The sequence below is a fragment of the Homarus americanus genome, unplaced genomic scaffold, assembly GCF_018991925.1.
Source record: "Homarus americanus isolate GMGI-L3 unplaced genomic scaffold, GMGI_Hamer_2.0 scaffold31037, whole genome shotgun sequence".
Taxonomy (NCBI): Eukaryota; Metazoa; Arthropoda; class Malacostraca; order Decapoda; family Nephropidae; genus Homarus; species Homarus americanus.
The window spans coordinates 1,827,965-1,971,853 of NW_024722227.1; the positions used below are offsets into that span (position 1 = coordinate 1,827,965).

General features: G+C 42.3%; 7 protein-coding genes across 15 annotated transcripts in view; 6 read left to right on the forward strand and 1 right to left on the reverse strand.

The window, feature by feature from the left end:
• The first annotated feature begins 13,108 nt into the window (after positions 1–13,108).
• LOC121862487 lies at positions 13,109–22,127 on the forward strand. The gene is made up of 4 exons (XM_042360791.1): positions 13,109–13,197; positions 17,424–17,594; positions 21,071–21,270; positions 21,729–22,127. Exons 1-4 carry the CDS (start codon positions 13,109–13,111, stop codon positions 21,866–21,868), a joined length of 600 nt encoding a protein of 199 aa, XP_042216725.1. The 3' UTR covers positions 21,869–22,127.
• A 4,623-nt stretch (positions 22,128–26,750) lies between these two features.
• On the reverse strand, positions 26,751–45,755 carry LOC121862488 (glucose dehydrogenase [FAD, quinone]-like). Its single transcript, XM_042360793.1, has 8 exons — positions 45,517–45,755; positions 44,710–44,894; positions 42,662–43,134; positions 39,795–40,193; positions 32,517–32,600; positions 30,585–30,682; positions 28,383–28,559; positions 26,751–27,120 (listed from the first exon to the last, which is right to left on the reverse strand). Exons 1-8 carry the CDS (start codon positions 45,753–45,755, stop codon positions 26,934–26,936), a joined length of 1,842 nt encoding a protein of 613 aa, XP_042216727.1. The 3' UTR covers positions 26,751–26,933.
• Positions 45,756–54,416: 8,661 nt separating this feature from the next.
• Positions 54,417–72,122, forward strand: LOC121862270. 2 transcript variants are annotated; one of them, XM_042360385.1, is made up of 6 exons: positions 54,417–54,556; positions 59,802–60,098; positions 63,633–63,823; positions 67,202–67,348; positions 69,314–69,439; positions 71,276–72,122. In XM_042360385.1, the coding sequence occupies exons 2-6, from the start codon at positions 59,825–59,827 to the stop codon at positions 71,309–71,311; spliced, it is 774 nt and encodes a 257-aa protein (XP_042216319.1). In that variant the 5' UTR covers positions 54,417–54,556; positions 59,802–59,824; the 3' UTR covers positions 71,312–72,122. The 2 variants fall into 2 exon arrangements, with proteins under 2 accessions (XP_042216319.1, XP_042216318.1); XM_042360384.1 differs by having other exon boundaries at positions 54,418–54,556; positions 59,823–60,098.
• Positions 60,982–62,833, forward strand: LOC121862269. Its single transcript, XM_042360383.1, has 2 exons — positions 60,982–61,838; positions 62,298–62,833. The coding sequence occupies exons 1-2, from the start codon at positions 60,986–60,988 to the stop codon at positions 62,618–62,620; spliced, it is 1,176 nt and encodes a 391-aa protein (XP_042216317.1). The 5' UTR covers positions 60,982–60,985; the 3' UTR covers positions 62,621–62,833.
• A 5,246-nt stretch (positions 72,123–77,368) lies between the features above and the next one.
• LOC121862271 (transketolase-like protein 2) lies at positions 77,369–119,068 on the forward strand. Of its 2 annotated transcripts, none has more exons than XM_042360387.1 (10): positions 77,369–77,560; positions 106,412–106,557; positions 106,983–107,172; positions 110,184–110,418; positions 111,158–111,428; positions 111,722–111,860; positions 114,720–114,867; positions 115,070–115,312; positions 116,323–116,554; positions 118,301–119,068. In XM_042360387.1, the coding sequence occupies exons 1-10, from the start codon at positions 77,454–77,456 to the stop codon at positions 118,471–118,473; spliced, it is 1,884 nt and encodes a 627-aa protein (XP_042216321.1). In that variant the 5' UTR covers positions 77,369–77,453; the 3' UTR covers positions 118,474–119,068. The 2 variants fall into 2 exon arrangements, with proteins under 2 accessions (XP_042216321.1, XP_042216320.1); XM_042360386.1 differs by lacking the exon at positions 77,369–77,560 and adding an exon at positions 100,084–100,423.
• A 17,781-nt stretch (positions 119,069–136,849) lies between these two features.
• Positions 136,850–137,434, forward strand: LOC121862489 (transcription elongation factor SPT6 homolog). The gene has a single exon (XM_042360794.1). It carries the CDS (start codon positions 136,850–136,852, stop codon positions 137,432–137,434), a length of 585 nt encoding a protein of 194 aa, XP_042216728.1.
• A 3,268-nt stretch (positions 137,435–140,702) lies between these two features.
• The window catches only part of LOC121862272 (diacylglycerol kinase theta-like), a 121,560-nt gene continuing 118,373 nt past the window's right edge, over positions 140,703–143,889 (forward strand). For all 7 annotated transcript variants that reach the window (XR_006088209.1, XM_042360388.1, XM_042360391.1 and 4 more), the window contains exon 1: positions 140,703–141,264. Coding sequence is in view for 6 of the 7 variants with exons in the window: in XM_042360388.1 (XP_042216322.1) it covers positions 141,132–141,264 (133 nt within the window). In the remaining variant the exon portion in view is untranslated. The remainder of the gene's footprint in view (positions 141,265–143,889) is intronic.

Sequence of the window (143,889 nt, forward strand, 5' to 3'; positions counted from 1 at the left end):
CAATAGTTGCTGCAACATGTCATTTTGGCAGTGCTGCCGATCTGTTGTAATGGACCTACGGATCTTATTAACTTCGCTGGTGTCCACTTCCCCTGTTGCATTCTGGGCTATTATGTGGTCAGTGAGGGCTGCCGTGAGCTTAAGTGAATTTTGATGTTCAGAGTCAGCAATCTCCTCTGGATTAGTTAGTCCCATCCCTCCCAGTCTTGGTGGAAGTGCAAGAAGTGTTCTTTCTACTGGGGTTAAGTCGTGGTGTTTCACTAGTTTGGGAATGAACTTGACACTGATTGCTTCTTCCAAAGGGTGGAGGAGGGGTCGGATCTCAGGGATGGTACGCATCAGGTAGTTCCAACGATGCTTGACTCCATGTGTGAATGCTGCAAAGGCCGCATGTGGCTCTGTGTTAGCAATCTCCGATAGAGCATGGATTTCGCTAACCCACTCATTCACCTTTCCCCCTACGTACTGGGTCTTGAAGTCCGTAGTGCCAATTACTGCGCCTAGATGTCTTTGGCCGTCCTTAGTTATTTTGACCTCACTTTCGCCGAAAACCTCCACAGCCCGATCATAATGATCTGGCTTCACGATGAGGAAGGATTTGCTGGCGTTTGGGTGGTACCCTATTTGTGGACCTCGCGATGTTACCAGGTCCCACCACTTTTTGATGTCCTCCACTTTTCCTGCTCCTGTGAGGTCATCAGCATATGCCACTTGTTTGACCCCAGTTGTTTCATACTTTATTTCTTGTTGGAGCACTGATAGGCCTATTGCATACATTGCCATTGCAACGGGGTCTCCCTGTGTTGTTCCCTCGGTCGACTGTAGGATGGTATCACCTCGTAGAGCCTTGTTGTTTACTACGTAGAGGTCTGAAGGATTCCTATACGAATTTTCAACATACATCGCAAAGCTAGGACACTTGATCTTGATGTTGTGCAGTGCCGCCTTGCGGTTAAGTATGTTGAATGCGTTTGAAGCATCCACCAGGAGAACGGCCTCACAATCACGCTGCTCAAATATCAATCTCATGGCGTGAATGGCCGCCTCCCCACCAGCCTGGTGGCCAGCACACACTTGTAGGTTCCCTGCTGCTGCCCTGACATCATCCTTTACCACCTCCATTATACACTTTCCGATGATCCGCCTCAGCACTTCCCCCACCCCTATAGGTCTACATCCTGGTTTCTTTTCCAGAGGGATAAGGCGGCAGGCCGTCAGAGCCTGGAGGTGATGGCAGCAAGAGGATGCAAGCTTTCTTGCAAGGGTGGCAATGGCAGTGCAGAGATCGCTTGCTACAGGGCCAAACTTGTTTGTGCTGAGGATGACTCTCCAACCGTTTGCATCCAGACCTGAAGGGCCGGCTCCTCCTCGGGTCTTCAGTGCCTTTTTCCACACCATCTCTCCTGTTATTTTCTCGAACAGGACAGCATTTGGTGGGATATAGGCACCCTGGAGCCTGATGCCTTCATCTTCGCTTGCAGGGGGATGTTTCTCTTTCAATAATTTTAATGTCGCTCTGTTTATTGGCATCACTCCACCGGAGGATTCATGTGTGAGAGATCTTACTGCGAGAGACACTTTTCCCACACGCATTTTGTTTCCAAATTTTCTTGCCACGTCATCGGTGTTTTGCTTTCCGTCACCCGTAAATTTTAGTCTCTCCTGCAGTGTTCTTGCTTCACATAGGAGATCATCTAGGGCCCCAGTCTGCCACATTGTCAACCTTCTCTTCATTGCTGCCACATTTTCTTTGTGCTTAGCCTTTGTGTGTGTCCTCTGACACTACTACTACTACTACTACTACTACTACTTTGCTGTCACTCGGAATCGACTATGACGATCATCCAGCTATGATGCAATGATAAGAGTTATTAAGGATGTCACCTTCGTTGGTGAGCTCTGGAGTGACTAGAGAAGCCGATACGGGACCGGCAGAATCATCCACAGATGTTGCACGTGTGGAGGGCTACATCTAGTGCAGGTTGGGCAGCGGCAGCATCTTTTCGGCGTTGGCGCTTGTCTGCCTTGGTATGCAGTCGGGCTCACTCGAAAGTATTGACACCTTCTTGTGTGGTGCTCCTCCAAGCATTACTGTGTGGAGTAATCATCTCCCAGGTGACGGGGCCGATTTGGCACTTTTTCAGGTGTGTCTTAGGACTACCCGTATACCTTTTTAGTTGCCCGCCCGCGTTACGTTTACTATTCGTTAGGTGACTGTAGAGTACTGTATCTGCTTTGGCAGTCTACTGTCGTCCATGTGGGTAACATGGCCAGTCCAACGTGGTTGCTCGTGGATAATGGTAGCCTCGATGCTTTTACAGCTGGTGTCAGCAAGGACACTGGCATTTGTTGTCTTGTGTTCCCAGCGAACTTGGAGGGGGTGGTGGTTTTTGGTGTCAGTGAAGGGGTGGTGGTTAATGGTGTCAGTGAGGAGGTGGGGGTGAATGGTGTCAGTGAGGGGGTGGTGGTTAATAGTGTCGGTGAGGAGTTGAGGGTGAATGGTGTCAGTGAGGGGGTGGTGGTTAATGATGTCAGTGAGGGGGTGGTGGTTAATGGTGTCAGTGACAGGGGTGGTGGTTAATGGTGTCAGTGAGGAGGTGGGGGTGAATGCTGTCAGTGAGGAGGTGTGGGCTAATGGTGTCGGTGAGGAGTTGAGGGTGAATGGTGTCAGTGAGGGGGTGATGGTTAATGATGTCAGTGAGGGGTGGTGGTTAATGGTGTCAGTGAGGGTGGTGGTTAGTGAGGTCTCAGTGAGGGGTGGTTAATGGTGTCAGTGAGGGTGGTGGTTAATGGTGTCAGTGAGGGGTGGTGATTAATGGTGTCAGTGAGGGGTGGTGGTTAATGGTCTCAGTGAGGGGGTGGTGGTTAATGGTGTCAGTGAGGGGGTGGTGGTGTGAGGGGGTGGTGGTTAATGGTGTCAGTGAGGGGGTGGTGGTTAATGGTGTCAGTGAGGGGGTGGGATGGTAAGAAACACAAACACAGAGTGTTGCCTCAGAATCAAGAATGGATTAGCAAGGTCACAGTGATGAGAGTCAGGTGAGGTACACATGAGGAGCATCAACAGACTACACAAGTTGTAACCAAATATGTGTATGTCAGGAGAGTTGAAACTAACGAATAACACACAAAGGCTGAGGAAAAAAAACGGTTATTTACGCAAACTTGTTATGTGTTACGAAGTAAGATTACACGTTACACAAGCGAGCGTGAGAAGTGCGCAGCTTGATGATGACTTGCACGTTTACCGACCACCTGTATGTCACACCCTCGGCACTATAAACTTCTCTGTCATATTTGCTGGGGTTTTAAACTCTGCTAAATGTGACTCGCAGTGATATGATCTTCCCGATCGTCGTGTTTGTGAAAATATTTGATAAACTGGTGTGTTGATGGACTAGTGTGGACGGTATGCATTAGGCGCATTTTTTTTTTTTTTTTTTTTACAAATTGGTGAGTCACCACAACCGCAGGCACGTACGTCTTTTCTCAATGTTTTCTTGTTATTATTCATGGGAGATTCACCTTGCGTTGTGTGCCTAATCAACTTACTTGCTGAGGCACACTAACAACATATCCGCATACGTGTACAATGGGATAGTGTGGACATGCAGGTGCACGGAAATACCCACAGTTAATCTCTGGTTACCTTGCAGAGCCTCAAGGCAAGATTATCATACCAGTAGGAAAAGTTATACACAACACCACCTCCCACTTGAAACACACTTTACAGTACATAGCAGCATGGCCGGTACTGCACTCGACCGCCTTCACTTCCCCACTGTTTACAGCTAGGTGAACTGGGGTCGCCCGGGAATCGAACTACCGACCCCCGGAACAGGAGGCAAGCGCTGTATCCACGCAACAGGTGCGATCCTGACGTAAAATTGTAAGTACAGGTACCTATAAAATTTAGGTGCATAACCAGATTTTTAGAAAGAGGAAGAGGCAAACAGGGGTGTACTGTATACCAGGACTATAAGAGGGGCGGAACGGCTACTATTATCACTGTGAATCACATGACTCCATGACGCGGTGACTCCTCCAAGGCCAAAAGAACACAACCCCCTGAGTCACAAGGGGTTAAGAAGATGGTCCTCTGAACAATTTCTAAAGTATGTGAACAAAATGTTTAATCCTGATGACATTTTAGTTTCAGCTATGGTGTGTGACGCAATGGTGACTTTTAATCAGTATTTACCCTTGATGATGTCTGACATGGTATTCCCTGGCAAACTTTTCCTTTTATACACTTCTAGGAAGATTTTTCCCAAGATTTTATTTACCACAAAAAATACTGTTTACTCATCCAGCATTCAGCCAAGATAACTGATAGTAAATACATGCCATTGTTACACTGAAGAATCTCATTTCAGAAGCAGCTATGAAGTCACGCGGCTGGTCATGTACTGTACAGTACAGTACAGTAGAAGAGCACAAGATATTATTATAAATATAAGATGAAGGCGAATGTCTTTATTTGTTGACCATAGCGGTAGTACTTCTTGTGTAAATTGTCAATGTGTGTGACATTTGGGATGGTTGACCCAAATATACAGGTACAGGAATGGTCAGGCAAGGTGTTTGATATAGTGGATCATGCTATACTATGTGGGAAAGTGTAGACTATTGTCAAAAGATTTCTTGACTGATTTAAGTCGTATTAAAAAAAAAAAGTCTTTTTGTGACAAATTATACAAAGTTTGCACCATTGTTGAAAGCGGTTGGAGTCCAACAAGGAAATACTCTTGGACCCTTGCTTAACCTTTGCTGTGTAAATGACATTCCCATTAGTGTTTAGTGTAAATTTTCATTGTATGATGATGACAGCGTCTTATTAATGTCAGGTAAAGATCAAAGAATATAGCACACTCGTTACATCGTCTTGTAAACAAAGGCCGAAACACTAACAATTATCCCTACGTCTTGGGAAGACTGGAGTAATACTATTAGGATAAAAAAGAAAACTCAGCCGTAACCACAATGAAATATCTTGGGCGAGCTCTTGACTCTTGCACCCAACAATTAATCTAGCTGTATTGTGTCTTCTTATAATTAACTGTTGTTATCATAACTGACTCTGACTTCTTTTTCTATTTCACTCCAGTCATGATCTGGATAACCCCCCTCTCTCTCTCTCTCTCTCTCTCTCTCTCTCTCTCTCTCTCTGTGTAATCACCTTAGTGAACCACCTACTGTATGTAGTGACAGCCAAAGGCGTCCACATTATTTTTTCGGTCATGACCTCAACTTAGGTTGATACATTACCTGTTTTACTTACAGTTTTGTAACATGTTTCAAGTAAAAGACAAACTGGCCCCTAATCTGTATGGGTTCATGCCCGGGAGCAGCACACAGACATGCTTTGCAGAATATCTTGTTCACTCAAAAGATAAGACACAAACAGCCTTCATAGACCTTAAATCAGCCTTTGATGTAGCTAATAAACATTATACTTGAGCAACAAGCTAATTTTGGCATCCATGGTAACCTCCTGACATGGATAAAGGGATATCTGTCCAACAGGTATGCCAGTGTTCTGTTTAGGGGATTCAAAAATACCAGAATGAGAGCATTTGAGCTGGGCACGCCTCAGGGAGGAGTGTCAAGTCCTATTCTCTTTAATATACTGATGCACAAGCTTATTGGTGACATCACCTATAATAATAAATATTATTATTATTATCATCATTACAACAATTAATAAAATTAATAACAAAATAATAATAATAATAATAATAATAATAATAATAATAATAACAATAATAATAATAATAATAATAATAATAATAATAATAATAATAATAATAATAATAATAATAATAAACAAATACAAAGACGAAAAAATAAATCAAGCGAGAGAAACGATATAATTATGTATGTTGTGTTGTCAAAGTAAGAGAAACAATTGAGACCCAGCAATTGTGTGTAAATGAGGCAGAAAGTCAGATCAGCAACCTGGGACTTGGTCACAATTTTTGTGATGCCATATGGCAGCAGGGTCTACCATTAGCAACACATTATGGTTTCAATATCTTCCCTGAAGGAATTTATTATAATTGGAAGTAACTGTAATTAATAAAAAACTGAATTTCCATTTTTGTTGCTAAGTTCGTGAACGGCACTCCCTTTCAAATTGCTTTCCTTTATCACATTTTTCATCATTTGTCCTTTTCTTTTCCGCAGACTGCTCAGAAGCGTCATATTTTCAGCGTGCAAACTCACGTGAAGTTGTCAAATCCTCCAGTTTCCGTCTCCACCTCCTCCGCCGACTCAAGTCCCTCAGAGTTCCTGCGCCCGAGCTCCTCAGTGTTAACTCAACATTCATACTTCCCAAGCTCACTTATGACTCCCCTACCTGGTCTTCCTCCCTAAATGCCACACAAAGCAAACACCTATAAAAAGTGCAAAAGAGGGCATGCAAGATTGTTCTCTCCCGTTCCTACTCCACATATCAAGAAGAGCTCAACACACTGACCCTCTCGGCTCTCTCTGACCATCACCACGACCTCATCTGCAAATTTGGTGAGAAGCTTCTGCACCATCCTCGACACCGGCTCCTACTACCACCCGAGATCCCTTGTCCGAAAATTGCTGTTCGACACTACAACGGCATCCAGCCCATACGAGCACGAACTGATCGCTAAAAGAACAGCCCAGTCCCAACCATTGTAAAAATTATCAATTACTTGTTATCAACCAGTGTATTCACCTCCAGTCAATCTTACTTTTTGCACTGTCACTATGTTGAAATGCCCTGTAGTATGACCTTCTCCCCACCTAGTTATTATATATCATATTTGTTTCACTTATGTTACTTGTATATTATTTGTCAATCAAGAGACCCATTCCCCAATTATGTAACTGTATATTTTCAGCCTTCCGGCTGCCATGCTCTTTCAATAAACCGTTAATTATTACTATTATTATTATTATTATTATTATTATTATTATTATTATTATTATTATTATAAGATTAGAACTCAGATGCTGCACGCTAAATATTTTTTTTTCTGTTTACTTTGGAACAAATGTTGTTACACAAAATGGATACAAGTAGCTGCGATGAACGTACAGGCTCATAAGTATTATAAATACATTTGCTTACGAGATAATATTTTTCTATTATTTTAATTGAAAAATATATATTTCTTCTTTGCATTAGTTTTTTATGGCTAAACAATGTTACTCTCTTTCACTTTCACATCCGTCAGAATTACCACGCGCCAGGCGAGCAGGTAAATCTAAAATTTAACTTGCCTAAGGATTTTTCGCTCGCCACGGGCAAGTGGGCGAGTGAGTTTCCGAGGCCCAGTTGACATGAATGTCTTGACTATCCAGCAGGTCCCTCAGTGCCTGGGGCTGGCCCACCTCAACGGCATTCCATCCCGTGACAAGGTAGCTACTGCCTACAACCAGATGAAAAATAACAAAGCCACAAGACCAGATGGAATCCCAGCTGAGGTATTTAAGGCAGGAGGACCCCTGTTGACCAGCTATACTCTCTCCTGGAGAATATAGGAGAACAGGAGGAAATCCCCAAGATCATCAGGTCAGACTATGACAATTACTGTGGGACCTCACTGCTGCCCAAAGCTGGCAAAGGTTCTCGTTTAAGTCCTCCATAATCCTTTCGGTGCATAATTTGGTTTTAACAAAATATGTGTAAAAACCAGCCCCCCCCCCCACTCACCGAAAAATTTTTAAATTCCTTAATTACCGTAAAATTTCTAGCAAAGAATTAATACGTAAAAAACAGAAACCAGTAAAATTTTAAGGAGACCGAAAATAGTAATGCAAATTCATCATATTAGTTGTTTAGATCACACAAGAATATAACATGTACATTATCTGGTACTGAATGGTCAGCAATGCTAAAAAGATGCATGCAATAAAAAAATTTATATATATATATATATATATATATATATATATATATATATATATATATATATATATATATATATATATATATATATATATATATTCTATATATATATATATATATATATATATATATATATATATATATATATATATATATATATATATATATATATATATATATATATATAAATATATATATATATATATACTCTATATATATGGTCCCGGATAAAGCAAGTCTCGTTATTTTAAGTCCATCCTCACTTTATGAAATTCTGAATGATACTGCTACGTTTACTCATTTCATTTATTTTATGTTTTATTTCAAAGGAAACTCAAATATTGCATTATTATATTTTCAATCCCTGGAACTATTTATGACTTTGAATGGGTATATTTTAAAACTGCACTTTATTATAATACGACCTCACATCTCTGAAACTAACAGTGATTACTTACCTTGTACTGTTGTCTCATCCTGTAAAGAACAAACCAGTGTTAGATACAAGCATTTGTTGAACCCATTATATAAACACTATATTTTTTGAGGCAGTTATCATGATAAAAAGAACTCACTAGACTCTAAAGTCAATAATTTCCTCGAGAATATTTCAGCTAGTAATGACTTTTATTCCTGAAAATTTCTGAAAAAATTTATACTGGTATATGATTTTTCTAGTACATAAATCGCCAAGAAATTTAGAACAATTTCCAAAATCCATTAATGAGGTACCACAAGCCTTCATTCCTGAAACAAATAATTGACATGTGGTTGAGATTCTTCACGAGCTACTTAGTACAGGAAAACTGTCTCCAGAACTAAACAGTTAAATGTTTCAATTAAATGGAATGGCGTGGTTGAAAGGATATCATGTCCAAAAAAAATTATGTCAACAGATTAACTTTCGGAAGGTTAGGTTAGGTTCACAACTTAAATAAAGGGACATCAGATAGACCAAGGACCTCAGACATTAATTCTTGTGAACGCCTTCGATTCTCTTTTCGTGGAGAGCATTAATGTTGCCCTGTGTCCTTGCTGTCACATTTCACTTATCCTCAGTCAGTGAGTGCACGAGAGAGCCCTCGACAGTGAGAGATCAAGGGCTGAGTACTTGCCAGAACACGCCCTAGCCCCCATTAGTCCCTGTTCACCAATCAGTAAAGTAGGTGGTACCTGTTGTAAATCGAAAGTTGCGAATTCGTATTAAGGAAGTTGATGGAGCTTCCAATAACTTAATGACATAAACCATTGACTCTTCAGGCTTCTTCGCCCTTGACTCATCAGGCTGCTACGCCCTTAACTCATGAGACATAAAGGCAAGCATGAACTTAGCATGCTTCCCTGTTGGCCGCTGTAAACGCGTCTGCGCTTCACCTTACACAAGGATGTAGGGGGGTGCCCAAATAATAATAATAATAATAATAATAATAATAATAATAATAATAATAATAATAATAATAATAATAATAATAATAATAATAATAATAATAATAATAATAATAATAATAATAATAATAATAATAATAATAATAATAATAATAATAATAATAATAATGATAATAATAATAATAATAAAACGTCCACTATCAGAAAAGTCTCGAATGTGAAGCAACAACATTAACAGGAGTAGAACACACCTGTACGCTGGAAGGGAGGTGGTGTGTGTATGTTGAACGCCTTTCTACTATTATACTATATTTACCAACGTTACCTGGCCTCGCTCATGACAGTGTTAGGTTGGTGAGTAAACATTCGTGAGTCAGTGTTATCTGACCACCAGAGTGCTCTCACGGCCACCTGACACACCACCACGCCCTACAACCTCTAACAGTGTCAACGTTATGCTTCTCAGGTTGTTTTCATAGTTAGAACATTTAAATTAATCTGTTAAAAATAATTTTAGACACGTAAGTTGTGTGAGAAAAATGTTGTAGGAGGCAACTCAGAATGAAAGTGGGAAGCCTCAATCCTCCAGCGGTGGAGAGATGACTCAGCTGTTTTAACACCTTCACACACACGCTTATAACCAACACACCGGTGTCTACGATTATCTCGGAGGAAGATAATATGAAGGCATGGTGTAGCCAGACAGCAAAAATATTGGTTTAAACATGTAGTAATTGAATTTTTTAAAGTATCGTAGTGTTCCCTCAAAGAAATCCTTCCTTGAACACTTTGTACAGTAAGTGTGGCCATACTAAGAGAGCAGTTAAATTAGTATAAAGAAACAGGAACAAGAACACTGAAGGTACACAGGCGGGAATCTCAACACTGCCCTATGAAAAGGACCCGCTAAAGACGCCCCTCTACAACACGATGTATCAGACAAATACAACAACACTCTACCTGACGTTCAACTATCACGTCACTGATAAAAGTTAGTGAAAGGTATAGCTCACCTTGTATCTCACAATCGGAACAAGATTTCGGCAAAATTGACAGGTGGGTGTGAGTACGGAGGTTGATATGTAAACAATATGACCACAAGCAGAAAACTAACTGGATACGTCTGTACAAAGGTGACCGTACACTACCTTGCCCAGTAAAGATACGTGGAGGAAAAAACAGAAAAGTTGATATAAATCCACACATAATAGTACTATACATAACAGGTCTGTACATTAAGTCTTTGTGCAATTGTAGTGAAACGCCACACATTCACCACTCAACCACCACCTCAGGTGATGTTAGGACCCGCATGGACGACAGTAGATTGCCAAAGCAACTACTTTACAGTCACCTAACGAATAGTAAACGTAACGCTGGCGGACAACGGAAAAGGTATAAGGATAGTCTTTAGACAAACCTGATAAAGAGCCAAATCGGGTCTATCACTCCACACCGTAACGCTTGGAGCAGCACCACACGAGAAGGCGTCAATACTTTCGAGTTAGCCCGAATGCATACCGAGGCAGACAAGCGCCAACGCCGTAAAGACGTTGCCACCGCCCCTCCCGTACTAGAGGCAGCCCTCCACATGTACAACATCTGTGAACAACTCTGCCGGTCCCGTATCGGCCTCTTTAGTCACCTTAAAACTCACCAATGAAGGTGACATCCCTAATAACTCATATCATCGTATCATAGCTGGGTGATCGTCATACTCGATTCCAAGTAGTAGTAGTAGCATTAGGCTGGCTATTCTTAAAGTGAAAGAGTTGGCTTAGGTTAGGTTAGGTTAGGTTAGGTTAGCGTTTGTGTGGTTAATCTTGAGGATAAATAAGGTTTGGTGTCTAATCTTCAGGTAATCTCTTACTCACAACACTCAGGTTAGGTTAGGTTAGGTTAGGTTAGGTTAGGCCAGGTTAGGTTAGGCTAGTGTCACGGAGAGTTAAAGATCAGTGTGTTTACTAAGTAAGAAGTACCCGTACAATGTTGAGTCTAAAACGTCTCAAGTGTGTCATCAAATTACTCAGTTAATAACAGCAACGTCCATAATATGACCGACTTACCCTCAGACATGACCCTGAAAATAGAAAGCATGTGAGATAAATCCTATTCTAATTTACTGGTTTACATACAAGGAATATACCGGTGGGGAGTACCTGTGACTGCCGGGAGGAGGGGGGGAGGCACTCAACGAAATCATGCAAAGCAAATCCCGGTATCCAAATAAGCCCCATAAACAGGTTCACATTGTCTGTCTCAGCTTCGTGTAACATTAATAATTGTCATAGTTTTTTTATCTCTCTTAAGCCATTCTTGTGTGTTTAATATTTTTCGAACCACAAGAGTTGCGCATCATTACGGTAGGTGGAGAGAGAGAGAGTTGGTGTAAAGTTTGAGTGATACAGTGAGCTCCACCCGAGAACTTGACCAACGACAGACAGACGGACAAGCACCTCTTTCTGTATCATCCTCTGGGTCGATGGACCTTGGTTCGTTCCTTTGAATCCCTATACCATGTTAAACAGGATTAGTGTAGGGTATCATACTACAACCGATAATACTAGGAGCATAATACCTCCCGCAGCCTCAAAACTTATGGGTTTTCCCGGGAAGGAGTGTGTTGCCGGGCGAGCTGCCAACAAACAACCTCACCCTCATTAATATTACGTCATTTATTCGCCATCCACAATGGCAGGCAATACCAAGACCAGCTCCTCGTCTACCCTCTTTATCACTTCACTTGTTTGTTCAGAGCATCGTGCCTAGTGTTCTTCACGATAGAAATGCCCACCATGGTAGGTGGTTACTGCTGGAACAGTTGAACACCCCTCTGTCTAAAAGTTAAGAAAATGAGAGAGTTTGGAACTCTTGGAATAATCTGTCTTTGTTGTGACTTTGCGCAGGTTCAGGTAACCATTGGTGCTTTTTTTTTTTGCACAAATTATACGTACGAAATGATTATTACAAAAGCGACGATGGTGGTGAAGGTAGCAGTTGTGCACTACTTTTCAATAAGAATAGCAGTAGCACCACTACACTGTGGACCAAATAGTGGGGGTGCCTCTATTCCAGGAGTTGGTGCACACAGCACTGTTAACATGCAGCGGAGCCGATGACACACTGTGTGACAGATGGTGAAGATTGTGGTACATTCCTTGGAAAAGATGGTTGTAGAAGTGACACACAGCGTGGGAGAGACAGTTACATAAGAACATAAGAATGGAGGAAACTGCAGCGGGCCTATTGGCCCATACTGGGCAGTCCCATTTACACCCAACCCCTATTGCTCATATATCCATCCAACCTATGTTTGCAGCTATCCAGCGTATTCGAGTTAATGATGATAATTGGTAACTTGTTCCAGTCGTCCACTACTCTATTTCCAAACCACTGTTTACCTATTTCGTGCCTAAATCTAAATTTGTCTAATTTAAAACCATTCTTACGAGTTCGCTCCTGGTTGGATAGTTTGAGTACCTTTGTAATGTCCCCTTTGTTAAGCCCTGACTTCCATTTATACACCTCGATCATGTCGCCCCTCACTCTACGTCTCTGGAGGGAGTGCAAATTAAGATGCTTTAACCTGTCTCTGTACTCAAGGTTCCTAATGCCCGGGGTTAGTCTTGTCATTCTCCTCTGAATTCTTTCCAAGGATTCTATATCCATTCTGTAATACGGTTACCAGAATTGAACTGCGTAATCCAAGTGTGTGGGGACAGACCTCTGGGTATAATCATCATACTTGTGTGTCAGAATATACATGATCAGGGCACTTGTGAGTGGTGGGTTAGTGGGTGGTGGGTAGACAGCAGGACACCCTCTGTAATAGTAATTATGCACACTCAGCATCATCATGTCGCTCACGAAAATTCCACTGGCACACGAACCTACTCGCGGAAAGCCGACAACCTGGCCCATACGAGGTTTTATAAGCCCATGCATGGCGGAGGAGCACATTCACTCTCCCACCTTTCTGGCTTACGATAAAAAATACCTTTGTCGAGGGTTCATCTCTCCGGTGCTATGGTCCCCGCTGGCCTAAGTAATAATAATCAAAGGTTTATTGAAAGAACATGGCAGCCAAAGGGAAAAAAAAAAGTTACATAATTGGAAAATGGATCACTTGATTGATAATATACACGTAACATAAGTGAAATAAATATGATATATAATAACAAGGTGGGGAGAAGGTTATACTACAGGGCATTTCAACATAGTAACAGTGCAAAGGTAAGATTGGCTGGGAGTAAACATACTTGCCCAGACAACACAATTAATCGGCTCATCTAACACCTTAGGTCTATCTCTCAAACTTTGTCTTAGAGGTCTTGTCCAGCCTTAGTTATATCAGTGTACTGAGAAACGCCGATCAACCAGTGACGAAACAAAACGTGCCTCACATAATGTCATTTACTTTTATACCTAATGTATATGATACTGTCGTCAAATAAGTGGGAATATCATTAGAATTGAAGTGAATCATTATCTGGGTGCTAATATGCAGGTACTACCTCAGTCAGTCTTATGTGGTCTTACTTATGTTAACCCTACCTGATCATGTGTGATTATCCGGTAAAGATCCTTATGTTAAGTTATGACTGCGTCTAGGTCTTGTATAAATAATCATTTTAAGTATAATAAGAAAACTATCAGTGTTAGTTTTACCTACCTTCCACCATAATTAATTGTTATCTGTCTACTTAACTCTCGTTAACTTTATTCCACTATAACTTGTCTACGGGTTTGAAACTTCTAGTTGACGTCTTACCTAACTTATCAAGTGACCATAATCAACCGTAATAACACGCTGAAGGACCACGAATACTATGCTTCAGTGAAGGTCAGCGAGCCACTCAGCGCCCTGCCCCTAGGTGCTGTTCATAGTCTCACACACACACACACGAGAGAACAAAGGGGGGGGTCCATCATATGAGTCGTGTCACCACCAGACGTTGTGGGTCAGGTGAGGTTTATAAAGTTTTCGGGATTAATCTTCTAAAGAATAACTATCTATATAACTTTTGAGGTTTATTGAACAGAAGATACGTATAAGGAAGTAAACAGCCAGGAGGTACGACAGGAGAGGAAATGGTGGAGGGAGAGAAGGGGGAAGGGAAGGAGAGAGAGCCTTACCTTCACCTGTAACTTAGTGAGGAAGAAGGAACTACCGCGACTTCATGAACTTCCTCTTATATTCTAGTTCCCGTACACATCCACCTCAGTGTATGACTCCTGGTAAGACAGGCCCGATTTGGGTTTATGGATATATGATCATTTACTTATACAAGCTGTAGGTAGTGTAGTGTACCTAACGTTTATCTGGGTGTGGGATACATGGTATAAATGTCTTTGACTTTCTCTTCAGGATATACACATTAATATCATTTAAGCAATGGGCAATGATTCATCCCTGGTATTCTTTTAATATAAACTGTTGTTCGATACGTCCGTACAAAAGGAACCCTCCATAAGCCGGTAACTCTTATCCGTTTGCAGTTGTGTATTGAAGAGCTCTGGGATGATGAAACTGGCGTCCACCACTGTAATTTTGGAACTGATTCACACTCACAACACTGTCCAGATGGTACACACACAAAAAATCAGTTGTTACAAATACAAAAGGATAGGGGTAATCTCTAGTCAGAATTCTTCCTGTTATTAGACCATCCAATAATAAAATGTTATCATTACTATTGCTTTGTTAAGATGATCACTTCCTTGGTGAGAGAGGGAGTCAACCAGGCAAACAGGAGAGGGGCGGCTGCGGGTGCGCCTTTCTTCCCTCAACCAACACTTGTTGGCCTTGAAATGAGTCAAATAAGTCTCCCACGAGTTTTTGTAGAGGGACGGTTTCAAGATACCTACAGGAAATTTAGTTGACGTCGAGGCTGGTGACTGTTCTTACCTTTACTAGCAAGGGTATATAAGCTATTTTTCATAATATGGGTAAAAATTACATTATCAATAAAAACAGAAATACTATTATTTATATCAGTATATACTAGTGACATTATTATATTGAATGATCTAAAATGTAGAAGACATTGACTGTCGTCTTCACTTAATATTTACTCACGTATCAAAGCTGACCCACTGAATTTAGGGAAACTCACTCTCTCTCTCTCGCTCTCTCTCTCTCTCTCTCTCTCTCTCTCTCTCTCTCAAAATAAATAAATAAAAATAAAAAATCGGGAAGACGCAGTGTTACTTTTAGGAAGCACAGGACAAACACGGCCTACTTTCATAAAACGGTCAAGGGATTCACCTTTTTTAACCCTCCCACAGTTTACCCTCAGGATCGTGTCTGTTACCAAGTCCAACCCAGACATGATCGTATTTATTAGTAAAAATAAATAAAATATTTAAATAAATATATATTTGGCATGGAAGAATTAGGTTCAAGAGTCAAGTGACTAGGGTTTCTAATTAGGTTTCAGAGGCAACATATCAATGACATGGTTTTTAAGTCAAAATTTTCATAAACAGGACAGAAAGGTAAAATAGAAGACAAACAGATTTACAGGCAGATACAAACAGAGAGGGGTACTAACATATAGACATTGAAATACAGCAAGAGATATACACACACACACACAGTGTTTACACAACATTCATACTACCCAAGCTCACCTATGCCTCCCCCACCTGGTCTTCCTCCCTAAATGCCACACAACGTAAACACCTAGAAAAAGTGCAAAAGAGGGCATGCAAGATTATTCTCTCCCCTTCCTACTCCACATATCAAGAAGCGCTCAACACACTGACCCTTTCGACTCTCACTGACCATCACCACGACCTCATCTGCAAATTTGGTAAGAAGCTTTACACCATCCTCGACACCGGCTCCTACTACCACCTGTGATCCCTAGCCCGAGAATTGCTGTTCGACACCACAACCGCATCCAGCCCATACATGAACGAACTGATAGCTATAAGAACAGCCCAGTCCCAACCATTGTAAAAATTATCAATAACTTGTAATAAACCAGTGTATTCACTCCCAGTAAATACTACTTCTTGCACTGTCACTATGTTGAAATGCACTGTAGTTTGAGCTTTTCCCCATCTAGTTATTATATATCTTATTTGTATCACTTATGTTACTTGTATATTATTTATAATTCGAAACCCATTCCCCAAATATGTAACTGTATATTTTCAGCCTTCTGGCTGCCAAGCTCTTTCAATAAACCGTTAATTATTATTATTATTATTATTATTATTATTATTATTATTATTATTATTATTATTATTATTATTACACACACACACAAGCAGGTACACAGACACAAGCAGACTGATACACACAGACAGACATGCAGGCAGGCAACACCCTGACCCTCTGAGCTCTCTTTGATGATCGTCAGGACCTCATCTATAAGTTTGGTGAGAAGCTTCTGCACCATCCTCGACACCAGCTCCTGCTCCCACCCGAGAGCCCTTGTCCAAGAATAGCTATTCGACACAACCGCATCCAGTCGATACGAGCACATACCGATTGCTATAAAAACAGTCCAGTCCCAACCACTTTTGTTACTATGCTAAATTCCACGTTAAATCCCCCGCCCCCTTGTTAATATATCATATTTTTACTCATGTTATTTTTATATTATTTGGCAATTAAGTGATCCATTCCCAAATTTTCATCATCACTATTAACTGTATATTTTCAGCCCTCTAGCTGCCATGTTTTTTTTTTCTTCTCAATAAACCATTAATATTTATTATTATTCTTACATGATTATTACATATACACACGACAGGTAGGGGCATAGACACAAACTGGTAGATAACGACACAGACAGACGGACAAACAGACAAAAAGGTAAATATATACACAGACAGACAGATAGATATACGGACAGACAGGTAGCTACACAGAAAAAGACACGTAGTGACAGACAAAGCCAGCAGAGGTAAGTCAAGTAGTGTAGGGGTCAACACAGATAGACCTGTGTGGATGTTGCAACATAATCCAGCAGTTGCCATCGTCTGAATTACGTGACAGTAGTGTTCGTTCATTCTACTCATTATTAGGGTGTCCAGCAAAGTCTCACCGGAAACTTACTATATACTGTACATTCCTATTAATAAGATACTTCTTAAATTTGTGGTAAAATAAGACATTAATCCCTATTTTGGAATGTAGTTGTACGGTCCTTGAAGATGTATATCCGCGTGGGCTGGCAACTGAAAGATCGCGCTGTCTCGGGTATATAAGAGCGTCGCGACACCTCGAACCGAGCCAGCAATCCCCAATACCAGTCCAGTCCTCGAACCGTACACACTTTACTGAAGTCTACACAATCATCGCAAAAATGTGAGTACAATACTAGAGTATAATTGGCCTTCAGGCTCAGATGGATCTATTGTATATACATTTATTTCAACTGGACTGCCTCGTGGGACGCGTACTATCGAAATCAACAAAGGTGGCACGCTGAAAATTTTTATTTGTTACGTGAATTGTGTTTAATTAAGACAAGGGCGTGTGTCCAAATGTTCAACCTCTTATGGGTAGATAATGATTGTTTAGGGGGGTGCCCGAGACGCTACTTACAGGTTGTTTAGAAACATCTCAAGATCCATGTTCAATAATGTCGACAGAGATCACACACACACACCACCTCTCTGACTCTTGGTTGAGGTGTGACGTGTTAGCGTGGAAGTCGAGTGATAGGTTGTGCTTGCCCTTACCTAAACAGTAAATGTTACACCGGGAGTTGACCAACGCCCTCACACACCGTCACTTATTGTTATTTCAGTGGTTAGGATATTGTGGCTTTCAATGTTAGAAAATTTGCAGTACATTGTTTGTATAGTTCAGTGTGTGGCGATATGTCTGGCCGCACACTTTACATTTAGTTTTGACCACATCTTCTTAAACTTTACTTTTATCCTCTTCACCACTGATCGGCTCGTTAGCCGTTTGGGCGGTCGGTCACGTCTCTGTTACGCACTGTTGGCAAGTATTGAACATGTAATGGTTCTTGGATGTATCTAAACCTGCTCTAGTGTTGGTCAAGTCTGGTCTTGAAAGAGCTCACACTCGATGTCACAACACACTCTAGCAGGTTGTTCCAGAGAACACAATTCCCAATCCGAAAAAGTTTGCCCTCACAGTTTTCTGGACCTGTGACTTCTTCAACCTTGAGCTATGACTCCTTGTGGGGCGAGCGTCAGCCAGCTCCAGGTATGGACACTCGACTGAGAAGTGCCCTTCGAGATGTTTATACGCCTCAATTAGGTCACCCTTTGCCCGTGTGTAGTATAAGCTAGGCAGTTGCAGGCGCTTTAATCTTTCTAGATAACGGAGGTGCCGGAGTACAAGCACCCGTTTGGTGACCCTCCTTTGGACATGTTCAATCAACTGACAATCCCTAGCATATCTCGGGGGCAGTACTTCTATCCTGACCTTAGTCTAACGGTTACATCATCTTGTAATCTAGTGATCTTGTGACATATTTTACTTGAAGCATATCATCATAATAGACAATGGATTGACTGGTGCCTGTTTGCACTTGTCTCCTTGCTTCAAATTCATCAAGTTCGTTCGACCTTGATTACAGTGTTACGGTTATGTTTAACAGACCCAGAGTGTATTCAACAGTGTCTGTGTTGGACGCGAGTTTAGCTAAGGCATTAACTCGTTATCATATTCACCGAAGCCTATATGAGAGGGGATCCACAGCGGCTTGATGCTGCTACCCCGTCAACAAGACTAGTTATGTTTTTGTCTGGCTTCAGAGACAATAGTGACAATACGAGTTCAGGGTATCAAGAGAAAGGATAAGGAGTCTGATGATGAGACTGGCAGTGTCTTCAACAAGTTTCAGGGCTGTGAGTATGGCCAATGATTCAATTGTTGATTCTAACTCCTCTATTGTGTTACCGTTAGGCGGAGTAAATGACAGCACTCCCACGGTGTTTAAAATGCCACCAGTGTAGATGGTCTGTGTGATGTTATGTTCAGTCTGGAGAGAGGGAGAGACGCTAAAGGGTAGAGATATATTGCTGTACAGTTTGTGGACTGGGTAGATCAGATGTGACAGTCAAAGGTCAGGGAGATTTATCTGGGTTAAACTTTAATAGTAATCTCCCAACCTTCACCTACTGGGCGTCCCTGGTGACTTTGCTGGAGTTTATAATTATTAAGATGCGCATTTATTTCAAAAGACTGATTCTGACGTTGTATCGACAAGTTATTGGATCACCTGTAGATTAGCCCCAGCTTATTTCATCTTACCTAACCCACAGTTAACGTTTGGTTATTTAATCATCTTGTAAAATAATCGGGGTTAATTTTTGTGTGATCCAGGTTATTTTGTGTTTTGACAGCAGTGGTCAAGTAGTGTGTGATCTTACATCTACACATTCATCTCAGACTTTTGTGCCACCACCACCACCTTAGTCACCACCACATCAATTTGGTCACAACCACCACCAATTTAGTCACCATCACCTTAGTCAACACCACCACCTGAGTCACCACAGTCACCACCACTACCACAGTCACCACCACCACCACCACAGTTAACACCACCACCAGTCACCACTACCACAGTCACCACCACTACCACGGTCAACACCACCACCACCACAGACACCACCAGTCACCACCACCACCTTAGTCAACATCACCACCTTAGTCAACACCACCACCACAGTCACCACCACCACCACAGTCAACACCACCTTAGTCACCACCACTACCACAGTCAACACCACCACCACCTTAGTCAACATCACCACCTTAGTCAACACACCACCACAGACACCACCACCACCAGTCACCACCACCACCTTAGTCAACATCACCACCTTAGTCAACACCACCACCTTAGTCAACACCACCACCAGTCACCACCACCACCACAGTCAACACCACCTTAGTCAACACCCCGTGTGTCTCGGAACTGGGGGAAGGTAGAGCCTCCAGAATATGGATCCCGAAAGGAGTACACAGTGGGTGTTCAGATTGTTTGTTTGTGTTTTCTTTCCTGCTTGTTTGTTTGCTTACTTGTTTGGATAATATCTGAGGCACTCTGGCCTTCATAACCACCATCTTCCTCCACCCTGGCCATCACAACCACCATCTTCCTCCACCCTGGCCATCACAACCACCATCTTCCTCCACCCTGGCCATCACAACCACCATCTTCCTCCACCCTGGCCATCACAACCACCATCTTCCTCCACCTGGCCATCACAACCACCATCTTCCTCCACCCTGGCCATCACAACCACCATCTTCCTCCACCCTGGCCTTCATCACCATCTTCCTCCACCCCCATCACAACCACCATCTTCCTCCACCCTGGCCATCACAACCACCATCTTCCTCCACCCTGGCCATCACAACCACCATCTTCCTCCACCCTGGCCATCACAACCACCATCTTCCTCCACTCTGGCCATCACAACCACCATCTTCCTCCACCCTGGCCATCATCTTCCTCCACCCTGGCCATCACACCCACCATCTTCCTCCACCCTGGCCATCACACCCACCATCTTCCTCCACCCTGGCCATCACACCCACCATCTTCCTCCACCCTGGCCATCACACCCACCATCTTCCTCCACTCTGGCCATCACAACCACCATCTTCCTCCACCCTGGCCATCACAACCACCATCTTCCTCCACTCTGGCCATCACAACCACCATCTTCCTCCACCCTGACCATCACAACCACCATCTTCCTCCACTATGGCTGGAAGACAATTTATTACCCACTGTTTATAACTCCCCCTAATCACACACGCAAAGATAACCGGTGTTCTTGTTTTTTCAGGAAGACCAGTGTGTGTGTGCTGCTGGCGATGGTGGTCGTCGTGACTGCTCAAATAAATTATGACATCCTAAGAAATCTCAGCCAGAATGAGATCCAGCAGCTGACCAGCCCAGCAGGCCTCGATGCTCTAATTTTCTGTACGAAAAATAAAATCTTTTCGCCAACGAAAGACTGTTCTGCAAAGATGATTGGACTCCTACGTAAGTAATCAACCTCCGCCACCTTAGGTTACCTGCAGATATTTGAAATAAAAGATTCAATTACCGGTATATGTTTCCTCAATGGAGGAAACTAATACACTTCCTGTTACCTCCATAAATGGTATAGTCTTAAGGAAACACAAGCTACAGTAGGTGATGGTAGTGGTATGGTTCACAGTAACCCACACTACTACTAAACGCTTTAGCTATATAATAAGAAGTTCACAGCCTTATGTACTGCATACCTTTCATTTAGGTTGTACAATTCATGCGATTATCAGACATTATAATTCTTGTTTCCAAACTTCAATTTGATTGGTAACTAATACCAACTTATCAAACAGTTCCGTCCTGGGTCAGGATTGGTGTGTACTATAAACGATACTCTTATTTACTGCTGTGTTTGTGACCAGCTATTCAAGGTTAAAACTACAATAACGCACACTGTCGCCCTCTAGGTGTACTGCCGGAACTCGTCGCCAATGGATGTAACGGTTGCACCACTGAGGAGAAGAGTAAATTCCAACAGATCGTCCAAGAAACCTTCACTACACACAATCAAAAGGCAACCGTCCTCCGTGAACTTTGGAGTGTGTAGGTTTGAGTTTGGTGTGTACGATGTGGTGTCGAGCGGCAGAGTACCGTGCCCCACACACTCATTCTATGACGATGAACACTACGGAGTAATGGCACTCACCAATCACCCCTCTTACTCCTGCCTACAAGATTCGTCATGTTTTTAATAGTGTTATATTTACACCTGTGATTTGCTTTCACTTTGTTTTGATATCAATAAGAAAAATCCTTGCCTGCAGCTTATGCATAAAAAAAATACTGAAAATAAAATCATCTCTATACTGGAACTTTTATTCTCCCTTTAAAAATAATAGAACAATCTGCATGTATTGTCTTGTAAGAACACATGTTAAGGCCCGTCCACACGATCGAGCAGCGCCCGGCGGGCACGTGCTAAATGCCCGTTATCGGGCAAATTTGGCGGGCGAACCAGCGGAGTGCCCGTCGTTGAGCGAAATCATGGTCCGCCTGCCTGGTGGTTTGCTGCCGGATATGGAGCGACGACTCTGCCAGACAAACGAAGTTGACCCTGGTTGTCAGTTTCTCAGTCTCGCCATAATTCTAACATTATTCAATAAATTTTTATGTACTACAAATCTCACCTGCAAGTAATCTTCCTTGAGTACTTCATACATGGCTTGACAAGTTGCAGGTATTATGCGAGACAAACTTTGTTTTGATATCCTCGTTCTATACTGTAGTGACGTGTAGGTGCACCCAGTTGAAAGATATACGAGCGTTGCCTCTAGACGAGCCTCTGCAGATATACTCTCCCTCATATTGGTATCCTGTTTTTTTTATATATGGTTCCACTTTCGCTAGAAGTTTGTGAAAGGTGTTGGGGTCCATTCTCATGTAATTGGTGAAGTCTTGCTCATGTCCATCTTGCAGTTCGCGTAAAATCGTGGCATGACTTCCCAATACTTTTCTTTGACCTAACCACTCTTTGCACCATTCCCTTTTCTGCATTTGGTTCTTCTTTTTGCACATAGCAGCAATTATTATAGTACACAACGCTATGCTCTTTGCGTTGCGATTATTCCTGCGACACACCATGGTGATCGTACCGCACCCGCCACTGCCGACCACCTACTAGCTACCGGCGCCCGACTAGGAGTGCCGCTGTCATGGGTTGCGTTGGGCCTCCCGTATAACTCATCCCAAAAGTTTGTTTAGGTAGAGATAAGGTACCCGGCCAGCCGATAAGGGGAGGCCAGTGAGACAGTGTTGAACTGATCATCATTTCACGCCTCAAAAACCACATTTTAGTCAGTGGGCTTTAGACCTCGGGTGTGAGTAGACCTCCTGCTCCACGGACTTAGAACAGGGACCATACAGTCCTACCAGTGTTACGAGTCTGTGCGTGCAAATCCCCGAGATCGTTGTCAAGTCCAGCGAAAGTTAATGCATCCTGTGAAGGAAGTGATCAATGGTGAGGGTTTGTTTGCTACAAGAGCACTCCAGGCCGGCCTAATAGATCTAAACGATTAATTCCCCAGGTTGACAAACTCTCCCTTATAACTTACGGTACTGTGGCGCGAATGTGAGTGACTGACCTATCCATGCAAATTATATGTCCAGTGTATGGAATTGTGCCAAATAAACCTAAGTGCAATTATCTGCCCGTATCTGTGATCCCTTCCTTATTATTATTATTATTATTATTATTATTATTACCAAAGGTAATAACTGACTGGTTATGACAAAGTATAATAAAAAACTTAGATGGATGTTGGAAATTAATGGAATTCATTAAATCATCATTTATCAAGTACACAACGCATTGAATGCCGGAAGCAGAGTGAAATTCTAAGGAGTGATACACCATAATCTCCTGGGTGAGTAATCAGTGTGAAGGTATCCGAGTTCTACGGTAAGAAAACCACTTTCTTGCATTTAAAACGTAACAGCCGCCAACCACCCCCGTGTGTACAACAACACACTGGCTTTTCCAAACTGTGGAATGCTCTGCCTTCTTCTGTGTTTCCATGCTCTTACAATCTGTCTCACTTTAAAAAGCTGGTTTTCCGGCATCTTCGTGGTGTAGATTAATACAGCGTAACCTTTTTTTTCTTCTATATTTACAATTTCTTTCCGTTCCCCCCCCCCATCACTATAAGTAAAGCGACTTATGCGTCACTCTATACTTTCATCCATTTTCAACACGCTCATATTTTTACTTTAAGCCCTCTAGCGACACCAAAGTGTGACGTTAATATAGTAAACATAGGCACAATAACCTTCCAGCACACGCACTGTTATTGTCAGAAAACGCCATACATCAACACCGAGTTACATTACTTCTTAAAAATAGATTAAATGGGTAGATATTTATGTGATGAAACACACGTGTTTTAAGTGGTTGAGCAGAACTGTTTTAGCCCTTCACTACAAGGACGCCATTTTTAATATTCTATTTGGCTAACGAGAGACTTTATTCAGCTAAGAGGGGACCCCGTACACAATGGGTTTGTTTAGTGATGGAGCAGAAAGATATGTTGAATACAGTACATGTCGCCTTGCCTCTCCCTGCACCCCCTGATAAACTGTGTCCAGTAGAATAGTGGGTGAAGAAAGTACTCGGTGAAAAGGGTGAATTTGAGTAGAGTATTATGGTCTGAAGCTACTAAAAGGCAAGAATCTGGTGACTGTTATATCTGCATACGCCCAACAAGTTGAGTTAAGTGAGGAAGAGAAGGACAATTTCTGGGATAAATATGTGTCCGTAATGTCGGAAATTGTACTTCTGGGCGATACCAATACCATCATGATGGTTTACACACCGAGTTATGAAGGTGTGCATGGTGGAAAAGGCTATAACACAAGCAATATGGAAGGGGAAATAGTACAGGAGTTTGGGGGACACTGTTCGGATACACTGATTATGGTTTAAGAAGATGGCGAGTAGACAGGGGCCACAAACACCCAAATTGACAACATACTTGTCAAGAAATCAGACAAACTTGTTATGGATGTAAAAGTGATAGCAGGGGAAGAATGTGTCTTGCAGCACAGATTACTTGTGTTGCTTTAAAGGTGCAGGCAAAGGAAGGTACATGTTTCGAGAAGCATAGTATGGAAATTGAAGGAACAGAATGTAAGCGAAGCATCTTAGGCTGAACTGGGAAAAGTGTCATCAGCCAGCGACAGCGCAAGGGGTAGTGTAGCGAGATGCTGGACAAAATTTAAGGATGTGTGGCTGGACAAAGGGCCCAGCTAGGTATGCAGCAACATAGTGGTGGAATGATAAACTGGACAATGCTAAAGGATAAATAAAAATTTATAAGGCCTGGAAGATGGGTGATGACGAGGAAGAGTACCTGGAGGTCAAGCGTAGGAGGATCAGAATCGATGTTTACAAGGCTTAGAAATGTGAACAGGATGCATAGGACTGATATACTTAATGCAGTATTGTGGACGCAAGAAGCGAGGTAGTCGGATTAGCAAGACAAGCAGTGGGTAGAAACAAAGTTGTTGTTGGTGTTGAGCAGTGATTGGGAAACGACCATGGTAATGTGGTTGTTCATAATGAGGGAATCAAGGATGCTTGGAGCAAATATTATAATCAATTGCTAAGTGAGATGTACAAATTGGACAGGGCCAGGCAAAGGGTAATAGAGCCAAGGCTTAGAAGTGAATAGGTGAAGCGATTAACTAAATGAAGAATGGGAAGACATCTAGAAGCTCTGAAATAGTTGCATTAATACTGAAAGCATCAGACGATGTCGACGTACTGAAAGCATCAGACGATGTCGACGGTGAGATCTTGGTGAAAAAGTAAGGAATATGAGGTGAAAGTAGAGGTGTATCAAAGGTCTGTGTTGAGCCCTCTTCTATTCATCATGGAGGAGACGCTATCACGGGGTTTTAGGATTGGACTGCCCTTGGAGTTGTTGTATGCTGATGACTTGGTGTTATCATCATATTATTGAAGAGACAGTGGGGAAATAAAAGAAATGAAAGGATGGAATACATTTAAAGGGAATGAGGGTGAGTGTGGCGCATACAGAAGCATTGATAAGTGGTGTGGGCGAGTGACCCGGGTGGAAAGTGGGAAAACGGCAGTTGATGCCTTAAGAAAGGTGTTGGAAGCAACTCAATAATGTGCAGTGAGTGAGGAAGTTGGGTACACAAGAGGCACAAAATGGAGTAAATGGCAATTTTCAGAATGTTTGTAGTCTGCTACCTGGGTGATATGATTAGTGCACGAGTTCAGAAATGGCTGGAGGAAGTTTAGGGTGTTGCTGCCTTTATTGACAAGAGGACCTTTCTCCGCGTGAAAGGAAAGATGTATGCAACTGATGGGAGAAGTGTGTTGTTGTAAGAGTGAAACATAAAAGGTTAAAATGGATAACATACGCAAGCTTGTGAAAGGTGAAATAAGAATGGGGAGGTGGATATGCAATGTGACACTGAAAAAAGGGAGGACCCGTTCAGAGGTAAGAGGGAGGCTGGGTATTGAGAATACCGACAAAGTTTTGCTTAGAGGTAGGCTGAAATGGTTTGAGCATGTGGAGAGAATGGAGGAGGCCAATGGGTCAAGAGATGTATAGGAGACTAAATATGGAGGGGAGGATAACTAGGGGCTAGGCTAAAAATTACACGAGAAGTTATAAGAAATTACCTCAGAGATAATAACTTGATGAAAGAGGCTGCACGAGACCATACAGCATGGAGAGTAGCCATTAGATAATAATCGCACCCAACCCACACAAGCGTGAAAAATGCCCGTAAAAAGTTGATTATAATGAGAACTTATCCTCCGCAGGATCTCAGAGGAAGGAGAGATTAATAAAACCAGATAAGTCAACAACAACTGTATGATGCTGGTAAAATAACTGCAACCTCCTTATTCTTTATATTTTTGAAAAAAAAAACAAATATGAAGATTTTTAACATGGCTAACAGACAGGTAAGGGAGTTGGTTAGCGTTTGGGTATCGAGGTCATGTAGTCAGTCCAAATAGACGAGCACTTTGTAGCGAAGGCTGCTGTCATCCAAGGAACGAGTGACAATTACAGGAGCTTCGATGGAAGATCGTACCCACAACAGCAGGAAGTCCTTTCACTCGGTCACTACCATCAACTTCACAATTCGTCGTTGTTGTTGTTGGCGTTGGTGGTGGGTGGGGTCATGGATGCCTCTGCCCAGTAGCTCCTGATCATGTGGGCACCCTTCTCGGCCACCATAGTGACTGGGGCGTTGGTGTTGCCTGTCGGGATTCTTGGGAAAATGGAAGCATCCACCACACGCAGGCCAGACACACCGTACACCCTGCAAATCACACCATGGTCGTGAGGGAAACCCGCCGGCCTGTGTGCGAGTTGACAGTGGTGGTGGTGTTGTTAGTGATGACAGTGCTGGTGTTAGTGCTGGTGGTGGTGTTAGTGCTGGTGGTGGTGTTAGTGATGGTGGTGGTGTTAGTGCTGGTGGTGGTGTTAGTGCTGGTGGTGGTGTTAGTGATGGTGGTGGTGTTAGTGATGGTGGTGGTGTTAGTGATGACAGTGCTGGCGGTGGTGTTAGTGATGACAGTGCTGGCGGTGGTTAGTGATGACAGTGCTGGTGGTGGTGTAGTGATGACAGTGCTGGTGTTAGTGATGACAGTGCTGGTGGTGGTGTTAGTGATGACAGTGCTGGTGGTGGTAGTGATGACAGTGCTGGTGGTGGTGTTAGTGATGACAGTGATGGTGGTGGTGTTAGTGATGACAGTGATGGTGGTGGTGTTAGTGATGACAGTGATGGTGGTGGTGTTAGTGATGACAGTGCTGGTGGTGGTGTTAGTGATGGTGGTGGTGTGATGACAGTGCTGGTGGTGGTGGTGGTGATGATGCTGGTGGTGGTGTTAGTGATGTGCTGGTGGTGGTGTGTGCTGGTGGTGGTGTTAGTGATGACAGTGCTGGTGGTGGTTTAGTGATGACAGTGCTGGTGGTGGTGTTAGTGATGACAGTGCTGGTGGTGGTGTTAGTGATGACAGTGACAATGATGGTGGTGGTGTTAGTGATGACAATGTGGTGGTGGTGTTAGTGATGACAGTGCTGGTGGTGGTGTTATGACAGTGCTGGTGGTGGTGTTAGTGATGACAGTGCTGGTGGTGGTGTTAGTGATGACAGTGCTGGTGTTGTTAGTGATGACAGTGCTGGTGGTGGTGTTGTTAGTGATGACAGTGCTGGTGGTGGTGTTAGTGATGACAGTGCTGGTGGTGGTGTTATTAGTGATGACAGTGCTGGTGGTGGTGTTATTAGTGATGACAGTGGTGGTGGTGTTAGTGATGGTATGGTTAGTGATAAGTGGTAATAATGGGTGATGGTGTGGTTGTGTTGTTGATGGTGTTATTTATAGTGTCGGGTATGGTATTGATGGTGATGGTCTCTTGTTGATAGGATATTTTTTTACATATATTTTTATTATTTTTGTTAATTATGAACTCATTTGATTTGAAGTGATTTAAGATATTTGAGTGACCTGAAATAGAGGCTGACCCCAAGAGACTAAACGACCTAGGTTAAGGATTAAGGTGAGTAAGGCGAGGTGCAAACCTGAGCTGAGGGTCTACGACTGCTGCGGGATCGGTGGAAGGCCCCATCTTGGCGGTGCCGCAGTAGTGGAAGAGGGTGAAGGTGAGGAAGCGGATGGTGCACTCCCAGTACTCCTCGGTCTCCATGTCCAAGTGTGTACACCCAGGAAGGTGGCGCTTAAACAGTCGAGATCCAAACCTGTTGCCACACACAATCACTAAGTTGACTACTGTACTAGTCAAACACGGTGTGGAAGGGAGGGAGAAGTACAGTATTTGTAAAGACTGACCGCCTATCACTGTTTGACGAGAGAAGACCCAAGTGGGTATACAATACTGGGAGTATACCAGGACCCACTGTGGGGGTACAGTACGTCACCCAAGATGGTTAAGTGATAGGTTATAAATTAGTAAAAATAAATCATCTTTAACATTAAAGAACATTTAAGAATATTATATAAAAGCGAATTAATTTAGTGGAAGTATCTTCGACAAACCAGCCGGCAATTGCCTTCGTCATGTTTCATCGATTGACTTTTGTAGCCGTAGAGGTAGAAGGCAGCTACCAAACAGGGAGGTACTACCGCCTGGGAAGATATTGGAAGCATAATGTGTTGTCTAATGGTAGACCCTGCTGCTATATGGCATCACAAAAATTGTGACCAAGTCCCAGGTTGCTCATCTGACTTTCTGCCTCATTTACACACAATTGTTTCTTACTTTGACAACACAACATACATACAGCGTTTCTCACTATTTTTTTTATAATTTTTGTCTTTATTATTATTATTATTATTATTAGTGTTAGTATTATTGTTAATATTATTTTACTTATTATAAATTTTATTTACTATGAATTATTATTGCATTTTCGCCCCCCAGGTCCCAATGTGGGTCAGTGGCCTGTGCCCGGGTGGGCTAATGTCCGTAAAAAAAAGTTAACCTTGTGTAATACAACATTTGTATAACCCGCATACTCCCTCACCTGCCTGGCATGAAACCCCAGAACACGATGGAAACTATCCAAAATACTCATTATAGTTTATACACATGTGCTAATACTGTACACAGAGATTTAAAACAATTACTCTTGTAGAAATAGTAATGGCAGTAGAGTATGAATAAGTACACAACGTAACAGAACTAAAGATTGATATTCACCTCCCAGTTTGTAAATGAACCTGGATATAACAATCCTCAACAGGAACACCTTTGTCTTGAGGGTAAGTAAACCCTGACCCACAAGATGAAGACTACCCTTTCTCCCTGCAACAACCCTGACCCTTACACAACGGGCAAGGAAGATACTAAGTCAGACGTCATCATTCAGTTTTCATCCACCAGGAGATCTTTTGGGTTTGGTACGAAAATGATCCTACACCCGGGTGAGTCATGAACAGTAGCGTAGCGAGAGATCTTAGATTACAGGGGCACATTTTTCTGCCAGATGGGCTCGACATATACTATTTACCAATTATCGAGGTCATCAAGCATAATAATTCACAGGCAATACAAAGGCTCTATTAAGTGCGAGCAACACACATAATACACCTGTATCAATAGTGTTATAGTAAATACAAATATACTACCATTAAATAAAATAAACCGATTCATCAGGGAAAACATCGACCCTTCCCTCGACATGGCTACGGGGGGAGGGGGAGTTGCCATTAGGTAAATAAGGTAAATATATTGACTAAATCAACCATGTTGTTTAGTTTAAAAAATTAATTAAGTTAACCTACCTTAACACATTAGATCTGGGGAAGAATATTAGATAAGTGAAGGGCCCGGTGTTGTGTGTGCTGGACTTGTGGCCAGCGTTCACCGTATCAACAGATGCATAAACCGAGTAACGAAGGTGTTTTCGTGTGGCAAAGTTTCAAGCACAAACACACACACAGTTACTGTAACACTAAAACCCTTCCCTCTAACGAAGGCTGTACAAAGTTTTAGGTGTAGCCACTTAGTACGTCTTGAAGAACTAATAGTTACACAATACAGTACTATGGGGAGAAGCAGAGCGCCACGTGATACATACAACATAATAGCAACAAGTCTCAGTCAGACAGAATGTACAGTACAACACACAGACAACATATTATTCTCAATTTTACTGAATCATTAATGGAATTCGGTTGGTCGTAGACAATCAACTTGGGGTAGAGTCCAACCAGCACACTGGAGGCAACACAGGTAGTAAAGGTGAGCTAAGCAGATTTACCTGGTGAAGGCCGGAGCGATTCCCAATCGGCGGACGAACTTGAGCCCCTCAAGCAGCACCTGCATGTCCTCCTCCTCCTCCAGGTAGTTGGTCACGATCTGCCAACACCATACCCACTTGATGCTTCCATATTTAGAATATTTTGATAATACAGTATTATTGATCTTCTACTGATCCATACACCCCCATCACTTCACATAAGTTATACTACAGGAAGTACTAAGAATATTCAATTTAGATTAAAACTCCGGTCACCGTGATACTGTCGATGTGACGAACCGCTCAAGTGCTGTCCTACCCGAGACACTACTTAGAATAACATTCCCGTTAAGTTTCAGAATTCAGTTTAAAACGAAGGAGTTACTGTACTTTCAAAACTCACTGACAGACTTATAAACGAGGTCAATTATACAGCCTCGTCAGAGAAGTTAACCTTGGATAACCTAACATACTGGACTGACATCTTGGGTCCTCACGGTTACATTCAGTGTTGTTGGGTATCCAAGGCAAAAGGTGAACGGGAAGAGTTTTACAGTACGGTAGTTCGGTAGTTCATCAAGACCATCGACATGGTCACCAAAATCAAGATGTCAAAACTGCAATATCGAGTTAGGCCGATTAGTACTTCACGTCCATATTTCCGGTACTATGGCCTTCATCTTCTAAATTCCCAGGGAAATCAGGTGAACAGTTTTTAAGTTATAGCCCTTCACGCCTCCTCTCCCTACTACAACTACTAAAACTATTACTACAATAATACAGGTGAAGAGTTCTCTTTAGACCCCATCTCAGAACTTAAAGCAGGATAAACCAGGAAAACATGTTTGCTAATGCAAGGGTCATGCCTGCATATCTTCCCTTCTTTTTATCATTTTAGCGGATTTTTTTTATTATTATATTCCATGAGACGAGGATCTATGACTTGAGATTACATGGTATGAGGTGTGAAGCAGATAGGTGCGAATTGTGTTTCTACACAAATAAAAGAATGTAAAAAACTATTTGGTGTACAAAATAAAAGACTCGAGTATTTGCAAGTTATATAGTTTGTGGACAAAAACTTCTTGTCGATTGATCGACTTATATACAGTAAAGCCGGCGGTGTAACAGACCGTCTTATGACGCCGTATTCACGTAAAATTAGGTTTTATTTCAAGATAATGTAACAAAACTAATAAAATTTATAAAGTTGTAACTATACTTAAAAGATTACAGAAATAACTTATATATTCCGGAAGAGGCCAGCCTCCTCCAGGCAGTAGCTGGAATCTTTATGTAACACAACAAGTCTGCACTTACTTTCTCCTTGTAATCGCTCTGAAAGTTTTTAGCAGTTCCTTGTCAAGTACAGTCGCGAACAAAAGACTTGCCGCCTCTTTTGCTGTTTAACGAGCCCCAAGATTCAGAGTCGTGAACCCGAAGCATTTATGGAGAGAATAATTCAACAGTATCTACTGCTTCGGGTTCACGAGGTTCATGGAGTCGCAAAAGAGGAGACAGGACTTTTTGTTTGTAACTGTACACATGGCTAAGTAAACGATTAGCTACGTCATTTTGCATACCATTTCTGTCAATCATGATTCTGGTCACACAGGATTAGGAAGAATTTAAATCCCACACATTGGTAGATTTTTGTACTGTCGCCTTTTACTGTGTAGCTTATATGGTCACTACCCATGCACAAACTTCATATATAATTCTCTGGCCGAGTGCAAAAAGGGCTAATATAAAAAAAAATGCCAATTTAGACTTTGGCCCATGAAACTTGGGTTACTTGGACAAAAGTTTAAATTGGCATTTTTTGACACCGGCTCTTTTTGCACTCGGCCAGAGAATTCCTTCCTGATGTGTGCAGCTTTCGAATCTATCAAAAACTCCTCCAAATGTGCACCATGTCAGCATTTGTCGTCTAGTTTTACACATTCAGCTCACTTGTGACATCTGATATTTAAAGTCAGGCCAAACATACAAGTAATGGCGTCCAGTTTCATCTAAGGAGTTATCGTCAGAAGACCGCTGTCAAGCCATAACGAAACTTTATTAATGCATATGGTCAATATAAACACAGCAACTGTTAAACTTAAGAATAAACTCATCTTCAGATCATTGACTGTTGAACTAATTTATTGATTTATTCATTCTAAGGCAAAAACTTATTCAATACGACCGCGTGTTTATCTGCAGTCTGTTCCGTTACCCATTGACGTTGGTCCGGGAATAACCACAAACATTAATCGAGAGAGATAATAGTTTCTGATGCTGCTGTTTTAACATCTCTTAACAGAATTAATAAAAATGAACATGGGGAACTGATCTTCAGATTACTTTTCATAATCAAACCGACTCCAAATATATACAGTAAGCTCTCGCGCTCTGGTAGCTTGGGGAGAACCGTAACTGAGTCAGCTGGGGAGGAGGCTTGTTCCCCCCTGATCCTCAGAAGCCAAAGTTGTTGTTGAGTGAAGGTCAGCAAAAGATGTGAGGTTGCACAGGACACACACATTGTACTTCATTCGTCAACCTTAAGTATTGTGCGGGAGACAATTCGTGGCAGGTGCACACAACACTCGTGGCAGGTGCACTATAATACATGACAATAATATATTCACTAGTATACTACGTAAAGCACAGGAACAAAATATACCATACAGAAAAATTTGGTCAAATAAGAATGAACCAAGGTGGATGACCTAAAACCTTAAACATGACATAAGAATAAAAAAGGAATTTATAAGAAATTAAAGGGAGGGGAGGAGCAGCTCAGAAATAGGTATAATGAACTACCTAGGAATGTTAAGAAAATTGTAAGGAAGGCAAAGAGGGACTACGAAATCACGATAAGAGAATCCAAGACGAATCCCAAGGGATTTTTCCAGGTATATAAGACAAAGGTCAAGGACAAAGTGGGGCCTTTAAAGTCAGAGAGAGGAGAAGTGATCGATGATAGTGAGAAAATAAGCAAAGCATTAAACAGCTACTTCTTATCAGTTTTCACAGAAGAAATTCATGAGGAAATGCCAGAGATGGAACTGATATTTAGGGGAAATGAAGAAGAGAAATTAAAGAATATCACTATCAGAAAAGAGGATGGTCTTAAAAGGATAAATAAATTAAAGACAAAATCCCCAGGGCCGGATGAATTTTTCCTTCGAGTTTTGAAAGAGTAGCGGACCCCTCGTAAATTTATTTACAAAATCATTAGACACAGGAGTTGTGCCAGACTTTTGGAAACAGGCAAATGTAGTACCCATATTCAAAAAGGGAGACAGAGCATCAGCGTCAAATTACCAGCCGATTAGTTTGACATCAGTAGAGGGGAAATTTCTTGAATCAATTATAGCAAATAACATCCGATTGCATTTAGAGAAAAAACAATCTACGACTCTCAACATGGATTTACAAAGGGAAAATCTTGTCTAACAAATCTGCTGACGTTTTTTAGGAAACTCTTCGAGGTAGTAGATAATGACGAAAATTACGGTCATTTACTTAGAATTTAGCAAAGCGTTTAACAGAGTACCGCATCAGAGGCTTCTGAGAAAAGATAAGGCTCATGGTATTGAGTGGAAAGTTTTAAATTGGATAAAATCATGGCTCACCAATAGAACACAGAGGGTCAGCGTAGATGGTGTTAAATCTGAGTGGGGCTGTGTAACCAGTGGGGTTCCCCAGGGGTCAGTACTGGACCCACTTTTGTTCAAAATCTACATAAACGATCTAGATACTGGGATCAGCAGTGACATAAGCAAGTTCGCGGATTACACCAAAATACGGCGGCAGATTAATTCAGGGCAGGATGCAAATGCACTACAGGAGGATTTAAATAAACTGCAGGGGTGGTCAGAAAAATGGCAAATGATATTCAACACCAGCAAGTGCAGCGTACTTAATATTACAAGAACAAATACTGTCAATGTATACAGCCTTAACAACATCAACCTAGAGAAGTCAACTTGTGAAAGAGACTTAGGGGTACTTGTAAGCCCGGACCTACGGCCTAAAAAACAGTGCGTTAATGTTCGAAATAAGGCAAACAGAGTATTAGGTTTTATATCTAGAAGTGTAAGTAATAAGAGTGCAGAGGTCTTATTGCAACTATATCTTGCGCAAGTTAGGTCGCACCTCGATTATGCGGTTCAATTCTGGTGCCCTTATTATAGAATGGATAATCAATTCACTGGAGTCGGTGCAGGGAAGAATGACAAAATGATTCCGGGACTTAGAAACCTTCCATATCAAGATAGGTTAAAGAAACTAAATTTGCATTCCCTACAAAGACGAAGAGTGCGAGGAGATATGATAGAAGTATTTAAGTGGGTGAAAGGAATCAATAAATGAGATATAGATAGTTTTTTTTTTAAATATCAGGGCAGGATAGGACTCGTAGCAACGGATTTAAGTTGGGTAAGTTTAGGTTTTGGAGGGAGATAGAAAGAAACTTGTTCACAAATAGGGTGGTAGACGAGAAGAACAAGCTTAGCAACTTTGTAGTTAGTGCTGGAACGCTGGAAAGGAGGCTAGATAGATTCATGGATGATAGAGAGTGGTAGTAACTTGCGACAGGAGCTGCCATGCACAGGCCAACCGGCCTATTGCAGACTCCTTATTTTCTTACGTTCTTGTGACAACACTCATGGCGGGTGTACACAACACTCGTGGCGGGTGTACACAACACCCGTGGCGGGTGTACACAACACCCGTGGCGGGTGTACACAACATCCGTGGCGGATGTACACAGAGCCAAGAATACACGAGAGAGGAGAGTACTAGCCTAGTGTAACGACCCTAAGCCGTCATAATTGCAAATAAATTGCCTAGATTACGAACCACCATTTAAATAGTTAATCATCTGTAGTAATTAATTTATCACTTATTTGATAAAAGTTCCACAAAAAGGAAGAGTTGGCATCATTAGGTAGGATGACTCATGAAGGCGGGAAACGGCACTTTCAGCCTCACCTGTGTGTGTGTGTGTGTGTGGAATTGTGAACACACTAAAACTAAAACATTCCTTACGTTACGTATCAATTTGGTATTGCATACAGTTTAATTCGTAAATATTATAAAGTCACAAAGTTTCTGTAGAGATAATTTGACCCATGGACATATTGATGTAACCTGACCCAGTTCGCTGTTCACTGAGGAGCCAGATGTTCTTGCTGACTCACCTTCATGTTACACCTCAGCCAGTGATGAAACAGTCTTAAGGAGATTATTCGAAATAACTTTTATGGAAAAAATAAACTCGCTCAAGTAATTTAATCTCCTACATATGAACTATTGATGCCAACAGATATAAAAACATGGACTCGGTCAGGTGACATTCAGCGGTGTGTTGAATCATTCATGCCACGTGTTACTGGTACCCTGCTGCCTGTGTCACCATACCACGTGTTACTGGTACCCTGTCACCATACCCCGTGTTACTGGTACCCTGCTGCCTGTGTCACCATACCCCGTGTTACTGGTACCCTGCTGTCTGTATCACCATACCCCGTGTTACTGGTACCCTGCTGTCTGTATCACCATACCCCGTGTTACTGGTACCCTGCTGTCTATCACCATACCCCGTGTTACTGGTACCCTGCTGCCTGTGTCACCATACCCCGTGTTACTGGTACCCTGCTGCCTGTATCACCATACCCCGTGTTACTGGTACCCTGCTGCCTGTATCACCATACCCGTGTTACTGGTACCCTGCTGTCTGTATCACCATACCCCGTGTTACTGGTACCCTGCTGTCTGTATCACCATACCCCTGTACCCTGCACACATACCCCGTGTTACTGGTACCCTGCTGTCTGTATCACCATACCCCGTGTTACTTGGTACCCTGCTGTCTGTATCACCCATACCCCGTGTTGCTGGTACCCTGCTGCCTGTATCACCATACCCCGTGTTACTGGTACCCTGCTGTCTGTATCACCATACCCCCGTGTTACTGGTGTACCCTGTGTTACTGCCTGCTGTCTGTATCACCATACCCCGTGTTACTGGTACCCTGCTGTGTATCACCATACCCCGTGTTACTGGTACCCTGCTGTCTGTATCACCATACCCCGTGTTACTGGTACCCTGCTGTCTGTATCACCATACCCCGTGTTACTGGTACCCTGCTGTCTGTATCACCATGCCCCGTGTTACTGGTACCCTGCTGCCTGTGTCACCATACAAGTCTATCACAGGTGGATGATCGTTAAACACACACACTCTAGGCTAGAAACAAAAGCACTATTAACAGACTTCCATACTCCTGTACCACTGAACTCCGAAAACATTATAATCTCTTGACTATACTGAATTACGTTTTCCATACTAACAAGGTATTTTAAAGGTAACGACGTACTGTGTAGTTTGTCCCAGTACAGATACTTAAACAAGCCCATAATACTACTGATGTCAACGGCCAGTTAACCGAGTGAACTTCAAATATGACTTTCTCACTATTACTGTAACACTCACGGATTATGTACACTAGCCCCCTTATGTCACCTAAGATCAACCCCATTTTATTTCACCTTAAGATTAGCCCCCTTGTTTATGTCGCCTGATTAGCCCCCTTGTTTATGTCGCCTGATTAGCCACCTTATTTATGTCGCCAAAGATTAGCCCTTGTTTTTGTCGCCTGAGATTAGCCCTTTGTTTATGTCGCCTAAGATTAGCCCCCTTGTTTATGTCGCCTAAGATTAGCCCCTTGTTTATGTCGCCTAAGATTAGCCCCTTGTTTATGTCGCCTAAGATTAGCCCTTTGTTTATGTCGCCTAAGATTAGCCCCTTGTTTATGCCGCCTAAGATTAGCCCTTGTTTATGTCACAAAGATTAGCCACCCTGTTTATGTCGCCTAAAGATTAGCCCCCTTGTTTATGTCGCCTAAGATTAGCCCCTTGTTTATGTCGCCTAAGATTAGCCCTTTGTTTATGTCGCCTAAGATTAGCCCCTTGTTTATGCCGCCTAAGATTAGCCCTTGTTTATGTCACAAAGATTAGCCACCCTGTTTATGTCGCCTAAGATTAACCCCCGTTTATTTCACCTTAAGATTAGCTAACATAACATAACAGCATAACATAGCATAGCATAACATAACATAACCCCCCCCCCCCAAATGGCGTTCGGGTGTTTAGCCTAGTCATGGAGTGATAAATTATCTCAACAAGAACATGAACACTGAAGTAGGTAGGCTGTATGTTATCCACAAATCTACAAATAATTACAATGTAAAATAAATAGAAATGATCAAAACACTTAAATTTCGACTCCATCAAACATGGCGTGTCATAACAACTTGAGGCCAGCCGTAACCTACAGAAAGTGGTTGGGTATCACACTGCATCACATAGCCCACGAAAAACTCTTAAACCACGAGAGAAAAGATCAACAACACCTTGTCTTAATTATCCAGGCCCCTGGGGTAAGGCGGAGGGTGAGGGTGAACGAATATGAAGGGAACCTCTTAGTTTCTTTCATTGTCCTTTGTGTTGTAATTATAAAACTTGGTGAACATAAAGCAAGTCTCCCGGTAATACCAACAGTACGTAGTAACACGTTCACTGGCTGCACTCGTAATAAGTACATGGGTCGCTTTTATTTGGGTTCACCAGCTGCATGTGGCCAAATATTTAGACAGGTACCTTCTGCCCTGCTTAATATAGATCCCCAGCCAACCCTAGAGAAGGTCACCATCACATATGCCAACAACTTACTTTCACCGGAACTGTGACCGAGAGATGCACTAAAGGGAAAGGCACTTGAAGAACGAGTTTCATAACGTTTTACCAACACAATCACTGCACCATCATGTATAAACCCTAACATTTTTCCAAGTTCTTTTTAAATAAAGTTTTGTCTAAATTCTAACAAGTGAAAATTATTTTTTTAATTTATGAATACAAAAACTTTTCACCAAACAGGTATTTCAATAAACTACTTAATTAATGTTCTACACTAAGGAATTACGCATTGCATCACCAGAGAACAATAACGGTGTGAACTGACAAAAAAAATAGTTATACAATATAAACGGGACTAACAAAACTGTCGACTTGTCCTTCACAAGCTGCCTCCGGTCTGAGTGAGAGCGTCACTACATGACAACAGAAAGTTAAGTTGTGCCCTCACATTCACCATGACAAAGAGATGGATCTGCATCTTGGTGTAAACACTTGTTCAAAGTAATACCAAGAAGCTTGGCTCTGCAGACATTCCTAATCCACCCAGTTGTAAATAGGTACCTAACTTTATAAATGGCGAAGTGAAGACGGTCGAGTGCAGTACTGACACATCTATAACGCTTACTGTACTTGTTTTTCAGTGTGCTGGAACCACAGTCCCAAACTGGCCGTCAGGTCTATGAAACTCGCTTTCCTATTATATTCACCAATTACAATCTACCCTGTATGTACAATTTGTGGAATAAATTCGCTAGTAAAAATATAATTATTTCCATCACATTGCAGTATTATGATTACGTGGTGGATATTTTGCCGTGACCGACTAAGTTCCTTCTAACGCTATTTTACCGCGAGTGGTTCAGACTGGCCAAGTACTATACTTTCTGTTTATGAGGATGGGAGGGTCAGCCCCCATCGGCTAGGAAGTCAGGTAAAGTTAGTTAGGTAGGTTTCTTTAAGTGGTTAGGTCAGATTCTATTAGGCTCTAGTAAATTTCGCCTATCTTAGAATAAGTTTCCATACATAACAGAAATATGGTTAGGTATATTTATAGCTACACAACGATCGACTTACGGTGAAATAAATGCCAAATGCCGCCAGTCACGGTCAAATATATAGTTCTCGTGCTGTTCGCCGGTAATGGACGATTAGCCAATCAGAGCGCACTCGAGGTAAAATCGCGTTAGTGGGAGCTTAGCCGGTCGCAGCAAAATATCCAGTCATTATGAAAACAATACTCACATCCCTGCTCACAGTACTACTCACTACTGTACTGACCTACTGCAACTTAAACATTACTGTGATAATAAAGTTAATCATTGCACACAGTAAAGAAAATAGAAAAAAAAAGAACATAGCTGGTGTATGAACATTGAACAATATGACAAGGACGATGGACATTGCGAGACCAACGTGGGGGTCACTACCAACGGGCATATCTCAATAGCCACCGTCCTTGGTGTTCTATTGTTTCACACATACCGTATGGCTAGATACTTTCTTTTACCGTGTGTACAATATGTGTAATAAATTAAGTCCTTACCTTGGGGTGATCATAGGGGTTTATGGTGTGGAGCTGGATGTAGCCGCGACTCTTGGGTCTGGCAAGCTTAGCCAGAATGGAGAAGTGGTCGGTGTCACCCAAAAAGGCGTAGTAGTGAGACCAGTAGACGGACTGCAGGCCCAATGCCACGAGCAGGTGAGAGCCCCTGTCAGACCCGTGAGACCCCGCTACGAATTGCAGCTGCACGTCAGGCCAGTCAGCGGACATGTTGGCGAACTTGGTGTTGATGAAGGCGATGCCCTCCACGCCCCCCAGGGTGGTGAGTGGGCCACTACCACTAAATAAGTACTTGAAGATTGCCGGCAAGTTCTGCAGGCGGCCAGTAAGCAGAGACACGGGCTTCTTGATAATAAATATCACCCCCGCGGCCACATGGTCCTATAAACACATACACAGAGCACGTCAAGTGGGGTTTTTCATTTGGTTTATATAAAAACATAAAGTTCTTCATTTCCTCGAGAAAACCATAACTTTTTGTAGGAGCTGTAGTTTTCGTATTTTTAATAAGCGGCCTTCTTACGCCCTGCTGAACACCAGGTCCACCACAACTTCCCGTCAACGCGGCACGCCATTACGATTGTTTACATAAACGTTTCGAGCGATCATTAATTTTCATGCACACGAACGTTACCAGCGATTGCTACATTATATGAATTATACAATTTAAGATGAACCAACCTAACTTACTTAACAGTGAAGTAATATCTTAGGTTAGATTAGTTATGTTAGTTCATTTGTCCAGGAATTTGATTATGTTGTACAGTCACGGTCAAAAGTCATGTCGCCTCGTGCTGCTCCACGAACCCCGAAATGAACAGTAGATAATGATGCATTATTCTGTCCATAAAAGCTTCGGATTCATGAGTATGAATCTCGGGGAACGTGGAGCAGCAGAAGAGGCGACAGGACTTTTTACAGTCACTGTACATAGAATATTATGAATGGTCGCTGGAGGCGTTCTTGTATATGAAACGTTCTCTGGATAAATTCGTATCTAACAGTTCATGCGAAAAATGGCGTCGGCGGTATGTCGTGGGTGGACGTATTATACAATAGTGTTCGAGACAAAACGACAGCAAAATAAAAGTACGAAAACTACAGTTCCTGCAAGTAAGTTGCGGTTGGGGTAAATATTCCGTTGTGACCAATCACGGAAATTAATTTAAAAAATAAATTATATTGATTTTCACGGTTTCATATGAATAGAGCCTTTATTTCCAGCGGAAAGGAGAACTTCTGGAGATGTGACACCCCCCCCCCCCTAATTACCAAGTAAAAACACGCAATAACGGCTGTCAAATATCGGTATACATGCCTAATTTAAGCTAACCAGAAAAAAAACAGGACCTAACCTGACCTTGGGACATGTATACCGTGCAAAAGAAGTAATCTCCTTTCCTCGGGAGTGTCTTGTATTTTACTGCAATACCAGGCTTGATGATCTTGACGATAAACAGTCTGAATTACACCTTGGACACATTACTGAACCATGGAGAACACCACTAGACCTAAAGATGTCAAAAGTTGTGCTTTCTTTCTCAAATACTCGTTGAATTACACGCCAGTCTTCCAAAGAACAACCTTCACAGGCAGAAGCCAACTTGACCTTGTCACCAATTCAAATTCACGTGACATCGACCCTTGCGCTAATTAGCCGATTAAGAATTAGGAGCATGTGCAAGAGTATCACGTGCCCGAACATGTACTCTGTCAGTGAAAATAAAGCGAAAACTAAATATACAGGGTATATCACATGAATGGGGTCACTAAGGAATATTAACCGCGGTTTTCTCGAAGCAATGAAATGTCCTACAATATGTTATGCCGAGATATAATTTGGATTTTAATGTTAGTAAACTAGGTGTTTTGATTATTTTCTGTCCCAAGCAGCAGTTATTTTGGCATGTTTAGGGAGATTTTCTTATATATATATATATCGATGCATTACTTATGTAATAATATCCTAGAAAGTATTGCATCATTTTTCTTATTCTTATGATTTACTTATATATATATATATATATATATATATATATATATATATATATATATATATATATATATATATATATATATATATATATATATGCAAGTAATTCGCTGTAGGTGCGCGTGATCCAGGTATATGCTGCTGATAACCACAAGGAAAGAAGAAAACACGAAGTTCCCAAGCGCTTTCGTGTAATTCACATCTTCAGGGGTGAGTACAGACTAGGGAGAAGTACATAACAAGGTACTGTATATATATACAGAGGAGGGTCATTACCTAATACCTGACCATTGTGGACTTGATCTCGCCCTCTGTATATATATACCTTGTTATGTACTTCTCCCTGTACATATGAGTTTTTTTTTTTCTTGGACGTAGATCCAAAGTTTTGGTGCCCTCAGCTATATTTACAATCATAAATGTGGCTTAGATCCTACAAAAGGTTGGGGACCACTGCTCTAAGGTGTCGTGGTACCCGTGAGGGGCAGCACTGTATAGGTGTAATCGTTTGTCTTCTCAGTCACTACCTTACAGTGCACAAGGCCTCCCTGCTGAAAGTAATGTTTGTCCACCAGAATTTCAATGTTGAATAGCGTACGTTAGTACACATATGTGGAATCTTCTGATATGGAATATGATCAAATTATTCATTATATGAAGCTACATAACGATTTTATTTTTATCCAAGAAAACTTCATCGGTTATTTTATTGAAAACGGCAATTTGTTCAAATGAACAAAGAGATAGCATAGATTGCCCTCACTTTTCGCGGTAAGACATTAAAATATGGACAGCAGTGAATACTCTGCGAAAATGAAGTTTTTAACAAGGAGAGACGTAGGTAGACATTTCTTACCTGAAGGTTGTATCCCACAGACAGGTTTGCTATGACGGGGATGCGATGGTGCTCCAGGTGGTGGGCGGGACCAATACCTGACAGCATCAGCAACTGCGGGGTGTTGATGGCGCCAGCTGACACCAGCACTTCTCGCCTCACCTTCACCACCTGTCCCTTTTGGTCGGCACGGTCGTACGTTACGCCATGAGCGCGTTTAGTAAGGGGGTCGATGAGGATTTGGGTGACGAAGGCCTCGAGTGCTACATGGAGGTTGTTGCGGAGGCTGGCGGGCCGCAGGAAAGCCTTGGCATTAGAGCATCGTGAGCCGCGTCTGAGGAAGCCGTGTGGCACCATAAAGCCCGATTGGCGGGCAGTGTTGACATCTCGCGATTCGTAGCCCAGCTGCTGCCCCGCCTCCACGAAGGCCGCGGCAAGTGGGGTGTTCCAGGGAGTATGACCCACCGTCAGGAAACCTCCACTCCCGTGGTACTCTGCCTCAAGTACATGTTAAACTTAATATCATATTCCTCGTAATATATATATATATATATATATATATATATATATATATATATATATATATATATATATATATATATATATATATATATATATATATATATATATATATTTCATCAGCCCAATAAAGCACGCGGACTTCTACATATAATCACCAACCTCATCCCGTGCTTTATTGGGCTTATGAAATATATATGGAACCTCGTGTTTCGAAGCCGGATTTGGTAAAACGCTACTCTCTGATCACTTAAGTGGCACGGGCAATTCCCTTAGAGGTTCACGGCGCCATAAGCTCGATGAACAGGCCTTGTTTGAAATCTAACAAAGTTTAGGATTACTTTTAGTGTCCTATTGGTGTAAGAGGTAACGTTCCCCAGTCACACACAAAAGATCGTGGGTTCGAGTCCTGGTGGGGTGATCTAGGTATATGCTGATAACCACAAGGAAAGAAGAAAACACGAAGTTCCCAAGCGCTTTCGTGTAATTCACATCTTCAGGGGTGAGTACAGACTGTACTCACCCCTGAAGATGTGAATTACACGAAAGCGCTTGGGAACTTCGTATTTTCTTCTTTCCTTGTGGTTATCAGCACATATATATATATATATATATATATATATATATATATATATATATATATATATATTCAAATAAATCACTGGGTGCGCATGATCCATGTATATGCACATAGGAAACATGAAGTTCCCAAATATTTTGACTACCTTATCGCAATGAATTTGTCCCGTAGCTCAATCCCTTAAATTACTAAACAATAATGTTTTTAAGTATGACTTAACTATTGCTAATATATTAATTAAGAACAGCCCAACCTTGAATGCAAATGGAAGTGTTTACTGTATTTCATGTAGCAATTGTAATGGAAATTATGTAGGTCAGACTGGGAAAGCATTGCAACAAAATAAAACAGCACAAGTGTAATATTAGAACAGCATCTGAAATCAGTGCACTGTTCGTTCATATAAGGAACAATAATCATCCCATGGATCGGGAAAACAGTATAGAAGCGTTTAAATCAACATGTGTCACAGAAAGACTTCTGGTTGAAGCAAGTCTGATTAGGGAAATGAATTCTATAAACCTTAGTGATGGTCATTACAAAACTGATGTTGCATAAATTTATTTCTCAGTGGCCCAATTAGAGCTGGAAAAATTAATGTTTTTTTTTTATTGGGCACCCCCCTACATCCTGTGCAAGGTGAAGCGCAGAAGCGCTTACAGCGCCCATCTGGGAAGCATGCTAAGTTCATGCTTGCCTTTATGTCTCGTGAGTTAAGGGCGTAGAAGCCTAAGGGTCATAGGTTTTTTTTTGTCAAGGGCGTAGAAGCTGAAGAGTCATAGGTTTTTGTCAGTAAGTTATTGGAAGCTCCAACAACTTTCCCTGAATACGAATTCGCAACTTTTCGATTTACAACAGGTACCTACTTTACTGCTAGGTGAACAGGGACCAAGGGAAACTAGGAAGTGTGTCCAAACAACTTTCCACCGGCATTAATGCTAGTACAAAACAAAGAGAGAGGGAGACTCACCAGGGTCAGCCGCTGGGTCAGTGTTGTCCTCAGAGAGCTTGAAGAAGGGCAAGAGATGATGGTAAGCCCAGCCAGGGTTACCAAGAGCCTCCCACTGGTCGTAGTCGTGCTTGTTGCCCCTCGCGTACAACATGTAGTTGATAGCGCTGCTCCCACCCAACACACGCCCCCGAGGCAGGTTACATCTACAATAATCAATCAATCGTGCAATCGAAGCTCAGATACCTAGCTTAGAATATCCTAACTTTCTCTTAACCTAACCTTTTCATTTTAGGTATTATCATCGTTTTGGTCATCCAGCGAATTTGGGGATTTTAAGTTTTGGAATCGGTAGTTTAGACAATTCTAAGATACCTTTCTTCGACAGCCAGTCAGAATTGGGACTTACGAGTGCTGATTGATGCACGAATATATTATGTCACCGGCACTCACGCTAATTGGCGAGCATGACTATATCACATCAACGCGCTGATTGGCTGAATATTATAAAAGTTAAAATAACTAACCATAAATTTCCGACGGAAGAGTTTTAGATTCTTTTTCTTTCTATTTCTCCCTATATATTGTTGGTAATTTTATTTATTAAAGTACTCGATTTAATTCCCTGCGGAAATGCTATAAAAGAAGCGTCTTAGAATTGTCTAAACTACGGATTCCCAAACTAAACATCTTAAAATTCGCTGGATGACCGAAACGATAATTTTACCCCATTGTAATCCAACCTAACCTTCTTAACCTAACCTTCTTAACCTATCCTCCTCTATATTAACCTAACCTATCCTGCTCTATATTAACCAGGGTACTGACCTAGTGTCATACATCCCCTGGCAGGTAGTGGTGGAGCGCTCAGCCTTGTACTGCCAGTCCATGGGAGAGAGCTGAAGGTTGGCCGCCAGTCCCGGTACCTCCGACATAGGCGTCTCCTGGCCGCCAGCCTCCAATAGCAGCACCATTACCTCTGAGTCTTCACTGAGTCGAGCTGCCAAAACGCTGCCTGCCGAGCCTCCGCCTACCACCACATAGTCGTACTCCTGTAATACCCACATAACCACACTGCAATCCCATACTACCACCACATAGTCCTGTTGTACTGCGCACATCATTGTCATTCCTAAAAACCCCATTTAATTCATATTACGCTATATAACATTCAAATGCACCGCGCTTGTAGAACCTCAGAAAACGGGAAACATTGATAAAGGATAACTCACCTACTCAATGTTACCAGACCATGTGTTGTATTGTACCCAGGTACAGTTATATCATATTAATTGTATGTATTCATAGCATTAAGGAGAACTCAGGGTATCCATAAGATGAATGTTAAAGTCTAGTTGAGCTGGACTAGTGTACTGTAGGACTAAGTGTGAATCAGGGTTTGAAGGTCATACTATTTACGTCTGTGAGCGTGTAGCGAACATAACTTCCACAGATATCATATGATAATACATGAGAACAATGATCTGGAGAAAGGATAAATGTATCAGAACTATGTGAGGTGTTGACAGTGATCCAGAAACTATACTTGAAAGGAAATATCTTTTATGCGTTGGTATGGACTTAATACACCTCGTATCCTCACGTGACATATGCCCACGACAGGTACAGTGATCAGAGAACCTTATGTCTGTGTTCAAATAGTGCAATGTGTGAGAGGAGGATCCCTCATTACAGTTTTAAGTGAAGTTGATACATCCCCGCCATGAACATTCAGCCTTTGTTTCAAGGCGCGTCATGTACCCGCCTTGGGTGCCACGTTGGTATTATAACCCCATGAATTTATCCACGAACTAGCAAACCAAGACCTTACCTTAGTGTGTAATTTAGGATTAAAATATGTGTTTATAAGGCATGAGTGACAATATACCGAAAAGTGTTCAGGTGAGAACCATAAGCAACAAAAGTGAAAATTAAAGATTGGAAACTGTAGGCCTACGTGATGAGGAGCGGCGGGGCAATGCCCTTAGTATTCCCCGTTCTACCGTCACCTCAGGTCAGTGTCCTAGCGGGCTATATCCCGCCCTATAATTAAGGTTTATATATAGAAGTTATTACAGTTTAAAGCTTTGCGGGATATATAAGTGTAATAGGAATGTGTTAGGGGATGGGATAACCGCCCGTTAGGCATTATTTCTCAGTATTCCCCGTTCTACCGTCACCTCAGGTTCCATGCGGTCGGAGTGCCTTGCCGCCCGGCCGCCATTATCCCTTTGAGCGTCACAACAGGTGGTGACTACTCCCCGCTATGCCAATCCACTGTGAACCTGTGGATTTCCAGCACACCACTCCAAATGAATAGTCACAAATAAGGAGACCGTGAGAAACTCTGCGGTCGTCACTTGGAGCGACCTATAATACCAGGCGTAGAAATAGTGCTGGTATGTCTCTAGGTGAAGCCCTCGTCTTTACCCACCGAGGGCGGTGTGCGAACGAGGTGCCTGTTGTGTATACCTAAAAGTCACAAGGAGTCCCATACTTGCAGGTATGGAGTGTAACATGTGTGTTGAGATGGTGCTACTATGTATGATAACCGACGGTGCTATATTCCATACAGGTGGAGCAGTCTGATGTGTTAAGGGATAGTGTAAGAAGGAATGACCGAGGTAAGGTGGTCACAGATTGTTATGCAATAAGTAGGTGGATGACACGCCATCAATGTAAGAGTCTGGGGCCCATCTGGGTAACCACATTTTCGTTGTTCTTCTGAGGAAGGCCAATTCATGTATATGTTTTTTACCAGTATGTTTTATAAGGAATATATCAATTAAGACATGTTATGGTTTCACCCTTCTTTACCCTTATCGATCTGGTCAATGGAAAACCTAACCCAATGCCTAGTCCACTCTGCACGCTACCTAACGAGCTACATGCTGTCCAGAGGGGGTCTGGTGGCAGCGACCCTTAGAAATTAAGATTAGAGTTAAGTTATCCCCTTAGACTTAGTGACCCCAGAATCTGGCAGTATACTGTAACATCCACTCTTAACACCACAGTCCTGTAACAGTGACACATTACAGTCGTACTGCTGCAACACCCACACACTATGGTATCAAGGCTTAATACTGCTTCCTCCTCTTGGTTATCAATCAGTGAGTAGTCCATTCCTCAACCACCCGTGTATATACTACTAATTTCAAGAAGTTAACCCTTTCTTACCGAGAGAAAACTTATAATTATGCTTTATGAAATTTTAGGACAAACTTAAGTAAAATATCAACCGTGTCCCACTGAAATAGATTAACTCACATCACAGACCATCAACGACGGTTTTACAATGTGCACCAATTACGACCCCCCCTACCCGAGTTGGTGGACCAGCTAGGTTCACCTACACGTGATGGTGGACCAACTAGGTTCACCGACACGTGATGGTGGACCAACTAGGCTCACCGACACGTGATGGTGGACCAACTAGGTTCACCTACACGTGATGGTGGACCAACTAGGTTCACCTACACGTGATGGTGGACCAACTAGGCTCACCGACACGTGATGGTGGACCAACTAGGTTCACCTACACGTGATGGTGGACCAACTAGGCTCACCGACACGTGATGGTGAACTAACTAGGTTCACCTACACGTGATGGTGGACCAACTAGGCTTACCGACACGTGATGGTGAACTAACTAGGTTCACCTACACGTGATGGTGGACCAACTAGGCTCACCGACACGTGATGGTGGACTAACTAGGTTCACCTACACGTGATGATGGACCAACTAGGCTCACCGACACGTGATGGTGGACTAACTAGGTTCACCTACACGTGATGGTGGACCAACTAGGCTCACCGACACGTGATGGTGAACTAACTAGGTTCACCTACACGTGATGGTGGACCAACTAGGCTCACCGACGCGTGATGGTGGACCAACTAGGTTCACCGACACGTGATGGTGAACCAACTAGGCTCACCGACACGTGATGATGGACCATCTAGGCTCACCTACACGTGATGGTGGACCAACTAGGTTCACCTACACGTGATGGTGGACCAACTAGGTTCACCTACACGTGATGATGGACCATCTAGGCTCACCGACACGTGATGATGGACCATCTAGGCCACCACACGATGGTAGACCAATTCAGGCCTACCGACACGTAATGGTGGACCAACTAGGCTCGCCAACACGTGATGATGGACCATCTAGGCTCACCGACACGTGATGGTGGACCAACTAGGCTCACCGGCACGTGATGGTGGACCAACTAGGCTCACCTACACGTGATGGTGAACCAACTAGGTTCACCGACACGTGATGGTGAACCAACTAGGCTCACCGACACGTGATGATGGACCATCTAGGCTCACCTACACGTGATGGTGGACCAACTAGGTTCACCTACACGTGATGATGGACCAACTAGGCTCACCGACACGTGATGGTGGACCATCTAGGCTCACCTACACGTGATGGTGGACCAACTAGGCTCACTGACACGCGATGGGGGACCAACCAGGCTCACCGACACGTGATGATGGACCATCTAGGCTCACCTACACGTGATGGTGGACCAACTAGGCTCACCGACGTGATGGTGGACCAACTAGGCTCACCTACACGTGATGGTGGACCAACTAGGTTCACCGACACGTGATGGTGAACCAACTAGGCTCACCGACACGTGATGATGGACCATCTAGGCTCACCTACACGTGATGGTGGACCAACTAGGCTCACCGACACGCAATGGTGGACCAACTAGGCTCACCTACACGTGATGGTGGACCAACTAGGCTCACCTACACGTGATGGTGGACCAACTAGGTTCACCTACACGTGATGGTGGACCAACTAGGTTCACCTACACGTGATGGTGGACTAACTAGGCTCACCGACACGTGATGGTGGACCAACTCACCGACACGTGATGATGGACCAACTAGGACCCCACGTGATGGTGATCACCACGTGATGCCTCACCGATGCAGGTTCACTCTACACGTGATGTGCCCAACTAGGTTCACCTACACGTGATGGTGGACCAACTAGGTTCACCTACACGTGATGGTGGACCAACTAGGTTCACCTACACGTGATGGTGGACCAACTAGGTTCACCTACACGTGATGGTGGACCAACTAGTGATGGTGGACCAACTAGGTTCACCGACACGTGATGGTGGACCAACTAGGTTCACCTACACGTGATGGTGGACCAACTAGGTTCACCGACACGTGATGGTGGACCAACTAGGTTCACCTACACGTGATGGTGGACCAACTAGGTTCACCGACACGTGATGGTGGACCAACTAGGTTCACCTACACGTGATGGTGGACCAACTAGGTTCACCTACACGTGATGGTGGACCAACTAGGTTCACCTACACGTGATGGTGGACCAACTAGGTTCACCTACACGTGATGGTGGATCAACTAGGTTCACCTACACGTGATGGTGGACCAACTAGGTTCACCTACACATGATGATGGACCAACTAGGTTCACCTACACGTGATGATGGACCAACTAGGTTCACCCACACGTGATGGTGGACCAACTAGGCTCACCCACACGTGATGGTAGGTTCACCCACACGTGATGGTGGACCAACTAGGCTCACCCACACGTGATGGTGGACCAACTATAGCCTTACTCGTTGTAGGGTGACTCACCGGGAGGAGGTGGAGTCTGTTGACAGGTTGGGCCTCCTCGTACTCAACTGGCACGAAGTTCAGTAACCATGCCAAGATTGGGATTATCCACATTATTGGGGAACTTGATCGACTCGTGTCTGTGGGAATGAAGACGAGCACGCTTATACAAATATATACTGTATAAGGACACAAACCTACAATTCTTTCTACTTTACCAAAAACTTACACGAATTATGTTGTAATATTAGCCTGTGGTGAAGAATGACAGACTTATACAGCACCAAGATACGCTTTTGTTGTGGGATGTAGTGTGAGCTGCTGTCTAAACTCGGGAGATTTATATTTTTTAACTAAAATTTTTCACTTTGTCTTACATCCGGAAAATAATTACGAGTGTCAAGTTCTCAAAAATAAATAAAATCTCACTGCAAATTCGAGAATATTCCATATGTAATTTTTTCCTATTATGCAGGTGCTCTTATTAGCAAAATCATGTAAGAAATATGCTAAGAAGTGTTTTGGGGGACACGAGCTACAACCATACAATTACGTCCGAGCCTGCCAATGATTCCTCACTCCTACGTATGCAAAATTAGTTACCAACGTTAATGGAACAATATGCTCATACACTAACTCAATGATCGTTGTACAAACAAAGACAAGAGTCGTGTCGCGGTTTTGTCCGAAGATTAAATGTAACTCGTGACACATTATAAGAGGCAGAGCGCACCAAAAGTTTAGCTCATCGGCATATGTTTTCACCAAATTTCACGACACAACTTTTGTCTTTCATTGTACATATTCCAATTTATATAATACATAAATGGGGAGAGTTACTCATTCAGTAACTGAAGGAAACAACATTTATATATATATAATTAGAGGCACTAAGTGTGTACCACCACCACCGCAGGAAGGTACCCTAGTTCTGAGAGCCACCACAATAAGGCACACTTACTCTGCCAGCCACAAACATTATAGCAATACCCTAGTTCTCAGCCACCCCATCAGACCAGAGATCACTACCTACTGTATTGAGTTGAAGAAAGTTTACCCCTAACAGGTGCACCAGACATCGGTTCTCATTCTTAAATTAGTATCGCAGCCTCCCACACCACCTACACTACAAACTGATGAAGCAATAGCATGTGGGAGGGGCTTACTACATTACGTGTTTGCTGTCCAACACCTACATTAATCTGTATGTTCACCGCAAGTTCCTTACCTTTCTTTAATGAAGGCTTTTGTTAAACCACCAATGTATGTAATAAGTCATTTATGTCCAATGTATATTTTCAGCCTTCGGGATACAGAACTTTTTTCAATAAACCGTTAATTATTATTATTATTATTACACCGAAAACATTTACTAGGTAAGGTTTTTACAGTTTTATGATTTTTATAAAGTTAGGAAAGGTTAGGTTAGGTTTTCAAAGATTTGTTTGGTGTTAATTTTAGTATTTTACCCCACAATTTATCTCTACTTCAAAGTCCTGCCCACTTTGAACCACCAATATTGTTGGTAATTGGGGGTCATATCTCCATATCGGCTCATTTGCAACGGAAATGAAGGTCAGAACGTTTAAAACAACACAAAATACTCTAGGAAAACCAAATTTTTGTTAGTTGTCTCCTTGGTGTACTTAAAACGAATCCTTACCAAAAACATTCGAGTTAACCTAACATAACCGTCTGTTTGCCTGGGCGAAAAAAAGTTTATGGTGGATCTGCCTCTCCACCATGTTACTGTTAAAGTGGGCGCAAAGGAGGAAGTAGTGGTGGCGGAAGTTGTTACTGGTACAACTAACTAGTGGTGTGTTGCGGACGCCACCAAACACAATAGTTACCCGTTCTTTTTTACACACTGTTCTTGGCTTCCTTGTTCCTCTTCCTCTCGTCCTGCACTGGCGGTACAGTACCAATAGCAGTGAATAAAAAAAAAAAAAAAACACTCGGTAAGTTTCACTAGCAACGAAGTATGTTCATTCTTATGGGACAGCTTTCCAGAATCAGCCGAACAACATGTGCTGCTGATCGTGTCGGCGACACCTGATAGACTAACCGAAGATCGAAGTCCGAGACTCCGAAACTTCAAAATGGTGAACCCTATCCTCACGAAGCTCCATATCTCGTGTTTCACGAGGCTTCATATAGTCTAGTTCTGGAACTTTACTGGTGGTCTCATGGTCCTCCTGAAATAGTAATACAGTATGCATCGTAGTGAAGCATTATTGTTTAGAAATGTAACAAAAATTGTTGCGTTAAAGTGCCACATTATAGCTATAGGTGACTAATTCATCATTCGTGAAAGTCCCGAATTAAAAAAATGCTTACGGTGGGCTGGTTAGTGTACGAGACTATTTACATCAACCCTGTAAAGACACTGTGGTGAATAAAGAACACACTATACCGTGCACTGTACTGGAGACATAGTGGTTTACTTGATCATAAAGTCCAAATTACCCAGAAAGTAGAACATCTGTAAAAAGGCATTTGACACTATCCATCCATGCATTTTGGGGGATTTCTGGCCACTTCGCCTTTCGGCTGAAGCTGTGTTTTTCCTTGGTTGTTTTCTTTCACTTCCACTTCCCATTTTCTTCCTGGTCTTGTTCAGGTATATACTCGTAAATGTAAACAAAAACTCTGAAAATCTGTATGTTAATGTATCTGGCTTTTTTGGTTTCTTGTTTTTTCTTTGGTCTTGTTTGGTTCTGGTTTCTTTTCTACGGTTTTGTTTTGTTCTCGAGTCTTCTTTTCCCCTGTCTTCACTACAAAAACCTCCTTGTAGCTCAGCTGTTTTTTGCTTCGCAGTTTAGCCGCCTTACAGTGCTCCCTCCACTTGGGACACTCCCGGTCGGAGGAGGAGTGAGGGCCACCACAAGCTACACATTTCTTGTAGGCCGCCGAGCAGTTTGTGTGCTGGTACCCGGGTGTCCCGCACTCCTTGCACAGGATGTAAGGGGGTGCCCAATAAACTAGCCCCCTCGGGAGCAAATCTGAATCGGGTGTCCCGCAAGTGGCACAAACCTCCCGAGCTCGGCACTTCCCTGCCAGATGGCCATGCCTCTGGCATTTATAGCACCTTGTGGGTCTTTTTTCATAAAGTCTTACTGGGATGTTCTCCCATCCCAGCAATACGGTGTTCGGTAGATGCTTTGAATAACCGACCAGTGCAGTTACGCTGGTCAGCTTCTGCTCTATTGTGAGCTGGTCTCCGATTAGCTCAGCCAGCTCATCTGTCTCAAGATGGTCTATCTCGGTATGGGAGATTACACCCAACACCATCCTGTTGTCCTTCAGGTTTAACTGTTACCTGGTACATGATGAGAGCAGACCGAGGTTCAAGTATTACAATGGTGATTACAACAGGATGATGGAGGAACAAGGGGTACTGTATTCGCTTACCAGAGTCGTTGAGAAATAAGAACGCGGATATTACTCTGAATGTCATACGCAGTAAGGTAAACTATTTTATTGGTAAAATTACCCAAGACCAAACCCACTGAGTCCAGAACAACAAAATGATCATTACACATGAACAATACGGCAGTTGAAAAAGGACAAATCTTAGAATTTCAAGATATGTCCGCGACAAATGATGAGCAGATAATACGCAGTATCAAATTAGGCCAAGGCGAAGGTGTTATTCTTTTCCCTCGTTGTTCATAAGAAGAAAATTGGTTTGACAGCTCTGACTCACACTGAGTCTCAGAAGAGAGTATTTCAAACAAATTGTCAAAGGTAAAGGCTCTTACGAGTGTAAGAGCCTATCTCGATTATCCCTATAGCCTAGAGAGGGTATAACTCCACACTTATGTATTTTATTCTGGCTAACGCCAGATGATTTTATTCATCTGAGAGAAATCCCTACCCTCTAGTCTAAAGGGTTAATGGAAAGTGTGCAACGAGCTTCCTGGGCCCCTTATAATCTTGTTATGCAGACGTGACCAGGCACGTGACCTACTGTCCAAGCGGCTATCAGGCCGATACTCGATAGTGGCGAGGACTATAAATATAGAGTACAGTCATAGTCACGAAGTGATGACTCACAAGTAAACGATCGCCTAGTAGGTATCACTCGCTAGTCGCTGACTCGCTAGTGCTACAGTAAACTCAGTGCCACTTGAACGCTCGGGAGGTGAAGACCTATAACTTTGTGTTCTCTTCTAAGTTTATTTTATGTTCAACCATCTTTCTAAAATAGCATTTTACAACTACTCAGCTCCAACAGTCAGTAGGTAAGATACTCGATTTGTTTATTTCTATAACCACTAACTATTTCGTAATAACTTAAGGGGAACTTCCCTCTGAAAATGGGATAAAATGTGAAAAAATGTCGAAAATCTGTGAAAATTTCTTAGAGATGTTCGCCCGGTGTTTTATTCCTGTATTCCTTTTATTATTCAATTGATGAGTAACCCCCCCCCCACCACAACTTGTCCCCCTCTCGTAAACAATCAGTCAAACGATATACTAAAAGATCTTCAACTATCTCACAATTTATAACAACTATTAACTAAAATATTAGAAACAGCACTCATTGAAACAAGCTTCGTAGGCGACGATGACGTCTCGGATAAAAGTGCGCAGTGCTTTTCGTTGAAAATGGGCTTTTAAAAATCCCCGTTTTCTCTTATTTTATTAGGGTATACTATATTATATTGTGGAAAAACATAAAAATGGCTGAAATCATGTGCTAACCTAACCTATAAAATATAGGTTAGGTTAGCACATGATTTCAGGCTATATCTTAACTTGCCTATATCTAGAAAACTAAGCATTTACATATGAAAATGGATACAACTAAAAGTTATCAGCGTACAAAACTGTCTAAAAACATTCCGGAATAATCAGAGATACAACTCAAGACACCCAGAGCTACTAAGACCACCATGTGCTCCTCACAGTCCCAGACCTCCATCAAATATCATGGTGTCAAGGTGTGGAACAGCTAACCCGGACCCATACTTTTTATTATAAATTTTATTTACTATGAATTACTATTATTATTAAATTTTCGCCCCCCAGGCCCCGATGTGGGTCAGTGACCTGTGCCCGGGTGGGCTAATCCCCATAAAAAAAAAAAGACTACGCTCCTTTCTTTTAAATCATCGCTTAAAAAATATCTATTTTCTAAGTATTAATATTTTTGTAATATCGACTTTATATTCTTACTTTTATTGTACCACCAAAACCATTATATCATAAATTGCCATGTAGATAGAAATTATCATTGCAATAATTGTATATTTGCCAACAAGACATGATCCTGACAGCTTCTGTCCTTTTGTTTCACTTTAATACAACCCATGTTGTATTGCTTTCCTCCCTTATCATACTAATATATATCAACTCCTGTAAAGTATGTATATACTTATAATATAAATATAAAATGAAAATAAATAAATAACGAATTGATAACCGTGGTTCTCACTAATACCATGCTATGTGTACTATTCCAGATGATACTAAAATGTTACATAATACTTCCTTGAGATAAATGTTCAGTATATATCAGAAGCCATTAAGAGAGCACAGGCTCTCAATTGGCTCAGCTATGTTAATATTGTTATTATTATCCACTCTTTATCTGTATTTTTCTGGCTAAATAAATATCAATATCAATATACCCTCATAATTGCCGAACCAAGTATCATTTGGATACTTTTGATATCACTATGACTTACGCCGTTGACTTAAACGATACATGAGTGAATTTTAAGTTTGGGGATACTATTTTTTACCGTATTTTAATAATTTTCGTATAAAATATAACTTTTTTCATCAGAGTACAATATGTAACACTCTGTCCTACTTTTAGGCCCATATTTCCTTACTTTATTTACCTAATGGCCACTCACTAGCGGTGGCCATGCCGAGGGAAGAAGTCCAGTGACCTCTGTAGGATCCCTTCATTGTTCTTGATAATTTTGTCAAGGCCTATTATGAAACCCAGCTTGAGTCTATCAAGCCTCTGTGATAAAAAGTATTTCTTTATATTCGTTCTGCATAACTTGGCGAGCTTGTATTTGAGTTATGTCCTCTCGTTTTCCATCCCTTTCAGGATTTTGAATGTTTCAATGAGATCTACCCTATTGTGCCTTGTCTGAAGGGTTGTTGCTCCTGAGGCCCTCAGTCTACTTGGATAAATAATCGAGATGACATAGATCATGAATTATCTTAGTCGCTCTGTGTTGGATATACTGTACATAGTGTGATGCAATGCCTTCTTTGTTAGCTGCAGTTGAGATAATTTTTTCGTAGGTTTAACTCATCAAGACTGACACAAAGAATATATTAATTACTGGGTCAGTGAATGGCCATATTTTAACAAAACAAAATTGAGACAACACTTATTTTAATGATAAGCTGCATTCAGAGGAAAAGAGGACAGCCAATAACTTTCGAACTTATAAAAATAAAATTTATTTTATATACCCCGTATATATCCTCCCAAGGATATACAGTACGTCTTATATATCCTCCCAAGGATATACGCCTTATATGTCTTCCCAAGGTTATACGCCTTATATGTCTTCCCAAGGATATACGCCGTATATATCCTCCCAAGGATATACAGTACGTCTTATATATCCTCCCAAGGATATACGCCATATATATCCTCCCAAGGATATACGCCATATATATCCTCCCAAGGATATACGCCATATATATCCTCCCAAGGATATACGCCTTATATATCCTCCCAAGGATAGCCAGGGGATAAATGAATCTTAAAATCACCTCATATTGATATTTTGTTTACAAAAATTTAATTGTATTAATGGTAAGCCTTTTACAGTCAATAAAAAAATTATCACCAAAACACTTTTTTGCTGGAATAAGTATATGTTTATATACTTGTCATATGAAATGAAAACTATGCATTATCAAAATAGAATGGATAGTTTATTGTGTCTTGTGGTACCTTTTGACGCTGTTTGGGATACAGTTTGTTTTCTCCATTGGGAACACTGTAACAATGTCATGAGTGTCCCGCTAATTTAAGCCAATAGTATGAAGGCCTGAGACCTGTCTTCGACCAATGAGAAAGCCTATGAGGCGTGACGTCATGAAAGTTTTGACCTCCCTTGTGGGCTCACTCAGTTTGAATAAGGGAGTCTGTGTTGGAATTTTGTGTAGGGAGGTGTCTGTGGTGGCGACACGGCAGGTATTTGGGTGCATTCTATTTGGTAAATCCTCAAGTTCCCATTTGTTGTGAGATACATGGTCCCCTGTTAAACCCTAACATAAAGTATTCAATAAATACAGTAACCGTTAATAAGAGTCCTAATTCATCCCTCCTTTCTTGAGAAAGAGTGATGTGTTATAAATGTCTTGGTATTATGCAGTAATACGGTGGGTCCTATATACAATCAATATTTCCTCTCTGAAGTATTAATATCTTAGTCCCCACAACCAGCTTCCCTGAGTCTCCCCTTGGTGTAGGCCTTTCTAGCCTAACCACAAACAGTAAGTCCTGTACCCCCCTCCCCTCACACCTTCCTCAAACGTAAACAATTACCTCTCACTACCTCCCTCACTCCCTCCACCTCTCACGAGTATAAGTAAAAAAAGAGAAAGAAGAATAAATATATAAGTAAATAAACATAAAGAATTAAAAAGACAATAAAAGAGTAATTTGTTACATAAAATATGTTACATTAAATTAGGGACATATAAATATTTGTTACAACACTGTGTGGAGTGGGGTAATCCCCCGAGTGTCAGAGGTGTCAAGTGTGTACCAAGTTCAGTTTTCCCCTCAAACGTGGGGAATTTTCAGTTACAAATCCGGATATGTGTAACATTCATAACACTGGTCTACAAAAAAATATTTTTTTTTCTGGCATGAAACCTTTTAACTGTTTTTTACTAACTTTAAGGTGCTGAATCCAAATCTGATCTCAGATTTGCTCCATAACGTAACGTGCCAGAATTTACTGAGCTACCAGAGATTGAGGATATAGACCGGAATTCACCTGTTTCTACTGATGAAGATGAAGAGACTGATCTTTTCAAGCCATCTGGTGAAGATTGTGAAAAGCCAACGTTGTTTACTCAGTCAGAATTGAATGATCTGGTCAGAGATCTAAATTTGCCAAAACAGTCTGCTGAATTGTTAGCTTCCAGGCTTCAAGAGAAACGACTCTTAAAACCTGGCACGAGTGTCTCCTTTTATCGCAACAGAGAAGAGCAACTGCGGAAGTACTTTCATTCATATGACCAGCTTGTTTTTTGTAATGATGTAGAAGGACTTCTTCTCTCCATGGGACTACCAGCATATGATAGTAAGGATTGGAGACTTTTTATTGACAGTTCTAAAAGGAGCTTGAAATGCGTTCTTCTTCATAACGGAAACAAGTATGGTTCAATTCCAATCGGACATTCTGTACAAATTAAAGAAGAGTATGAAAACATTAAGACTGTATCTCAAGGAAACGATTACAGAAAGAGTAAAACCGCAAAAGTCCCGCTATCATTGTCGATACCCTCTGAAGCCTTCATATACTAATAAGTAGTGTTCATGAACGGTAAAGTTGTCCGGGAGGTCATATAGTCTAACACTAATTAAAGAAGAAAAAAGCCATTAGTTAGAGCTTGTTAACCTTGTCCACACATACTGTACAGTGGTCCCTGGCGATGACGATACAGTCCTCGACTTATTTTTTTCTGTTTTCGACTTATCAGTTCAGTGTTCTAAAAGAGCCAAATCTGAATTACATTAAATTAGATGTGGTAAGGACTCACATCATAGTTCGAAAATTGTCATGAAGTTAAGTGAGAATACGAGCGATGATGCGAGTCATGTTGTTAAATGAAAACACATTAACTCATGAACTGAAATAATTATATTGACTGAAGCTTTGAAACACCGCGTGCCTTGTTTATCACTTGCTTGTATAGAGATCCAAACCTGACGTAACGCCGCCGATCATCACACCAGAAATCCTACAGTATTACGACACATATAAATTCGAAATAACTAAAATATAACAGATATTGTCAATACTGATGAAATTACATGCCTAAATTTGGCTGGCGTTATCTAACCTGATACTGAGTGCATCATGCACCGGTAATGTATGTAGGTGAACCCGGCCTGACAGACCGTGTCGGATGAATGATATAAAGTGCAACCATGTTTATAGTGAATGATAAATCGCAGTTACCGTAAAGACATTACCAGACTGTAGAGAACACAGACTATAGCAGAGCACTGATTGAATCTCTTGCAGTGCTTTGAATTTGGGTATAGTTCTTAACGGTCATGGAGGACTTGAGACATTTTATCCTTATCCGATAAAATAAGTGTAAACTGTGTGGTAAAGTGGCAGCTATCAGATAAGATACATATACGACCTTACGAAACTGATTATTCCATGCATAAAATTTCAGGACATTCTTAGATTTCCAAAATTAAACACAGACATAATATTAAATGTTAAGATTGGAAAGGGTGTGCTGCTTAACCTCTCTCAGTATTAACAACTTTCCCTACAGCCATGAGTTCTTCAGATCACACTATGAAGTACACTTCACCCCCACCCAAGTACGAGGACGTGGTGTTTGGTGCACCCGCAGGTGTGCATGGTCAGGAGGGGGCTGCCACTGCACCCCGGTTACCACAGAACTACACGCATGAACCACTCCCATATGTATTGATACCGAGGGAGCAGTTACAGCCAGTAGTTCCTGGGCAACTCACTGACACCTTCTGTCCCGCTGGTTTTGAATGTTTGCTGACGGCTCAGGAGATTAAAGTTTACCCCTCTCAAAGTGAGTTCAAACATTACTCTTTTTAGTGTAGGGGAGACAGTTTATAGTTTAGTGCAGGGGGAGACATTTTTTTTTTTACGGGAATTAGCCCACCCGGGCACAGGTCACTGACCCACAACGGGGCCTGGGGGGCGAAAATGTAATAATTATTCATAGTAAATAAAATTTATAATAAAAAGTAAATTAAATTAAAAATAACAATAATAATAATAACACTGTAATAATAAAAAAAATAGTGAGAAACGCTATATGTATGTTGTGTTGTCAAGTAAGACACAATTGAGACCCTGCAATTGTGTGTAAATGAGGCCGGAAGTCAGATCAGCAACCTGAGACTTGGATAAAAATTTTGTGATACCATATGGCGGCAGGGTCTACCATTAGACAACACGTTATGTTTCCAATATCTTCCCAGGCGGAAGTACCTCCCTGTTTGATAGCTGCCTTCTACCTACTACCTAGTGTAGTTTAGTGTAGGGAAGACAGTTTATAATATGTTTAGTGTAGGGAAGACAGTTTATAATATGTTTAGTGAAGGGAAGACAGTTTATAATATGTTTAGTGTAGGGAAGACAGTTTATAATATGTTTAGTGTAGGGAAGACAGTTTATAATATGTTTAGAGTAGGGAAGACAGTTTATAATATGTTTAGTGTAGGGAAGACAGTTTATAATATGTTTAGTGTAGGGAAGACAGTTTATAATATGTTTAGAGTAGGGAAGACAGTTTATAATATGTTTAGTGTAGGGAAGACAGTTTATAATATGTTTAGTGTAGGGAAGACAGTTTATAATATGTTTAGTGTAGGGAAGACAGTTTATAATATGTTTAGTGTAGGGAAGACAAGTTTATAATATGTTTTTGTAGTGTAGAAGACAGTTTATAATATGTTTAGTGTAGGGAAGACAGTTTATAATATGTTTAGTGTAGGGAAGACAGTTTATAATATGTTTAGTGAAGGGAAGACAGTTTATAATATGTTTAGTGTAGGGAAGACAGTTTATAATATGTTTAGTGTAGGGAAGACAGTTTATAATATGTTTAGAGTAGGGAAGACAGTTTATAATATGTTTAGTGTAGGGAAGACAGTTTATAATATGTTTAGTGTAGGGAAGACAGTTTATAATATGTTTAGAGTAGGGAAGACAGTTTATAATATGTTTAGTGTAGGGAAGACAGTTTATAATATGTTTAGTGTAGGGAAGACAGTTTATAATATGTTTAGTGTAGGGAAGACAGTTCATAATATGTTTAGTGTAGGGAAGACAGTTTATAATATGTTTAGTGTAGGGAAGACAGTTTATAATATGTTTAGTGTAGGGAAGACAGTTTATAATATGTTTAGTGTAGGGAAGACAGTTTATAATATGTTTAGTGTAGGGAAGACAGTTTATAATATGTTTAGTGTAGGGAAGACAGTTTATAATATGTTTAGTGTAGGGAAGACAGTTTATAATATGTTTAGTGTAGGGAAGACAGTTTATAATATGTTTAGAGTAGGGAAGACAGTTTATAATATGTTTAGTGTAGGGAAGACAGTTTATAATATGTTTAGTGTAGGGAAGACAGTTTATAATATGTTTAGTGTAGGGAAGACAGTTTATAATATGTTTAGTGTAGGGAAGACAGTTTATAATATGTTTAGTGTAGGGAAGACAGTTTATAATATGTTTAGTGTAGGGAAGACAGTTTATAATATGTTTAGTGTAGGGAAGACAGTTTATAATATGTTTAGTGTAGGTAAAGACAGTTTATAATATGTTTAGTGTAGGGAAGACAGTTTATAATATGTTTAGTGTAGGGAAGACAGTTTATAATATGTTTAGTGTAGGGAAGACAGTTTATAATATGTTTAGTGTAGGGAAGACAGTTTATAATATGTTTAGTGTAGGGAAGACAGTTTATAATATGTTTAGTGTAGGGAAGACAGTTTATAATATGTTTAGTGTAGGGAAGACAGTTTATAATATGTTTAGAGTAGGGAAGACAGTTTATAATATGTTTAGTGTAGGGAAGACAGTTTATAATATGTTTAGTGTAGGGAAGACAGTTTATAATATGTTTAGTGTAGGGAAGACAGTTTATAATATGTTTAGTGTAGGGAGACAGTTTATAATATGTTTAGTGTAGGGAAGACAGTTTATAATATTTATAATATGTTTAGTGTAGGGAAGACAGTTTATATTATGTTTAGTGTAGGGAAGACAGTTTATAATATGTTTAGTGTAGGGAAGACAGTTTATATTATGTTTAGTGTAGGGAAGACAGTTTATATTATGTTTAGTGTAGGGAAGACAGTTTATAATATGTTTAGTGTAGGGGAGACAGTTTATAATATGTTTAGTGTAGGGAAGACAGTTTATATTATGTTTAGTGTAGGGAAGACAGTTTATAATATGTTTAGTGTAGGGAAGACAGTTTATATTATGTTTAGTGTAGGGGAGACAGTTTATAATATGTTTAGTGTAGGGGAGACAGTTTATAATATGTTTAGTGTAGGGGAGACAGTTTTATTGTTGTAGAAGAGTTTTAATGGTGGGGAAGGGAACAGTTTATAGCAGTATTTTTGGTGTTGTTAATGGAGGTAAAGCAGTTTTATTACACTCAAATGGAGGTGTAGATCTGTAGTGTCAGTGAAGATGAAGCAATTTATAATATTAATAGTGGAGGTAATGATGGCTGTGCTAGTGGTGATGGTGATAGCTGTGCTAGTTAATTTAATTTAATTTTGCCACTTACAGCGGCTAGTTTATTGCGCACCCTATACTCATCCTGTGAGCGGTAGCGCAAAGGGATTACAGAGTAGAGTTTACAACGGGTCATAATAATTAACCCCCGTGGTCAGGATATTATGGCACTGAATGTTATACAGTATTTCAAATAAATTCTTTGTTTAGTTCTATCGAGTATACATATTTATTCACAACTGCGTGAAGTACAGGAGTGTGAGGCAGTGTGTCTGGCCGCACACTTTGTTATTCACATTGTGTGTTTGGTTCTATACATGGGAATTGATATAGTTACTAAGTGGATACAATCTTAATATGTCGACTATCTTGCCATTAGAGATGAAGTGGTGATGGTGGTATTGGTGGTGGTTGTGATATCGGTCGTCGTCGTGATTGTAGTGGTGGTAGTGGAGTATATGTACTGTAGAGCCCATCTGATAATTCACCCATAAGATGAACAGAGGAATCTAGTTTTAAGAAATACATGTCATCACTGTAGGCTATACATCTTTAATACAATGCTGGATTCTTCAATGGCCAATCGTAGAAGTAATTATACTCAGTATTTAGTGATGTCATGATTCACGTATTCCCACAAGTTGACCCCTATTGACTGGTTATATCTACAGCATATAATGAGAAGGAATTCTATATTGATTTTCAGAAGTTCGTTAACTCATTGTAATTGATAACTCTAAAGCTCTTTGAATTTCACTATATCTATCAATCATCCATGTTCAACTTACATCTACTGAGCAGTGTTGTCTCGTCAATAAGTAACTAAATGCGTGGGTTGATCCCCCAGGCCGAGTGATCAAGATAAAGAATCCTCAGAAGGAGTTGGTGTTCACAGCAAAATATGAATATGAGGGTGATTGTCTTACCTGTTGCTGTGAGGCTGGCGGTCAGATGGGCTTCACCATCAGAACACCAGACAAGCGGCCACTTGCCTATATGAAGAAATTCAATGACTCTGGATTCTTCACTGACATTAAGGTAAGTTTACCTCAATGCTCGTCACTCTCTTCTGTGTCTGTCTACTGAAAGTCTTTCTTCTAACTGCAACTACATTGATTCTCTTACGCGGGAATTTAGACCTTTGAATGACAACACACACACACACACACACTGTTACTACTACTACTACTATTTTTTTAAATATGCAAGACAAAAACTACTACTACTACTACTGCTTTGCTGTCACTCGGAATCGAGTATGACGATCATTGGTGAGTTTTGAGGTGACTAAAGAGGCCGATACGGGACCGGCAGAGTTGTTCACAGATGTTGCACATGTGGAGGGCTACGTTGAGTGAGGGAGGGGCGGTGGCAGTCTTTCCAGTGCTGGCGCTTGTCTGCCTAGGTTTGCAGTCTGGCTAACTCAAAAGTATTGACGCCTTCTCCTTTGGTGCTCCTCCAAGTGTTACGATGTGGAGTAATCATCTCCCAGGTGAGGGGGTCGATTTGGCACATTTTCAGGTTTGTCTTAAGACTGTCCTTATGCCTTTTCAGTTGCCCGCCAGCATTACGTTTACTATTCGCTCTGTGACTGTAAAGTAGCTGCTTTGGCAGTCTACTATCGTCCATGCGGGTAACATGGCCAGTCCAGCGTAGTCTCCCTTGTACTTATAAATATTGACGATGGAGGCGTCTTTAAGAGCTTGGGGGATTTCCTCCTTTTCCCCTATATTCTCCAGGAGAAAGTGGAAATGGCTGGTAAGCAGAGGTCCTCCTGCTTTATACACCTCGGCTGGGATTCCATCGGGCCCTGAGGCTCGATGGAATGGAGGATAGTTGAGGTGGGTCAGCTCTGAATGCTGAGGGACCTGCTGGGTTGTCAGGACATCCACATCAGTGTTTCGGTTGAGCAGTGAATGATAGTGCTCTTTCCAAGCGCTGAAGGAGGCCTTCATCATCTTTAATTATGAAGTTACCGTCGGATGAGCGGAGGGGGGCTGTGCCACGAGTGATTTGGTGAAATTGAAAAATGCGCACATCTTGTGCTGATCTGCAAATTTTTGTGTTTCACATGCTTTATTTTTAAACCAGTCATTCTTTAGAGTGTACAGTTCCCACTGGGCCACAGCTTTCTTCTTGCGGAAGGTATCAGATTTGGTCCAAAACTGAGGGTTGTTCTGCCAGTCAGTTAAAGCAGCACATTTATCATTGATGAGTACATTGATTGCCGGGTCATTTTCATCAAACCAGTCCTGGTGTATTTTTTCGATCTGGCCGAGGGTCTCTCTGCTGGTTTTTGTAATGACAGTGTTGAGAATATCCCATTCGGCGCTGGGATTTGGGTTGTTCATTGTCGGGTTGTTTATCAGCACATGTTCGAGCTGCTCTCTGAAAGCACGTGCTACCACTGGATCCTCCAGATGCTCAGTGTTAAAACTTCTTCTAAATCCTTGCTGCCTTCGCCGTTTTGGGTTAACGTGAAGTGAGAGACTGGCTCTGACAAGCAAATGATCAGTGTCTCAGTGGTCTGAGCCACTAATGAGGACATCTCAGCGATCTCTTTCTCTGACAATGATGTAGTCAATGAGATGTCAGTGTTTGGATCATGGGTGTTGCCACAAACCCTTGAACTTGTCGGCCTGCCTAAACAAGGTATTGGTCATAGTGAGGTTGTGTGCAGCACACTTGCTGAGGAGGAGTAGGCAGTTGGGATTACACTTGCCTAGTCCATTTCTCCCTATGGTTCCCTACCAAATGTCAGCATCTCTGCTAACTCTGCCATTAAAGTCACCAAGGAGCACAACCTCATCTTCTCTGGGGATAGAGGTTAGCACTCTGTTGAGGTCGGCGTAAAAGGCCTCCTTGATGTCATCTTCTGCATCTAGTGTTGGGGCGTATGCACTGATGAAAAAGGCATGATGTGAGTGGTTCAGTGGGACTCGGAGCGTCATGAGCCACCCGTTGATCTCAATAGGTATTTCAGTTAGTCTGTGTAGAATGCGTCGGCGGATGGCAAAACCGGACCCCGGTATTGTGAGTTGACCCTCGTCTGGGAGCAGGGACTCACTGATGGCTGCTATGTCGATGTTATACCTAGCCAGCTCTTTTGCCACAAGGGCAGTTCTTCTTTCAGGATGCTCATTTGTGCCAGTATCCAGAAGAGTCCTGATATTCCATGCAGCGACCATAAAAGGTTGCATAGTTTTGTTTTGTTTTGGATCTGTGATTTTGACTGTGTTTAAGACGGCATGAGGATGACCTTACTAGGTGCGGTTGCCCAGTCAGCTTGTTTTCTTAAGCAGGCTATATTTAGGGCACCTTTTCCCATGTGGGGTGAGCAGAGTGGCTCCTTGAAAGGGCTGCTCAGTCACAAAGACAGGACTGGATTGCACTGCTGCCTAGATCCCAGTGCATAAACGAGCATCTTATCTGTGCCGCCCTTGTGCAGAGTTGTGACTAGAGACTCCCGGCAGTCATCTCTGCCTGTCCCCGTCGCCACTCGTCCGTCGCCATAGGATTTTTGGGGGTATAGGGGTTTTGATGATGATGAGAGGTATAATGAGCTGGATGATGGCTGCACGTGAGTTGATTTATGTGGTGAGGCAGTAGTGCAGGCTGCAACCACACATCTTGGCTCTCCTTTTTCCTGATCCAGTGGTGCAAGTTTTGCAACGACTGGGGAGAGGGAGAGTTGCAATGGACTGCTGATAGCCCAGTTTGTTGGGTTATGCCTTAGTAGCCTGTCCATCATGCATTGCCTTACTCTGCCGGTGTTGTTGTTGGGTTTCCATGGTGCTCACCTCTTCCACCTATACCGCCGTTGGGGTCTTGTTGGAGCTCTGTAAGCATGTTTACCTGATGCAGGGCTCCACCGCAGATTTTTCGTTCGAGATTTACTCTGTAGCCTTATACCTACCAAGGTTTATCCGCAAGGCAGTGGGGCAGTGGTTGGTAAGCGCCAGGACGTGTCCACATGCCAGTGGGCCTATGCGCCGTCCCTTTGGGGCCCACTGCTGGTCTAGCGTGGGCCCACAAGACACCCAGTTACCGCTTGTTGCCACGAGGAGGCACAACACGAAGAGGCTGTGTACTGGCAGGGGAAGACTGGTCACCACGAGGCTAGCCAGAGGCGGTAGCTGAAAGCGAGAAAGAGCAAGCAATGCCTGCACCTTAACACTAACATAATGCTGTCACACTAGACGCATTATACCACCCTGTGCACACACACACACACACACACACACACACACACACACCATCCTACCAGCACCAGATATTAACTCGGTAACTCACTTCACCCCAAATTTATATGATGTAAAATTGACCTCGTGGACGGGTAGATAACGATTTGTGGAATGTTTATTATTGGGTTGTTTAAGGAGATTATTTCAACCCCATTTTCTATTGTGTTGACAGTATATGGACGTAAGTGTGATACCTGATGTGCCGTTGGGCAGAATACAGTGTAAGAATAACACCAAGTTCACCATCAGCAACACCTCAGGCGACCAACTCTTTATCATCAGGAGGAAGACATCGTTCTTATCCAACACTATCTACGAGGTCAGTCTCTCACCTTGACACACTATCACGTGCTGTATTTCTAACAGGTGTTCTTTTTACATAAGACAGTTGGAGTGCAGAATTACTGTACCTGCACTTAATATGACAGTCACATCCTCCTTAAAATATTATTATGCTGTTATACTGTTACTGAAACTGTGATTTGGGTTTAGCCTCATATTAATTTCTAACGGTTAGTCTCTTAATGTCAATATATTTTGTTAATCTCTAATGATAATCTCAAATGTTAGTCTTTTAATGTAAATAACTTAATGTTAAACTTATAGTCTCTAATGTTGATCAGTGATGTCTGTCTCGTATCCTCTACAGTATATTGTTACTCCTACCAGGATATATTTTTGTACTATACTGCATACCTTTATGATTACTATGCCCAGTATAGTATTTATGTATGTACAGTTGTTAGATACAATTCCCTGGACACTTGGCAGTATCTGGCATGTAAGTACCTGAGGATCATTAGGTGACAGGGTTTGCAATTTTATCCCATTTTCTCTTTTTTTATCATAATAAGGAGTGGGTTTTTTTCATTTTGTGGTTGCGACATAATGTGTGTTGAAAACCAGTGTTACAGTATTAGATATAAACCAACTGTTCAGGGAATTTTGTCGGTAACTGCACAGTATGATGTTCCGCTTGTGCCTCTTATGGCGGGTAGGAAACTTGTAGAATCATGTGATAATAAAGAGTGTCACAATACTCTCTGATACAAGACCTAACCCCGTGTTAGCTCATTATTTATACAATGACATGTATTTAACCTCAAGAATACTGTACACTCACTGGACCACATTGTATTTTTGCTGTAGATTACATTCCAATTTAAGGTTTTATCATAAGCTTCTCTCCCTTAAACAGTCCAGCATATATACTGGACAATTTCAAATGCAGAAGATAATTTACTGTGGAATATTTTTCAAAGTGAACAAAGCAACAATAAAAAGTCTCTGTATCTAAATAACAATTTATGAGATGAAACAGCTGCCACAGACTTCATTGTGGACTAAATTATATTAATAGTAAACATGGCCATCACCCAATCTCTATGAGTGTTTGTGGTTAGCCTAAGACTGGTGACAGGTAACTCCCTGGCGACCATGTTGGGACTGAGTCAACCAGCTCATTAAGTTCTTAGAGTAAGTGATATAAGGTAAATAGCAGCACTGTACTTATGAGGTCTCGGGATGAATAGGTAGGTAATTTTTGTACAGGATATATATAATGAGTGTGACTAATTATTCAACTCAACTACTGTATTACTGTAATATTTGTGGAACAATGATGATATGGGTAGCACTGTCTACCCTGTATTTATAAATTAATGTTATGATTTATTTTTAGTCCAAATGTGTTAGTTATATATATATATATATATATATATATATATATATATATATATATATATATATATATATATATATATATATATATATATATATATATATATATACCTCGCCTTGTACACATTCAGTTGGGACATAGTATTACCTGTCTATGATAGCATCATTCATTTGGTTTTCTGGTCAATTAAGAATGATCTGGTGAATACAAATTGAATTTAGTAACTCAGCTTATGGCTCAGACATCTGTATTGAATTTGGGAGTGAACATTTTCCACCAACGTTTGTCTCTGTTATAACCCTTGCTGAGTGTGAGAATATAGTTGGCACAAATACCACCTGCTATGATAGGCTCCTTCCCTATTTTTTTCATGATGAATCAATTTACTTAAGCCCATAGCAAAACAAGAGACAAGCACTATCTAGGTTTATATGTACAAATTATTATAGCACGCTGACAACTGTCATGGATTCTTTGTGTGGTTTTGAGTCATGGGTTTTCATATATAGCCCAAGGCACACCACCTTTATGTTCATAAATGAATAATTAATCACTCAATTTACAGAAGTGTTTCTAAATAAAAGATTTTTATTTATGTTGTAGATCAACAGACCAGACGGCCCAGTTTTTGCATTGATCGAAGTAGCTGGAATAAAGCACAAGCTCAAGGTCCCCCCTGACATGCAAGTGAAAAACAAAATCCTACTTATTTTTCTTTCCATATTTGCAGTAAGTTTCTGTCTTTTTCCATTACTACTCTGTCATGGTCATAATGACATGGCTAGTCTGTTAAAACCTAATAATTCATATTACGCTTCACGCCCACAAAACCTGTAAACCTTCTGAGTCTCCCAGTTGAAACATTCGTTCTCGAACCACTTCAGCAGATCTGAGTCCTCCGTTTTCTATGTCGTATTACCGGAGAAACTCAAGTATACCCAAATTCCGCACAGGGTGTTCATGCATTTGAATTGGTAGAACACCCTTGCTTTGCGTCAACTTAGAGATGTCTGATTGCAGATGAAGCATTCAAGATCCGTTGTGACTGATGTTGAGAGCTTCAATTGTAGTTACTGTTAGCGTAATTGTCAATATAAGTCAGGGTAGAGTCGGCAGTGAGAGTGAGGTATCATTGACGTCGGCCCTAGAAATGCCAGTGATTGTTGACCGAGGCTGAAGTCACCGTTTTTTCACATATGAACATCAGAGAATCTGATGTTCATAGTGAAATTGTTGTAAGGATGTTAATTACGAAAGTAATTAATTAACCTGAAGGGATCTGTCAGATCAGGTATCTTTGAGAATCTACTTTTACTTTTATCCTCTTCACCAAAAGATCGTTTCGCTAACCGCCCGGGCGATCGGTCACGTCTCTATCACGCACTATTGGCAAGTACTGGGCATGCACCGGCTCCTGAATGTACCTGAATCCGCTCCAGTGTTGGTCAAGTCTTGTCTTGAAAGAGCTCACACTCGGTGCCGTCACAACACTTTCTGGTAGATTGTTCCAAGAGTTTACAACCCTCACTCCGAAAAAGTTTGCCCTCGCAGGTCTCTGGACTTGCAGCTTCTTCAATCTAACGGTGTAATCATGTAATCGGATACTACTTGTCTTAGGCTCCGCCCACCAGGGACTGCCATCCGGAACCTTGAAATCAATTTAATTCTTGTCTCCGACAGCTCAGTCAGAGCTCTGTCTTTTTCCATTACTACTCGAGGTCAGATAAAATATATGTGAATATCAGATGACAATGTTTATACTTCAAAGAACTATGTAGAGAGAGAAGGACGAGTGAACAAATGGAAATGACAATTAGGAATGAAATGGAAGATACAGTGGGGTTTACCTGGACACTCCCGTATGTGAATCAAAGCTCAAGTTATGAAAGAGTCACGAGAAACTATTGATTCTATGTCCTTTACTATATTTATATTTTTTATTCTTTTCGGTCCAATAATTAACCACTAATTCTCTACCATTATATCATCAAGTCTATTATGTTTGTAAATGTTTGTGTCTAGCCCTTAATCCTGATATGTGCAGTTAAAGAAGATAACCATAAGTAATATGTTCCGAGGAGTTTTCAGTATTTTTAATGATCTGAATAGAAGAAAATGTTGACAACAAAATGTGTGTATTAGATAACTTTATACATCTCTTCCATTCATGTAGTTGTTTGTGGAGTAATGGTAATAGGTCGCTAAGTCAATCAATCAAAATCCCATCTTCATGTCTAAGGGTTGGCGACTATGTTCTTCTATAAGTTTTTTTTCCCGGACTGTCTATATTAATCATTACAAAGTTTGTATATTTATCTTGGGACTCTGCTTTTAAGTTCATTCTACCATTCCAGCCTCGGCCTTCCTATGGTCCTCCTATGCTTAGATTTACCCATTGATATATTTACCATTACATAGCCAGTGTCTCATTTTTCTCATTCTATAATTGTCCAGCTGATGTTTTTCATTTTATCCACTAATCATCTCAGTTTTTGTTGATAAATGGACATAAACAGCTAACAGTTTCTGTAAAGATCAAATCTTAACATATGTTATACCTTGCAGCAACATCAAAAGGACGTTAATAGGCGGAGGAACTAGCCGCTACAAGATGACGGTGGTGAAATTAACCTGGATTTTCTACCTTTATACAATGTTGGAAGGAAGCGTGGCTAGTGTACAACCAGGAGTCTGGTGCTGGACGCCCTCCACCCTAAGATTATCCTTAAAAAATCATCTATCGTAGTTTGTTCTTAATTTTGTAAAGTTAGCATTGATGATGATGGCAGTGCGGCAACGCGGTGACAAAATTGTCATCTAGGTGTGGAGAACCTGTTCCAAGGGTGTGTAGATTGGCCTCCTCATTATACAGTACAATATATTAATAGTAGGAGTTTTCATCTGCATTTTTTTTTATTGGAATTATTAATGCCCACCCGGGCACAGGTCGAACGACCCACAACGGGGCCTAGGGGGCACAAAAATAAGAATAGAAAGAAATTAGAAATATAAAAGGAAAAGGTAATATTAATCTACACCAAGGAAGATACCGGAAAACCAGCTATTTAAAGTGAGACTGTAGTGGATATCTCCCCTGCAACTACAACTGCCATTTGTCGCTGACTAGCCGACCCCTCTTCAAATTCCCCAGCCAACGCCTCGTGGTCTAAGGTCGACCTCTAGCGCCGCCTAACAAAGCGGAGGTCAACTATCAAGCCACGCCTACCCCTGCTATATAAGACCTCACCTCGCCGTGACCTCCCTCTTCTACCTACAGCAGCGCAGCGCAACACCTCCTCTGAGCAAGCGCCTCACCAACGAGCTCTCTCTACTCCACGCTTGTAACCACACTGCCACTTCCCAACACCAAGCTTCACTGTATATAAAATACAATATGTATACAGAGAGCGCATTGTGAGTTTCCTTTCTCCAACCCATCCTGAGTGTGAACCAACATCATGAAACCCCACAAGACATTGTATGAATATGGAAACACAGAAGAAGGCAGAGCATTGCACAGTTTGGCTGCGTGAGGAAAGAAGGATGCTCTATAACGGGTTATTCTATTGTGACCGACATCCACAGAGAAACGGTTGGGCACTCGGGCAAGGCGTGTGAGACATCTACTGACTGGCTGAATGATAGTGCTTTTATAAATACTTGTACTTGTATTGGGGATTGCTGGCCACTTCGCCTTTGGGCTATTTCGGCCGGAGCTGATGTCTTCTTTCTTCTTCTAGTCTTGGTCTTCTTTCTTGCTACAACTAATCTGATGTTCTTGTTTCTTCTTTTCTTGTTATTCTTGTGTTCTTCTTGTTCTTGGTATTTTGGTTTCTTCTTTCTTCTTGTTGTTTTATTTGGGATGAATTATGGTATGAGTGAGTGATATGATAGTGAGTTACTGACAGACCAGATGAAATGGCCGGTCAGGTGACTAGTTTCTCTGTGATTTGATTTTTTTTCTTTTTTTTTATTGTCTTTTGTAGCCCGTGTCTTTTTGTTTGAATATGTGTTGGTGGGTGTCAGTTTTACTTGGTATATGTGCGTGTTGTATGTAATGGAAAGGTTTGTGATATGTCTCTCATGTTGTATGTTTTAATTTTTGTTTTATTCATTTTTCTTTTTTTTAGGGCATGGTTACATACATATTATAAAAAAGAGATCATGAGTGTGTCTTTCACAACATGCCGATAAGACGGGTCTCCTTGAGGAAGATTATTACAGCGTCACTTATGGTGACATCATCTTGCAATTATGGATGCCAGTTGTATGCTTCTGCATGCGACACCACACTCGCAAAGCTGACCAGAATACAGAACCGATGCCTTCGCCTATGTCTGGGTGCTTACAGGTGTACACGTGTAGGAAAACTAGAGGTTGAGGCCCACGTCCCTCCACTCCACATCAGGAGGGACATGTTGACGCTAAGGTACGGGTTGAGTGCGGCTAGGAGGCGCGGCACAGGCCACCCAGGTTGGTGTGCTGTTGCTAAATTCCGTTTCCTGCAGCTGCGTAGGTCCCCGTCCTCGGTTGTCCGCCTCCAGACTTTGTGCCAGGGTGCTGGTATCCACCGTTGTGTCCGCCATGGGAGAACCCCAACTTCCATGTGGAAACATCGTGGCTTCCAGGAAGGAAGAATGACCTTCATCCTGAGCTCCTGAAACAGCTTTTCTATCAATTTCTAGAAGGATAGAGCGCCTATACTCACGTGTACACAGACGGGTCCAGAACTGACGACAACGTTGGAGCCGGTATCTGGAGCAGAGACGGGGAGTGGAGCTCCCGCCTGCCGCGGCATACAACCATATTCACTGCAGAGATGTTCGCAATAAGTAGAGCCATTGACATTGCAATAACAAACGATGTCAATGATGTTGCTGTCATTTCAGATTCCATGTCAGCTCTTAAAACAATTCAATGAGATACAGAGCAACATTATTAATAAACTACATGTGTGCCAAGAATATTGTGCTGATGTGGGTGCCTGGGCATTGCAACATTCGGGGCAATGAATAGGCAGACAAACTAGCAAGAGCGACTGTGGGTCTCAGGGAGACAACCAATGTACCCTGGGAGCGTCAGTCGTGTCTCTCCTTGGGGAAGACATATACAACAGGGAAGTGGCAACTTGATTGGACGAGGTTAGATCTTCGCAACAACTGGAAGACTAACATAGGAAACTGGCTTTCAGCATATCAAAAGAATAGGAGGGAAGAGGTGGTTCTCGCCAGACTAAGGTTAAATTGTACCTATTTGACCCACCTAAAAGCTTATTTAGACAACTCCTTTCCACCTATCTGTGCCACGTGCAACAAAATTCTTTCCATTCGACACATTCTGACTGATTGCAGCCAGTACGAACCAGAACACCGGCAGCTGGTGATGCTAGATGCCAAGCGAGGCTTCGTGCTGACTGTACCCAATATTTTATAAATGAAATAAAAAGGTTTAAATACTGTAACTGGAAAAATATAAATTTGATAAGAAAACACTATAAAATGTTCTTTTTTCTCTATCTCCCTATATACAAATCAATACTCACGTGAAAGGCTTTTTATAAAATAATTTTTTTTAAAGGTGGCATTCTTCAAATGGCTGAGTTATCCAACGTATTTTAACTAATTTTCTTTTGTACAGCTACCGCAGAAATTTTTTTAAGGATACACTACTTTATAAATGTAAGTCGTACCTTCAAATACAAAGATTATAAAGTGCTCCTTTAACTTATTAAGTCTCTCATATGTTCTCATAATATATACAATCATGGAAGCCATACTTCTATAAAGACATAACTCTACATATAAGATACAATTGGGCAGATCTCTAGACATTCAAAATCAGAGTTACGCCCATCTACAAGAAAAGCGACAGGCCCGATGTAGGTTTTGTCGGCCGTTTACAAGATTTATTACGTAATTTGGGTGTGTAGCTCCTCCATTTACGTCAGTGTATAGTAAGTGTGTGACGTAATGTTGTTATTTTGGTGTGTGACTGACCCAAATGAGCATAAAAAATATACTGTACAGTACAGTATTCTGATAAGTCATAGCTAGACCTTTAGTTTTTTTTTATTAGACGTGGAAGTGTTGTATATTGTAAACAATCTAGTTATCCACGATACTCTACACCTCTGCCGTGTTATATAAAATATTAATTTGTCTGATACATTAAAAAGGTTTTATTGTTTTAAGTCTTCACCGAGTCACTAGTAACAGATATTAATACTTCGTACAACGAGGCAGAGGTTGAGTGACGACACCTACCAGGTTTGTATTTCATGATGCGGATTTAATTGAACCGTGAAAATTACAACTTTTCTGATACCGCTATAAAGTTTGACGAGGTTATGATACGTACGACCACGTAAGGAACTGGAATAAGGCTTATAGAGGAGGGCATGACTTAAGAGCACATGAGATAGAGCGCATACACGAGGCACACCGAACTTCATTTTTTCAACGAGTCCCACACCTTGATGACCATGTTTAGAGCGGTGAAGGAAGCAGTTTGGTCAGCACTGCATTCGACCACGTCCACTAACCCCATCTGTAAAGTTAGGTGCCCATTCACACTTAAGTGGACTGGAGGAGTTCTGAATGCGAACTAGCAACCCCATGAACAGATCCCAGCGTGTACCCTCGGCCGCGACATCCCGTCTACCTTTGAAAGATGATTTATATAAGTCCAGATACATTATGATATAAAACTCAAATACGACAGTGGATACTGTGGGTGTCGGGGTGTGGCACAGCACTCACTTATGTAAACAAACAGCGCAAATTTTAAATAAGGACGAAACCATCATAACCTACAACCTGTATGGTATGGTGACAGCTACACACAACACCCTACAACCTGTATATGGTATGGTGAGAGCTACACAACACCCTACAACCCGTATATGGTATGGTGACAGCTACACACAACACCCTACAACCTGTATATGGTATGGTGAGAGCTACACAACACCCTACAACCCGTATATGGTATGGTGAGAGCTACACATCCTACAACCTGTATATGGTATGGTGAGAGCTACACAACACCCTACAACCTGTATATGGTATGGTGAGAGCTACACAACACCCTACAACCTGTATATGGTATGGTGAGAGCTACACATCCTACAACCTGTATATGGTATGGTGAGAGCTACACATCCTACAACCTGTATATGGTATGGTGAGAGCTACACATCCTACAACCTGTATATGGTATGGTGAGAGCTACACAACACCCTACAACCTGTATATGGTATGGTGACAGCTACACACACCCTACAACCTGCATGGTATGGTGGCAGGTACTACAGTACACGGAACCTGTGTTATCAGTGGGGGGGAGGCGCACTCAGGGACATTTCTGCTCATTGATAACTGCTATCTGTAACTCTGGTATGGCTCGTTCACCTTGAATTATCTGTGCATACACACACCAACCTACTGTGCCACACGTTTTGCCAGAGGGGGACATATTTTATCTTTTTATTGCGACTACTAAATGGTACTGAATTAGTGTATAGTAAAAAGAAAAGGTTATATATCATTTTAAACGTCATTTGTCACCATATTATAGTTAAAATGTACCTAAAGTAGGTCAAGTAACGTTAGGTAAGATTACGTTAGTTTTTCTAGGAATATATTCATATACAGTACAGTATAAGTATTATGATAATCAACACGACTGTCTATGGCCGGACAGAAGTCCCCCACCCCCAAAAATACAGGTACTGTAAGTTATCGCTGTTAGGTAATTATTCTTAGTTAGGCTTCGGGTAATATATATATACTGTATATATATATATATATATATATATATATATATATATATATATATATATATATATATATATGGAAAATAACAACCTAGTTTAGTTATCTATAATTGCATTCTTATCAGCTTAATAGCCGTTTTTTTTTCGTTTCTATGACCTCTATTGCCCAGTGTTAGCACAGGAGGAAACCGGAGTACCTGGAGGAAACCCGTCATGTTTTGTAGGGTCACACTGGATAACACCTTTCCCACATGTTTCGAGCTGGTCTACCAACAAGTTATCACAAGAACATAAAAATGGAGGAAACTGTAACGGGCCCCGTAAGCAGCCTCGTTTACACCCAAACCCTAGAATGCCATAATCTTACAACTACAAACGCCATTTCACGTACAATACTAAGCAACTATCGGCATTCTTCCTCTAACGCGGCCGTTACGTTCACAGGTTGAATGATTTCAAATTCGTTTTTTTTCTTTCCCTAACGTCTCCCACCTGCTCCTGCTATAAGAAATAGTAAGTAATGCTGTAATTGTGACATAATTCCCAAAATTCGCAGCAATAATCACTAGTAGTCATCTTTAATTTCGAATTGTATTAGAAAGACTCGTAGCAAAACTAGTCTCCCGCCATACACACGCACATATTTAAATCTGATTATTAGAAATTCCAGTTTGCTGTTTGAAACTTGAATTTACCGACTCCTTCACCCGATGTCGCTGAAATTGCACTGCATGTAATAGGGGAAGTGAATAATATAATGACTCGTACAACTATATTTGTGGAAGAAGGGTGGATAATAAAAACACATATTGTACAAATTTTTACCTGGAAAAGATAAAGACAACTTACACAAATTATTAGGATACTGTAGCGTGTGTTGTGCGTGTGGCAGTTGTCGTACAGCAGTCCGCCAGTCAGCAGCACCCCAGTGTATCGCCTCCTCTGATAGTCCGCTCAGCCTCCACCATCATGTCCATCTATCACAAACCCGGTACCAGCAACCTTCAGGAGCTGAGGGATATTGCCAACAAACTTCGTGTCCATTCCATTAAGTCTACATCAGCCAGCAACTCCGGGTAGGTGGTGTTGAAGACGTGTTCTTAATTGTTTCAACTTAAAATGTCTGGGAGCATCATGTCTGCCGCTGCCGGCCGGCTCACCCTACAGTGGTGCCACGTTCTTCATAGTTAAATTTTTCTTTTCCACTACTTTATAGAAATTTGGTCTTTCGATACATTATTATTAACATTTCGTAATAAAAATAGTATGTGTATCACCTCTCGGATTTAGTATAGTAGTTAGAAAAATAAACATGGGTCGTGACTCAAGAACCGGCCGTCAAAGTGACCTTTGCTCCTCGATTCCATAATGAATTTTGGAAGTCACGCAATAAATTAGTTATTGTTAGGAAGAACAAATTAACATCTCTTCTTGTCATTAACCAATCACACCAACAGTTGTCGCAGTCCAGCATAAACTAAAATTCTAATTCACGTTGATGACGGCGGCAACATTGATGTGAACCCCGATATAACGACACCGGCACCAGTACACCCAGCGTTATATAATACAAATTCTTGTATGTCTGCAGAATACTCTTGCATACTAAGTTCTTTGTCCCGATAATGTTCTGAAAACCATCTACTGGAACATATGCAAGTATATCGGATACGGGAATCAAGAATAACGTACCGGTTAAGCCCCAATGAAGGTGTTTATCTTTGACATTGACCACGATTATTTAATTTTTAGTGATGTTATCAATTATTTATAACATCACAAACAATAAAATAATCGCCATTTCGATAATCTCAGATAAGACAATCGGGCAGCTGAAAAACGAGATTACCTCTGTAGTTGATGTGATATTACCACATCTTTATATATGGATGGGTTACGGGTGAGTGGTTGTCAGTTTACTGCAGATACAAGGATTATTAATCACATTACTGGCTTCCTAAGTTGCCACTCTCTGAGGAAAACGAATCTAAGGTTTAATTAGGAGACAAATATTCATCCAACTTTCAATGCTGAATAAGTTCTGCCATTTGGTTAAAATGATAAATTGCTTCCGCTATATAGTAATTCAATTTTCATTCTTATTCCTCATCGTATCCTACACCACTACTAGTACACTACCAGTACTAGTAACAATAAAAATCTGAAAATTTACTAGAAAATTCAAATTCGATTTTTGAACATCCGCCAACAGAAGCAAAGGGATCTCAACGCCTTTCTATGAAAACTGAAAATAATTCGAAATAACACCACGCTCGGAGAGTTCAATCTTACAGTACTGCACTGTACAACAATACTACTATTATTGATACATTAATATGCATGAAATAAGCTATACATGACATCCCTACCACTTCCAGCTGCTGCCAAACAGGGCGGTACTACCGCCTGGGAGAATATTGGAAGCATAATTCAGATTTGCGCCCGAGGGGGCTAGTTTATTGGGCACCCCCTTACATCCTGTGCAAGGTGAAGCGCAGAAGCGTTTACAGCGCCCAACAGGGAAGTATGAAAAGTTCATACTTGCCTTTATGACTCGTACATTAAGGGCGTAAAAGCCTGAAGGGTCATAGGTTTTGTCAAGTTACATAAAGTGAGAGAATGATGAGTGTGTGGGGGGAAAGTTCCCGGTACATTTTATCTGTTTATGGCAGAGTGGCAGGTCCCTAATAATGTCAAATGCCAGGCCTGTGACTAGGAGGAGGGATAAGGAAGCATAATGTGTTGTCTAATGGTAGACCCTGCTGCCATATGGCATCACAAAAATTGTGACCAAGTCTCAGGTTGCTGATCTGACTTTCTGCCTCATTTACACAATTGCAGGGTCTCAATTGTTTCACTTACTATTGACAACACAACATACTGTACTGTATATTGTTTCTCACTCTTGTTCTTTTTTTTCATTTTTGTATTTCTTTATGGTTCTTTATTATTATTATTATTATTATTATTATTATTATTATTGCAGTGTTATTATTTTCATTATTATATTTATATTTTATTATTTTTTATTATAAATTTTACTTATCTGAATTATTATTTTTATTATTTTTATTATTACGTTTTCGCCCCCCAGGCCCCGAAGTAGGTCAGTGACCTGTGCCCGGGTGGGCTAATCCCCGTAAAAAAAAAAAAAAATAATAATATATATATATATATATATATATATATATATATATATATATATATGTATATATATATATATATATATATATATATATATATATATATATATATCCCACGAAACAATTTTGGGTCTGGAGTATACAAAGGTTCTCATGCTAAATATTCCTCACAAGTGAAGACAAACGAATGTATACAACTGGTTTATTTAACCTAAAACACCAACTTATCGAAAATGGCATCAAAGTTATACTGGATCACCTTAACACTAGTTAGGAGGAAGAACTAAGGTACAGAGGGTGAGACTGATGTTGAAGTAGTACAAGAGGCAGGACTAGAAATGTTTATATATGTTTGTGAGAGGGTGTCATCCATATCACCGGGAGGAAGGTGAGGGATGTCTTGTGGGAGGGATCACCCACGTCACCTAACACACTTCCTTCTCGCTTACACGCTTTTCTCACACTCACTCTTCCTGCGTACACTTCCCTTTCACACTCTTCTTTTGTCCACTTCCCTCACATAATCACTTTCACTTCCGTCTCACACTCACTCTTCCTCCTCAGTCCGTCACCCACTTCCTCTTCACTTCGTCTCACGCTCACCCTTCCTCACACTTGCATTCAACATTATCACCAGGTCAAGTTCATTAAGCTAGTGTAATTTTATTCTGTTGGCACGAGATGTTAGACAATACGCAGGATAATTCTGACGCTGTGTATCGCTCGGTTTAGGACAGTCCCAGTATTATTGAGAAACACGTGGTTAGGAATACAGTAGCTTGATCCAGTACTTGGCAAAAGTGTGTAACAGAATTGGTCTACCGCCTGACCGAGTAATAAGCTGACAAGTAGCAGAAAGGATATTGCAGGAGGGCTACTAATTGCTGGATCTGGCGCGTTATCATGCCTGACAGTGATGCCAATGAGTGCGTCTGGTTTTCTACTCTTTCCTTGCAGTCAAGTCTTCCGTCACACTCGGTCTACCCTGTCATACTCAGCTTTCCGGGGGATCGGTGGTAGAAGCGGTACCGTTCTTGCCTCGCAAGCGAGATGTCCCGGGTTCGATTCCCGGGCCGGTGGAAGTTGTTTGGACATACTTCCTAGCCCCCATTAGTCCCTGTTCACCTAGCAGTAAAGTAGGTACCTGGTGTAAGTCGAAAGTTGCGAATTCGTATTCAGGGACAAGTTGTTGGAGCTTCCAATAACTTGAGGACATAAACCACTGACTCTTCAGGCTTCTACGCCCTTAACTCATGAGACATAAAGGCAAGCATGAACTTAGCATGCTTCCCTGTTGGGCGCTGTAAACGCTTCTGCGCTTCACCTTACACAATGATGTAGGGGGGTGCCCAATAAAAAAAAAATCTCAGTTTTCCATCTCACTCAAACCTTCCTCTCACACTCAGTCATCCCTCACTTTCTATGAGGGGAATATACACTACTGTATTAGTACATTGCGATGACCTACTACAGCCGTATGCCTATATTTCAGACACGAAGTTTGTTGTTTTTTTCGCTATGTAGAACTAGTTTCTTTGATGTTACAGTTTAAATTGTTTTAAACTAAGCACGAATTACAATACCTGCATATTGCCATCACGATCCGGTATTATTTCTTGTCAGTCTGGCACGGAGGGCAGGACGACTGGGTTGTGACGTCACTAGAAGGTTCCAAGGGGTTGGTTGGGTAGGATCGATACGACGTGGTTCAGACAGACAGACACGACTGATAGGCAGGTACAAGGTATAAAGATTTTTATACCTTGGGCAGGTAGACACATACAGAACCGGACGGACAGACATTCACGTAGTCTTATTTATATCATTTGTTTTTTAATTTTCAATGTAATAATGTAATTACTAACCTCGTTACGTGCTTGAAGACCTCAGCAATTATAATGAGGTTAACTTGCGACATCCAGTATCTTCCCGTGAAAGTTAATCAGACATGTGCGTGGTGATGGTTGTAATAAGAGATGTCTTATGGAGTGACTGACCGTGAGTGGCTACACATAACATCAAACTTCTTGTGATTGGTTGTCTTTGGTTCTGCCTATATATATATATATATATATATATATATATATATATATATATATATATATATATATATATATATATATATATATATGTATGTATGTATGTATGTGTGTGTGTGTGTGTGTGTGTGTGTGTGTGTGTGTGTGTGTGTGTTACAAATTAAAGTAGTTCTGTATCACTTGGACAAACGTGGTAAACTCTGAGGCTCGATCAATAAATGTTGGCTCTAACTGAAGTAAAGTCAAGGTCACCCCTGAAGGTCGCCCAGAGGTGGCTAGGAGTTCTGCGTGGAGCAAGTTTGTGTGTGTCACGCAAAATAGGTTTAATTTGGATATCGATAATATCTATTTCGAAAATTAAATCTTGTCTCTACAGGGACGACCGGGTACATAATACAAACTGTATATTAAGAGCATAACAAACCACCGTAACGTAAACTAGCCTTACTAAACCTAATTTGGGTATAGTGTGGTTATGTTATAATAATAAACAGCGTTAAATGAAAAAAAAAATAAAGAATTCCATATGGACTTCCGGTAATTCTATTAACGTGTAGCAGTTAACCCTATTTGGTAAAAAACTTTAGTTGCTCTTGACGTTCTTGGCCGAATGATTATCACTGTTTTAGCATAACTCATTGTATCTATCAAAGTTGATGTGTCCGTAAGCACTCTTACGTCCATATACCATACTACCTCAACCAGCAGCGATTGAAACCGGACTAGTATCTATCCATCCATCGAACCGGACTTCTTCCACGGGAGACAGGTAACAAATAAGGTACCACTAGACCACTCCCACTCCTTAAAAATAAATGGTATTAGCCTAATAGTAAAGTTGTGTAGTAGGCCTATGTGGGGCTTGGAACGTATTGGTGTTAAACAACTTTACCATTGAACTAACACCATTTCTTTTTAAGGAGTGGTACCTTATTCGTTACCGGTAGACAAAGGTAAATGGCGTAAAGAATCTTACCCATAGTTTCACCCTGCCCAGGATCGTACCCGGGTCCACTCGCTTGCGAGGCGAGCACCACAGGTCACCATAGTTTGTATTTATTTTTATGCAACGTTCGACGTCCTGACCACGGATGCAGTGGACATTCTAGTACTTTTTAATTTTCTTTCATATTTTTAGCTCAAAGAGCTGATTTTTTTAAGGGTTTCAACATCAAAAGATTTAGTGATTGGTATGAGTAGCCTGATGTGTGTCTCACACTTCAACACGTGAAAATGCTGTTGACTTGATGATGTACGGGAAATGTAAGTTCTTACAACCCTTGTGTGCCCTGGGCGGCCAGCGGACTCCGAATATCTCCACGTGTGTGGTTAAATGTGTTGTTATAAATTTTGTCCTCTAGATACATCACAAAATAGAATAACGTGATTGTATCCCATGCGGTCTCGAATGACGTTTGGATTCGGGAGTGTAGTGGTCGTCTTCGTAATATGGGCGTGCGCTGCTCCTGCCCTCCAAAACCCACACGCTCTACAGTAGGCTAATGCCACTCTTTAAAGAACACTAATAGTTGGGCAAAAGTAGAGTTAGACTGTGTGATGTCTAGCAAAGACTCATCTGTCAGTCCCAGTCCCAAGTAAATTGTGACAACACTATAGGATCCAGTAACGATGAGCATTTGTTTGTTTTACTGATAGTTTGTAGTGATTATAATATGGCAAAAATCAGTGATCATTATTGTCATATTTTGATTTATTTGGTCTTGTATTTCTTGGTTTTCACACCTGGAGCTCCTGTTGTGAGATCTCAAGCAGACATACAGTAGGTTGTTCAGTGACCATGAACACTTGACCTTAATCTCTCCTAATCATTAACGTTTACTGAGTTTCGGGCTGTTACTTTGTGGATGTTCAGTTTCACTGGATTAATACTTATTATTATTATTATTAGAATTATTATTATTATTATTATTATTATTACTGAGAAATTGAGACATGGAGGTATTGGCTACACGTAATAACAGCACACCACACTAAAATAAATTAACGTACCCTGGTCCAAGTGCGACTACAAATTCATCAAGTAGACCTTAACTGCCACTTTATAAATTCATAAAATTGCAAATTCAAAATAGGTAATAACCATTGAGGAAAAAAATATTTTCTAATTTATTAGTTTTTTTTTATACCTTTTAGCAACTAAGCCTTAGTGATTAGTGCTAATAACCCGAGCAATTGAAGTAAATGTAACAAGACAGTGGTGATACCGCTCAGTGCACCTGTAATCTCTGGGCTGTTGTATTGTGTACAAACACTACCCTTCAAGGCCGGTGAAATCAACGAGAGAAGCGAAGCGAATAATTTTCTTTTTACACAAACTTGGTTTAGACATAAATTAATGGGAATGTCTGACATACTCAAAGTATATGACCGTCACTGCAATGTAGGCGTCGGTATTAACTGTCTGTTTCCTATTAGATTGGCTATAAAAACAAGATTATACCGTAATTATTACTTCTCAGATCTTAGGTGTCTGTTGTTATGTTCTGGTCTTGTTCTCACTGTCAGTGTTCGTGGCCAGATTAGTGTGTGGTTTTTCTTACTTGCTTGCTCACTTTCAACTGACTTAATTTTCCTAATAAATTTCCGTCCCTTGAAAATTTTAAATGTTTAAATTATATTCCCATTAACCCATTTATTGCCATCTTTCAATGACTAATTTTTCGCCAATACACCGCCTTTTTAATTAGATTGTTGTACACGAACGAAAAAAAATCTAAATTCCTCAACACGTTGGTTTCCATCATTTATTCATCCAGTGCCGTGATTTGAGACTGACACTCATATTCCAACACTTGCTCTCTTACTGTACACACACACACACACGCACCTCGACCTTCGCAGCAGCTCGTTTCCCTACTTACCAGATTTCCCTCCCACCTTCACTGCAGCTCTACACACGTCACTCCCTCACCGTCATACTCCAGCCTCTGTGACAGTTCCTCTTGTGTTTTGCTTCTGTCACAATTCATTTTTATTGTCTCCGTCCTCGTTGGCGTTGTATTTATCAATTAAATAAAATACCACCCCTTTTAAATCCAGGAGTTGTTCTTTCGTTCCTTGGCTGTCATCAATTGTAGTGTTCTTGTACTGTTGTGGTTCATGATAAAATGTAATTACTAAATTTCTTATTGTATATATAGAGGGTACCACTTTTGGTTAGATGTGCTTAGGAAACCCTTCAATCCAGAGAAAAGAATAAGGATGGATCACGGGAAATTAGGATAAACTTCCTTGAACTTGTTAGTGGATATTTTCTACCACTCCTTATTTAAATGAATTTACAACAATCTATATTTTTTTATTTACATATATTCTTAGAAGTCATAAATCAAAGACTTCCTCGACCTGGAATAGGTAACTTGATTCTCGGAAGAATTCAGTGGCTTCAGTAAGTCTGGAGCCCAGTTTATTCATGAACTTCAGTTTGAAAATTAATCTGAATCATCTATGTGTAACGTATATATGATGCATACTGTGTGTGTTCGTGTTTCTTATACATTTCCACTGTTTTGGAATTGAGCTGAAATTTTGGTAGGGAGGTGCGGGTGGCCGAGTGGGAGATCGTGTACTGCCTTCTGTCTTACCACTCGGCCGAAGCCAGGTGACTCAACTGGTGTTTCATATTAAAAAACGTGATTATTAAGTATTATACCGGTATGTGATTGGATCAACATCATAATATTACTGTTATTATTTGTATGATTTTGTGTAGGAACAGCGTGAGTTATATAGAGGGTGTAGGTTAAGTTAGGTTTCTGTATGATAATGGTGCTGCCTATAGTGTTCTGATTGGTCAACATTTTCCTTGTTAACTCACCTATGACCTGCATGTAGTGATTGGTCAATATATTTCTTGTTAACTTACTTGAATCCACTCTGATGAAACACCTTAGGATGAATATACCGACAATACAGTATTTGTATTGAGGCCGCCACACCCACATGTAAGGAGGACGCTGTATTCTGTGCAGGCAGCTGTCATGAATTTTCCTATTCTTGCTGTGGTCATACTCCTACTTAGTGGTACAGGCTTTTGTGTGTGTGTGCGCGCGCACACTTTCGCTCGATTTTGGTTACCTTGCATTATAGAGAAAACATTAGTAAAATATATCCCAGTATATTTATAAACAAATATTTTATATACAAATTTTTTCACTGCAGATTTCACACAAAAACCACTCACAGTAACAACTGTATCATATATAATTGGCATAATTGTAATTTTTAAAATTGATGCCTTATGCCTGACGGGGCAGTGCGGACACAGCACACTTGAACACTACGCTGTTTTTTTTTCGGTACACAAGGAGGCAATATGGTTGGTACTGCTCTAGGCAGCTTGGTAGAAGTCACTGGGGATAACCCACTACATATTTAACTGGTTTTCTCTGAGGCTGCACCGGCAAGAGAGGTAGGATCCCGCCTCCACCCGTTATGTTCAGGTCCTCGCGAGGGTCACGTCATCCAGGTGGGGAAGCCGGCCTGTGTGGACGCCAGCGTATTATAATTGCTGCCTTGTGGTTAAAATTAGTGGTTGGTAATCTCCATATCCGTTACCCGGGGTTATAATTTCCCACGGGAGAAGTTATTTACTTAAGGATAATTTTCAAGCGAGCTACCTATTTGTTCAGGCAATATGTAGAACAAAACTTTAGCTGGAATATGGCGGAACATTATCTCTTGGTGTGTATCCGTTGTCTTACAGTGATGTCTAGTAGTAATAGCCGTCCTCGTCGTATGCGCGGTAGTGCATGACTGCCAGGTGTAGTTACCACCATCGCATCACATGGTGACTTAAATGATAGACCCCACTAGATATATGGCAGAGGTTAAGTGGTGTTGTAGAGAGCTACACGTGGAAAGATTGGGAAGACTGAAGCTTCGGGTAGGGCTGCAGTGTTCAGTCTGTGGAAAAAGATGTTAGCGTTATCTGTGACCGAAACAGGATGAATTATGAGTGAGTGTAGGTTTGGGACATGACAGGTGTGGTGGCAGGATGTAGGGTGACCGCAAGAGAATCTCGTCTAGGTCTTCCCGGGGGAGGGGGTTGAGCTCCTGAGCCCGTCTTCAAGGTGTTGTATCCCTGACCATCAAGGCTCTGACTCTGTGTATGTATGGCGGCAGTGTCGACAGGTCTGACAGGGTAATGGAGAGCATTGTATATCTTAAAGTTAAGTAATTCCGATATCCAGAAATCTAACCAAACTGGTATTTACGTATATGTATGACAAAACGGTTGACTGTGTGTTCGGGGAGGGGGGGGGGGCTCTTAAGTTAGCCTAGCCAGCTGCTGATCCAGAAACGTGACCCGACCACCACACAGACATACCGCATTATAGCGGTCCGGCTTTGGAAACTTGTACCTTTACCAAAATAATGGAAGTTATCTTTTTTAGCCACACCTCACTTCAAGAACCTACGATCTACTAAGCAATGCTCTATAACCTGAGTACAGAACAAAACTTTTCATTCTTGAGAATACTAGTGACTTTAGTAACATCACCTATAGGCTACTTCTAAGTGGCACCCAGGGTCATTTAAGGATGCGGCGGCCGAGCGCACACCTGTACTAAGGTTACCTGGTTCGCGCCCTAGGCATGACCAGTTAACCGACCATTGAATGGATACATACCGTAACTAAGTTTTCGCTATTTTCTCTCCTTTTCTAAACAAAGTGCCACAATTTAAGTACCGGGGAGTGAGTTAAACATTGAGAGTGAGTATTGTAGAGCAAGTGATAAGACAGTCAATAAGAGTATGTACTGTAGAGCTTTGTATTGTAGGCAGTGTCAGCTAATGCCCTGTACAGGATATCCGGGTGGGTATATTATACTTGCCGTATCATCACGTATATAACATGAATAATACACATTTTCTTCATCACGTCGCTTTTATATAACTCCGGTATAATTTGTTGATGTGAAGCCAGCGAATGTTAACACACTACCACTGACTCAACACCACATATCATTTACCACATGTAAAAATTGTGTATTTAAAGCACACGACATGTTATGTTCCATTGTGGGACATGTGTTAAAAAGAATGTTATGAAACCAAGTTTTTTGTTTAAATTTATTTTGAAAAGTTGGGCCAGAAAAGAGGACCAAACTGTGCATTACATTCCCTCGCGTAACGCGTCATCGAGATGAGATAAATTATTATCATCCACCGGTCTTAGTTACTGGACTAAAACCAACAAATAATCACCCGATAAAGACAAGGGCATTTGTAATTGACGACCAGAAAGTGGTAACCTTGACGAGTGTGTCGGGAATCCCACCACCTCCACTAGGAAAATTTTCTCGGGGACAACTCCAGGATGTGAGGCAGCTCCTCCGGTGTGCTGAACTGGGGAAAAAATACATTTATAGATTTTTGATGATTTTGTCAAAAAATTTATAAAGTATGTAATAAGATTCCTGTTATTGTTTACAACATTTAATCCCTACTTTATGAAACTGCATAGGTAGTCACGGTTTCCATGACTCCTCTTGATAGGCTTCCTGTCATCAGGCGAGAGGGAGGCAAGGCAGCATGTTATGAGTGGCAGCTTGGCGAGTGTGATGAGGCGTACCATTACTTCATTGTACATATAATCGAAAGTGGTGGTGTTCCAGCTGGCCAGGTGCTACCCGACAGCTTCCGGTGACTATGTTAATGGTTGAGCGCACGCGAAGGACTAGCTCACGCGCCTGTACCCTTGTCTAGGTCACCTTGTGTGGTTCTGCGTGACATGAGGCTACAACGACGATTATATATACCTGAGTGAGGGTTCGTGTTTATATTGCTAAATGGCTGGCAGATGTGGACAGCTGCTATTGCAATTCTGTTTTATATTAACGGAAGGGATATGTGATGCAGGGAGTCTTGTGTCAGTATGTTGGTGAACACTGAACACACACCATTTTAGAGAATTCCAGGAAAATTTTCTTTCCTAATTGGCGTCTTTGGTCTCATGTCCCATTAATTTACTTTTTTCACGTAAAAAATCTGAAATATAATACCACTTTCTTAAAACCTGTTTGAAAAAATGTGAACACTCGTTTCAAGCGTCTGAAAACGCCGGCGACTGTGGCGTCACAATAGGTATCGGCAAGAAGGCGACTTACCGGAAAAAGCTCTTAAATATTTACTCTTTTTAGGCCCCAGTTATAGACGAAGAATCATGGTGAAACTTTATATTAACAACAACTTTTGAAACTTTGCTTATAAGTTACTGGAACCTATTCGTTTCTTTTTCATACACCGAACTTACGCGTTAAGGGGAACACATCGTGGCAGTCACCTAACCAGGGTTCCTGTACACCAAGCTGCGGCAACCTAACAATTAGACACCACGTTTCCATTGTGTGTGTGTGTGTGTGTGTGTGTGTGTGTGTGTCCTTTACATTTCTCTTTGTTACCGCGCTGGTTTTTCCATGCTGTCTCAATGAAAAGGGTTTAGTGACGTTAAATGATAACTTAATGAACAGTCGTCAAAGAGTTATGTACTAAAAGATCTGTTATCGATGCGTGGTGACATAGGTTGAGAGAGTGACTTCCAAGAGGCGGTGGACCAGGCTTGTGATGTGTGTTGAATCGTGTTTACTAATTAATTATTTACGTGTTAACACTGCAACAATTTTACCTACCAATTTAATTGCTAATTTAGTGCATCATATTCACAACACACCCAAGCACAACACCACACGCCAGGTACAACACAACACAACATCCCGGGTACAACACAACACGCCAGGTACAACACAACATCCCAGCACAACACAACACAACACCCCGGGTACAACACAACACCCCGGGTACAACACAACACGCCAGGTACAACACAACACGCCAGGTACAACACAACACGCCAGGTACAACACAACACGCCAGGTACAACACAACACGCCAGGTACAACACAACACAACATCCCAGGTAAAGCAAAACATGCCAGGTACAACACAACACAACATCACAGGTATAACACAACACCCCAGGTACAACACAACATCCCAGGCACAACACAACACCCCAGGCACAACATAACACCCCAGGTACAACACAACACCCCAACACAACACCCCAGGTACAACACAACACCCCAGGTACAACACAACACCCAGGTACAACACAACACCCCAGGTACAACACAACACCCCAGGTACAACACAACACCCCAGGCACAACACAACACCCCAGGCACAACACAACACCCCAGGTACAACACAACACCCCAGGTACAACACAACACGCCAGGTACAACACAACATCCCAGGTAAAGCAAAACACGCCAGGTATAACACAACACCCCAGCACAACACAACACCCCAGCAACACAACACCCCAGCACAACACAACACCCCAGCACAACACAACACCCCAGGCACAACACACAACACCCCAGGCACAACACAACACCCCAGGTACAACACAACACGCCAGGTACAACACAACACGCCAGGTACAACACAACATCCCAGGTAAAGCAAAACACGCCAGGTGTACCCCAGGTACAACACAACACCCCACACAACACAACACGCCAGGTACAACACAACACCCCAGCACAACACAACACCCCCAGCACAACACGCCAGGTACAACACAACACCTCAGGTACAACACAACACCCTAGGACAACCCAACACCTCAGGTACAACATAACACCTCAGGTACAACATAAACATACAGTACAACACAACACCCCAGCACAACAACAGGTACAACACAACACCCTAGGACAACACAACACCAGGTACAACATAACACCCAGGTACAACACATCCCAGGTAAAACACAACACCCCAGCACGATCACAACACGCCAGGTACAACACAACACGCCAGGTACAACATAACATCCCAGGTAAAACACAACACCCCAGCACAACACAACGCCAGGTACACAACACGCCAGGTACAAACACAACACCTCAGGTACAACATTACATACCGGGTACAACACAACACGCCAACACAACACGCCAGGTACAACACAACATGCCAGGTACAACACAACACCCCAGGTACAACACAACATGCCAGGTACAACACAACACGCCAGGTACAACCACAACACCAGGTACAACATTACATACCGGGTACAACACAACACGCCAACACAACACGCCAGGCACAACACAACATGCCAGGTACAATACAACACCCCAGGTACAACACAACATGCCAGGTACAACACAACACGCCAGGTACAACACAACACGCCAGGTACAACACAACACGCCAGGTACAACAACACGCCAGGTACAACACGCCAGGTACAACACAACACGCCAGGTACAACACAACACCTCAGGTACAACATAACATCCCAGGTACAACACAACACGCCAGGTACAACATAACATCCCAGCTACAACACAACATCCCAGACACAACACAAACACCTCAGGTACAACACAACACCCCAGACACAACACAACACGCCAGGCATTACACAACGACACCCCAGGCACAACAAATGCATCTCATTAACTTGGGGCGTGGTTGTTGTGGTGGCGACAGCTTCTACATCTTAAACAAATTAACGCCTAGGTGGCCCTTGGGCCGGCCATTTTCGTTACACAAGGGGCAACCATTATTATTATTTTTATTATTATATATGTGTGTGTGTATGTATCCGTGTGTGCATGTATTTGTGTGTGTGTGTGTGTGTGTGTGTGTGTGTGTGTGTTATCACGTAAATCTCTCCATTTTACAGACCGTGGAGGAGGGAGGCGTGGGGGAAGGGGGGGGTTTCTCTCTTACTGTAACTGCACACACACACACACACACACACACACACACACACACAGTACACAAGGATACTATGCACACGAGATATCTTATGTACACGGATTCAATATACATGGTATGCTTATATACACATTATTTGGAGGTGAACGAGATATGCGATGTACAGTTGGGACGAAAGTTCTCTCCTCATGGTGAAACAGAGTCACGGGAATGGGACTTACCCTGGCTGTTGTATCTCGTTTGGGGTCGATGCTGCTTCATTTTGGGAGGGAGCGAACTTTTGACCGCTACTCTACAGCACAGGTGGCGCTTGGTGTACACGGGGTAACGGGCGTACTGTACACAGGGATATTTTAACTTTAGAAAAGTCTTCCTTTTGTGGCACAGAAAACGTTCCTGTCTTGTTTTGATGTATAAAATTATTGTTATTTACGTACTTTCGTTTTCATGCTTAGAAAACGACGTGCTATCTTTTGATATCGAGTGTCCCTTTATCTTTTGTGTTGTTTGGTGGTAGAAAATTTCCGCTAAGTTGTGTTCTGCGTCGTCTCGCTGTGTGAAGGCTGTGAGCCACACACAGGACAACCTTTAACACTGGCCTCTATAATGTGAGAGGTTGAAGGCAGAAGAACTGGTTGGCGACCGAGTGACTTGGTCTCTGTAATCCTCACGCTTGATGGATCTCTGCCGAGAGAATCAGGGCTTCGGGAGACAATTTCTTAAGTAAGATCTGGTATTTTATTGCGCCATGTTGACAATGCTGTATTATTTGGACCCCTCTCCCAAAAATAAAAATATTTACATACTTTGGGGCGCACAGTCACAAGTTACCGATAAGCTTTTTTAGTTGAGAATGTTGAATTACTCATGAGGTAGAAGAAAAAGATATGTAGGTGTGTTGAGTGGGGGACACTGAGTCCCACTCCATGAAGAACACTATGGTAATGGACTCAACACTTCAAGGTCCAGGTTTGTGACACCTGATGGACGACACATGTGGGTGAAGAACAGGTGTGTGGTGCAGTGTGGCATGAACCGTACACTGGATCGCTCTTACGAGTGCTTCTCTTCTGATTACCTGATCTCTCTACCGCACTGCCTGTAGGCTATGTGTTTAGTGATCTGTTTATATCCATCTATCAACTTTCCTCCACGGCAAAATTTTGTCTACAAATTCCGTTACTCATTAGTGTCCCCACCAGCCTATTTTAACGGTAGCTTTGATGAGATTAAACAAAACTGAAATTACATGAAAATGAAATAAAACTATTGGAGTTAACCGGTTTAGTAAGTCATACCTATAAATCCAAGATATGTGTGTTCCATGTGAATTCCCTAACTACCTAACAGGATCGACACACAGTTTATCGGAAAGGTCTTAGGGAGCAACTTTGTCAAAAGAAAATAAATGGAACATGGGGCAGACGGGTTTTCTGTGTCAGTTTTAAACATTCTTTATGTTAGTAACCGTAGACTAAGTGACCCATACTGCCCCACGTCTCACACAGTTTCCTGCAGGAGAAAATCACACAGGGGAGGCGTGAAGTTCCTCCCAAACCAACCTTCTTGTCGGCCTTTGTTCAGCCATCCATAATTATTTGATCGGTATATGAGGGTCAGTAAGAGTGACTCACAACATTCACATCAAGTTATTTTTTCCTCTAGGTCAGGTGCCGGCGCATGACCGAGGTTATAAGTACAAGTGCGTGGAAGCGTGAGTGTTAGTGTGTTGTATCTGTTCTCGCGGGACGGTGGTGGTGGGTGATGTGCGTTTTCTTTTGAAATATTCCAGATGCCGACCTGTTGAGTCACGATCGCTTTTCTATAATCAGTTCTGCTCCACTTGATAATAACACTAATTTTTAACGATTGATGAGCACCAGTAGTGAGCCGAACAGTGGTTTTGTGTATCATATGTGGAAAATTATGTTTGACCATCTATAATCATGAACGATTTCCGCTCCTGCCTAGTGATCGTGAAATATTGAACGATCCAGCGATGGTGTCGTTTTCTGTATGTTGGACAATAGAAACAAGTCCGGAATTCGGTGACAAATAAGAAAAAAATAAATAAAAACTAGAACACATGAGCCACACGTACGTAGTGGTAGACATCAGTGTGTTGGGGAGTGAATGATTTAGAAAGTATGTTAGTGTGGGTGGAAGTGTTGGCCTGGGGCACTCACTGTTGTGGCTTACCAACTAGTAGAAAGTCGCTCCAGTGCTGACGGGCTTCTCATCTTGACGAGGAGGGGATTTGGCTGGAGGGGGGGGTCAGTGGGGGCTCTGTGATTCACGTTCGAATTTCTCTTAACTATTTTGAAATCTTGCGTTGTTATCTCAAAAACTATTCCTATCCACCATTAAGATGTGTGGTCCAACAGCTACCGTCATTGTTGAGCATCAAAGGTGTGACCCGGGAATATCGCCAGTGTTGGCCAGAACAGACTTACGTCTTCGGGATTGGGCGTGAAGGGTAACAGTAGGCTTGTCCCCCACTTGTAGATGTACTCCTGTTGTCACCTAAACTGTGGGGAAATGAGTGTTGTCAAGTTATAGTGAGGAGATGAGTGTTGTCAAGTTATAGTGTGTTGTGAGGAGATGAGTGTTGTCAGGTGATAGTCAGATGAGTGTTGTCAGGTTATAGTGGGCTGTGAGAACATAAGTACAGTAGTGTTGTCACGGTGTAAGGAGGTGAATGTTAGTAAGATTACACCGTACACACAACACCTGAACGAAGAACGATGTTGTCTTAAGAGGAAACGACACAACTGGACTCGTGTGTCTGTGTGGCGGGGGACGTGACAACAAAACAACCTCAAAATAGAGTTAATTGTGTATATGAGGTGGTGTGTTTTCCCCCCGTTGATTTCTTATGGTTTTCTCAGATAGTGTTATTTAGCCCAAGAATAGTGAGGCATGTGGGGGGAGGAGGAGGGGGGGAGGATGCAAGGAGTGGTAGGGGCGGGTGGTACTGATGGGAGAGAGTGAGTGAATGAGGCAGGTGACGCCAGCCGCAAGGACAAGGTGGTGGCTCAATGAGTGAAGTGGTATTAAAGTTGATGTTGTAAGGTCAGTTACAGACGGGTGGTGGTGAGGGGGGTGTCGAAGATGAAGTAATTCTAACAAGGGGTGTGAGACTGGGTGGAGGTGAGGTGAGGTTTAAGGTGGGTGGGTGGAGGAGGTTAAGGTGGTGGAGGTGAGGTTAAGGTGGGTGGGTGGAGGTTAAGGTGGGTGGGTGGAATGAGGTTAAGGTGGGTGGGTGGAGTGTGAGGTTAAGGTGGGTGGGTGGAGGTGAGGTTAAGGTGGGTGGGTGAGTGTGGAGGTTAAGGTGGGTGGGTGGAGTGAGGTTAAGGTGGGTGGGTGGAGGTGAGGTTAAGGTGGGTGGTGGAGGTGAGGTTAAGGGGTGGGTGGAGGTGAGGTTAAGGTGGGTGGGTGGAGGTGAGGTTATGTGGTGGGTGGAGGTGGTGGGTGGGTGGAATGTGAGGTTAAGGTGGGTGGGTGGAGTGTGAGGTTAAGGTGGGTGGGTGGAGTGTGAGGTTAAGGTGGGTGGGTGGAGTGTGAGGTTAAGGTGGGTGGGGTGGAATTAAGGTGAGGCGGGGTATGCAGTGAGGTGAGGTGGGGTTATTATAGGGAATATTATAGCTTCTAGAACAAGGCATGCCCCCACCCCCCCCCAACACAACATACTGCAGACGGAGTTACGTCACCATATCTCAAACGGCCGAACGAACTGACATACATACTCATAAAAGTTGAACCAATCTTGACAAAGTACACAACGCCCATCTATATATACATAATTATATACGGTATCATTTTCACTGGGCCTTGTGAAATTCCGCTGAAAAACTGACTAGAGAAATGATTTAGGTTTGGTTATACAAACTCGTGAATCGCCTTGGTATTATAATCACTCCTCCAAATACAAGATTTCTATTTATGCTTTCGTGTACGAGTATGTGTTTATGTGTGTGTTTTTGCGTGTGGTTGTATTTGTGCGTTCGTGTGTATTGTGTATGTGTTTATGCGTTGTGTATGTGTAATCAGAAGTCTGTATAATTAAGTAAACCACCAGTAATTTTCCATCAACTTTCACACATCTTGATAAAAGTAGAGCAAGTGAATCTGTGACGGGTGTGTGGCAAGATGGCTGACCACTGGAGGAGACTCACTGAGAGAGTTGGTGTGAGTTGGTGAATGTTAGACCTTCAGAGTGTGAGAGTTGGTGAGTGTTAGACCTTCATAGTGTGAGAGTTGTGAGTGTTAGACCTTCATAGTGTGAGAGTTGTTGAGTGTTAGACCTTCAGAGTGTGAGAGTTGGTGAGTGTTAGACCTTCAGAGTGTGAGAGTTGGTGAGTGTTAGACCTTCAGAGTGTGAGAGTTGGTGAGTGTTAGACCTTCAGAGTGTGAGTGTTGTTGAGTGTTAGACCTTCCTTCATAGTGTGAGAGTTGTGAGTGTTAGACCTTCATAGTGTGAGAGTTGGTGAGTGTTAGACCTTCATAGTGTGAGTGTGAGAGTGTGAGTGAGTGTTAGTGTTAGACCTTCAGAGTAGAGTTGGTGAGTGTTAGACCTTCAGAGTGTGAGAGTTGGTGAGTTAGACCTTCAGAGAGTTGGTGAGAGACCTTCATAGTGTGAGTTGGTGAATGTTAGACCTTCAGAGTGTGAGAGTTGGTGAGTGTTAGACCTTCAGAGTGTGAGAGTTGGTGAGTGTTAGACCTTCATAGTGTGAGAGTTGTTGAGTGTTAGACCTTCAGAGTGTGAGAGTTGGTGAGTGTTAGACCTTCATAGTGTGAGAGTTGGTGAGTGTTAGACCTTCAGAGTGTGAGAGTTGGTGAGTGTTAGACCTTCAGAGTGTGAGAGTTGGTGAGTGTTAGACCTTCAGAGTGTGAGAGTTGGTGAGTGTTAGACCTTCATAGTGTGAGAGTTGGTGAGTGTTAGACCTTCATAGTTATCCATGTTTCGAGGTGCTGTGGCCTAGTGGAGGCTGGTGGGCGGGGCGAGGGTTGTATAAATCATTTCTTTGTTGATAGTTATTCCTAGATGCCAGGGTCAAGGTCAGAGTGCTGGTTCGTTCTTGATTTTTTTAGTGTTGACGTCTGATGGAGCCGTCAAACTGTTGGTAACGCTCAGGATACTCATTATGTGTAACCAACTCCCTCACTGGAATTTTATACCGCCTGTCCATCCATCTCTTCCTCCCTCTATCCGTCCATCCGCGCCTCTCCAGACCAGCTGTCCGTTAAGGGTTTTCCTTTCCCACGTTAACTCGAGGTTTCAGTCCCCGCTCAATTTAAGGACACCAGTCAGGGTCAGTGGTGCCAGTCACATACTGTAGTTCCAGTAGCCACATGATGGTGCCACTTACAGACACAGGTCCTTGAGGCGGGAGTGGCGTGCCGCCGTCACCACTCATCTTCAACATGGGATCTTGTTCTTAAGGATATGCTTAGCAGGGGATGGAAGTACAACACGTACTACTTGTTTATATTAATGTAGAGAACTAACATATTTAATCTATATTATGATTGAGGAAGGTCGTGTCAGCCAGCGTGTCCCAACAGTACAATAACCTTATCTTTCTCGTGACGCAATATTTTGAAATAATTTCATTGTCCGAAACCTGACTATTCCCAAGATCTTTTCATTCACTCATGATACTGACTTCATTGTAAAAGAGACGTAACTGAAGGCGATTGTCCGTCTGGCACAACCACGTCTCGTCTCGGGGGGAGGGGGGGACACGGAGCACTGATGATCGCTGGTGCTGCCACTATTGTTCATAAGTACGTCCCTAGTGTACCCTTCACGTCCAAGTCCATAAGATGTTTCGTTCGACTACCGCCTCTCACAATAAATGAATAATAATGGTTGTTCCTCGTACAACGAGGATGGCCGGCACAAGGGCCACCTAGGCGTGAATTTGTTTAAGGTGTAGAGGCTGTCGCCAACAAAACAACCACACCCTAAGTTAACGAGCTGCATGACCCAGTGTCAAGGAATAGTCCGAGAAGACCGGACAACTCGCCAACCGCACTGGCTTACCACTATCCCGGAATATGATCCACAAATGGCGTAAAGAAACTTGCCCATAGTTTCACCCTGCCCGGTGATCAAACCCGGGTCCGCTCGCTTGCGAGGCGAGCATGCTGACCATCACACCACAGGTCGCCTCTCTCTCTCTCACACACACACTAACACCTTTGCTGGTTATACCTGATAGTGTTATCACTGTACCCCTGTTACCCCTATTACCTCCAGCCTCCTCCAACACCACCACCTCAACTGCCTCCAGTCTCCATAACCAACCACCCCTATTATCTCCAGCCTTCACCAGTATCATCCCTACTACCTCCATCACCACCACCCCTACTACCTCCATCACCACCACCCCTACTACCTCCATCACCACCACCCCTACTACCTCCAGCCACTATCACCACCCTACTACCTCCATCACCACCCCTACAACCTCCATCACCACCACCCCTACTACCTCCATCACCACCACCCCTACTACCTACCCTCCATCACCACCACACCCTCCTACTACCTCCATCACCACCACCCCTACTACTACCTACTACATCACCACCACCCCTACTACCTCCATCACCACCACCCCTACTACCTCCAGCCACTATCACCACTACTACTCCACTACCACCCCACCACTCATCACCACCACCCCCTACCACCATCACCACCACCCCTACTACCTCCAGCCACTCACCACCCTACTACTCCATCACCATACTACCTCCAGCCACCACCACCCTACTACTCCATCACCACCACCCTACTACCTCCAGCCACTATCACCACCCTACTACCTCCATCACCACCACCCCTACTACCACTATCACCACCCTACTACCATCACCACCACACTACCTCCACCACCACCCTACTACCTCCATCACCACCACCCCTACTACCTCCAGCCACTCACCACCCACCCCCCTACTACCTCCATCACTACACCACCCCTACTACCTCCAGCCACTATCACCACCCTACTACCTCTATCACCACCACCCCTACTACCTCCAGCCACTATCACCACCCCTACTACCTCCATCATCACCACCCCTACTACCTCCATCACCACCACCCCTACTACCTCCAGCCACCACACGTTGTGTCTGCGTGGAGGATGAACGTGCCTGTCTCACTAATCCCTGCATCATACTGTTGATAGTGTATAAACGGTAGCAGAAAAAAACGGCCCCACCCTGTGACCCAAACGGCCTAACCTGACCTAACCTAACCAGAAGTGGCAACTATCAAATGTAAACGATGTAAACATTGGACCAAACAACCAGTTGCCACTTCTGGTTAGTTACCCAGCCAACTCAGACTCAACATGGCTGCTATCATGCTCAGTTTCGGGTAGATTAGGTTAGGTTAGGCCGTTTTGGTCACAGGGTGGGGCCGTTTTGTCTCGAAACCGTATAACCCCTCCTTTACTCTGTTCCCTCACCCCCTGCCTCCCTCCTTCGCATCCACTCCATATCTCCTCCCTCCCTCCATTACTCTGCTCCCTCGACCCCCTACCTCTCTTTCTCCTCCCTCCTCATCTCCTTCCTTATTTCCATCTTCCTTATCTCCTTCCTCCCCAGTGCCGGATTTAGACCTGTGGAGGCCCATGGGCAGCCTCTTTGTGGAAGCCCCCCTCATTATAACTACCCAAGAGGGTGGGGTGGCGAGTGAAGCGAGCCTAAACATCTGGGAGTTCCGGGGGGCGCTGTAAGCCCCCCGGGAATTTTTTGAAATTTGAATACTTCTTTGGAGAATTTTGAACCCATAAGCAGTTATATTGAGGAATTTCGAACATTGAGAAATTTTTAGTTAACTGTATATTTATTGATAGTGTACAAATTCCCAACACACACACAAAAGTGAGGCATGACTGGAGTCATTCATGTGGTTTCAAGTCGACCAGTCCTGATATGTGGAGGCCCCTGGGCAGCTGCCCACTTTGCCCACTCCTGAATCCGGCCCTGTTCCTCCCTCCCACTCAAGAATGAGCTTCCCAAGTCAGTTGCGCTACCTCACCCTTCAGGCGATTCACTCGTGACCAGGACACCTGTAATGTGTTGAATGGGGGAGTTTTCGTTTTGGCTTGTAAATGCGAATTTTAGTTTTAAGATAAGTTCATATGGTGGCAGGAATAATGTAGTCTCATGGATGGTAGTTGTGAGTGAATTCATATGTGTTGTTAATGATGTTAGATATACCTATATATTGTGACAGTAGTGGTAGATTTATTTTGAGTGTTGATCGATATATAAAATGTTAGTAGATATATTGAAACATTAAGCGAGTGGATTAAGAACTGGAAATCAGAATATTGTTTTTATTTTGAAGTCTGATTTAGTGGAAATTTCTTACCTTGAAGATACAGCATATCAATGTTTTATTAGTGTTTATATATATATATATATATATATATATATATATATATATATATATATATATATATATATTTATTTATTGTGTGTACAGTGTCCAAGGGTCGTTCAATGCCGAGAATTACTTCAAAAGTAGTTGCTGACGTCAAGTTAATAGTTTTCCTGATAACCACACCTTGAATAAAACCCCTCGTCCTGAATGATAATTAATAATTAAGGTTTTCTTATTTTCTCTATAGGTTTTTACATATTTTTTTCATTCTTAACCCATGATAAGAGGAAGAAATCAATTCCCCTGCGAGTGTTTCAAAACGCCAATCAAAACCCCCAGCAAGCACCAATCGTAAACCGGCTGTGATTGGTCCGTAGCTGGCGAGTTGCCGGTTACCTCACCATTTAAGAAAAATTTCCTGACGCCTAGCGTCAGTGTTGCGCAGACCTGCATGGGGTGTACATTGTCAGGCATCGCCAGTAAGAAAAGCAATAGCAACATGTCTGAAATTAAGATTCAGGATCTGGAGGATATCGCCAACAAGCTGAGGATCCACTCCATCAAGTGCACGCAGGCCTCTAACTCCGGGTAGGTCGATATATGTACTGGCCCTCACCCGCCTTGTGGTGGATGAGGGAGACGCAGACTGGTTATGGTTGGTTGTGGTTTCAGTGGTGCCTCTGTATTTAAGAGCTTTTTAAAAAAAAGGAAAATGTATACTAGGAAACTTTAGGTACCATATACCCAAATCCTTCTTGAATTGGTTACTAATAGATAAGACCTTCTAAACGTATAACAAGACAATACGCAAGGTAGGAGTTAATAGATAAAAACAAAAATTCTTGTTTCCAGGGAAGGAGTGAATGTTGTGATGTAACGATCACAGAACCTCCCATCCATGTTTAACATTCCAATTCTCTTATTCACATTATCACATCGCTACTTTGGTTTGTTTTTATTAATTCGCTTATGAACTTAATTGTCCAGTGTTAGTGCATAAGGAAACCTGCACCACTGGATAATACCGAGGATTCTAATATTAGAATCCTTGATAATACTCTTCCCGCGTTTGTCCAAGACTCGAAACCATACTACTACTACTACTACTACTACTATTGTCACTGGGAATCGAGTATGACGATCATCCAGCTATGATACTCGTGATGAGTTAAGGATGTCACCTATGCTTGGGAGTTCTGAGGTGACCAATACGGGACCAGCAGGGTCGATCACAGATGGTGCTCATGTGGGGGCTACATCTAATGCAGCAGCGCCTTTCCGGCGTTGCCGCTTGTCTGCTTTGGTATGCAGTCGGGTTAACTCGAAAGTATTAACACCTTGCGTGGTGATCCTCCAAGCATTACGGTGTGGACTTAGTCTCCTAGGTGAGGGGGTCGATTTGGTACTTTTTCAGACTTTTCTTGTGGTTATCCTTGTACATTTTCTGTTGCCCGCGGGCGTTACGTTTACTAGTTACGTGACTGTAAAGTAGCTACTTTGGCAGTCTGTCGTCCATGCCCGGAACATGGCCAGTCCATCGTAGTTGTTCATGTATAATGGTAACCTCTATGCTTCTACAGTGCAGTTGGTGTCGGCAAGATTGCTGGCATTTGTTCTCTTGTCTTCCCAGCGAACTTGGAGGATGGAACGTAGACTACGTTGGTGATAGTTTTAAAGTGCCTCTTGTATGGATTTTAACTAGACAAATTTAGATTTAGGCGCGAAATAAGTAAACATTGGTTTGGAAATATAGTGGATTAAAGAAACCAGTTGCCAAACGTCGTCATTAACTCGAATATGCTGGATAGCTTCAAACATAGGTTGGATGGATATTTGAGTAATAAGGGTTAAGTGTAAATGTGACTGCCCAGTATGGGCCAATAGGCCCGCTGCTGTTTCCATTCCTATTAAGTAGTGATAGGGTAGTTGCCGGTTGTTCATGATACACAAATGGAGGTCGTGTAGTGTAAGGGCGTCTGCCGCCTATTGATTTCTTGTGACATTTATGAATATATATTTTTTATTATTCAAGTGTAAATTGTGGTGAAAAGATCATACATTATTTTCAATTCCAAATTAGACCCAGCCTAGCAATGTTAGCAGTCGGGTCGGAGACAAGACTGAAATTGAATGGTCATCTGGACCTTTATAATTTCATAATTATTCATACTGTATAGTATTCAAGCTGAAGAGTACCGAAACCTTTACCTTATGGCTGCTGTAGAAGAGTGGACAACTGGGGATCGTCCCGGTGGCAACATCCTCCCCGTTATAAGCTACCTGAGACAGGATTGGAGAAGGCTAAATAGACCAGTCGGCTCCGTCCGACTTGAAATGTACTTTTATTTAAAGTACACATGGACGATTAGGAGTGAAAGTACTCTGAAGTTTCAAACCCAGAGTCAATGTACTTGAAATCGCGTCTTAAGTACAGGTATTTTAATTAAACATTGGTTGCTACATCAATATTGTATTGCCCCCCCTCCCCCTCACACTGCCGGCCAACCACCTGGGTGTAGCTAAGGTATTACCACACGGCCAGGGAGAGAGCGGACTATGGTGTAACGCGTCACTGCTCGGCGTGGGTGTAGTCTGCAGAATTTGGTACGTAATAGTGGTAGGCTGCTTGGGGTAAATACTGCTAGGGTATGTTAGTAAGGCTAATTGTCGGATCTAGTCACGAACTACACTGCCAACTCTTGGGAGATTATTGTTGGCTCTTATTCTCCTTGGCATTATTGTTGGTTATCGTACTCGTGTAAGGACGTTCTTCAGTTTCAGCGTCAATCCATTCACGTTCGAATTTATTGTAGGATACTGTATTTTCTGCACGACCTTCGTATGTTAGCATGAAATGTGGGTAATGGTGATTTAGTTGTGTGAATGTTCATTGTTCTGTTTAGCGCAGACGTCGCGGTGGAGATTAAGAGTTTAACCACGGATTTAATGTTCCAGAACCGTACATTGCTCAACCCACCCAACATATTTTTGGTGTGATGGAAAACTTTTACTGTAGGTACTGACCGCAAATTACAATGTGGTTTGTGGTGGTGGGTGGCGCAGATAAGAAAGCTGGAAGTTGTCATTACGGTGTGTTCCACCAGGTAGTCTCGCCTGCCTATGGTGAATGACCTTTCTGCCCTCAACCAGAACGATGAGGTTAGGAAACACGTGCTGAAACGCTCACTAGTGTTGTGAAACCGTACAAGGTTGAATTTTTGTGGTTTATAAATTATCTTCACTATTGTGGGGTTAAGTCATAAATTTTCATTAATTTTACACTTGGCGATCGGTAACGTGGACGGCCTCGTCTCTCTTGCTCAACCAGCAGCTATAAGTACGTTACTCTGGCCAGCTGTCTGGAGACCACAAGTTGGCTGGCTGATGCTCTCACCACCGCTGAGGGAAAAAGTTTCTAAAAGGTATATAACCAATTACTGTTGAACACTGTAATCAGTGGGTTCTTAAACCTTGGTAATTTGTGCTCAGTTTTATGGTGTCTTAGCGTTTAAATTAGAGCGCGCGCGCGCACACACACACACACACACACACATCCTTGACCACCGAAGGGTCAAGACGTACCTGGCGCTCCTCTCGGAGCAGCCAGGTCAACTGTTAAGTTGGCCCATACCAACCCCCTCCCCTGAACCACTTCTCCCCACCGGAGTATCAACAAGTTCTCGCCAGAAGTTACAATTTCATTTAGGAAAGGAATGGAACCAGTGTTAGAGGTGAACAGTGCTTGAGTCATACCCAAGTTAACCTTCACACAGTGAGGTCCCAGGTACCCAGTGATAACGGCCTGTGAGACCCAACAACCAGCGATGTGTTAATCCGTCTACGATAGGAAGGCCTGGGGCCACACCTCACTCATATAACGCCATCTGTGAGGGAATTACTACACCACGTCAGGTCCCTCATAACACCATCTGTGAGGGAATTATTACACCACGTGATGCCCCTCATAACACTATCTGTGAGGGAGTTGCTACACTACGTCAAGTCCCTCATAGCACCATCTGTGTGGGAATTACTACACCACGTGAGGTCCCTCATACCATCTGTGAGGGAATTACTGCACCACGTGATGCCCCTCTTAACACAATCTGTGAGGGAATTACTACACCACGTCAGGTCCCTCATAACAACATCTGAGGGAATTACTACACCACGTCAGGCCCCTCATAACATCATCTGAGGGAATTACCACACCACGTCAGGTCTCTCATAACACCATCGGTGAGGGAATTCGTACACCACGTGATGCCCCTCATAACACCATCTGTGAGGGAATTACTACACATGAGGCCCCTCATAACACCATCTGTGAGGGAATTACTACACCACATCAGGTCCCTCCTAACACCATCTGGGAGAGTGTTACTACACTACGTGTTTGCTGTTCAACACCTACATTAATCTGAATGTTCACTGTATGTTCCTTTACCTTTCTCTAATGAAGGCTTTTGTTAAACCACCAATGTATGTAATAAGTCATTTATGTCCAATGTATATTTTCAGCCTTCGGGCTGCAGAACTTTTTCAATAAACCGTTAATTATTTATTATTATTATTATTACGCACATGCACGCGGTCACTTGGAATAGAGTATGACGATCATCCAGCTATGCTATAATGATATCGAGTTAAGGATGTCCCCTTCATTGGCGAGTTTTGAGGTGACTAAAGAGGCCGATAGGGGATCAGCAGAGTCGATCACAGATGTTGCACATGTGAAGGGCTTCATCTTGTGCAGGAGGGGCGGCGGCAGCGTCTTCCCGGCGTTGCAGCTTGTCTGTCTCGTTATGCAGTCGGGTTAAATCAAAAGTATTGACACCGCATGTGGTGCTCCTCCAAGCATTACCTTGTGGATTAATCCCCTCACAGATAGGGGGTCGATTTGGCACTTTTTCAGGTTTGTCTTAAGACGATCATTTCACTTTTTCAGTTTCCTGCAAGGGTGATGTTTACTATTTGTTAGGCGACTGTTGAGTATCTGCTTTGGCAGTCTACTGTCGTCCATGCAGGTAACATGTCCAGTGTAGTTGCTCATGGATAATGGTAGCCTCAATGCTTCTACAGTTGGTGTCCGCAAGAACTTTGGCATTTGTTCTCGTCTTCCCAGCGAACTTTGAGGATGGAACACAAGACTACGCTGGTAAAAGTTTTAAGGCCTTGTGGTGCCTCCTGTGTGCGACGCGTCTCGCTGCCCTATTGCAGGGTGGGGAGGACCACTGCTTTATATAAGTAACTTTGTAGATAATTTCAGCTCCCTACATCAAAATACACGATTTCGGAGTCTGCCAAAGGCTTCGGATGCACATTTGATCCGATGCTGAATCTCATCGATGTCTGTGTTGGTGGACAGGTGGGAGCCAAGATACCGAAGTGGGTAACATTAGAGTGGGTAGTACTGTCAAGATGGATGGATGGTGGTGTCTGAACCTGGGGCAGGTTGAAAGAGAATAAGTCTTGAGTACATTCACCTCGAGTCCGAAGTGTGCATACGTATGTGTAGGTGTTCTGGATCTCTGTAGGTTGCGTTCAGTGTGAGCAGCAACAAGGGTGAGGTGGTCTGCATACTGAAGCTCGGCGCCGATTAAATTGGCTCTGGCACGAGTAAGGAAGGCAGCCAAGGAAATGGAGAAGTTGGTGCCAGTGCTCACCCTTGTTTAACCCATTTGAATGGGGAAGAACTCCGACTTGGTGCCTTTGTGCATGACACTGCCATCGTGGAGTTGCACTGCTGTCTAGATCCCAGTGCATTAATGACAATCTTATCTGCAGAGTTGACTACACTCCTGGCAGTCATCTCTTCCTGTCGCCATGGGACTTTGGGAGGGTATAGGGGTTTTGATGAGTTGGATGACGGATGTATGCGAGTTGATTTGTGGGGAGACAGGAGCGCAGGCTGCAACCACTCATCTTGGCTCTTTTCCTGATCCAGTGTTGCAACGACTGGGGAGAGGGAGAGCTACAATGGACACCTATTGCACGCATGCACAGGAGGACGTGGTAACTTACCACTAGAAATGTCACAACCCTGATGTACATAAATCTTGTCCAGTCACTGGGTGTGACTGTATATACTCGTTACCTGGTAGAACCACTGATAAATTAAAAAAAAATGTAGAGGGGGGAAAAGCATGCTCTACAGGTTATACTCTAAAAGATAGTGCTCGATATATTTAATTTTTTCAAACTGCATGCAAGATGGGGTGCAGGAAGGTGGTGACAGCCTCTGAATTCGTGGAATATGCAGTAATGTGTATTGTAACTGAAGGTTTCGGTTTATTTAAATGTTAATTGAAACAAGTTTGTCATTTTAACGACATTTTTATTCAGGTAGGCTTAATTCACATGTTAGTGTAATGGTACATAAGAATTGTGGGAAGATCATTGTACTTGTGCTCGAATTTAATTAGACCGAACGTAATTTATCACCAGTACAGGGTACTTGTTATATGAACATCTTAATGGAGACTAAACAGAGTTTGAAAAGAAAAAAGGCACGCTAAATACAATACAAATGTGAGGTGCTGATGTGAAAAAAGTAATCGGTTTAATATTTTTCAGACATCCAACATCATGTGCATCCATGGCAGAGATAACGTCCGTGCTGTTCTTCCACACAATGCGCTACAAGGTGTCTGCCCCAAGGGATCCCAGCTCAGACCGTTTTATCCTCTCAAAGGGGCATGCTGCTCCCATCCTCTATGCTGGTTAGTGCTGAAGTAGGAATTGTGTTAATGCAGACGCTCTCTCTCTCTCTTGCATGTTTTTTACTTCTTTATAACAAAATAAACCATTGTGTGTATACTTTTGATAAAAAAAACGATGCACTATTGGGTTGTTTACTGTACATATCAACATTTAATTGATAAATCGGTATACCTTTATTTTTATTTATGCAGTTTTAATTTATATTAAAAAAAATATTTATTCCACATAGCATTCAATCTAATTAATATTGGTTAAATTAAACCCAAGACTTGAGGTAACTTATGCTAGTTGTTCTCATGCCTCCTCGTTTAAAACCATTCATTTATTCTTATTACTATCATAGATGTCCTTCTATAGTGCATAGGAATGTAAATTAGGAGTTATTCTGGCTTTTAGGATTTTAATTTACATGCATACTTAACAGCCTGGGCGGAGGCAGGACTGTTCTCTCCGGATGATCTGATGAACTTGCGTAAAATAGACAGTGACCTTGAGGGTCACCCAACCCCACGTCTGAACTTCATAGACGTTGCTACAGGCTCTCTTGGCCAGGGTTTGTCTGTGGCCTGTGGTATGGCTTATGTTGGCAAGTACTATGACAAAGCCTCGTACAGGTGAGTAGCAGTTTCTTGTACACCAATGTATTTAAAAACAGTAATGTTGTCAAATATTTTTTTTTGATTCATTTGGGTATTGTCTGTATTGGGCAAGTCTGGCTCATAGGTAGGTGATTTATAGTCGGGATCTGGATATGTAGTCGTGTTTGAATGACCATTGATGGTCTTGATTAATGCTAAAATTTACCTTTTTGGATATAAATTAATTGAAGTATACAGTGAAATTTTTTAATGCTGGTGACAAAATATATGCTTGTTAAAACCAGTAAATATCTGTAGCTTAAATATATACTGTACATGTATGCGATGATTTATGTGGCGTCCTGTTATCAGAAAAGCTAGATGGCTAGCTATATAGTATTCTGGAACATTGTTTTTAATGAGTGCCAGGTAGTGTACCAGTAATTTCTGGGCTGGGCTGAGCAAGGATATTTCCAACCATTCCCCACCTCTTGAGTTATGTGCAGGTTATTTTTCAACTCCTAATTTTGGGTAGGTGCTATACAGTACCTGTATGTAATTTTTAGTTTCCTTTACGGTTACATATGGGAAGGAGGGGGGGGGGGTGGGGGAACTTGTATAAAGTAATTTTTCGGCTCTAATTTTGGCGAGATACGTTTTCCCTGGTTACATGCACACACAATCCTACCTTCAAAAAGAATAAAAGATAGAAGCCATAAAGTTTTACATATCTACGGATTTCCACCGTGGAGAGGGTGGAGGTCCTGTGACGCAGCACCATTTGCTTATAATAGTATCGGGCGTTTGACGGTATGTTAAAACTTGTGCTATTTTGCTTTGATTTCATTATTACTTTACTACAGCATTTGTATTCTCTTCATTGCCATTTGTATGCCTACAATTTAAGGTCATAATGCCTTGCAGTTAAAACTATTTGGGGGGGGGGGTTTATAGTGATCTGAACAGGCGTCATGGCAATTGCAGGGTTTAGTGTACATTTTAGACCTGGCTCTCCAAATTCAAGAAAAACCCCTATCCAGTAACCCCCAGGTTCCAAGCATGCTTGGTAAATGGTCCCATACCTATGTACAGGTGAAACATGGCTACCAATCTTTAAACCCAATGAAAGTTAAATAAAGTCTTAAGATATAACCTTAGTATGGTTTGTGGTGTTGGTTCATCTAGGTGTTTATGAATGCTTGAACAATCTGATTTTATTTTTCATCTTTGCTGAGGATAAAAATATTGTACAGTATTTAGTGGAATTTTTGCTCGTTTTTCTTAAATAACTCCTTTGTGGCTTTGACCATAAGAATTGACAAACCGTGCATTAATTTTTTCATTCACTCTCGGTGCTGTAAAAGGTTTTGTTAGTGTTGCCCTTCCTTACCAAGGGCTTACAATATCTAGTTGGTTTGTCTAAGAACACAACCTAGCATCACCTTTCAGCTTCATGACCAATGCTGTACTGTATTTGAGAATGAAGAATTATTCAACACATTGGGCCATTACAATCCACTCAAATAAGGGTGATGAGGCAACTGTTAGACACAGGGTTGTAGGATAGTGACCTTGTGCCACTAACATTCAAAATATCCTGAACAAAGCCTTTAATGCAATAATGGTTTAGTATATGACTACATTCAGCCACCTATGTTTCTATTCAAGAAATGTGCTCATACAAAGTCGTTTTACAACTGGAACACACAGATCTCCTCTCCTTCCAAGGAGGAGAGATAAGCTTCCATCTTGTCAAACCTATTAACCTTTAAGTGCGTTTAAATTTCGCGCCGGTTCCTGAAAAGTGTCAATTATCCTGCCAAAAATGAATTTCATATAATCACATTTTCTATATGTTTTTCCTAGAGAACTTTTAGTATATTTTCCAAATCTGGAACAAAAATTCACATGTGTGTGCAAATTTTAGAGAAAAAATGACATTTATACCCAAAAATGCAGGAAATTGGTATAAATCAATGTCTGGTATATGGCAAATAAATTTAATCAATTTGGTTACTAAACAGCAAATTTAGATATGTATTACATATTCAGATAATATCAAACAAAATAGTACAAAAATAAGCTATATTGCATTCAGGAAATACTCCTATACCTCAATACATAATATGTCCGCATGTCGTCTCATTTGGGGAAGTTTTTTCAAGGCCGTGGGATATCCCCGCTTGTCGCATTTAATTAATATAATATTTTGGGCGGGTTTGCCATCCAAAGGGTTAATGCCATTCAACAATATTTATATGGGCATTTTCCACACTTGGGTTATCTGCAATTTCCTTAACAGATCGCCATGCTGAACATTTGCTTGCAGCCTCTTGTCAGGGTCTTGTTTCTTGCCTCTCCCCATGTCATTCTTGGCTTGCCCCCTAGCTCACGTCTCCTTCACATTTCCTTGAGCATATCTTGATCTAAGTGGTCTCTACATGCCCAAACCATCATGGCCTATCTATGTCCAATCCTTGACCAATACCCAGTTGCACTTGTAGCTCTGAAGAGTTTTCCTCTGTTGGCATCATAACACTTGCTCCTACTTCACCACTTTCATTTTAGCTCTCAAAAACCTGTTTGTCCTCTTTAACTGCCTGTTTCACTGTCGTTTACTGTATTTTACTTCTCACGTCATTTGTAGACCTGTTTACTCTTAGGTGGGGGGCAGTTCCTCTTGATGTCAATAAATGGCATGTTCCTAGACTTCAGACTCTTGTAAGAGCTGATATAAGCACCCTCTCCAGCACTGATCATATCGCCCAAGTAGCAGAACTCCTTTACAATGTCCTGGGATATATCCTCAATGTTGTTTCTTGAACCTTATTTGGGCCACGTGGTCATGCTCCTTCCTTAACCAATTTCAACACGTTGTCATCCAATTTTCACTGCTGCCCCACAATTTAAAATGGATTTGTTCACCACATACCTAATGCAATCTTTCACAAGAGATTAGAGATTATTGTTTTAAAGTACTGTACTTGTGTCCATCTTTGTAACTGAGAGGTCTGTAACAACATGCAGTGGTTATTTTTTCTTTACAGAACATATTGCCTGATTGGTGATGGCGAGAGTGCTGAGGGCAGCATCTGGGAGGCTCTAAGCTTTGCTGGGATAAAGAAACTAGATAACCTTGTGGCAATCTTTGATATTAACCGTCTGGGCCAGTCAGAACCAACTGCCTTCCAGCATGAGATGGATGTTTACCAAGCTCGCTTAGAGAGCTTTGGGTTTAATGCACTTGTTGTAGATGGACATGATGTGGAAGCTCTGTGTAAGGTAAGATGTGATGATTTTAAGGGATTTGTAGGTAATGCTTTATATTGGCTAACAATGAAATCTGTTCTAGATGCCTACTGTTATCATGTAAACTTGATAGGTTAGCACTAAAATTTGCTGTACATTAAGAGTATATTGCTACTGATGTACACCCACTAAAAAATTATTCCGCACCCTTGCGGCGTGATACAATTTGACACGGGTGCCGATTAATTTTTTAGTGGGTGTACAGTACAAACTAAAATTGTTAATCCTCGTGATTTTGTATGAATTAAAAAAATTAAACAATAAAAGGAAGTCGACTATAGACAGTAAGACACTTGTTTGTACAACGAGACACCACTTGTTAAATCAAAACATTGTAATTTAGCTAAATGTATGGAATTAACTTATCTTGGAACAATTTGGAATTATACCTAGTCACCCCCCTCCTGTCTTGGTGGCTCCTCACTCACACCTATGCCACAACCTGGCTCGTCTCTATTTCCCAAATGCTGCAGTTATTGGGTTAATATACTTAGTTTTTCTTACAATAGTTTTTAGGCATCTTCAAACTGGAAGATCAATTCCAGTACAGTTCTTGAATTTGTTGGTTTGTTTTTGACACCTTATTTTAGGGGTAACTGTTAAATTATTGGGAAAAATTTGGTAGTAATAGTATCGGTTTGTTTATAGGTTAAGTACTAGTATGGTGTTGAAATAAATATCCTAACTTGTCCTTCCTTGTTTTTCTTTCCAGGCATTCCATGAAGCATCTCAGACAAAGGGTAAGCCAACTGCTGTCCTAGCAAAGACTTACAAGGGTCGTGGCTTCCCAGAGATTGAAGACAAAGAGAACTGGCATGGTAAGCCTCTGGGAGCTAAGGCTGAGGATGTAATTGCACACATTCAAGCTCTAATTAAGAATGCAGGACCCAACAACTTAGTCCCTCAGAAGCCTCTACGTGAAAATGCTCCCGAGGTGAAGATCTCTGACATAAAGCTGTCGTCTCCACCAAATTACAAAAAAGGCATGTGTAATATTTATCATGGTTTGTAGATAGAGTAAAGAATTAAATGATTTTCAGTACAACTTGTCAAAATCGATTCAACTGGGATTTATTGGACATGATTTGGTTAAAGATTTAATCCCAATGTAAGTATACTGCAGTACTGTACCCAGTTCCAGCATTGTGTGAGGAGGCTTGATTGAGGAAATGGCCAATCCATCTTGCAAACACGAGACTAAAAGACTTTATTTACGTATATATATTAGGGGAGTATATACAGTCAATGGTTCATAATACTGTATACCATTTTACAGGTGATAAAGTGGCTACAAGAGAAGCCTATGGCAAGGCACTTGCCAAATTGGCAGAAAACAACAAAAGTGTTATTGCCCTTGATGGAGATACAAAGAATTCCACTTTCTCAAATGGCATTATGAAAACTGATCCTGAAAGGTAAGACACACAAATTTATTCCCCTAATTTGAGAAATGGTGTTATAGACTTGTCCTCTTAATGCTTAACTTGTAATAATTAGTGGGAACATTACTTTGACTTCTATGTTGAAGTACTTGTCACACGTCTAAAATGGACAGAGGGTGCTGATAAAACACTTGAAGAATGCAGTCCAGGAATTTATACTCCTAGCATATAGATTTCCTTTGTGTGGTTGTCCAAAAAGGTCTAGCCGACTTAAAATTGGCCTTCAGTATGATAAGAGTTCTAAAGAATTTAAGTGAATGTCTCCGTATCCATGCAGAAGCTTATAAACCTCAATATGGTGGTGTCCAGGTGGCATTGGAGCAATTGTTTATTACCCCCTGATCCCTGGTAAGACTCGAATGTGATCCCCTCCCCTTGATATTATGTCCAGTGGTTAATGACCACAAGCTGGCAACAGTCCTCAAAGGGCTACAATTTTTTTTTACTGAAACGGCCATGAAATTTAGTTATTTCCAGATGGTTGATCCTTCTGTGGTTAAGGAACAGGTGTCTTGCTCTCTTCTGGTTTTCCATCTTTGTATTGAAATCTTGGGTGGAGTCATTTTGCTGGCATTACTTCTGAATGGTAGAATTCAGCAAGGCCTGTTTAAGCATAAAGATATTATTGCATATTTTAGAGGTTTTCCACTGAATCCACTAATAAGCTATACGAATATACACTAACCTTAAAAGAATATATTTGGATGAACTGCCATACAAGATTTATTTATCTTAACTGTTTTCTTGCAACAAATTCCTGGACTAAGAGTTTGGCTGTCATATATGTGTACTGTATTGGCGAGACCCTTTATCGCCTTTGCTCCAAGAGATTGAAATGACTAAATGATTCCCCTATCAGAGTTGCCATGTATGATACATATTTTACTTGTACTGTACTTGGCCTACTGTGTTTAATTTCTTTTACCCTATTTTGGTACCATTTTATTAATCTTGTTTCTTTAAATATTTACAATGTATGTATACATAATTGTAAAAAAAAAAAAAAAAAATCTGGAATGAAATTAGAGAAAAAGCGAGCCAGCCCAAGTTTTCCATTTTTGTGAAATAATTTTCATTTTAATTCTTGGCACAGGAAGCCAAGGCAAAGGAGCCCACTGGTCTGCAAGTTTCCATCCATTGTTTCTTGTCATCACAATTACAACAGCCACTCCCACACCATAATTGGCAGCAATTATGGTGTGGGGGAGTGACTGGTACTAGTTCCTTACCACAACAATAGTTGCCATACATCACCACCATAAGTTGCTCCATATCTTGATACTCGCCCAACACATGAAATTTTTTTTAAATAACTAGTAGGCTATCGTTGTAATATGACAAGTGGGTTATGAGAACATTCCACCAATGACAGCAATATTTCACAAGGACATCCAGGTACAGTTGCCCACAGGTATGCGTTCCACCCCTCAGTGGCCTTTCTGAATATGTGGCACGTCGTGATCTTTATGAATGAATAACACGAGGAGAGCAGATGCCAACAATTGCTCCACACGTTTCGGATTCATTCATGTAGTGATTCCGACGTTGCCACATGTTCAGAAAGGCCACCGAGGGGTGGAACACTTGTACCCGTGGGCAACTACATCTTCTGATAAACTGTTTTATGTTGTAGGGTATAGAAGATGCATCCTCTTGACTGTAAGGGTTAAGAGGCTTTTGCTAATGGGCTTTACTTGGAGATATTAGTTTTCTCTTCCATAAAGCCTCATTTTAAGACCTAGTTCATTGGTCTAGACCAGTTCTTAGGTATTTGAATTCTACAGGAACATTGGTAGAAGACTTGGAAATGGCTAATATGCAAGTCCCGTTCCTCAAAATTCTTTCCTTGGTGATGTATGTACGAGCTCCATGTACTGAAAAGAGGAAAGTTTTGTATCCTTTGGGTAATCGCTTTGCTGTCTCGGGCAGTCTGAAGTACCTTTAAGTCTTCTGCATTAGTCCAAAATGAATTGGTTTCCAAGCTTGAAAACTTGGGTATGACTCTCGCCAGTAAAGATAGTGGCCTCGTCGATGACTAGCTGTTCGTTTAAATGAGCAACTCTGTTTTTAAAACCTTGTTCTTCTAATAACCTCTTAATTTGGAAACTCGCTTGGCTGTTGTGTACCTAGTGCTTGGTGGGTAGGGAGTGGTCTTTGGAATTCCCGAGGATGTCAATAAAATCAATCTTTTGGAGATGAGTTTGGGCATAAGGAAAGGGGTTTTCTAGAGATGAAATCTATGTTCGGTCTTCGGGACACTTGGGAGTTTGTCAGGTTAGTAATGTGGGAAGTAACCCAGTTCACGTTTTGGGATGCATAGTAGCACTTGGGATTTAGTGGCTCATTACTTTTTTCTACAGATTTTGGATGAATGCATTGACTGTTCCAGCCTTAAGATGTAGATAGAAGATTAAAACTTTTTAATAACCAGTTTTAAATTGGGCAACTTTTTTTTTTCCCCCCCCCCCCTCCTCCTCCTCCTCCTCCTCCTCCCTGCTTGTTGGGGCTGCAGAGGCTGAGCTGTATCTTAAGATTATGAATTTTTTTTTACTATGTATGATTGAAGTGTCCTATACTGGTGCAACAATGAGATACATTCTGTAACTGCTTCTGATAAGTTTTATTCGTGGGTACCCCTGGGTTTTCAACTTGTTATAAAGATGACTGATTGAAACTCTTGAAATGGAATTTTAAAGACCAATTCTCCTTTACATTGAATTATCACACACGCACACACTTCGCTTGTGATGTTCAAACAAGATTCACAATGTCTTTTGTGTAAGATTTTCATAGTAAGCTGTGCAGGATTGATGATAAATAGTTTTGTTTCAGGTATATAGAGTGCTTCATCGCAGAACAAAACTTGGTGGGTGTTGGCATTGGAGCTGCCTGTCGTGACCGAACTGTGGCATTTGTGTCCACTTTTGCTGCTTTCTTCACTCGTGCCTTTGATCAGCTGCGTATGGGAGCTATTTCACAGGTTCGTTTTTTGTCTAATTGATGGTTTTGTATATATTTACTGTAATTTGAAATTTGTTTAGACCTCGCTAATGTGACATTAAATTGTTAGTAGGTAGTGTTATGGGACTTGGTATCCAATTTAATGTAATTGGTGTGTAGCTTTTTCTTAAGTAATCTTTATTTATTTTTGGGGATGTAATTCAAGTTATGATTATTTTCAGACCAATATTAACTGTGTTGGGTCACATGCTGGCATCAGTATTGGTGGAGATGGTCCCAGCCAGATGGCTCTTGAGGACTTGGCCATGTTCCGCACCATCCCGACTGCCACAGTATTCTACCCATCAGATGCAGTGTCCACTGAACGTGCTTGTGAGCTGGCTGCAAACACTCCTGGTATCTGCTTTATACGTACTTCTCGCCCTGGGACCACAGTAGTTTATGACAATGATCATAAGTTTGAGGTCAGTGATCCAGTGTCTATTTACCCTGTGGAACATAAGACTTGGAGGTTGTGTAAAATTAGACATTTATACAGTAACTTGTTTACCCATAGATATGTGAAGTTATCTTGGGTGAAGGTTTTAAAAATTGGTTTTGCTGCACCTGGTAATTAATCTCATGTCCATCACTTTTATTAGGTTGTGAATTAGCTCATAACCTCTGAAAATTTCCAAAATTATGGATGGATTACCATACTATTTATCCCTAACAAAATTAATAGTAACCTCTCTGATAGCCGAAATGAAATTTTCTCGGGAAATCATTCCTTAAGCTAGAATTTTCCAAGGGGCAGATTTTTGGGGGAAATCCGGAGAAATTTTCCCGGTACCCGGAAAGATTCCGGTGATGGGGATTTTTTTTCTAGGTTTGAGATGAAATCCTGCGTCATTGTGGAAAAGTTGAAAATTCTGGGGATGGGTAATTTTCTTTCCTGGTTAAAGAGATGAGGTGCCCTATTTCTGGAACTTGAGACATTTTTCCTGGTACCTAGAAAATTCTGGTGATGGGGTATTTTTTTCAGTTTTGAGGAGTCTCTAGTCACCTGGAAATCTCTCAATTTCATGGTTTAAAGACTTCTATGGACAAAGTGGCCTTGGAATAGATTAAAATTTTGTATAATTAACATAATCTGTAAATGATGCCTGAATGGCCAGAATACTTGTTCAGGATTCTCATGGTCCCCTTTTGCCTGTATGTCGTGTTTCCATGAACATTTTGTCTAATGTGAAGTGGGTTTTTACCACAGAAACCCCCCCCCCCCGGTTATGAAAATTAACTGGTTAATAAAGTAATTTAGCAATTTTATTTAATGAAGTCTGTTATAATTTAACAATTTAATTAACTTAACCAGTTAAGTGGCCAAAAAAAATTTACCTAACTCTGGTGTAAAGAGAACTTTGTTCATCGTTGAGTATATCGCTGATCTTAAATATTAAATTGAAAGAAAATTTTGAACTAATTTCTTCCTTAGCTTGGGAAAGCAAAGGTGATAAAGTCCTCTGATAATGATGAAGTCCTGGTGATTGGAGCAGCCATCACCTTGAGGGAGGCACTAACTGCTGCAGACCAGCTCCTTGATAATGGGACCAATGTGAGGATCCTGGATCTTTTCACCATAAAACCCATTGACAAAGATGGCATTATTGAGAATGCTCGGGAGTGTGGTGGACGCATCATTGTTGTAGAGGATCATTACCCTGAAGGTTTGTTTTAATGTACCAGTTTGATATTCGTCATTGATTATAAATTATTTCCTTGCAATGTTATTAATTAATGTCGTTCACTTTATGCTTGACTTTTATTCCTTCTATTTTACATTAATGTTGAATTTAAAGCCAAGCCAAACCCTTTAACACATTACACAAAGTCAATGATTTCTAGAACTTTGATTTGAGTTTCTAATTTTGTTCAACACTTTCAGTGCCTTGGACTAATGCCTAATATGATTTAAATCAAATCTTGCCATATTTTTATTAAATATGCTATTACTATTTCATCTCGACCTTCTGACTCGCAATCTAGGAACTTGTATGCCTGAGCAAAGGGCCACAAACATGGGTCAAAATGATGGACAAGTGGACCAAAGCAAACCCTAGACACATTTGTGTACAATGTTTACTTTCTGGCTAATTGTATGACCAGTTTTAGAATACAGTAATTCCGTGTTTTTTGCAGGAATTACGTTCCTGAAACTCGAGCCAAAACTCGAATACTTTTAAGAATCACTGTACTGTACTTGTGGCCACCAAACAGCTCGGGTAGGCCTTGCACTTAACCACGCCATGCTCTCCACTCATGGCCCAGTGGTCACCCTGATCACTGATGCACTGAGTTTCATAGAGTGAAACATGTTGGTGTGAGAAAAGTGGTTCTCAATGAAAGCCGGACTACATTGAGTGGTTACCATGGTCCTATAATTTCAAGAGTTGAAAGTAGATAGGATTGGTTAGGGGTGCAAGTGTTTGGGATAAGGTGTCTAAAAGAGTAAGAGGGTGTTGTATGCAAATGGCACTGCTCTGGAGTATGCTTCAGAAGAAGAAATTAAATTGTTAGGGAATGTGAAGGGTTGTATGTAGTAGGCTTGGCAAATGCACTTGAAATACATAGTAGGTTTTGTGAATGTGAACAACAATGATGATGAAAGTGTAGAGAAGAGACAGATTAAGTGTGGGAGTATGTCTGAATAGAACTATGGTTTGAATGATGAATTTGAGAGTACATATAGCTTGAGCTCCTTCAAGACCCACACAGGACCAGGTTCAGATACATTAGGAGCCAGTGCAAGCCCTGTTCTTGCCAACAGTGCGTAACAGACATGACTGACCGCCCAAACGGCTAACCTGCAGATTGGTGTCGAAGAGGTTAAGAGTAAAGCAAGGAAAGAATAGAAAACAAATGTAGATGTGTATGAAGACCTGTTTCTAGCAAAGGGGGGTTAAGAAGAGTGTACAAAGGAATACTGTAGTTAAGTTGGCAATACTTTGGGAATGTGGGTTATTATTAGAAAAGGAGGAAGGAAGACGGAAATATTTATTTTTGAGCAGTGTGGAGTAAATGGTATGCAAGGAATAGTAAACCAATACATTATGATTGGGGAAGTGAAAGCAGTGTCACACGAGCTGACCAGGGGTTGCTAAAAGTTAAGTGAAAATTTGTAAATAATGAGGCTTTGGAGGCATTTGGGTTGAGAACATTTAGAAGACAGGAAGGATTGGGTGATGATACGGACGATGTAAAGCATTTTGAGTGTTTTGTGAGAATTAACTTGATGTTGGTGCTTTAAAGTTGTATACAGGGAAATGCCATAGTAGAGCACCACCAGTTACAGAAATTATGGTGAATGAAATTGAAATTTTTTGCCCTAGAATTTTGTCACCCAGCATCTTTGTGGAAAATATTCTAGAGGGATAATTTTAATTTGTAATTTTAAATGGACTTCTAAATTACAGGTGGCATTGGTGAAGCAGTTATGTCGGCAGTTGCCACTGAGCGAGACATCATTGTACGTCATTTGGCTGTTCCTCGTGTTCCACGTTCTGGAAACTGTGATGAATTACTGGACATGTTTGGTATCTCTGCTTCAGCCATTGTCAAGGCTGTCAATGAGATTAAGAGTTTGTAGTTACAAACACACAATTGATGCACATTGGTCAAAACGTTATAGGTTTTTAAACCGCAATGGCCTTGGAAGAACCTTGATGGTTTAGGACTAATTAGGCAGAATATTTAATGTTATTGTCTAATAATGAAGTTCTTGTTGACATTTGGTGACCTAATGAGTTACTTAAAGTAATTCATGGATATTAAGGTGACACTTAGAGAACATTCCACCACAAAGGGGGCCAGAAATGATTCCAGTTATAGATGTTATGGCAAATGGATAGTAGCAGTCACATTCCAGTAACTGATCAACTAAGAAGCCTGTTTGTAACTATGCTTTGCTTTTTGTGCAGAAATGTTAATATTGTGAAGGCTTTGTTTTTAGTCACCCATTGTGGGAGGAGATTAAAGCACCTCAATGTTATGAACTGTATTTTTTTATTAAATGAAAAACTTTCATTGGCAGATTTTAGAAACTTAATTTCTACTGCATGCGGAAGTAGCCTTCTAAAATTGAAGTCTCCATTTATTACTTTGCATATGTTGTTTAAAGTGAAAATATTTATAGTTTATTATATTGCAAGAAAGTGTAACTAATTATAATAAGATAAAGTCTTCCAATTTGTTTTATTTGAATAACCGTGTAACAAAGGCTCTCGCCCTTGTTATATGGCCTCTGGATTAAATCTAGCATTAGCCAAATAAAATACCAATGGCATTGCTGTAGTGAAAGAGGTTAATGAGGTATAGAACTATTAAATCAGGACTGCAACAAAGTGATCAACTGTTAAAATAACTTTAATGTTGACCTTTTATTGAAAATTGTGACCTTGTTATTAATGTTTGGTACTCTCTTCCTTCTACATGCATTAAGAATTATGCAAGCCTTTGCTTTCTGATGACATTCTTTTCAAATTGCATACAGTGGGGTATGCTATAACGAACGGATCCTACTACGAATATTCCTATAACGAACGGTTTTACCTATAAAATTGAGAATGCTATAACGAACGAAACTCCTACAAAGAACATTATTTAAAAAAATTTTTTTTTTTTTTATTACAAGTATTAATGATATTGGTTATTTCAGGGGTTTAGATGCATATTTATGCACTTTTTTACAATTTTATATTATATTTTTCAGTGTTAAGTGGTTGTATTTGGTGGCCTGGAACGGATTAATCCTATAACTAACGAATGCTATAGCGAACAAGGTTCTAGAACCAATTAGATTCGTTATAGCATATCCCACTGTACTTGTAGTGACTCCCCACATGCTCTTGCACAAAGTGCAGTAGTCTGGGATGTTATTTCTTGTTTTTCCTGGTTTCCTCCCCACCATTTTCGGAGACCAGCGTAGATCCGTTGATAATTTTTTAGGAGGGGTGGTACGAGGTTGGCCATAAAAAATGGACCCTCTAGGGTTGATGGGTCAGGTTACTGACTGCAGGTTGGACAAAAAAAAAAAAATATGGACCCTCCAGGGTTGATGGGTCAGCATATGGACTGTGCAGCACAAGGAGCAAGTATAGTGGCAGCACTACATGTTATTGCATTGCATGTACTATTTATTTCTCAATGGCCGAGCATTGGTCGTTTTGTATTTATTTCGTTGGACCAAAGAGCAATGTTGTCCTACAATGCCAGAATTGGAAGCATTGCAATATGCCTATCCATGTGATCCACTCTAGTTGCCACTGGCAGGGAAGGGGCTAAGCATTTTTTCAATGTAACTTTATAACATTTTCCACTTTCTGATGATTGCAATATATTCTATACCCCATGCCATATTTCATAGTTGTATAGGCAACTCGGAAGGGCCTGTTGTACCCCAGGAGTTTGGGGCTGGTTATGGTGTCGGCCATGGCATAGAACCCAGCGTCCCAAGGGGCCTTGGGGTAGGGCCTGATTTACCTAGATGAACATGGCCCTCAGAAAATATGATGGTTAGAAAAATGATGAAATCCTTTGCAAAATAAGTTTCCTATGAGGTTTATTCTAACTGTTACAAACGAAATGGTATACTGTACTTTATCAGCATATGTATTGCATGTTCTGAAGCTGTACAGTGAAAAATTTTGTGCCCCTTATGAGGCCTTGCTAAGTTCCCCTTATGAGTAGAAGAAAACAGAATTGAGCAGCACTGCCATTTGGCATGAATTCATATCAAATCCCGGCAAATTTGGAAATGAAAATTGTTTGGTAATGTTGAAGTGTGATTTGGTACTCGACCTCAAATTGGTAATGACCAGCTAAAGTTGATAATCCGTATCTTGAGTATAATAATTAATATATGAAACTACATTTACATTTTATTTTATCTTTGTTTATAATATTACTATACTTTACTCTCTGGGTATTATCAACTTGTGATAGTTTTCAGCAAGTCTTTTGAAGGACTGACATTAACTGAGGATCCTGCATTGTGGACTGACATTAACTGAGGATCCTGCATTGTGGACTGACATTAACTGAGGATCCTGCATTGTGGACTGACATTAACTGAGGATCCTGCATTGTGGACGGACATTAACTGAGGATCCTGCATTGTGGACGGACATTAACTGAGGATCCTGCATTGTGGACTGACATTAACTGAGGATCCTGCATTGTGGACTGACATTAACTGAGGATCCTGCATTGTGGATGACATTAACTGAGGATCCTGCATTGTGGACTGACATTAATCTGCATTGTGGACTGACATTAACTGAGGATCCTGCATTGTGGACTGACATTAACTGAGGATCCTGCATTGTGGACTGACATTAACTGAGGATCCTGCATTGTGGACTGACATTAACTGAGGATCCTGCATTGTGGACTGACATAACTGAGGATCCTGCATTGTGGACTGGCATCAAGAGGATCCTGCATTGTGGACTGACATTAACTGAGGATCCTGCATTGTGGACTGACATTAACTGAGGATCCTGCATTGTGGACTGACATTAACTGAGGATCCTGCATTGTGGACTGACATTAACTGAGGATCCTGCATTGTGGACTGACATTAACTGAGGATCCTGCATTGTGGACTGACATTAACTGAGGATCCTGCATTGTGGACTGACATTAACTGAGGATCTTGCAAGAATTACGCTGTTACTTTTCTCAGAAAAAGCTTGAACGGGATTTCGATGCACTAAACTTGATAACCTCTGCTGAAACTTACTATGGTGGAAGAGCCAGGTACTTAAGGCAATTTTTTTTTTTTGAATGCTTGCTAACTGAGAAAAGTTAGAAGTTGGTGTTATTCTGAGTCAAGTGGCATGGTTTTTTGCTATGATTGTAAACTTTTTTTTCTCCCAATCAGTCGGCATTAACTACAGGATTTAATGACTGGAAAAATGTCCATCGTCTCCTGGGACATGAAAACATTATGATGCACAGTGTCTGTCTGCATGCTCTCTTGGCCATGAAACTGAGGGAGTAGATAAGACATTGTTTATGCAGTTACGAGAAGAAAAGAGTACTGGAAGAATGCATTAAAAAGAGTGGTTTCTGTTGTAAAGTTTTCAGCAGAGAGGACTACCATTCCAAGATCAAAATGAACAGATAGGTTCCAGGAATAATGGAAACTTTCTTGGAATAATCAAACTGCTTGCACAGTATGATGCTTTCCTGGCAGATAATTTGAACAGATTCAGTAATGCAGGTCGTGGTATCCCTTCATATCTTTCAACAGATTGCAATGAATTTATCCATATGATAGCAAAGTAGGTTATGACTGCTTTTGTGTCTTGAAGTGCTGGCAGCCAAGTACTACAGTGTAGATTTGACACCAGACATTACCCTATCTGATTAGTTAGTTTTCATATTGCGTTATGTGAGTGCAAATGATATTCCTGTTGAAAGGTTTTTAAAATTCATTGAGATTGAGGGGCATGATGCTGGATATCTAACAAATGTTGTGCGGAGTACATTGAATGACCTTGATATTCCCATTTTTAACTGTCGAGGACAAAGTTACGACAATGGCTGGAAAGTATTCAGGAGTTCAGCAAAGAATAAGAAACATAAATTCTCTTGCTCATTTTGTTCCTTGTTCAGCACACACTTTAAATCTAGTTAGTTCATGTGCTGCAGAATGTTGTCAATGCAGTTTCATTTTTTTGAATCGTGCAAGCTCTTTATAATTTCTTTTCGGCATCTACACGTCGTTGGAAGTTACTCAAAGATTTTCTGCATCAGCATAGTATTGTTCCCAAGTCTTTGTCAAATACAAGATGGTCCACCAGATATGGTGCAACGCAGGCATTGAAGGAGAGCTATAAAAAAATTTATTCGGGTTTGCAAGCAATTTCCACGGACAAAAAGAGACCCCCCCTCAGACATGAAGTGAAGCATCATCTTTGACTAGAAAGATGGAAAAGTATGAGCATGCCATTTTGTGCATTTTGTGGGACAAATGGAAACAATTGAGCTGTCGACAGTTCACTTATATGAAGGCTTGATAACATACATAAAATCGTTACGGAATGAATACGATTTATTTGAATAAAAGGCCAAGAAACTTGTGGACGATCACACTTACGATGAAAGACGGAGAGTAAAACGGAAACTTTTTTTTTTATGAAAGCAAGGAAGCTTCAGCTGAGGTAGGGTTCCTTGATTGCTGAGCTTGGTCGCAGAAAACAAGTATGTGCAGTACTTCATGACCAATTTGAACTGTGAACACTTTCGACTGACAAAATTCGCACTCTTGCTACAGACAACATACTTCACAGATTTGGAAGAGAGTTTTCCTGACGAGATGATTCATTTCTCTGAGCACCTCTCCAAATTAAAGAAATCTTTCATCACCTCAGAAGATGTTGGAGTATATTCGAGGATCGGATATTGTTGAAGTGTTTTTAAATGTTGAAATAGCATTGAAGATTTACCTGACAATGCCAGCGGCAAACGCAGAAGGAGAATGTTAATTTTCAGTTTTCAAGTGTGTGAAAAACAGATTACGTTCTTCTGTTACCCAAGACAGACTCGGCGACTTTTCTATTCTCACCAATGAGTAAGATATTACTCAAACATTTAACTTTGAACATGTTATTGATGAATTTGCTTGCAGCAAAGCACGTAAGGGAGCTGTCTAATGAATTTCATATTTTTCCACATTACTTAGATAGGCCTATCATTATGTTATTCTACTGCATGATGTAATAAAGTTACATGTTTTTCTGGTTCACTTCACTTGTTTTATTGTTCCTTTTTCTGACAATCTGTTTCAATCATCCAATACAGAGAACAAAGAGCCTCACCGAATGTTTTGATTTTGCCTAAAAATATCTTTAGATTACAGATTACCTTACCATTCATTGCGCTCTCCTTCAGAAGGCAGAATTTGCAGCCTCAAAGGACCTTAATTTAAAAAATTTCCCAGGTGAGGAGGCCCCTGGCCCCTAGAAACTACAACTTCGACTCTTTTTCCCTCCCTTTAAGCGCCAGCATTTATAATGGCCTAGGGCCCCACAAATTCTTAATACGGCCCTGGCTATAGGGCATGTGTGTGTCCCCCAGAGGGTCAGGACTGGAGGGCATGTTTGTGTGTTCCCCAAGGGGTCGGGGTTGTAGGCATATGTGTGTCCCGCAGGTGGTCAGGGCTGTAAGGCATGTGTGTGTGTCCCCCAAGAGGGGGACCCTATCACAGGAACATAAAACTCTCCAACAGTAGGTATAGAAGCATGTTAAAGCAATAAGAAAATAAGTGGAAATTTTTGTTAAAGAATCACTTGGAATCAAAGAAATCAGAGTGTGAGGAAATTGCTAAAAAATCTAGGAAGAGCAGAGAGGCTTGTAGGGCTTCGTTATATTATGTTGTCTAGCACTCAGGATGGATGGAAACTCTAAGGTGGTGGTTTTCTTATATAATATAAGTTATATGGTAGACAGTCTGGTGCTGGAGATGCCGTGTGGTGAGGAGCTGCTCAGTAGACACTTTCGGTGAGTAGCGTGTTGAAGGAGGTAGATGTGCAGGAGCTTCGTTAGAGATGTTGCCTGTTGCTGGCCTCCAGGTTGAATGAGAGCAGGACAGCGAGGAGCTTGCTTGGAGGAGGTGTTGTGTGTTCAGGAACGTAGAGTAGAATGAATCTCAATGGAGAGACAGAGCTTATATACACAGCCGCTGGAAGTCGCCGGTTTCTTGACTCTGTTGCTAGGGAAGACGTGGCTGGCTGCTAGGATACTGTGGCATCTGGTGACGCCCCCCCCCCCCTGGGCCGCTCGTTTGGTTGCTAGGGAAGATGTAGCAGGTGGCTGGTTGCTAGGATACTGTGGCATTGAAATGCAGCTATGCAGTTGTAGGGGAGACGTCCACTACAGGCTTTTCAGCAACAAAAACTGAAGCGTTTACTCTCCATGAAAAAACTAGTTGACGCAAGTATAACTAAGAACAAAACAAAACGAAATGAGTGAATATTACACGGGAAAGAAAACTAAATATTTTATTTGTATATATCATGGAGCATGCTCTTTTTTTATTTTAGTATTACGTATGCCATTGAAACCCCAGTTGCTGGTGCATTAGAGATAAATTCCTTTGGTAAGTATTAAATTTTGAATTTTCACACAATACAGTGCAAAAAAAAAGCTTACCTTGTAGTGGATTTCCCACCTACAAACGCTGTTTGTCGCCGACCCCGCGAATTCCCCAGTGTATGCCTCGTGGTCTAGGTCAACCAGCGCCGCCTTACATGACTGAGGTCAACTATTAAGCCACGCCTACCTCCGCTATATAAGACCTGCGTGGTGACCTCTCTCCAAGACGACCAATTTTTCCAATAGCAGACATGCTCAGATTGATGAGGAGGAACATACCTGCATACTTTCTGGGTGATCTCAACGCGAGACACCGCATACTAGGACACCATACCAACAACGCAGTAGGCCAGGTCCTGAACACGCTAGTGAGCCACGGCAACGTGGTACACCTCGGACCGGAATTCCCCATGTACATCAGAGCAGGCCACACAGGATACCCAGATCTCGTGTTAACAAATCAACACCACCACCTAAACATACTACTCGAACCCGGCCCAATATCCACTAGTGATCATCTCCCTATCATAGCCACACTCTCCACAGCCCCAATACAGATCCCGGCCAGGCTAAGATTCAACTATAACCGGGCTAACTGGGAAAACTTCAAACAAAAATTAAATAACCCGCAACCCATACAATTACACAACGGGCATACTTATCTAATAGACCGATCACTGGATATATGGTATGAGCACGTCAGCCAGGCCATGGAACACAACATACCCAAGACCACTTACCGAACATTACCACACCCTCAATACTCACACCAATCAAGAATCATACAGACAATTTAGCAACCTAATTAAACTAATCACAGCAAGGATGGACACTGGAACGCAGAAACATATACAACATAATACACGAACAACTAAAAAAGATATCAAAAGAAGCATACAACAGGAACTGGCAGAAGCTGATTTCAGAAACGGAAGGAAACTACTATAAACCGAAACAGTTCTGGCAGAAAATAAAGCACTTAATGGGAACCTCAAGCAACGAGTCAAACTATATAATAAATAGTAATCAAGTCAAATTAACAGAACCAACCGAACAAGAACCGGAATTTAGATCTTTCTGGAGTAAGATTTTTCAAATCACCAACGAAGAAAACTTAAACTTTTGCATGACCACAGAGAGGGAAGTATCCAAACATATGTCGCAAATAACCCATATTTGGTAACCGAGACCCACGATCGACCTGAATACACTGGATGACATGTCCCCACTAAACAAACCAATCACGGTGGACGAAATAGTAAGAACAATCAATAGCTTTAAGAACAAGGCTCCTGGAGTCAGCAAAATAAATAAACTCATTTTACAGCAATTACCAAGCAACATGGTACCTCTACTAAGAAATATATTCAACGCATCCATAGCTTCAGGCTACTACCCAAAGAAATTCAAGACAGCAATTATCAGACTGATACCAAAACCGGGAAAAGCCCCCACAGCAGTAGAAAACTACAGACCAATCTCTCTCTTAGAAACACCGGGAAAAATTTTGGAAAAAATAACTCACCAACGATTAAGAACACACCTGGAACTGGAATACAAATACAACCCTAGACAACACGGATTCAGGAAACAAACACAGCCATAGCCCTTATATACGAAAGTATTGCAAACGCAATGCATAATAAAGAACAGTGCAACATAGTTTTAAGGGATGTGTCAAAAGCGTTCGATAAGGTCTGGCACTTGGGACTTAAATATAAAATAACCAATCAAGAACTCCCTAACAACTTCACTTCTCTACTGTGTAATTTCTTGGACAATAGAGAAGCACACATTATAATAGGCAATCACAAAGGCCCAAGCTTCAGACTTTATAGTGGAGTACCACAAGGAGGTAATTTATCCCCAACTCTTTACACAATCTACACTTCAGACATGCCGCCACCAATTCACGGTGAATACATCGCAGAAGCTGATGATGTCACCCAGATCATCCGCCATCCAGGCAAGGCCAAACAGATGATGGCATTAAAAACAGCTCGCGCCATAATACAAATAAATAATTACGAGAAGAAATGGAAAATAAAAACTAATACACAGAAACTAAAGATCATACACATTTCAAGGATAAAGCCAGCACCAATCACGGTAAACAACGAAGAAATACATTACTCAAACGAAGGAAAAATACTGGGGCTGACAATAACAAGAACCGGAATAAAGAAACACATAACAGAGCGCAATAGACTAGCCCAAATACAGCTTACCAAATTAAGAAGATTCGGCAAAATGGAAGAGAAAATACAACTACACCTATTTAAAGCACTTGTCCGCCCCTATCTTGAATACCCGCCAATACCATTAAACACGATCAGCCTTACCAACCAATTAAAACTTCAGGCAACACAGAACAAAGCCATCCGCAGAGCCTCCAAACAACGTCCCCCATACACAACCAAAATTAAAGAGTTTCACGAAAAATACAATATTTTACCACTGAACATAAGAACATACAGCCAAGCACAGGCAGTATGGTACAAACTAGAAGTAATGGAAGACGAATTATACCATCGACTAAAAACAGAGGACACCAGAAGATCACACAGCCGGTGGCCAAAAAGCCTTCTCCATAACTCTCAAGAGCCAGAACTATTGTACACTAAATAGAACACAAAAGATGAGAGTATTCTACTAGTTACACAAGGACCTAGCAGACCTCTCCAACTAACACAATAACAAACACCCCTTGCTAGCTAGCTTAGCCTCCCCCCCCCCCTGTTCCCTTGAGCTCAGGCGACCTCTTAGTGCGGCCTTCACCACAGCCAATCAAATCGTCTCTGCTAGGTGGATAGCCCACCTGCTCTTATTCTCTACTACTTTACTTCCCGTTTCATAACTTTCCTTCTACCTTACCTCTTCTCTCCCTTCCCATGGCAAGCCATTGCCATTTTATCTCCATTATCATCATCATCATCACCTCTCTCCTTCTCGCTACAGCCGCAGCAAGCAACATCTCCTCCGCCGCTGCCTGGTGGCCCTCGCTCCTGCCGGCGAACATGGCAACCCACAAGCTGTCCTCTTCTGAGCACCCTCACCAACCAGCTCTCTCTACTCAACGCTGCATTGTACATCCAATACAATATGTATACAGAGAGCACATTGTGAGTTTCCTTTCTCCATCCCATCCTGAGTGTGGAACCAAATATCCCATACCCCACAACCTTTTAGTTATCTTTTCTCAATAATGATGCACAATTAAAAATCTTAAGCAAATTCAAATTTAATAACTAAAATTTGTAAATGAATTATTAAGACTATATGCATGAAAAGTATTGTTGCAATAAGCATACATGTTTGATTTTATACTGTATTTTAAGTATTAGGTACTCGTAAAATGAGTAGCAATGTGCAAAATTAAGTTAAATATGGTAAAAACCTCCTGGGTAGGTGTTTCCCGGACCTCCAGTTCAAAAGTTTTTATTTTTTATTTTTTTAAGACCCAATCACATCCCTGACAGTCTATATTAAGCAAATTACAGGATAAAGCTATTTCCGGAGGGATTCATTTAATCTGGATAAAGTCTGGATTAACTGAGAAAAATCCGGATGCTAATCCAGACTGCCATTTAGCACACATGAACCACTTTGTTTACAAACCAGTCGCACTGCTACAACCCTCGTGTTGTGTGTACATCTCTTAACTCGTGGACTAATTACCATGTCTTCCAAAGGCAAGACAAGTTCAAAAGAAAGTTGGAAGAGGGCCAGAAAGAAGTTTAGTTTGAAGGAAAAGCTGGAAGATCATGAGAAAGGTGAGTGCACAAGTTTTGAAGGAGAAATATGACGAAATAATCGACCAACAGAATCACCAACTTTGTGGTAAATACTGTTGTCCAGTTTGTACAAGAATTGTATATATGTTATGTTTTTTTTGCGGAATCGGTTATTTTGAAAAATGACTTACAAATATACAACCTAAACTAGCCTAACCTTATGGCTAGGACAGCAAATAGCCCAAAGTAAAAAAACAAAACAAAACACGACCACTTAACTGTGTATCAAGCTACACGAGCCATCCTAACTTAACCTTATTCAACCATAAGGTTACGTTAGTTTAGGTGGTCTGTTTGTAAGTTATTTTGCAAAATTAACAATATGCATGCTGGTCATTTTGCAAAATAACCGATTCCGCAAAAAAATACATAACATACTGTATATACTGCAGGTTAATTATTCAAGTGATTCAAAAGTTTGTATTTTTTTGCCTCCATGTGGGTAGATCCGGACTATTTCATGTTAATCCAGAGCCGATCTGATTAAGAGAGTGGAGTGGTTTGCCTGTCTGGATAAAAAGTCGGGATTAAGAGGGTTTTACTTTGTAAAATCACTAAATTATGAGCGCTGGACCTCTTGGTTTATTGAAATCTCAACTTAACAAAAATGTTTTAACATTGCATACAGTATTGTGCATTAACAGAAAAGTCTTCAACCAGCTTCAAATTATTTACATACTGTAATTGTAGAAACAAAATGTCATCGGATGCAATTGTGACAGTTATTATACAAAAAAAGATCCGCAAGCTCATGGTGTTTAACTAGTATTGAAATAAATGTGCAGTCCCACAAAAAAGTACCATTAGATTTTCCGTCTCTACAATATGAAACGCTAGACGAAATGCTTTGATATGATCCCCAGTTAATCACCATAAGTTGGTATGCCTGCTCAGCAGCTATCAGCAACAGCTAGAAATGGGGGTAGGATTGGCGGGAGGCAGTCGTCCTTGTATGGCTCACTAGATACTTCAATGTAACAAGAAATCCATAAAGCTATATTAAACAAGCTACTAACTGATGATTACAAGAACACTGAAATATACATTAAATGGAAGTGTTTCGGAACATCATGACACACGAGTCCGACTTGCGTACAACGTCAACAAAGGCAGTGAGTGAACGCTTCCTACAATTCCCAATTCTGACGAATCTAGTGAGTCGACTATTTCCAATCTGTGCAGAGAACTACAGTAAGGCCCAGTTATCAGCACCGCTTCATTTGTGAAATTTCAAGTTACTGGACTTGGACAGAACTTTTGATAAAATATCTGGACTTACTGTCTCGACCGTCTGGTTGGATGTGTTCGCGTCTGCGCATGCGCAGCGCGAAGAGTGAAGTAGTAGTGACGTATTTACAAACTACCCAACCACCCCCAGCACCTTTACCCTACTCCACCACTGTGTGACGGGGCAGCGACGCTGTGGTGACGTTGTCACCACCGCTCTGTGCACTGCCCGTCGTGGTGTCCAGGGGCGTTATGGAGTACTCTTGACCCGTCAAGTTATGAAACTATCTCCTATTTTTATTTTTTATTTTTATCCTCTCACCAAATGATCGGCTCGTTAGCCGCTTGGGCGATCGGCCACGTCTCTGTTACGCACTCTTGGCAAGTGCTGGGCATGCACCGGCTCCGGAATGTACCTGAACCTGCTCCAGTGTTGGTCAAGTCTGTTCTTGAAAGAGCTCACACTCGGTGCCGTCACAACACTTTCTGGTAGATTGTTTCAAGAGTTCACAACTCTCACTCCGAAAAAGTTTGCCCTCACAGTTTTCTGGACTTGCGGCTTCTTCAATCTTGAGCTGTGACCCCTTGTGGGGCGAGCGTCCGCCAGCTCCAAGTAAGGACAGTCGACTGAGTGGTGCCCCTTGAGATGCTTATACACCTCAACTAGGTCCCCCCTTGCCCGTCTGTAGTATAAGCTAAGCGAGTTCAGGCGCTCCAATCTCTCAGGGTAGCTGAGGTGCCGAAGTGCAGGCACCAGTCTGGTGGCCCTCCTTTGAACATTTTCAACCAACTGATAGTCCCTTGCATATCTCGGGGACTAGACGGGGTGACAGTACTCCAGATGGGGAAGCACTTCACTCTTGAAGAGCGTTACGAGGGACGGACTTTCTAGATATCTGAACGACCTTCTTATAAGACCCAATAATTTATTTGCCTGATTTACCTTCTTCTTGCAATGGCCCGAGAACTTCAGCGCATTGTCAACATACACACCGAAGTCCTTCTCACATTCAGTCTCAATAATAGTGCAATTTCTTCATCCAGTTGGGACATATGATACGCCTCCTTACCGTTGGTACGCCCCAGGTGCATCCTCTTACACTTCGTGACATTGAATCTCAGCAGCCATTTCTTCGACCATTCTTGGAGCCCACAGAGGTCCTTCTGCAGCTCTTCACAGTCCGCTTGGTTCTTGATTTTCCGAAATAACTTGGCGTCATCGGCAAACATTTGTATGAAGGAGTGTACAACGTCTGGCATGTCATTTATGAAACAAACAAACAAACAACAGCGGGCCCAATACACTGCCTTATGGTACCCCGCTTGCGACAGGTACGGATGATGATTTCGTGCCATTAATCACCACACACACTGCTTGTGGTCATGTAGAAAGTCTTCTATGATTTTCAGCCTTTCGTGGGGTACACTGTTGAAAGCCTTGGCAAAATCTAGGTAAATATTGTCGATATTACCGCCCCGTTCCAGAATATGGGTCCAAATATCCAATACCTTGAGCAATTGTGTTAAGCAGGAGCGCCCCGGCATAAAACAGTGTTGGCAATCCTTTACAAGGTTGTTTCGTAGTAGATGTTCAATCTCGGCATCTCTGATAATACTCTCAAGTACTTTACATATTATGCTGGTCAGGCTCACCGGTCTATAGTTGTTCGTGGAGTGACGATCGCCCTTCTTGAAGATAGGACTCACATAAGCCGCTTTCAATTCACTGGGGACCTTTTGTTCATCCAGGCATTTACAAAACAGGATCTTCAGGGGCTCGGCAAGCTCGTTGTTCAACTTTCTTAGCACTCTAGGATGTACCATGTCAGGGCCGGGACTCTTATGGACCTTTAGCTTTTACAGTTTATTTCTAATACCTTCTTCTGTGAACACAATGTGGGTTAGTGCTGTGTCGAACCGTCTGTCCTCAAACGCAGGAAGGTTAATCGCATCCTCTCTTGTGAACACCGAGGAAAAGAAGTTGTTCAATACCTCAGCTTTATCCTGGTCAGAATCTGCGTACCTACCATCTTCAAGCCTCAGGCCTGATACTCCTACTCGCGTTTTTAATTTCGACTTTGCATTGCGGTAAAACGCCTTCGGGTTTGACTTGACCTCGCTTGCAACCAGCCTCTGGAACTCCTTTTCAGCCCTTCAACATTCTATCTTTGCTTGGTTTCTGACTCTTGCATACATCCTCCTGTCCTGCTCATCATTTGACCCAACCCACATCTTGAATTTCTGGGTTTTCTTCTTAACTTTGTCGACCGCTGCATGGTTCATGTGTAGGGATCCCCTTGTATTCCTAGAGGCACTGGGTTTGGTCTTGGGTATATATTTAGCGATCAAATGGGTCATTTTACTAGTTATGATATTCAGCGTGTCTGCGTTCTTGTGCCTTAATGAGTCAGGCCAGTGGATACCCCTCATCTCTTCCCTCATCCCGTTGTAATTTCCCTTGTAATATTTGCACCTTGGCCGGGCGTTATCTTGAACTAGGTAACAGTTAAGTCTGAATGACAACACTATATGGTGACTGGTGCCAACTGGGGCAAGGTGTTCCAGTTTGGCCACCATACCCTCCTCGTTTGTTATGATGAGGTCTAGTGGCTTGAGTGTTTACTCCCCTCTGTAATGTGTCGGGTCTCTAACATTTTGGAACAGAAAATTATCTCTCAGAGTTTCTACAAAAAGAGTAGCAGGGTTATTCAAGTCACTTGGGGTGAACTCGTTTCTCCAGTCGATGTCTCCATAGTTAAAGTTCCCCATGATAAGGAGGTGGCTAGGGTTGAGCATCGCCGCGTTGTCTATTAGGCTCTTAAGTTCCTTTGATTTAGTGGGCCACAGTTTGGGGATCTGTAGATACACCCGACAATAAGTAATTCCCTTCCCTTTAGTTTAATTTTACACCACTTGGACTCTTCAAAAACATCCTCTCCCTGTACCCTCGCCTGGCTGGCTCTAAGGTCTTGCCTAGCATAGATAACCACACCCCTCTTGCAAGTTTCTTGAGAAAGGTTCGTAAATGAGTCATATCCAGCAATACTGAACTCACATTCCTCTGGGTCGATTCTCCTGTTCTTGTACAACAGTTCAACAACTCCTACAATATCTGGTTGGTGTACCTTCAGTAGTGTTTCAAACTCATCTCTGTTATTAAGGAACGTGTCAGTATTAGTGTACATGACATTCAAGCTAGAATTTGTTCTCGGTAACGTCTCTGCTCTTAGTAGTAACCCCCCTCCCCCCCCCCTATTCTCAGAAGCTGCAGCATTTGCTAAGTACACTGTATTTTGCAGGGTGTGGTTAGAAATCGCATTGTTTACAAGGCGCTCGCCTCCTCTTTCATTACTTCCAGGAATCGTGGTAAGGCTATTCTTCATAGGGCCGGGCGGAATTTTATAAAAAGAAAGACCGCTGTCCTTACTAACTCCTCTTCTAGTAAATCCTTCTGGTCCTTAACCAAAAACATCTGTAATAACTTCTGCACTCCCACTTTTCCTCCTCTCTTCCGACCCGATAACTCTATAGCCAACTCTCCCCCTGATAAAGCCAATCTCTTTGGCACCTTATTCTCTTCTAACTCCACCTTCAACGATTCCAACTCTATCCCTCCTACTACTCCTACTGAACCTATACACTTTCCTAAAATCTCCACTCGTAGGGTTGCTGGTGTGTTATCAAGGTTGGATGTGAGTAAGGCGCATGGACCGGACGGAATACCCCCGAGGATATGCCGCCCGGGGAAGTTTGGCCCCTCCTGCTTTGCTTAGCCACCAGGCCTCTACCACCACCAAACGCCCCTTGGAGTCCACTTCAGACAGTGGCGGTGACAGGGAATCTCCGTCTCTTGCCTCCAAAACTCCCAAGAATAAAGAGGCTTCTGCTTCTCAGCACGTGGGTCCCTCGTGCACTACAGCGCAGGAAGCCGCCGAACTGGGAACACGCAACTCACCCGACCACGTACAGCTTCCAGCACACAGGCATCCCATCTCTTGGGCAACTTCGTCTCTTGCCGCTTCCCAACCCGCGCCTAACCTCCAGCTTTTGCCCCCCGAGCTGACTACATCAAATTCCTCTTCATAGGAAACCCCTCGGTCGAAACAAAAATACACTGGCTAGCCGAGGCCACCAGGACCTCTCTCCTCGACCGAGACCTTGTTGAGGTCAAGATGTCTGTTGTTACCTCTCGCTTCGTCTACATCTCCAGACGACACACGGACATCTTAGATAGGGTTGAGACTGGTGAGTTCCTCTCCCTGCTCTTCGACGTTCAGGATTCACCTCGATAGGCCCCATAAATTCCTTAACTACCTCCTCACTAGCTACCCTATAAATTATGCATTGATCCTTCCCTTGCCAAAGAAATTCCTGGTATCCATTCTGCTCGTAGTTTCCATCAGAATGGAAAACCCAACAACCGGTTTGTTGTCTGGAGTCTCCTAGACCCTCCCCCACCAGCTATAACCTTCAACTTCTTCCATTGTCTCCCATCTTGTGAACTACGCAAAATGAAGACCGAACAACCATGGTGCTGCAAGTGCTGGGGAATCGGTCATATATCCCGCTACTGCTCTGCTCCAGAGAAATGTGCCTGGTGCGCTGAGGCCCCTGACTCCCGTTCATGCCCTCACCAGACCCCTTCATCACTCACTACCTCCGATGTCTCTACCTCGAAGTTACCTCCCCCAACTAAGTCAGATACCTCTCACTGGAAATGTCTTCGATGTTATGAACGAGGAGTCAATGTATGGGGGGTTAGATCAGCTACAATTCATACACACTGGGGGGTTAGGTCAGATACAGTTTATACACAACAACAGCCTATCAGAAATACACTTTTGATAAGATTGACATTATCTATGGGAAAGGGTCGCGGAAAGGGGACGTGATTGCTGCTCGTATCATCATTGGGTATGACTTTGCTTGGGAGATTGGTATCCCCGTATCCCCTGAGCAACGCTCTTGTGCATTATGCAGAAGACCCGACAGCAGCACCCTTATCCACTACCTCCTAAGATGTCCCCACACACAACGCTTCCGTGACGCCTGCTAGACCACCACTCCACGACCCCCTGACGGAGACACGATGATCCTCCCCATACTGGCCAGATATTTTGTAAATAATATTGATTATGTGTTAAAGGAATATCCTTCCTTTATAATATTTATACTATATATACTTGTCACACTTGCCAGATGCTTCTGGTGTCATTGTACAGGGGTACCTAGTGACAGCACTAGGATCCCGCTTCCTCTATCAAGGAATAAACAATTGAAATTGAATTGAATTGGTTGACATTATTTATTAAGACTAAATTTGTGTGGTGAAATAGAAAAAAAATTCTCACCATTGAGAAAATGACTTGTTAGCGTGACTTAGCACTTCATTTTTTAAACAAGTACTGTATCGTGATATTGGTATCAAATTTCATTGTCGCTGTTGCTGTTCAATCCATTTCGAACCTTTGACCTGTTAAGATCGGTTATATTCTCTTCCATAAACTTGGAGTGAAGTGCGTTACAGCCTCATAGGTCTAAGTTCTGACTGAAATTCTGGTTCAGATCCACCAGGAGATATGGAGAGAGGATTGCAGAACAGTTTCAAATTTCTATGTTATTTTTTGAAGTCTTGGAAGCTTTTGTTAAACGCTTCTTTAAGAATTTTTCTATTTCTTAAATAGTTTCCAGCTTTATTTTGATATGTTGGAAAATAAGCTAATTCACCTTGAAGAACCCGCGAATGGAACAGGTCTAGTATATGTTGAAAAGCCGTTATGTGATTTGCAAGCTATGAAACGAGCTGCTTACGCCCTTGAAGTCTAGTATTTGACCTATTTAGATGACTGATAACATCAACGAGAAATGCTACTGTAGACCACAAACCCACTCTGTATTTTCAAATTCTGGAACTGCTTTCCCTTTTTCATTGACAATTTATGATGATTTCAGACAATAAGTCTGTGAATCCTGGCAGCATAGTTCCCCTACTTAACCACCTGACTGATTTCTGTGAGTAAAACGAGCACCATATTCAGCTTTGATCTGTTCGAGAAACAATTTAAAGGTTAAGATTGGGTAAGGATCGACCACGAAACGTCATATTTATATTTATATAGAGAGATAGAGAAAAAAAGATCTATACTGTATTACGTTACCGTAGGAAATTTAAAAAAATCGGATTTGGGGGACTTTTCGATTTCACTTACGACCAAACATTTTAGGATTCCTCCACAAATGGAACCGATTACGATTACCTTGCAATTCCCTGATTACGATTTCCTTTACAAGTAATGCAATCGATTACAATTACATTAAAAACTGTAATCACGATTCCTATGATTTTAAAATATGTAAACAACAGAAAACGATACATAATTACTGTCACCTGACCCAGAATCACTTCCTTTCCACTAGACTTGGTACCAATCATTCTTACCAGTACTGTAATGGTAGTCTTTAAATATCCACAAGTGCTGATGTATGTGCCTACAAATGCCACCTAGCAAGTTACTGAGTACCGTGATGGCAAGAAAATCTTGATGTAATAAAAACTGAACAACATTTTCACAAGTGAGTTATGAAAAGGGACAATAATTTAATACCTCCATTGAACAACTACAAAATCATAACATAATAGCGATACAGTCCGCACAACTCTAAACTTCCACACAAATGATTAGAAAATTTTCAGGCACTATTACATAGATTATATGGGAAACAGGCCTAATGAAGGTAAAAAAAATAATGGAGGGAAGACTTACCATAGTGTGTGTGTGTCAAATTCGTGGAGGGGGAACAGGTAATGTAGTGGTGGCTGGAGCAGGTAGTGGTGGAGAGAACATGAAACGATGGAGGCATGGTCGAGGTGGAGGCTGGATCAAGGTGGAGGTTGGGTCGAGGTGGAGATTGGGTCGAGGTGGAGGTTGGATCAAGGTGGAGGTTGGGTCGAGGTGGAGGTTGGGTCGAGGCGGAGGCTGGATCAAGGTGGAGGTTGGGTCGAGGTGGAGGCTGGATCAAGGTGGGAGGTTGGGTCGAGGTGGAGGCTGGATCAAGGTGGAGGTTGGATCGAGGTGGGAGAGTTGGATCGAGGTGGAGGCTGGATCAAGGTGGAGTGGGATGGGGTCGGAGGGTGGAGGCTGGATCAAGGTGGAGGTTGGATCGAGGTGGATTAGGTGGGGTGGAGGTGGAGCTGGATCAAGGGTGGAGGTCAGTGGAGGCTGGTGGAGGTTGGGTCTGGAGGTGGAGGTTGGAGTTGGGTCGAGGTGGAGGCTGGATCAAGGTCAAGGTGGGGAGGTTGGGTCGACTGTGGAGGCTGGATCAAAGGTGGAGGTTGGGTCGAGGTGGAGGCTGGATCAAGGAGGGTCAAGGTGGAGGTGTCGAGGTGGAGGTCGGGAGTGGAGGCTGGATCAAGGTGGAGGTTGGTAGGTGGAGGTGGATCAAGGTGGGAGTTGGGGAGGCTGGATCAAGGTGGAGGGAGGCTGGATCAAAGTGGAGGTCAGGTTGGGTCGAGGTGGAGGCTAGATCAAGGTGGAGGTTGGGTCGAGGTGTGGCTGCATCAAGGTGGAGGTTGTCGAGGTGGAGGTTGTGTCGAGGTGGAGGCTGGATCAAGGTGTAGGTTGGAGGCTGGATCAAGGTGGAGGTAAGTCAAGGTGGAGTTGTGTCGAGGTGGAGGTGGATGGGTCAGGGTGGAGGTGGGAAGGTGGATAGAAGGTTGGGAGGTGGAGGTTGGATCAAGGGGGGAGGTTGGGTGGAGGAGGCTGGATCAAGGTGGAGGTTGGGTCAAGGTGGAGGCTGGATCAAGGTGGAGGTTGGGTCGAGGTTGGGTCGAGGTGGAGGCTGGATCAAGAGTGAGGTGGAGGTTGGGTGGAGGTGGAGGCTGGATCAAGGTGGAGGTTGGGTCGAGGTGGAGGCTGGATCAAAGTGGAGGTTGGGTCAAGGTGGAGGCTGTATCAAGGGTCGAGATGGAGGTTGGGTCGGAGGCGGATCAAGGTGGAGGTTGGGTCGAGGTGGAGGCTGGATCAAGGTGGAGGTTAGGTGGAGGTGGAGAGGCTCAAGGTGGAGGTTGGGTCGGACTAGATCAAAGTGGAGGTTGGGTCAAGATGGAGGCTGGGTCAAGGTGGAGGTTGGGTCACCCTTTTATATTGGTGGTGAGGTGAGGTGATGGGTAGGTAAAAGATGGTTCAATGCCAAGGTAAAAGATGGGTCACGGCCGAGGTAAGAGATGAGTCACGCGAGGTAAAAGATGGGTCACACGGCTGAGGTAAAGATGGGTCACGGCCGATGGGTCACGGCCGAGGTAAAAGATGGGTCACGGCCAAGAAACAAATTGGCTCGCGTCTGAGGCAAAATATTGTTGAGGGCGCTGGTAGATACTCAGTCCAGGGCGAGGCAATAGTTGGGCCAAAGCCGAACCTCATAAATTGGGTCGGGGCCAAGAGGCAGGAGATGAGTCGTGGCCGAGGAATAGGATGAGTGGCCAGAGGTATAGGATGAGAGGGCCGAGGTATAGGATGATCAGGCCTAGGTATAGGATGGGTCGGGGCCGAGATATAGGATGATAAGTCCGAGGTATAGAATGAGTCAGGGAGGTATAGATGAGTCAGGGCCGAGGTATAGGATGAGTTCAGGGATGAGGGGTGAGGTATAGGATGGGTCAGGGCCGAGGTAAAGGATGGTCGGGGCGAGGTATAGGATGAGTCAGGGCCGAGGTAGAATGAGTCAGGGCCGAGGTATAGGATGGGTGGGTCCGAGGGTAAAGGATGAGGACCGAGGTATGGAGGGAGGATAGATCAGGGCCGAGGGTATAGGATGAGTCAGGCCGAGGTATAGGATGAGTCGGGGGATGAGTCAGGGCTGGGTATAGGATGAGTCAGGGGGCCGAGGTATCGGGAGTCAGGCCTGGTCGGGATGTAGGGGAATGAGTCAGGGAGGTATAGGATGGGTCAGGCCGAGGTAAAGGGATGAGTCGGGACCGAGGTATAGGATGAGCCCGGTATAGATGAGTCAGGGCCGAGGTATGGGATGGGTCGGGGCCGAGGTATATATGGGTCAGGGCCGAGGTAAAGGATGAGGAAGTAAGGACATAGGAGTATAGGATGAGTCAGGGCCGAGGTATAGGATGAGTCAGGGTAGGGATGAGTCGAGGTAAAGGATGAGTCAGAGCCGAGGTATAGGATGAGTCAGAGCGGGTATAGGATGGGCCGAAGTATGGGATGGTCAGGCCGGAGGTATAGGATGAGTCAGGGCCGGTATAGGATGAGTCAGGGCATAGAGGGTATAGGATGAGTCAGGGCCGAAGTATAGGATGAGTCGGGGGTAAAGGATGAGTCAGGGCCGAGGTTAGGATGAGTCGAATAGGTATAGATGAGTCAGGCGTGGTATAGATGGGCCCGAGGTATAGGGATGGGTCAGGGCCGGTATAGGATGAGTCAGGGCCGAGGTATAGGATGAGTCAGGCCGAGGTATAGAGTGAGTCAGGTCGAGGTGGGATGAGTCAGGGCCGAAGTAGGGATGAGTCAGGCCGGGATGAGTGAGTCAGGGCCGAGGTATAGGATGAGTCAGGCCGAGTATAGAATGAGTCAGGGCTGAGGTATGGGATGAGTCAGAGATTGAAGTATGGGATGAGTCAGGCCGAGGTATAGGATGAGTCAGGGCGAGGTATAGGGATGTCAGGGCCGAAGTATAGATGAGTCAGGCCGAGGTATAGATGAGTCAGCCGAGGTATAGGATGAGTCAGGTCGAGGTAAAGGATGACAGCCGAGGTATAGGAGGTATAGGATGAGTCAGGGCTGTGGGTATAGATGGTCAGGCTCAGAGGATATAGGATGGAGGTATAGGATGAGGCCGAGGTATAGGATGAGTCAGGGCCGAGGTATGGTAAAGGATGGAGTCAGAGCCGAGGTATAGGAGGTGAGTGGTATAGGATGGTCCGAGGTATAGAATGAGTCAGGGCCGGAGGTATAGATGGGTCAGGCCGAGGTATAGCCGAGGGTGAGCCGGGCCGAGGTAGGATGAGTCAGGCCGAGGTATAGAGGAGTCAGGCCGAGGGATGATGAGTCAGGGTCGAGGTAAAGGATGAGTCAGGGCCGAGGTATAGGATGAGTCAGGCCGAGGTATGAGATGGGTCGGGCCGAGGTATGGGATGGGTCGAGGTATGGGATGGGTCGGGCCGAGGTATGGGATGGTCGGTGGAGATGGGGGCGAGGTATGGGATGGGTCGAGGTATGGGATGAGTCAGGCCGAGGTAAAGGATGAGTCGGGACCGAGGTGGAGGAGTATAGGATGAGTAGGATGAGTCAGGCCGAGGTAAAGGATGAAAGCCGGGGAGAGGTATAGGATGGGTCGGGGCTGAGGTAGTATGGGATGAGTCAGCCGAGGTATGGATGGGTCGGGGCCGAGGTAAAGGATGAGTCGGGGCCGAGGTATAGGATGGGTCGGGGTCGACATGTAAATTGGATCGGGGCAGAGTTGGAACTTGAGTCGAAGCCGAGGCGGAGGATGGATCGCGGCCAAGGTAGGGAATGGGTCAGGGCCGAGGTAAGGGATGGGTCGGGGCCGAGGCAGGGAATGAGTCGGGGCCGAGGAGGGGATGGGTGGGAACTGAGGCAGGGGATGGGCCCAGGCGGGCGGGGGCCGGGCGAGCGGGCGGGCGCTAGAGACGCAGGCGCATGGGGCGGACCGGAGCGGGCGAGGCTTGGGGCGGCTGTGGTGGGATCAGTGTACATGTTTCCTCCGTGATGATGGCCGGTGTCTGGCTGTGGTCCCATCGCCCAGTAGCAGGGACGGGCGGCGCCCACACCCGCAATCCGGGCTGTTGAGCGGGGCGCAGCCACGCTGTCGGCAGGCCGCTCAGGCCCGCCCTGAGGACCGCCCGCAGCAGCAGCAACGCCCGCGACGCTGCTTCTGCTGCTGGTGGTTGAGGTGGTGGCGCTGGCTGTTTGTGGCCGCGCCCGCCCACCAGCACCAGCAGGACACCCCTCACCAGGCGGCCGGTGGGCAGCACGAGGCGCCAGCCGCCCGGCACACTATACACGACGCCCACCTCCGGCGTCTCGCCCCATTAGACGGCAACGACTTCTGCAGCGACGACGAGGGCGACGGCGGCGGCGACGGGCAGGGCAGTATGGCGCACCTACAGCCCCCGACCTCCCCACCCGCACACTGCTTCGTGAAGCGAACCTTTCACAAGCCCGTCTACTGCCACCACTGTACCGATCTACTGTGGGGCATTATCGGCCAGGGCTACACCTGTGAGGGTGAGTCTCATGTCAATATCTTCTAATACCTTCTACCTTCCTACCAACCAACCAGCCAAAACCAACCAACCAACCAACCAGCCAAAACCAACCAACCAACCTACCTACCTACCTACCTACCTACCTACCTACCTACCTACCTACCTACCTACCTACCTACCTACCTACGTATCTATCTGTCTATCTATCTATCTATTTATTTACCTACCTACCTACCTACCTACCTTACTACCTACCTACCTACCTACCTCCCAGTGAGAGAACTTCCTCCTATATATCAGTGGGTACCCTTCGCCTGCCTCCTGCCGTGTCCCGTAGCCGCGTTAGCCATCTTAAAGGTCCACCATTGAAGTATCAAGCTGGAGCACAGTGGCTGGCCAACGAGGGTTCACTGCGCAGACTGCTGAAGACGAACCTGCCATCACGTAGGCTGGCCCGCCCGGACCCACCCACCCGACCTTCTCCCGATCGAAACCCGCTCACAAAGACGCGATAAAGCGTTGCGATTTCAGGATAAATTCATGAAAAATTAAGTGTTAGGAAGATGTGTAAGTTTGGGGAGGCAGTGGTGAAAGAGGTGTTGGTGGCCACACCCGGCCGTCAACAACATGACTGTCTCCGCCAGGCATCACACCTGCGTCTGCGCCACCCTCCTGCCCTGCCTCTGTGTGCGCCTCTCATTGTGTCTTTACCACCCGTCTCTCTGTGTCCGTGCATATGTCTGTGAGATTGAATACAAGTGTGTGCGTGAGAAATTGCGTGTGTGTTTATGCTTGTGTGTTTGAATATTTGTATGTGTGAGTATTTGTGGTTATTTGTTTATGTGTGTTTTTCGTATGATTATGCGCATATGTGTGTGTGTGAATGTGTATGCACAAAAATTCGAGCACGAGCATTCTTATATGATGCAAGTGTGAATGTACATTTTGGTATATGAGCCTAATTTTTATATCAGGTAGACAAGAGGGTAGGTAACGTGTATGTATTAACACACACACACACACACACACACACACACACACACTCACAGTCTCATACGTACATTTGTTTGTGTATGTTGCAGGTACACTTAAACTTACAATCCACATAATACAGTATGTGCCTATGTGCGTGGGTCGTGTCAATCATATGAGTTACATGTTCAGAAAGACTGTCCGAGGGCCCCGCCTTGGTACAGTAATGTTACACGCTCGAGGTTTCCCATATCCAACTGTTGCACTTCAATATATAAGTGTGGAGTGTTTTCGTTTTCATTTACTTGTCTTGACTATGATGATGTACACCGAGTTAACAATATCCATCAGTACACCATGATTCGCTTCATACCTGCAAGTGATGCAAATTCCTCCCTGAAAGATAGCGAGAAGGTGATATTCAGACGGGGAGTTGCCTGGGAGACATCTCAACTGTGCTGGTGTTGTCAGCCAAGGAGCAAATTTATCTGTGAGCGTAGCGTAGCCCAGAGCTCTGTGACGTGACCTGTTGATATGATGTCACTCTCCTTCACTGATAGTTACGCCACCACATTTTCATGATTAATTTGTTCTGTATACGATATAGAACCTCTTCCCCAACCTCCACTCCCACCCCCCCCCCTTTCCAACACCAACCTCAGGCCCATCCCCTCTAGCCTCCCCCGCCTGGCCCGTATGATCGATCGGTAGCCAGGCCAGGCGATGGTGGTGGTGATGATGGTGGTGGGGGCAATGGTGGTACTGTCAAAGGTGGTGGTGATAGTGTTAATGGTGGTGGTGGTGGTGATGGTGGTGCTGTGAATGTTGGTGGTGATGGTGGTGTTGTGAATGATGGTGGTGGTGATGGTTGTGTTGGGAATGGTGATGGTGTTGGTGGTGCTGTGAATGGTGGTGATGATGGTGGTGCTGTGAATGGTGGTGCTGTGAATGTTGGTGGTGGTGTAAATGGTGGTGGTGAATATGGTGCTGTGAATGTTGGTGGTGCTGTAAATGGTGGTGGTGATGGTGTTACTGTGAATGTTGGTGGTGGTGCTGTGAATGATGGTGGTGATGGTGCTGTGAATGGTAGTGGTGATGGTGGTGTTGTGAATGATGGTGGCACTATGAATGGTGGTGGTGATGGTTATGTTGTGAATAGTGGTGGTGATGGTGGTGCTGTGAATGTTGGTGGTGATGGTAGTGGTGATAGTGTTGGTGGTTGAGGTGGTAGTGATGGTGATGATGATAGTGGATGTAATATTGAATGGTCAGTAACTTTCCTTGTCACTATAACTAAGAAACTCTACCACCATAACTAATAACACACTCTACCACCATAATTACAAACACACTCTACCTCCATAACTACTAACACTACCACCATAACTACTAACACACTCTACCACCATAACTACTAACACACTCTACCACCATAACTACTAACACACTCTACCACCATAACTACTAACACTACCACCATAACTACTAACACACTCTACCACCATAACTACTAACACTACCACCATAACTACTAACACACTCTACCACCATAACTACTAACACACTACCACCATAACTACTAATACACTCTTACACCATAACTACTAACACACTCTACCACCATAACTACTAACACTACCAACATAACTACTTACACACTCTACCACCATAA

What these genes read in the sequence shown, in the direction of transcription:
- LOC121862271 (XM_042360386.1), top strand. Translation starts at nt 100,287, where the DNA reads ATGGGGTGTACATTGTCAGGCATCGCCAGTAAGAAAAGCAATAGCAAC. An exon ending in ATGAAAACTGATCCTGAAAG is followed by an intron (nt 111,861 to 114,719) that starts GTAAGACACACA and finishes GTTTTGTTTCAG; the next exon opens with GTATATAGAGTGCTTCATCG. An exon ending in ACAATGATCATAAGTTTGAG is followed by an intron (nt 115,313 to 116,322) that starts GTCAGTGATCCA and finishes TTTCTTCCTTAG; the next exon opens with CTTGGGAAAGCAAAGGTGAT.
- LOC121862270 (XM_042360385.1), top strand. Translation starts at nt 59,825, where the DNA reads ATGAGTTCTTCAGATCACACTATGAAGTACACTTCACCCCCACCCAAG. An exon ending in TATCCAACACTATCTACGAG is followed by an intron (nt 67,349 to 69,313) that starts GTCAGTCTCTCA and finishes TTTATGTTGTAG; the next exon opens with ATCAACAGACCAGACGGCCC. An exon ending in TTTTTCTTTCCATATTTGCA is followed by an intron (nt 69,440 to 71,275) that starts GTAAGTTTCTGT and finishes TATACCTTGCAG; the next exon opens with CAACATCAAAAGGACGTTAA.
- LOC121862487 (XM_042360791.1), top strand. Translation starts at nt 13,109, where the DNA reads ATGCACACTCAGCATCATCATGTCGCTCACGAAAATTCCACTGGCACA. An exon ending in TACACAATCATCGCAAAAAT is followed by an intron (nt 17,595 to 21,070) that starts GTGAGTACAATA and finishes TTGTTTTTTCAG; the next exon opens with GAAGACCAGTGTGTGTGTGC. An exon ending in AAAGATGATTGGACTCCTAC is followed by an intron (nt 21,271 to 21,728) that starts GTAAGTAATCAA and finishes GTCGCCCTCTAG; the next exon opens with GTGTACTGCCGGAACTCGTC.
- LOC121862489 (XM_042360794.1), top strand. Translation starts at nt 136,850, where the DNA reads ATGAAACGATGGAGGCATGGTCGAGGTGGAGGCTGGATCAAGGTGGAG.
- LOC121862488 (XM_042360793.1), bottom strand. Translation starts at nt 45,755, where the DNA reads ATGTGGGTATTACAGGAGTACGACTATGTGGTGGTAGGCGGAGGCTCG. An exon ending in ACCCCTATGATCACCCCAAG is followed by an intron (nt 32,601 to 39,794) that starts GTAAGGACTTAA and finishes ATGGCTTGACAG; the next exon opens with CGGTCTTCTGACGATAACTC. An exon ending in TTAAATATCAGATGTCACAA is followed by an intron (nt 30,683 to 32,516) that starts GTGAGCTGAATG and finishes TGGTGTTGGCAG; the next exon opens with ATCGTGACCAACTACCTGGA.
- LOC121862269 (XM_042360383.1), top strand. Translation starts at nt 60,986, where the DNA reads ATGTTTAGTGTAGGGAAGACAGTTTATAATATGTTTAGTGTAGGGAAG. An exon ending in TTATAATATGTTTAGTGTAG is followed by an intron (nt 61,839 to 62,297) that starts GTAAAGACAGTT and finishes TGTTTAGTGTAG; the next exon opens with GGAAGACAGTTTATAATATG.